The 126,622-nt window shown below is 53.0% G+C and overlaps 42 protein-coding genes across 42 annotated transcripts in view; 22 read left to right on the plus strand and 20 right to left on the minus strand.

Moving 5' to 3' along the window:
* Positions 1 to 33: 33 nt before the first annotated feature.
* Positions 34 to 450, minus strand: BO72DRAFT_344004 (peptide alpha-N-acetyltransferase MAK3; the record flags this gene model as incomplete). Its single annotated transcript, XM_040940642.1, has 1 exon — positions 34 to 450. A coding segment is annotated over one exon (417 nt), but the record flags the coding sequence as incomplete, so codon positions are not given.
* A 413-nt stretch (positions 451 to 863) lies between these two features.
* BO72DRAFT_425677 (phospholipid:diacylglycerol acyltransferase) lies at positions 864 to 3,481 on the plus strand. The gene is made up of 3 exons (XM_040942917.1): positions 864 to 1,454; positions 1,581 to 2,988; positions 3,151 to 3,481. Exons 1-3 carry the CDS (start codon positions 1,068 to 1,070, stop codon positions 3,294 to 3,296), a joined length of 1,941 nt encoding a protein of 646 aa, XP_040802793.1. The 5' UTR covers positions 864 to 1,067; the 3' UTR covers positions 3,297 to 3,481.
* Positions 3,482 to 4,842: 1,361 nt separating this feature from the next.
* BO72DRAFT_400756 (putative cyclin-like protein (Clg1)) lies at positions 4,843 to 6,621 on the minus strand. The gene is made up of 2 exons (XM_040942158.1): positions 6,452 to 6,621; positions 4,843 to 6,379 (listed from the first exon to the last, which is right to left on the minus strand). The coding sequence occupies exon 2, from the start codon at positions 6,318 to 6,320 to the stop codon at positions 4,896 to 4,898; it is 1,425 nt and encodes a 474-aa protein (XP_040802794.1). The 5' UTR covers positions 6,321 to 6,379; positions 6,452 to 6,621; the 3' UTR covers positions 4,843 to 4,895.
* Positions 6,622 to 11,662: 5,041 nt separating this feature from the next.
* On the plus strand, positions 11,663 to 13,424 carry BO72DRAFT_57290 (uncharacterized protein). The gene is made up of 4 exons (XM_040950535.1): positions 11,663 to 12,283; positions 12,523 to 12,615; positions 12,976 to 13,132; positions 13,254 to 13,424. Exons 1-3 carry the CDS (start codon positions 11,972 to 11,974, stop codon positions 13,126 to 13,128), a joined length of 558 nt encoding a protein of 185 aa, XP_040802795.1. The 5' UTR covers positions 11,663 to 11,971; the 3' UTR covers positions 13,129 to 13,132; positions 13,254 to 13,424.
* Positions 13,425 to 14,658: 1,234 nt separating this feature from the next.
* Positions 14,659 to 18,329, minus strand: BO72DRAFT_57173 (forkhead domain protein). Its single transcript, XM_040950534.1, has one exon. It carries the CDS (start codon positions 18,289 to 18,291, stop codon positions 14,920 to 14,922), a length of 3,372 nt encoding a protein of 1,123 aa, XP_040802796.1. The 5' UTR covers positions 18,292 to 18,329; the 3' UTR covers positions 14,659 to 14,919.
* Positions 18,330 to 19,699: 1,370 nt separating this feature from the next.
* On the plus strand, positions 19,700 to 20,697 carry BO72DRAFT_526354 (uncharacterized protein; the record flags this gene model as incomplete). The annotated part of the gene is made up of 2 exons (XM_040950027.1): positions 19,700 to 20,291; positions 20,411 to 20,697. The coding sequence occupies 2 exons, from the start codon at positions 19,700 to 19,702 to the stop codon at positions 20,695 to 20,697; spliced, it is 879 nt and encodes a 292-aa protein (XP_040802797.1).
* A 450-nt stretch (positions 20,698 to 21,147) lies between these two features.
* On the minus strand, positions 21,148 to 22,389 carry BO72DRAFT_467260 (cyclic nucleotide-binding domain-containing protein; the record flags this gene model as incomplete). The annotated part of the gene is made up of 1 exon (XM_040946826.1): positions 21,148 to 22,389. The coding sequence occupies one exon, from the start codon at positions 22,387 to 22,389 to the stop codon at positions 21,148 to 21,150; it is 1,242 nt and encodes a 413-aa protein (XP_040802798.1).
* A 3,582-nt stretch (positions 22,390 to 25,971) lies between these two features.
* On the plus strand, positions 25,972 to 28,662 carry BO72DRAFT_476298 (carbohydrate-binding module family 48 protein; the record flags this gene model as incomplete). The annotated part of the gene is made up of 6 exons (XM_040947383.1): positions 25,972 to 25,994; positions 26,205 to 26,340; positions 26,669 to 27,878; positions 27,912 to 27,973; positions 28,016 to 28,080; positions 28,114 to 28,662. The coding sequence occupies 6 exons, from the start codon at positions 25,972 to 25,974 to the stop codon at positions 28,340 to 28,342; spliced, it is 1,725 nt and encodes a 574-aa protein (XP_040802799.1). The 3' UTR covers positions 28,343 to 28,662.
* A 3,255-nt stretch (positions 28,663 to 31,917) lies between these two features.
* Positions 31,918 to 32,367, plus strand: BO72DRAFT_457394 (uncharacterized protein; the record flags this gene model as incomplete). The annotated part of the gene is made up of 2 exons (XM_040946334.1): positions 31,918 to 32,126; positions 32,244 to 32,367. 2 exons carry the CDS (start codon positions 31,918 to 31,920, stop codon positions 32,365 to 32,367), a joined length of 333 nt encoding a protein of 110 aa, XP_040802800.1.
* Positions 32,368 to 32,519: 152 nt separating this feature from the next.
* BO72DRAFT_57649 (phospholipase, PLC-D) lies at positions 32,520 to 34,733 on the minus strand. Its single transcript, XM_040950536.1, has 7 exons — positions 34,405 to 34,733; positions 33,923 to 34,336; positions 33,693 to 33,869; positions 33,594 to 33,632; positions 33,332 to 33,540; positions 33,122 to 33,271; positions 32,520 to 33,044 (listed from the first exon to the last, which is right to left on the minus strand). The coding sequence occupies exons 1-7, from the start codon at positions 34,501 to 34,503 to the stop codon at positions 32,732 to 32,734; spliced, it is 1,401 nt and encodes a 466-aa protein (XP_040802801.1). The 5' UTR covers positions 34,504 to 34,733; the 3' UTR covers positions 32,520 to 32,731.
* Positions 34,734 to 35,593: 860 nt separating this feature from the next.
* Positions 35,594 to 37,414, plus strand: BO72DRAFT_57681 (VIT1/CCC1 transporter family protein). Its single transcript, XM_040950537.1, has 3 exons — positions 35,594 to 35,650; positions 35,829 to 36,457; positions 36,633 to 37,414. The coding sequence occupies exons 2-3, from the start codon at positions 36,087 to 36,089 to the stop codon at positions 37,168 to 37,170; spliced, it is 909 nt and encodes a 302-aa protein (XP_040802802.1). The 5' UTR covers positions 35,594 to 35,650; positions 35,829 to 36,086; the 3' UTR covers positions 37,171 to 37,414.
* Positions 37,415 to 42,921: 5,507 nt separating this feature from the next.
* On the plus strand, positions 42,922 to 44,719 carry BO72DRAFT_57794 (phosphatase PAP2 family protein). Its single transcript, XM_040950538.1, has 2 exons — positions 42,922 to 43,425; positions 43,503 to 44,719. The coding sequence occupies exons 1-2, from the start codon at positions 43,004 to 43,006 to the stop codon at positions 44,398 to 44,400; spliced, it is 1,320 nt and encodes a 439-aa protein (XP_040802803.1). The 5' UTR covers positions 42,922 to 43,003; the 3' UTR covers positions 44,401 to 44,719.
* A 1,320-nt stretch (positions 44,720 to 46,039) lies between these two features.
* On the minus strand, positions 46,040 to 48,446 carry BO72DRAFT_57805 (acid phosphatase DET1). Its single transcript, XM_040950539.1, has 2 exons — positions 48,292 to 48,446; positions 46,040 to 48,234 (listed from the first exon to the last, which is right to left on the minus strand). The coding sequence occupies exons 1-2, from the start codon at positions 48,304 to 48,306 to the stop codon at positions 46,177 to 46,179; spliced, it is 2,073 nt and encodes a 690-aa protein (XP_040802804.1). The 5' UTR covers positions 48,307 to 48,446; the 3' UTR covers positions 46,040 to 46,176.
* A 627-nt stretch (positions 48,447 to 49,073) lies between these two features.
* BO72DRAFT_57818 (Dor1-like family protein) lies at positions 49,074 to 51,012 on the plus strand. Its single transcript, XM_040950540.1, has one exon. The coding sequence runs from the start codon at positions 49,394 to 49,396 to the stop codon at positions 50,897 to 50,899; it is 1,506 nt and encodes a 501-aa protein (XP_040802805.1). The 5' UTR covers positions 49,074 to 49,393; the 3' UTR covers positions 50,900 to 51,012.
* Positions 51,013 to 51,566: 554 nt separating this feature from the next.
* BO72DRAFT_374424 (uncharacterized protein) lies at positions 51,567 to 55,419 on the plus strand (the record flags this gene model as incomplete). Its single annotated transcript, XM_040941136.1, has 3 exons — positions 51,567 to 52,838; positions 53,302 to 53,401; positions 53,768 to 55,419. 3 exons carry the CDS (start codon positions 51,567 to 51,569, stop codon positions 55,417 to 55,419), a joined length of 3,024 nt encoding a protein of 1,007 aa, XP_040802806.1.
* A 2,828-nt stretch (positions 55,420 to 58,247) lies between these two features.
* On the minus strand, positions 58,248 to 59,915 carry BO72DRAFT_425709 (uncharacterized protein; the record flags this gene model as incomplete). Its single annotated transcript, XM_040942918.1, has 6 exons — positions 59,528 to 59,915; positions 59,309 to 59,444; positions 59,250 to 59,261; positions 58,760 to 59,179; positions 58,663 to 58,696; positions 58,248 to 58,602 (listed from the first exon to the last, which is right to left on the minus strand). Exons 1-6 carry the CDS (start codon positions 59,699 to 59,701, stop codon positions 58,248 to 58,250), a joined length of 1,131 nt encoding a protein of 376 aa, XP_040802807.1. The 5' UTR covers positions 59,702 to 59,915.
* A 505-nt stretch (positions 59,916 to 60,420) lies between these two features.
* On the plus strand, positions 60,421 to 62,520 carry BO72DRAFT_400791 (putative O-methyltransferase). The gene is made up of 2 exons (XM_040942160.1): positions 60,421 to 61,078; positions 61,152 to 62,520. Exons 1-2 carry the CDS (start codon positions 60,911 to 60,913, stop codon positions 62,229 to 62,231), a joined length of 1,248 nt encoding a protein of 415 aa, XP_040802808.1. The 5' UTR covers positions 60,421 to 60,910; the 3' UTR covers positions 62,232 to 62,520.
* Positions 62,521 to 63,346: 826 nt separating this feature from the next.
* On the minus strand, positions 63,347 to 65,083 carry BO72DRAFT_374380 (AGC family serine/threonine-protein kinase; the record flags this gene model as incomplete). Its single annotated transcript, XM_040941131.1, has 1 exon — positions 63,347 to 65,083. The coding sequence occupies one exon, from the start codon at positions 65,081 to 65,083 to the stop codon at positions 63,347 to 63,349; it is 1,737 nt and encodes a 578-aa protein (XP_040802809.1).
* A 1,066-nt stretch (positions 65,084 to 66,149) lies between these two features.
* Positions 66,150 to 67,641, minus strand: BO72DRAFT_57967 (dihydroneopterin aldolase). The gene is made up of 3 exons (XM_040950541.1): positions 67,581 to 67,641; positions 66,463 to 67,499; positions 66,150 to 66,394 (listed from the first exon to the last, which is right to left on the minus strand). The coding sequence occupies exons 2-3, from the start codon at positions 67,354 to 67,356 to the stop codon at positions 66,218 to 66,220; spliced, it is 1,071 nt and encodes a 356-aa protein (XP_040802810.1). The 5' UTR covers positions 67,357 to 67,499; positions 67,581 to 67,641; the 3' UTR covers positions 66,150 to 66,217.
* Positions 67,642 to 68,352: 711 nt separating this feature from the next.
* BO72DRAFT_374285 (putative pre-RNA splicing factor Srp2) lies at positions 68,353 to 70,328 on the minus strand (the record flags this gene model as incomplete). Its single annotated transcript, XM_040941126.1, has 6 exons — positions 68,353 to 68,742; positions 68,796 to 68,892; positions 68,955 to 69,028; positions 69,456 to 69,616; positions 69,753 to 69,881; positions 70,277 to 70,328. The coding sequence occupies 6 exons, from the start codon at positions 70,326 to 70,328 to the stop codon at positions 68,353 to 68,355; spliced, it is 903 nt and encodes a 300-aa protein (XP_040802811.1).
* Positions 70,329 to 72,183: 1,855 nt separating this feature from the next.
* BO72DRAFT_374236 (electron-transferring-flavoprotein dehydrogenase) lies at positions 72,184 to 74,251 on the minus strand (the record flags this gene model as incomplete). The annotated part of the gene is made up of 3 exons (XM_040941123.1): positions 72,184 to 72,283; positions 72,337 to 73,855; positions 73,954 to 74,251. 3 exons carry the CDS (start codon positions 74,249 to 74,251, stop codon positions 72,184 to 72,186), a joined length of 1,917 nt encoding a protein of 638 aa, XP_040802812.1.
* Positions 74,252 to 78,109: 3,858 nt separating this feature from the next.
* Positions 78,110 to 79,058, plus strand: BO72DRAFT_446591 (TBP family protein). The gene is made up of 3 exons (XM_040944326.1): positions 78,110 to 78,229; positions 78,304 to 78,886; positions 78,954 to 79,058. Exons 2-3 carry the CDS (start codon positions 78,490 to 78,492, stop codon positions 78,968 to 78,970), a joined length of 414 nt encoding a protein of 137 aa, XP_040802813.1. The 5' UTR covers positions 78,110 to 78,229; positions 78,304 to 78,489; the 3' UTR covers positions 78,971 to 79,058.
* A 687-nt stretch (positions 79,059 to 79,745) lies between these two features.
* BO72DRAFT_446592 (alpha-L-rhamnosidase) lies at positions 79,746 to 83,285 on the plus strand. Its single transcript, XM_040944327.1, has one exon. The coding sequence runs from the start codon at positions 80,074 to 80,076 to the stop codon at positions 82,843 to 82,845; it is 2,772 nt and encodes a 923-aa protein (XP_040802814.1). The 5' UTR covers positions 79,746 to 80,073; the 3' UTR covers positions 82,846 to 83,285.
* Positions 82,966 to 84,478, minus strand: BO72DRAFT_446593 (class I SAM-dependent methyltransferase). The gene is made up of 2 exons (XM_040944328.1): positions 84,218 to 84,478; positions 82,966 to 84,144 (listed from the first exon to the last, which is right to left on the minus strand). The coding sequence occupies exons 1-2, from the start codon at positions 84,352 to 84,354 to the stop codon at positions 83,181 to 83,183; spliced, it is 1,101 nt and encodes a 366-aa protein (XP_040802815.1). The 5' UTR covers positions 84,355 to 84,478; the 3' UTR covers positions 82,966 to 83,180.
* A 1,024-nt stretch (positions 84,479 to 85,502) lies between these two features.
* Positions 85,503 to 90,587, plus strand: BO72DRAFT_58090 (putative ABC multidrug transporter). Its single transcript, XM_040950542.1, has 10 exons — positions 85,503 to 85,805; positions 85,859 to 86,550; positions 86,611 to 87,155; positions 87,207 to 87,712; positions 87,762 to 88,368; positions 88,421 to 89,273; positions 89,321 to 89,527; positions 89,580 to 89,739; positions 89,806 to 90,245; positions 90,308 to 90,587. The coding sequence occupies exons 2-10, from the start codon at positions 85,897 to 85,899 to the stop codon at positions 90,404 to 90,406; spliced, it is 4,071 nt and encodes a 1,356-aa protein (XP_040802816.1). The 5' UTR covers positions 85,503 to 85,805; positions 85,859 to 85,896; the 3' UTR covers positions 90,407 to 90,587.
* Positions 90,588 to 90,919: 332 nt separating this feature from the next.
* Positions 90,920 to 91,539, plus strand: BO72DRAFT_58131 (uncharacterized protein). Its single transcript, XM_040950543.1, has one exon. The coding sequence runs from the start codon at positions 91,065 to 91,067 to the stop codon at positions 91,413 to 91,415; it is 351 nt and encodes a 116-aa protein (XP_040802817.1). The 5' UTR covers positions 90,920 to 91,064; the 3' UTR covers positions 91,416 to 91,539.
* On the plus strand, positions 91,540 to 93,366 carry cbhB (putative 1,4-beta-D-glucan-cellobiohydrolyase). Its single transcript, XM_040950544.1, has one exon. The coding sequence runs from the start codon at positions 91,664 to 91,666 to the stop codon at positions 93,305 to 93,307; it is 1,644 nt and encodes a 547-aa protein (XP_040802818.1). The 5' UTR covers positions 91,540 to 91,663; the 3' UTR covers positions 93,308 to 93,366.
* Positions 93,367 to 94,346: 980 nt separating this feature from the next.
* Positions 94,347 to 96,484, plus strand: egl2 (putative endoglucanase). The gene is made up of 5 exons (XM_040942919.1): positions 94,347 to 94,819; positions 94,882 to 95,093; positions 95,149 to 95,213; positions 95,268 to 95,365; positions 95,419 to 96,484. Exons 1-5 carry the CDS (start codon positions 94,741 to 94,743, stop codon positions 96,198 to 96,200), a joined length of 1,236 nt encoding a protein of 411 aa, XP_040802819.1. The 5' UTR covers positions 94,347 to 94,740; the 3' UTR covers positions 96,201 to 96,484.
* Positions 96,392 to 97,628, minus strand: BO72DRAFT_58137 (uncharacterized protein). The gene has a single exon (XM_040950545.1). The coding sequence runs from the start codon at positions 97,495 to 97,497 to the stop codon at positions 96,583 to 96,585; it is 915 nt and encodes a 304-aa protein (XP_040802820.1). The 5' UTR covers positions 97,498 to 97,628; the 3' UTR covers positions 96,392 to 96,582.
* Positions 97,629 to 100,943: 3,315 nt separating this feature from the next.
* BO72DRAFT_526376 (uncharacterized protein) lies at positions 100,944 to 101,695 on the minus strand (the record flags this gene model as incomplete). The annotated part of the gene is made up of 2 exons (XM_040950028.1): positions 101,680 to 101,695; positions 100,944 to 101,619 (listed from the first exon to the last, which is right to left on the minus strand). Exon 2 carries the CDS (start codon positions 101,520 to 101,522, stop codon positions 100,944 to 100,946), a length of 579 nt encoding a protein of 192 aa, XP_040802821.1. The 5' UTR covers positions 101,523 to 101,619; positions 101,680 to 101,695.
* Positions 101,696 to 104,232: 2,537 nt separating this feature from the next.
* Positions 104,233 to 104,964, minus strand: BO72DRAFT_457416 (uncharacterized protein; the record flags this gene model as incomplete). Its single annotated transcript, XM_040946335.1, has 3 exons — positions 104,233 to 104,385; positions 104,466 to 104,867; positions 104,920 to 104,964. The coding sequence occupies 3 exons, from the start codon at positions 104,962 to 104,964 to the stop codon at positions 104,233 to 104,235; spliced, it is 600 nt and encodes a 199-aa protein (XP_040802822.1).
* A 511-nt stretch (positions 104,965 to 105,475) lies between these two features.
* On the minus strand, positions 105,476 to 106,454 carry BO72DRAFT_58190 (uncharacterized protein). Its single transcript, XM_040950546.1, has 2 exons — positions 105,645 to 106,454; positions 105,476 to 105,579 (listed from the first exon to the last, which is right to left on the minus strand). Exon 1 carries the CDS (start codon positions 106,416 to 106,418, stop codon positions 105,885 to 105,887), a length of 534 nt encoding a protein of 177 aa, XP_040802823.1. The 5' UTR covers positions 106,419 to 106,454; the 3' UTR covers positions 105,476 to 105,579; positions 105,645 to 105,884.
* An 823-nt stretch (positions 106,455 to 107,277) lies between these two features.
* On the plus strand, positions 107,278 to 109,049 carry BO72DRAFT_400822 (uncharacterized protein). The gene is made up of 2 exons (XM_040942161.1): positions 107,278 to 107,980; positions 108,153 to 109,049. Exons 1-2 carry the CDS (start codon positions 107,412 to 107,414, stop codon positions 108,931 to 108,933), a joined length of 1,350 nt encoding a protein of 449 aa, XP_040802824.1. The 5' UTR covers positions 107,278 to 107,411; the 3' UTR covers positions 108,934 to 109,049.
* BO72DRAFT_484872 (V-type proton ATPase 16 kDa proteolipid subunit) lies at positions 108,820 to 110,502 on the minus strand. Its single transcript, XM_040947869.1, has 7 exons — positions 110,196 to 110,502; positions 110,068 to 110,101; positions 109,980 to 109,992; positions 109,761 to 109,890; positions 109,551 to 109,707; positions 109,368 to 109,471; positions 108,820 to 109,294 (listed from the first exon to the last, which is right to left on the minus strand). The coding sequence occupies exons 2-7, from the start codon at positions 110,082 to 110,084 to the stop codon at positions 109,224 to 109,226; spliced, it is 492 nt and encodes a 163-aa protein (XP_040802825.1). The 5' UTR covers positions 110,085 to 110,101; positions 110,196 to 110,502; the 3' UTR covers positions 108,820 to 109,223.
* A 1,997-nt stretch (positions 110,503 to 112,499) lies between these two features.
* Positions 112,500 to 113,403, minus strand: BO72DRAFT_446601 (uncharacterized protein). Its single transcript, XM_040944329.1, has 4 exons — positions 113,378 to 113,403; positions 113,082 to 113,317; positions 112,920 to 112,994; positions 112,500 to 112,820 (listed from the first exon to the last, which is right to left on the minus strand). Coding segments are annotated over exons 1-4 (459 nt in total). The 5' UTR covers positions 113,379 to 113,403; the 3' UTR covers positions 112,500 to 112,673.
* Positions 113,404 to 115,514: 2,111 nt separating this feature from the next.
* On the plus strand, positions 115,515 to 116,804 carry BO72DRAFT_360482 (cystathionine beta-lyase; the record flags this gene model as incomplete). Its single annotated transcript, XM_040940742.1, has 2 exons — positions 115,515 to 115,646; positions 115,743 to 116,804. Coding segments are annotated over 2 exons (1,194 nt in total), but the record flags the coding sequence as incomplete, so codon positions are not given.
* Positions 116,805 to 117,315: 511 nt separating this feature from the next.
* On the minus strand, positions 117,316 to 119,359 carry BO72DRAFT_58329 (fungal specific transcription factor domain-containing protein). The gene is made up of 5 exons (XM_040950547.1): positions 118,645 to 119,359; positions 118,553 to 118,591; positions 118,402 to 118,470; positions 118,095 to 118,345; positions 117,316 to 118,023 (listed from the first exon to the last, which is right to left on the minus strand). The coding sequence occupies exons 1-5, from the start codon at positions 119,221 to 119,223 to the stop codon at positions 117,357 to 117,359; spliced, it is 1,605 nt and encodes a 534-aa protein (XP_040802828.1). The 5' UTR covers positions 119,224 to 119,359; the 3' UTR covers positions 117,316 to 117,356.
* On the plus strand, positions 119,178 to 119,951 carry BO72DRAFT_446603 (uncharacterized protein). Its single transcript, XM_040944330.1, has one exon. The coding sequence runs from the start codon at positions 119,287 to 119,289 to the stop codon at positions 119,512 to 119,514; it is 228 nt and encodes a 75-aa protein (XP_040802829.1). The 5' UTR covers positions 119,178 to 119,286; the 3' UTR covers positions 119,515 to 119,951.
* Positions 119,952 to 121,541: 1,590 nt separating this feature from the next.
* Positions 121,542 to 122,618, plus strand: BO72DRAFT_446604 (mitochondrial 54S ribosomal protein mL38). The gene is made up of 2 exons (XM_040944331.1): positions 121,542 to 121,791; positions 121,849 to 122,618. The coding sequence occupies exons 1-2, from the start codon at positions 121,617 to 121,619 to the stop codon at positions 122,424 to 122,426; spliced, it is 753 nt and encodes a 250-aa protein (XP_040802830.1). The 5' UTR covers positions 121,542 to 121,616; the 3' UTR covers positions 122,427 to 122,618.
* A 138-nt stretch (positions 122,619 to 122,756) lies between these two features.
* BO72DRAFT_446605 (S-adenosyl-L-methionine-dependent methyltransferase) lies at positions 122,757 to 124,833 on the plus strand. Its single transcript, XM_040944332.1, has 4 exons — positions 122,757 to 123,034; positions 123,087 to 123,365; positions 123,439 to 123,489; positions 123,787 to 124,833. The coding sequence occupies exons 2-4, from the start codon at positions 123,231 to 123,233 to the stop codon at positions 124,552 to 124,554; spliced, it is 954 nt and encodes a 317-aa protein (XP_040802831.1). The 5' UTR covers positions 122,757 to 123,034; positions 123,087 to 123,230; the 3' UTR covers positions 124,555 to 124,833.
* A 55-nt stretch (positions 124,834 to 124,888) lies between these two features.
* BO72DRAFT_446607 (uncharacterized protein) lies at positions 124,889 to 126,048 on the plus strand. Its single transcript, XM_040944333.1, has 2 exons — positions 124,889 to 125,087; positions 125,214 to 126,048. Exons 1-2 carry the CDS (start codon positions 124,941 to 124,943, stop codon positions 125,940 to 125,942), a joined length of 876 nt encoding a protein of 291 aa, XP_040802832.1. The 5' UTR covers positions 124,889 to 124,940; the 3' UTR covers positions 125,943 to 126,048.
* A 101-nt stretch (positions 126,049 to 126,149) lies between these two features.
* BO72DRAFT_446608 (uncharacterized protein) overlaps positions 126,150 to 126,622 on the minus strand; it is a 1,740-nt gene continuing 1,267 nt past the window's right edge. Inside the window, exon 3 of the mRNA XM_040944334.1 lies at positions 126,150 to 126,622. This exon is cut by the window's right edge and continues 128 nt beyond it. Within this exon, the coding sequence (XP_040802833.1) occupies positions 126,303 to 126,622 (320 nt within the window). The 3' untranslated portion in view covers positions 126,150 to 126,302.

Below are 126,622 nucleotides of genomic sequence, written 5' to 3' on the forward strand. Positions count from 1 at the left end.
GGAAGGCAAGGTTGAGATGGGAAGAAAGGGACACACCTCGTCCGCATCCCGCTCAATCATCGCATCGATCGCCATCCGAGCTAGCTTGGTCGCGATGCCCCGGCCTCGGTACTCCTCCTTCACGGCTAGCATGGCGATGTAGCCGCGTAGAGGTCCGCCGCGGTGGGGTTCGAGTTTCGAGACAACAACGCCGACCATGCGCGGCTGCTGCTGCTGCTGCTGCGGGGATGAGGATGCTGTTGTTTCGGATGCGGGGGAGGCGGATGAAGAGGCGGAGTCGTCCATGGCCATGAAGCATAGGTCTCCCCATTGGTAGAGGAAGTAGCGGTAGACGTAGATGCTGTAGGGCTCCGAGAGGTCTTTGGAGATTAATTGGCGCATGGCCGGGACGTATTCGTCTTCGCGGGCGCCATCGTAGCGGACGTAGCGGAGGAGGGTGTGGGTATTAGTTGTTGTTGCGGCGGTGGTGGGGGTTGTGGGAGTTGTGGTGGAGGTGGTGGTGGTTTTTGATGGTGTTGGTGTTGTTGTTGTTGTTGTTGGTGCTGCTGCTGCTGTGGCGGTTGAAGGCAATGCGGGGGGTGGATTCGGGTTCATTGGAGCGGTGGAGGAATTGGCATTGGAGGGTAGCAATGCGAATTGATCCAGGAACAGAGACGTGGAATGGTCAAGTATGTGCTGGTTGGGTGGATGTGTAGTAGACAGACAGACACAAGTTACACCTTCAATCGGAGATGGAGAGAATCGAGAAGAGAGAGAAAGAGAAAAGGAAGAAAAGAAGAAGAAGAATTGAAGAAGTTCGGGATGACGTCCGATTCCCGCTCCGTTCTCTTTCTTTGCTCTCTTTTCTCTCTCCTTCCCCAACATGTGATTTTCAACCCTTTTCCATCCGCGGCTTTTCTTCCCCCTCCTTATTTTCTTCTTTCCTATCCCGCTAAATCTTTGTCTTTGTGTTGGGTTGTCTTGGGCTTCAATCCGGCTACCTAGTTGCCATTTTATCTATGCCATTGCTCCTCGGAGATTTCTGAGTTGTTGCACGGAGCTTTTTCTGACCTTGTAATCCGGCGGTGATGCTCCGGCGTCGCGTGGGCAAGGAAGAGGAGGAGGAGCCCAACCACAACCTTAACCACAACCACGAGGTGCAGCCCTCCTCCGATTCCTCCTCCCGCGACAATTCCCAGTCCAAGTCCCAGTTCAAGTCCAAGTCCGATACCGACTCGCCTGCAGCTGCCCGTCCCTCCCATTCCAAACGATCCGAGTCCTTCATCCACAAGCCGCGCAGTAAACGTCGCAATGGATTGATCTTCGCACTGGGCGGCCTTTTCGGAGTTCTGGTCGCCGTGCTCTTCGCCAACCAACAGGATGTCATCAGTTTAGACAGTTTAATGGACTTCAACATCGAGTCCCTGATGGAGGTGATGCCGCATGGGTTCTTGAACGATGCGAGAGAATTCACCGTACGTTATCTTTTTTGTCGGCGCCCGTCGGAGATAATGTGGGCGGGCAGATAATGCAACCATGCTTCGTGCATGCAGTGAACCTCAATAAGATGATTGCTGACCGAGATGGGACTATCTATATAGCAACATGAGCGCGACACAGTCAACTACGATCCTTTCTCCGTCGGACTACACCTGCAGGCGCAAGGTTTCCAGGCGAAACACCCGATGGTCATGATCCCCGGGGTGATCTCCACCGGTTTGGAGAGTTGGGGCACCGAACCCGCATCCCGGCAGTACTTCCGCAAGAGACTCTGGGGCAGTTGGAGCATGATGCGGGCGCTGGTGCTCGACAAACAGGGGTGGAAGAACCATATTATGCTGGACAAGGACACCGGGCTCGACCCCCCGGGGATCAAATTGCGCGCGGCGCAGGGTTTCGACGCGACCGACTTCTTCATCACGGGCTACTGGATCTGGAACAAGATCCTCGAGAACCTGGCGACCATCGGCTACGACCCCACCAATGCGTTTACGGCGGCCTACGACTGGCGGCTCTCGTACCCGAACATGGAGGTCCGGGACCAGTACTTCAGCCGCCTGAAGTCGTACATCGAGACGGCCGTGCAGGTCCAGGGCGAGAAGGTTACCCTCGCCTCCCACAGTATGGGCTCCCAGGTCGTGCTCTACTTCTTCAAATGGGTCGAGAACCCCGAGCACGGCAAGGGCGGCTCGGACTGGGTCAACCGGCACGTCGCCAACTGGATCAACATCAGTGGCTGCATGCTCGGGGCTGTCAAGGGCCTCACGGCCGTCCTGTCCGGCGAGATGCGCGACACCGCCCAGCTGAACGCCTTCGCCGTCTACGGGCTGGAGAAGTTCCTGTCCAAGGAGGAGCGCGCCGAGATCTTCCGCGCCATGCCCGGCATCTCCAGCATGCTGCCCAAGGGCGGCGAGGCCGTCTGGGGCAACGCGACGTGGGCGCCCGACGACCAGCCGCACCAGAACCTCACCTACGGCAACCTGCTCAACTTCCGCGAGAGCGGCACCAGCCGCATCATCAAAAACATGACCATCACCGAGAGCCTGAACTACCTCCTCGATGAGGGCGAGGACTGGTACCGCCACCAGGTGCTAGCCAGCTACTCACACGGCGTCGCCCACACCGCGCGCGAGGTTGAGGCCAACGAGCACAACCCGCGCACATGGCTGAACCCGCTCGAGGCCCGCCTCCCGCTCGCCCCGGACATGAAGATCTACTGCTTCTACGGGGTGGGCAAGCCCACCGAGCGGAGCTACTTCTACCAGGAGGAGCGCGACCCCCTCGTCAACCTTAACGTCAGCATCGACACCACCGTCACCAACAACGACGGCGTCGACCACGGCGTCCACATGGGCGAAGGCGACGGTACCGTCAACCTGCTGAGCACCGGCTACATGTGCGCCAAGGGCTGGCACATCAAGCGGTATAACCCCGCCGGGGTGAAGATCAAGGTCTTTGAGATGCCCCATGAGCCGGACCGCTTCTCGCCCAGAGGTGGGCCTAACACGGGTTCGTTCCTCCCTTTCCTGTTCCTCATCTGGAAACCCTGACACACTCACGCCCCATTTGAGACCCGCCCCCCGCCCCACGGGCACCTCCGCACATCACCAACCCATCCATGTCCCTCCCTCAAACAAATCACTCAACCCATCTAACACCATAGAAAACCAGGAGACCACGTCGACATCCTCGGCCGCGCCTCCCTCAACGACCTCATCCTCCGCGTGGCCGCCGGCCAAGGCGATCACATCGAAGAGACCTACGTCTCCAACATCCGTGAATACGCCGAACGAGTCCAAATTTTCGATGATGAATGAACAATAGACATATGTGCACAAATGAACAACCCCCCCCCCTACCAAGATCAAATAGACTATAACAATCAACCACCTCTTCCTGCCACCCATTTCATGTCCTTGAAAATGTTCAAATAGATCACGTTTCGTTCGCCCGGGTGCTGCGGTTAGTTACACTTGAAGAGCAAAAGAAGGGCGAGTCGAGCTGTAAGCCGCCTTATTCTCTCTTTTTCTTCTAGGTCTAGGCTTCGTATCCATGCCTTCATCAGAACCGATGACTATAACCAGCATACAGCGGCGCGTCCAGAGGGTTTGATTACCTAATCAATAACGCTTTGTCTCAAGAAACGTCACGTGTCAGGCATGTCCCTTGGATGACCGAGTATGTCAGAGGACGCTGAAAATTACCACGTAACTAACTACTAGAACATTTACGGTGGAGAGAGAAAGAGATTCTTGTCATGATATTTCCAGGTTTTTTTTTGTAAATCCGGAAATTCAAGGTATGTTTTCCATTTCCCAGATTTCATATGGTTGGTATGAAAGCAGTTAATCTAACTTACAGTCAACGACAAAATGAAAGGTGAGAAAGACACATAAAGCCGGCGGGATCACCGTAGGCAAGAAAAAAAAATGAAGAGGATAAACAGGGCGTAAGGGGGAGAGTATCACTTTTTTTTCTCAATTTCCCTCAATGCGAGATGAAGTGTGATGATGGACATTCAGGGTGAAAAGGTAATAGAAGAAGAAAAGATAAACATGGTATAATGTACAACCAAGAGCAGTCAAACCTCGCAGCCGAAAACGCGCCACAATGGCTTGAAGTGCCTGACTCCGGTCGTGGAAAGAACAAATGACTCGTAGAATCTGTTCGACCAGAGCAGAACAATGCAAGAAAAATCGAAGAATCGAACCGAACGAAGACAAAGGTATTAACATCCCCGGGAGTCAAGCAGAAAACGGACAAAAAGGAAAGTGCCAGTATTCTAACTCAGCCAGGGTCAAATAAGAAGGGGAAAAAAACAATCTATGAGGAACATTGCCAGATAAAATGCCCAAATCCGAAGAAGATAGGTGAAAGATCAAGGAGACGCGAAGGCAGAAACGAGGCACAAAACTCGTGCAAAGGCGGAAAATAAACATTCATGATTGTCGTGATTCCTGACTCCGGGGATTTCCATCCAAGAGGACCCCTGGAGCAGTAAGGTGGAATAAAATCAGCCCAGTGAATGTTTTCATTCAGAACGAGGCCGTTTGGGAGGAAAGAGGATTGTCGAGTGAAACAAAAGGAAGAGTCCCATATCACAAGAGGCGACGGGCAGAGATGAGGATGGATGCGATCATCGACGCCCGAGCTGGACACTTTTTTTCGATTTTTGCTTTTGAGGCAAAGCCAGGAAGATTGACGGCGGGTACTTTTCAGCGGATAACACAATCGAAACCGACTCGAGGAAAACGGGTAGTCATGCAAGGAACACGAATAGAACACGGTATCATTAGCGGAAATTTTGGACGATGCGAATAAGATGGTCTAGTGGAAAGACGAGGTCGAAGATAGTCGAATTAGGAAACAAATTACTTTTTTCCCCAGCACGTTCACGGGTGAGAGTCGTGGCACCACTAAGCGACAATCGGTTGCATTGAGCCGAAGGGATTGGCGCACATGTAGTGCTCCGCAGGCTTGATGCAATAGAGACAGCCGCACGACGAGCCATGGCCAGTCCACACACTTTGCGCGAAAGGCAGAGCGTAGGCCGGAGTGTGATGGTACGACGGCGGCTGTGATGGAGGCGCTGTAGGGATGTACTGTTGTGGAGTGGGCACCCAAGTACGCGTGTACGGCGGAGGCGGGTTGGTGTACGCCCAAGGCCCAACAGCAAAGTAGTCCGGTGTGTTGGGGCCACTGTGCGGCGCGGACGGGGGCGAATATTCAGAGGCGGTCGGGTTAAGCCACGAGTTTTCGAAGGTGGAACTGCGCTGGTACTGCGGAGGGATGGGACCTTCGGGGGAGAGCAGCGGTTTCGAGACACGATGGGGCCGGGGAACGTTCGTGTCGATGGGTGCCAGAGCGTGGCGAGACTCCTGTGCACGGGCGGCCGTCTTGGCACGCCAGTTTTCCCAGTGCTTGAGCCATGTAGCAAACCCATCCTGCTTGTCGTGGATGCGCTCGTGGATTTTCCACTCGAAAGCGAAGAGCCAGTCCAATTCCATCGAGTTCAACTCGCTGACTGGAATGTTGCTAACCTCAGCCCAGGACTTGTTCTGGAAGGTGTTGTCGTCCAAGAACTTGCTTCCCAAAAGGAGAGCAACAGTGAGCATCCGATAGACCTGGCCGCTTCCAGAGTGGAACACCTTGGCCGAAGAGAGCATGCGCATCCGACTCGCGAGGTAGTAGAGACCCAAGAGAATGGTCGAGCTCGGGAGCCGAGTCGACGACAAAATCTGGTAAACGTATTTTCGGAACTGGGGGGTGACCGACGATCCTGGGTAGACGCTTCGCGCTAAGTCAATATCTGCAAGGTTGATCTCGGTGATGTACAAAGCATACATTCCCTGGGCCATTTCAGCCACGTAGTCGGACATCTGGTCCATCTCATAGTCCAAGTGCGCCGCGACGCCTCCAGTAGCCTTTTCCTCCTTGCGCGGTTGCTCTTGCACCATCATGTCCTGGCGACGGTAATGGGACGCGATGCCGTTGTCCATCGGGGGAAGCTGAACGTTGTTGCGGAGCGGCGGCAGAACATTGGCGGTGGCCATGGCGCCGTACATGGGCTGGTTCATCACCGAGTGGGCGGCATTCATCTCGCGGCCGTTGCGTACTCCAACCCGGGATTGAGCGTTCATGTTGACAGCCGACTTGGGATAGCAATTGGCCTGAGAATACTGCTCGATGAACTCGCAGCCGTTCTGAGAGTACCGAGGCGGGAATGCAGCGGAGGGGCCCAGGACGTAGAAAGGTTGCTCGTGCTCCATGCGGCCACCACTCATGATGTGAGGCGGGGTCGGAGGAAGGCCCTGCAGGCTAGGGGCGTAGAAGGATGGCATGACGAAGTGAGAAGGAAGAGGTTGACACCAGTTCAGGTGGGGGAAGGTAGACTTGGTGGCTGTATCCAGGCGCTGTGTTAGCACACACCTTGGCTCCGATGGCAAGCAGGGAAACCCAATGGACAACAAACAATCAAGACCGCAAGGAACTCAAGATACGAACCGTCTACACGTCCGCCACGCCCTGATCCTGGGTGGGGGAAAGAAGAAGGGGAGCGGTTGCTCGGCGAGCCGCGACTCTGTTCTTTTGGTATGGAAGGTGTTGTTTAGTTGAATGACATGAGAAGTATGGCGGTCTTCACAACACGGGGCAGATAAAGCAGCGAGACGGTCGTGGATAATTGATGCGCGCGATTGCTCTGAGAGTTGCTACCGCACAAGTTTGGTGATCAATGTGAAGGCGTGTGACTCTCAGAAGGGGGATGGCAGAGCGGACAATTGATCAAGCACGAGGAAGTCAACAAGACAGACGAGCTAGTCGATCGCTAGTTGATTCTTTTTTCTTGTAGCCGAACGAGTAGAACGAATAACCGATGGGGTCAAGGGATGTGTTAGGGGGTGCGGATGGGGAAGGGGACGGTGGAGATCTTTTTAAAGTGTTTTTGCGCTTTTTCGAAAAGAAAATATGAACGACAAACACCAGTTCTCGCGTCAAAGGGAGTAGTCCCAGTCCACGGTGACAACGATACTTAGTGAAAAGCTCGTTGAAATATGAGATAGGAGGAAATGGAGATTTTCGCAAAGTGGACAAAAAGAGGAGGGAGGGAAGAGGAGAATATAGGTTGAATGATGTAAAGAGAAGAGAAGGAAAAAGGAGGAGGAGGGATGAGGAGAAGAGTCAAAGGAGAGGGGAGGAGGGATGGGGGGAAGTAGAAGAGGAGAGAGGAGAGGAGAGAGAGAGAGAGAGAGAGAGTGCGCGAATACAGACGTAGTAAAAAAAAAAAAAGGCAGCAGCAGCGGAGAACGAGGGAGAAAAGAGAAGAGCAGAGCAATTGACTGGGACTAGGCTAGGTAGGCTAGGCTCGTTAGTAGTGGTCAAGAGGGTCTCAAGAGGTGTCAGAGGCGGCGGCGGCGGTCGTCGTTTGGGGGGCACGGCGAGTCTGGGAGGGTGGAAAAGTCACTGAGAAAGTGACGATCCCCGGCTCAACTGGCCTTGTACTGACTAACCTCTTTCTTTTTTTTTCTCTGGGATTTTTTTTATTTTATTTTTCCATTTAGTTGATCAAATTATTTACCCTTTCCTCTCACAGACAGTAAGAAAGAGAGAGAGGGCAGTGGGTAAAGGTAAGTGAAACGGGAAAGGAAAGGCAGAAAGGGCTTGGTATGGTAAGAGAGTCGTAAGCCAATGTGATCCCGCCTCGGGTGGGGATTTTATTCATGGTTCATTCAATCATCTTTGCCCATTGTATTAGATAAGTGGTTTTTCTACTGCTTAGTTGTTTTCTGCTACAAGTTGTCCCCTCAGGCAGCAGCAGCAGCAGCAGCAGCATCATCATCAAACCTGATGATAACTTTTGATAGTCTTCAACATGATTCAATCGGATGCCTTACTGCCATCCAAAGACATGAATCTAATTACTGAAACCAACAGTAATGGTGGGCCATCCAGAATCCATACATGACCAACCGGTACCACATCCTGCCCCTAAAAAGTCCGTAGGGATTCTCCGTAGGGGTTCGGATTCCTTATGGAACAATAGATGGCCTTTCCTCATCAACAGTAGCAGCATCATCGCCCGCCAGAGATCCCCAGTCTCCAAACTCAGTACGGAGTACGTAGACCCCCGATAAAAGTCAAACCATTAATAAGAGACCAGCCGCAGCATCCGAGCAGATGGGACTCGAATCATCTCCATTAAACTAACTTAACTAACTTAACTAATGCTTCACATGGGGTGATCGTTTAGAGTTTTCAGAAATTTCAATGGCTATGATGGATGGGGGAGACTAGGAGACTAGGAGACTAGGAGACTAAAGCCAGGAATAATCTTAGTCGGAGAGTTGACGATGTTCCCGTTCGTGCTCCATCAAGCCCCCATCGTTGTTCTGGTTGGTTGGTCTGTTGGTGTTTTAAGGGGGGGGAAGGGAATGAACCTTTGCAAGAGGAGAGAAAAGGTTAGTCAGAATGGATGGGAATGAATGAGAAAGAAAGGGAAAAATTCAGAAATTCCTTTTTTTTTCCCTCTCTTCACCGTAACACTGGAGTCACTGGGCAGGCTAAGACAGAGGCTAGAACAGTAAGAGAATACCCATATCCATGGGTAGGGGCCCTCTTTCGACCGTCGGCACCGAAAAAAAGACTGGAACGAGGGTAGGGCCTTTTCCTGTCTAGTATGAATTAATGATGATGAAGAGGAGAATGAGATGAGGAGGTGCAGTAGAATTAATCCTGTGATCCTCTGGCTTACCGTTTTTAATTTAAGGAAATATTACCTATCTCTCGCCGACAACCGCATTGGGACCAATGTCGAGGTTTCAATGAGGTAGGATTACTGTTCAGTAAACAAATCGAGCTTTGACCTGCCACCACCACCACCGTCTTTCCCCCCAAGCTGGGAATGATACTCCGAGGTCCCTTGGCCATAGCTGCAAGAGTGAATGAAGTACGACTAACCTGTACAGTAAATTTGATTCACTTGCAGTGCCTGCCGCCCGCCTGACTGAGCGGCAGTGCTATCCAATAATAAGCTGCACGACCAGACCGGGCCAAACTGCACAACCACCCTTTCTACTCACTGGCAGTAAGCTCCAGCGGTTGGCGGTGGGCAGTCTCGGGGGAGCCAAACGGTTCAGTTTTAGTCGGGGTAAGTTAACTAATTTAGTTTGATGTTGAGTTTAGTCAGTCAGTCACTGCAAGTTACTTAACTAGACTGAGTACCAATTAGTCTAGGACTCTAGGGGCAGGCTCGAACGGCCAACCCAGAAGGCATCGGCACTTGGGGTTGGTCACCGCAGTGACCCATTTATTACTACTTCCAGGGCGCTTAGCGGCGGCCGGTCTGCTTAATTGCAAGAGCTAAGAGGAGGACGGCCATGGGATGGAGGGAAGGAGAAAATTCCTCGAACCCACCACATGTTGGCATCTCTCGAACCAGGGTGGGTGATTCAACCATTTAACAGCAGCTACTAGAATATGGACATTGGCGGTAATTTTTTCGAAGTCTGCAAGCAAAGGATATTGGATTGTTATGTCGTCTCACAAGGCCACCTTTCATCATGCTTCCCACCGTTGTTTTATCCACTGACACAGTCGTTCACCAAGCAAAAGTAGATTGAATTTAACTAACACAAAAACAAAATAATAATAGGAGGCCTGGGTGACGATGCCGACCTCCAATCAATCCCAGACGGGGCAACGTCCTACGATCCATTGGCCTGGTGGAACAGGCGGCGGTACGGAGTACGTGTACTATGTACGGAGTACTGTACTATGTATGTGTATGTAGAGGGCGAACAGTCAATGAAAGTCCTGGTCGACTTAAGGTTCAGAACTTCACAGGATCATCGAAACTGATAGAGAGAGCAATGCAGTGCAGGTGGCCTAGCCATGGCCAGTTTATAAGCCAGACAGGATACCAACAGGAGCATTTCCGTCACTTCTTGTCTATCGGAGGCAAAAAATTGAAGTCACACCTCGAAAAGAGGGCGAAGAGCAACATGAAAGGAGCGGCCGAAGAGCGCTAGTGGTACGGCTCGACAAATGACTGGGCCGTGCGCCCCCGTGCAAATTTATCAAATGATGGGCAAAGGAAGAAGCCAGAAACAAAAAAAAAAAATAGAACTAAGGAATTTAAAAACTAAACAGGGAAAAAAAACGTGTCGTGGACAGGACTAAGAAAGTTGACTAAGATAAAATGGGTTCATGGAGATTGAGTCGTTCACACCAAAAGTGTGGCTTGGCTTGTTGGTCGCATAAGGTGGATTATCTAATCCATTCTGGTTGGATATTTATAACTTTTTTCCAAAGGCCCCCGCCCAGTCACCGTGTATCCGAAAAGGGGCAGGCGGAGGCAACATTGATTCAATCATTCAATCATCGGTCAATCATGGATCCATCATGGATCCATCATGGATCGTGGTACTAATTGGGTCAGTCATCAAAATGGATCTAGATGGATGGATGGATCATGGGGTGAGAAAAAAAGAGGGGGCAGCAGCAGCAGCAGCATCCAGCTCTACGTCTACAGTAGTCTAGTCAGTCTAGAAGGGATGGAATAGCGAAGAAGGGCATGATCTCAGGGGAGGAAACCTCATCATCACCAGTATGGTCGCGACAAGTCAACGGTGGCGATGGGTGATCTCAAGGCGGAGCCCATGACACCATGCCATGCCATGCCAGGTCCTGCCCTGCCCTTTTGCCCTTGCCCTGTGTCACTTCTGGCTCATGAACCCTGAAGGTCTGGAAGCCTGGGTCTTCCTAGACTGCCTGGACTGTCTGGACTGCCTCATTTTCACCATGATGGTCGAGGTCGCTCGCTGTAGGTCACCACATATGCATCAGCAGGTCCTCTACCGGTACATACGGTACTTACTGTAAGCTGTATCTTTCCGGACAGGTTAGCAGCAGGGAAAAGGCATCAATCATCATCATCATTGTACATATTTTTTGACTGCCAATACTCGGTAGTCACCTACCTTTCAGGTAGAATCGGTAGAACCTTGAGACGAACCGACACATTCCAGCTCCTTCCATTCTGTCGACATTCCTGCCTGTTGCTGCAGCTCAGCCATCATCAAACATCAACCCAATCAATGATGGGTTATTGAGTCCCAATATCCTGTTGGTAGAGGTGACAGATCTGGTATACGTACAGTAAGTACATATCCATAGTGGTAAAGAGGGGGGAAGAGCATGTGCCTGATCTCCCTGTGGCTCGGAGGCTGGCCAGAGGAATTATCTCATCAGCATCGTCGTCGTCACCTGAAGCGTTGCGGCTGTTACCTACCTTCCTTCATTGCTCTCTTGGTGACTCAGAGCTGCATCGGAATGCATCCAATCAACGCTGGGAGGGGTGTCGGACAGGCTGAGTGATTTTCATTAGTTGGTGAGGTGACTGGTGCAGTGGTTGCTTACAAAAGACGTATTCAAGCTGCATTTAGATAACTAGGGCTACGACTCAAGGTGGTGGTGGGATGCTCAGCCGGTCTCAACCAGGCTACCACGGTAATAATAATAGCTCCAGCAGTAAGCATGGCGGTTTGTCGGCGGGGTAGGTTGATATTCTGGAAAACAGCCAGTCCCTGGTTGCTATCGCAATCATGGCGCCAGTCACCTTCCACCTCCTGCAGGCACATCGAGATACAGTACAGCGCGATCTACAACTGGGCTTATGGATAAAGAACATAAACCATAACAATCTATTGTAGCTAAAACTCGAGACCTCGATGATTGAGGCATTTCGAGGGGGGATCTTATTCTCTCTTCTACGGAACAGCCCAATTGTGTTGTGTCTTACCCGACCGGAGGATGAGCCATCACAAACCATCACCATCAATATATGTAATTGTACGGAGTATACGTGCCTGGCTGGCTGTTGTACCACCCTCCTTCCACGCCCATCATTCTATCAATGCCACCATCGATCCAATCCAAGACAAACCCCCAGTAGTAATATCAAGAAGCAAATAACACCCCCAAGTGGAACTCAACAATGGTCCTGAGTATTTCGCCCGCTCAAGCAACTACTAACCTCGATCGATCTCCATCTTTCATCCTGTCGAATCTGAGCTTGCCGTGCCAAACCCTCTCACGCTTCACCCCACTCCATCTGCACCCAGCAAGATCGAGTAATGGTGAGTGGGGGTGGGCAGAGAGGCAGTCTTTGCCTTCAGTCTCTCTATCGTTGCTTCACTCTCAAGCTCGGGAGGGAGTGAATGCCCTGCCTGCCCATCTGACCAGCCATCGCTGCCCGAAGGGCCCCGTCCTAGAGAAGTTTAATCATCACGATAATCCCGCATGTCGCGTATGCAAGCCCTCCAATCCTTCACGATAGTGATACCTTCCCATCGTCTCTGTCACTCTTCGGGAGAGCGCTTGCCCCCCCCCTCCCTCCCGCCTCCCCTTCTTCGTTTCTTTCCGATTTCCCAGCTCTATCTTCCGATATCGCCATTTGCCCCCCTCTGTTTGGAGGCGCAGGAGGGCTCAGATCGACTGTATCGGTCATCCTCACCTGGCAACTGACACGGACACTGACATTGACAGTTGACATTGATGACCCTGAGCCGGACAGACGGATATGCAAGAAGCACTGAGTTGACTGCCTCTGCCTATCTGCTTCTTTCGCCTTGCTTTGAGGTGAGCCCCCCGCCGTGCCTGTTCGACACCTTGACATTTGATGCCGCCGCACCGCTCACCACCTACCATCTCTTCGCATTCGCACTGTGCCTGCCTGCCTACCTGCCAGGTCAAGCTTAACTATACCGATCATAATATCCGATTCCCTATGAATTATCCTATTCGTCCTATAGTCTCTGCCCCCCTCCGTACGCTGAAAGGATTGACGAGAAGCCCCTCCTTTCCGCCAGCACCTTGAGAGAATGAGAACCTCTACATTCTCCATATGGAGTTCTGCATCCAACCCTCAATTACCCGCCCACGACCCCTCATCCCCTAAACTCCCCCATCCCCACCAACCACACTAATGTAATTGGATAGGAACAAGAAACAAAAAAACAGGAACAGGCACAGGAACAAGAACCTCAGCCCTCATCCCTCAACCCTCAACCCTCAACCCTCAAACCCCTCCTCCTCTCCCTTCCCGTCCATTGCCCTATTGACACATTGTCCCCTCCTATAGACTGTCTTTAGAGCAGTAAGTATATCCCTCAAAATCTACTCTCGGGTCAACACGGATTCTTCTACGAGGAAAAGGAAGGTCAAAGCCATCATCATCACTACCTAGTGCCTACCTATCTACATTGAATGAATTCCAGAGACTCCGTATGGACAACCTACCCAGGGCGGACTCTATTCCCTGGCTCTCCACCCCACGACCAGACAAAACAAATCAAAACAATAAACATTTCCGCCCTCCTCCACTACAGTACAGTTATACAACGGAATGAAAATATACATCGATGAATCCAATCCACGAACCGGCCGAGAATACTCCTAATGCCCCGGAGCTGGAAACAGTAACAGTCCTCACTTACCTACCCAGGTAGCCATTCTGAAGTTCGCTATACTGAATCCCGTAATTGTATATCATGTACAACTCACGACTACAACTACAACTACAACTTCACTACTGTACCAAAGTAAAGACCAAGAAAAGCCGGGATGGCGGGGGATGGGGGCACGATCCTCCCCACTCACGCTCCCCCCCCACCGGCAACAATGAAACAACGCAACAATAAAGAAAAAACAACGGGAATGTCAGTCGGGAGTTTCGGATACGAGAACGGATGGGCAAAACAGAAACAAAAAAAATCATTCCTACTTGACAATTGCAATTTCTCGTTATTCCATCCACTCCCAAAATGCGGCAGAAATGCAGAGAAGGAGGGTGAGTGAGGGGTTCTGTTTATCGGTCAGGTACCGGGCGCCGAAACAACCAACCCCCTCCCTCGTCGTAGAAACTTTCTCACCACATGTGTATGCGTGTGTGTGTGTGTGTCATTCTGACATCTACTTTGTACCCTCATGCATCACCATCATCATCCATCCTATTCAGATTTCGGAAGGATGCATCAGAAGAAAAAGCAGGTTTTGGGATCCTTGATCTGACTGTTAGTTCGACATTTAATCATTTAGAAATTGCGCCGTGAGTCATTTAGGCCCATCGTGATTGATCCGAGCACAAAGACGGACACATAGACAAGACAAGACAAATAGCACCATGTAATGCAAGATCGTATTCTTTCGTTCTTTTCTAGCTACTACGATCATGCATCAGGATCCCCTCCTTCTCCCCCTCCATCCCGAAATCTTACCTCCCCCGACTGATTCCGGCTCCAGCTCGTGCAGGATGAGGGGGCAGGAAGAACTGGATGTCATCACCAAGTCCCGCCGGAGATTTCCGGCTGCAATGTCGAGAATGAGTGGAAAGAATGGACACGTTGATGTGGTGAAGCAATAAGATCAAGGAGGTAGACGGTAGACAGGTAGGTATGTATGTATGTATGTAGCGCCATCCTCAAAAACGTGAGACAGGACTCTCGGGGTCCCAGAACAGAGTGGATATCATTGATAAATCAACCAGTCAGTGATAAACGGGGTGTGTGGAAACATGGAAGGTAGGAGAAGCAAAAGTTATGAGGATGTTCAGCAAGAAAGTAACAAAACGTCAGAGAAAATATATCGTATCATGAATGCTTCGAGTTTCTCATGCTCATTAGAACCGAATTGACGAAGGGGAACGAGGATCAGCTTTTCGCGCTTGCGCTCTGATACCGTTTCCCTCTTCCCTTTAAACACTTTGAACACCAGATCCGAATTGAAGTCGGTTCGCCATGTGCCAACTGCATGCAGATTAGACAGGACAATCCATAAAAAGCAAGGTGGTAGAATGCAGAATCCCAAGTCGTAAAATTCGTCAAGCCAAGGCCATCAAGGTTCTTCGTCCCCTGAATGCCAGTCAATGCCCACTGGTCACAATTCCTACTCCCCCTTCAGGCTTCCGATCAGATTACGGAGGGCATCTACAATGACCTCCTCATCTTTTGGTTCACCGCCGGGGAATGAGCTGTCCGTTGCGTTGCCGAGTACACGGGCTCGCGCACTCTTGAGCACCTCCCGGATGTAGTTCTTATCCTCGTAATCCTCCATGAGAACAGCCTCGAAATCGTCGATGGCCTTGTTTGCACGATCATTGAACGAGGATGCGTCCGAAGAAACCATATGAGCTGGACCGGGGCCAGGGACCATACCCATGTTTGGCTGATGCTGCATGGGAGGCCCCGGGGGTGGCCCCGGGGGTGGCGGGGGCGGAGGATGCGTTTGATGTGTTTGATGCGCTGGATGTGGCGCATTAGACGGAGGCATTGGTGGAGGATTTGGCGGAGGGTAAGGTGACTGATGTTGGGGTTGTGGAGGCATTGATTGCGATTGCTGTTGCTGCAGCTGCACCAGCTGCGGCGGCGGATCGGACGCATACGGTGAGGTGTAGGTGGAAGGAGTGGTCTGAGCGAAGGCGGGCGGAAGGTTGTTGCGGAGCGGACTGGGTATTGGAAACGGGGTCGAGGCGGCGGGTTGAGAAGGCGGGGGATAGGGACTCGCGTGATGGGGTGCCGGAGGAGCAGGAGACGGAGCGGGAGCGGGAGCGTGGGTGTGAGTGTGAGTTGCATAGGGGTTGGATGGCATAGCAGGGAATTGGAAGTGCGGATTGGCCATGCTAGGCTGTCCATTTGGCTGAGTGCCATATGATGGATTCAATGCAGGCATGTACGAGGGAGGAGCGGGAGGCGGCGGCTGCGCCGCTGGCGGAGGAGGTGACGGGCGCCTCTTCTTCTCCTTCTCAACAGAAGCTCCAGGGCGGAGCTGCCAGGACCATCCCTTTCCATCCCGCTCAGCATGCATGAAAAGATGGCTGTTTCCATTGAGGTTGTGCCGTACACTGGACGTCCAACCTTCGGTTTCGCACTTGAAACGGAAATATGGATATTTCAACTTCAACGCTCGATAGATCTGCTTGAGTGTCATCGGAGTACCAGCCTCGGTGAGAGCATCGAAGATGAGAACGGCGTAGTTGTAAGGCGGCTTGGCCAGATCCTCCGGGGTATATGCTGACTCGGGAGGATAATTCGGAGATGGTGACCGCGAGGGTTTGCGCTTCTTGACAGGGGGGGCTTTGATGAACTCCTCCGGGCGATGTTCCATAGGATACTGTCCACCTTCGGTGGAAGGTAGGGGAAAGTCCATAGGAGTGCCATCGGGCTTCTTTCTCTTGGTATACTTGCGTTTCTCAGGTTTTGACCCAGGTGACTCTCCGCCCATCTCCTTGGGCGTAACAGCCGCCGTCGTTGAGGCTGGAGCCTTGCCAGCTTTCGGCCGGCTCCCAGGCGGAGGAGTAACGCCTCCATTGGCCTCGCGCTTCGCTGCCAATTTTTGTTCTCGAGCCAGTTCTGCTCTTTCTCGCTTGGACATGATGCCATCCTTAGGAGGACGCCCGGGACCGCGACGTCGGATCGGTTGTAACGCCGGATCGATAACTCCCTCTACCGAAGGCATTGGTCGCGCCGAGTCGGGCTCTCTGGTTTTTAGTATGAGTTTCGTTGGCGGTCTAGGAGCGTCCTTATTATCCGCAGATTCGGACGGACCCCTCTGCATATCAACTTCGTCTTCAACTGCAGGAGCTGGTGTCTGAGAGGTTTCCTCCCCTGTACCCAGGGGCTCCTCGACACGGTCAGCACCAGTCTCACCGATTGGCACATCTGGTAATAGAAAGCGAATGCGAACACCTCCAATCTGGATGTAGTCGCCGCTATGTAATGGTCTGATCTGACCAGGCGATAACCAATCTGCACCAATGAACGCGCCATTTCGTCCCATGACTTCCATCTCAAACAGATTCTTATCAAAATTATAGGCGATCTTGACATGTTTGCGGGAGATACCACGGTGGCCAGCGGCACTGCCGTCAACGGTGGCGGGAGGGTGAATGGGGATTGTCGGACATGCGTCAGGCGAAGGGAGCAGCGCAAGAGCATCAACTGGCTTTGCATCGCCGTTTTCTTCATTCAATGACTGCATCGCTAGGGCATTGTAGTCGGTGGTGTTGTTATCGGTCGATTGAAGTTGAGCTGGAGTAGCATGCAGCGGAGCGCCCGATTCCGCATGGGAAGAAACCGACGATCGCCGGCTGAGACGAGGAAGATGGGAGACATCGGGATCGAAGCCCATAATTCCACCACGGTCACTGACAACGCTGCCCATCATACCGCTGCCTTCATGCTTCACACGGACGGGGGTATGCGACATGTTTCCACCACTAGAGCTCTTCGCTCGCGTTGTCCTCATTGCCTGTCGAACTTGTATTTCGCGTTGATGCGCAGCGCGAGCGGCTCGTACATCACGACCAAGGATAAAGGAATAAGTGTTGCAATAGAAATGACCGTCATCGAACTCAAGCTTCGCAAATGCTTGAATCCGGGGTTCGGAGCCGGTGACAGAACCCGAGCCATCATGCGGTAGACCCGAATATCCAAGTGCGGAGAGATCGGCGCTCTGCGATAGATACGCGTCTGTAAGCATCTCATTGTGTTGCAATGCATCGAAGGGATTCTTCGAGGAGGACGACAGATCGAAGGGTGTGAAAAGATCAGCATGGTCGATGCCGCCTTTCGCGAAAAGCAATGGATCTGTGAGGCCGTCGATTGAATCGTTCATCTTAACGGTCGGGTTCGTGTCTTCTTCGGGATTCGTCAGGGCCATATCGGGTTGGGGTTCGTCCTGCTGGTGATGCGAAGATGGCTGGGCAGTCGATGTCGGCGGGATTTGATCCGCGCCTCCGCCGGTCGAGTCGGCAGGCGCAGTGGCCATAGGCTCTGAAGTTGAATCTAACGTCCATTGGAGATTTGATTTATCGTCGACCTGGTGCGGTTGATCCGTCGCTTGCGGGGCTGGTGGCATTGGGTGGTCCTCAGACGGCGATGGACCGGAGGAGGATTGATTGCCAAGGAGCTGGGCCAGCAGCGCACTGGCGGCGGACTGACGACGGAGATCGGATTGGGAATCATGCGGCGCAGGAGATACTGAGGATTGCTCGTCGGGTTCGGATTTGATTGTAGTTGAGGAAAGAGCGGGTAGGCCATTGGGGGACGAGGCATCGAGGGGATCGGGGACAGGATCTTGCAGAGCGCGGATTGCGGAGTCGTTGGGCGGGGATGAATGCGGTTGAGGGTCAAGATGCTGTTGCTGGTGCTGGTGCTGCTGTTGTGATCGAGGATAGTCGTACACGGACGACATATCCGGGGCAGCATCCGGAGGACGATGGCCCACCGCTGGCGCTGTCATGGTCTGCGACGACGACATGACCGGCGGCTGGTCTTGACGGGGGTCGAGTAGGGGAGGATTGGGGGTGGAGGGAGACAAGACGGAAGAGGAGGAGGAGAGAAGTCGAGGGCGGTGAGCCCGTCTCCCGGCCCAGGACGGCCTCTGACTGGTCGGCGAAAAGTAGTGCCGGCGATATTTTTTTTTTTCATGGAGTTTTTTCTGCCGCTTCCGGTGACGGGATGGACGGTACCTTTTAGGGAAATTTGTATGGGGAGAAGGTATTATTGAGGGATTTCCACGTAATCGATTGGTATGGGCCGTTTATCCTTTACCCAGTCTATTTATTGCTTGGTTCTAGCCTCTGTCCATCAGGCACATCTTAAGAGGATAGGATACCTCCTGCAGCGCACGACAGCTGGCACTGCTTCAGTTTCTGGTCCAAGTACTCCGCAAACCCTGGAGTGTTGGAGATGGCTGATTCACTCCCGACATGCAGAAATGGGCGACTCGGAGTATACATCCCATTGGACTGGTCTTTGTGCAGAGGGTGAAACACCAGCATCCAATTCATTGCCTGGGGCGACGGGAGGTTTCAGACGGGTGCTAGGTACGGAGTAGACTTTTTCTTATTAGCTGGCAAAGACCCGATTCGACATGCAATGCTTGACTTTTATCTATGTTGGCAATTTCTTCGCAAAGTTGTGATAGAATCAGTCGAAACAAGGTCATTCCAAAATCAGTCTTTGTTGATCTTCGATACTGACCATAGAAGTTGAGCTTCCATAGATTAAAAATAACTAAAGCCTGTTCGTTTGTAGAGTCACATAATTTTTTAATTCAGGATATTTACAAGCTTCGGGCGTTTCCATGCTTCTGAAGTCTTCAGTCCTTGGATTATCTCTTCTGGACTATAAGTACCTATACATGAGACCTTTCATCATGTGTAGAGTAACCTCATGCTCAAGCTACCATACGGTCCCCTCACAGTACAGTACACGGAATTCCAATTCGCAACCACGGAACACTTTATTCAAGAATTCAATATACAACAGACGCTCAAGGGTAACAGATCAAAGAACACGCTAGGTAGGTATCAGTCTTCCGAATAATACCCGCCTATCATCTCCAACCCGTCCAGCCTCTTGCCTGCACCCCAGATCTCCCCCTTCCGGGGTAGAGACGAAACAGCCTACCGCCTACTAACCGATCCATACAGCAGAATCTGGACTATTTCCCCTCACCTCTCATCCATATCAGCATCCACTCCACCTGAAATAAGGAAGAGAGCACACCGTCCCTATTTACATATAACCACCCGCCAACCCCAACCCCCTCCAAGTCAACTTCAACTACACAGTCTGCTTCTTATATACAGCACATTTCAATCCCCATTCCCATCCCCATCCCACAAGAACCGAACAAAAAAAAAAAGAAAAAGAAAACCAAGATGCCCAAAAAACCCGCACCACCGCCAACAACCACCTCCAAACCCAAACCCAAACCCAAAACCAAACAATCCCCCGCTACAATCCCCCCCAATGCATCACCAACCGCCCAAACAAGAATCCCCTGGCCTCCTCTGACCCCATCCCCCAAGAACCCCTTCTACTACCCCACCAAACCCACCCTCCACCTCCTCATCCCCAACCAAGCCTACATCATCCCGGAATTCTTCCCGGCCCCCTTGTGCAAAACCTACACCACCTTCCTCGCCTCCCTGCCACTGGTGACCACACCGAACAAACCCAAGAAGGGGGACGCGGTGCGCGTCAACGACCGCTTCCAGGTCCAGGATGACGGGTTCGCGGCGCAGTTGTGGGAGTATACCTGCCTGCAGCGGTGTGTGACGGGGAAGACGAATCCGGTGGAGGAGAGGTTGTACTCGTATGATGATGACGCAGAAGAGGAGGGGGCCGGTCAGATCGATCGGGAGGAGGATGATCTCAGCAAGAATGGGATGTGGGGTGGGGAGCCGTTGGGGTTGAATGGGAATATTCGGATTTATCGGTATACTAAGGGCCAGTTCTTTGATAAGCATTGTAAGTTTGATCTGTCTGCTTCTTGCCTTCTGTTGAGGCCGGGGGGGAGGGGGAAGGGGGGCGGCATCAATTGAAGGGATTGGTGATCAAGCGACATCTTAATTAACCTCGTCAACTAGACGATGATTCCAACACCCTTACTTTCAACACGCCAGGGCAATCGGCCAGGCCGGCTCGCACGACATGGACCCTACTCATCTACTTGACGGCTTGTGAGGGCGGAGAGACTATCTTCTACCCGGAGCCCACGCGGAAGGACCGCAACCCCCAGCCGGTCTCAGTCAAACCCGTGCCGGGTATGGCGCTGCTGCATCGACATGGCGAGCATTGTATGCTGCATGAGGGGGCCGAGGTCCGGAGCGGGGAGAAGTGGGTGTTGCGGAGTGACCTGGTTGTTGCGCGGTGAAACCACTTGTCTACCCATCACGACATTCGAGTCAGAAAGCTTCGGGAAAGTACTGTACTCTACCGGAAGTGCTCTACAGGCCTACCACGACTGACCCAAAGAATATGTATCCACCATTGTCAAAGACATATTATGAACAAAGAAAACACCCGGACAGACACCGGACCACACCGGTGCGTCCACTATCAGACACATAAACAGGAGGTTGCATCTGTCTGAAAATCCCATAATGCCGTGGCAAAGAATAAGTAAAAGACCAATGTTTCGCCAATGAACCGGAGGGCAGCTTTTCTTCAACCCCATCTTGCATGTATCTCGGAACCCACATTTCTCCAGGCAGGGCCCAGGAAAAGCATCAAGTACATTGAACAGAAAGATAATAAAACATAACCCCACCCCATAGCACCTTCCCAGTTCGCGTATCCTCGTCTAAAAATGTTTGTATGCTAATCATGACTGGTTTGGCTTCGACTCGTACTCGGCCCGTCTCATAATATCCTCCACGGGACCCAGTAACCGCTTGAAGCCATCGCGACCCAGCCGAGCAACCTTGACCTCCGAGCGGGCAACAATGCTCGCAGCCCGAGGCTTGTCGTCCAGCAATGCCAGTTCACCGAAGTAATCACCACGCTTGTAGGATTTGACGACTCCGTCCAAGTCCTTCTTGAACGCATCGGCTTCACCAGCCTCAAGCAGGTAGAAGGCATCGCCTGGATCACCCTCGCTGATAATGGTCGACCCAGCGGGGTATTTGCTGGCGTCCAGCGCATCGGCAATCTTGGACCGTTCGTAGGGCTTGAGGCTGGACAGGAGAGGCACTTCTTCCAAAAAAGCCTCGTACATACGACGACGCTGGAAGGCCGAATCCATCAGAATGCGGCGGAAGGTGATGCGGTCCAGGGCCCAGAGAGTGCTCTTCGGATCCACGGAGACGACGGTCGCGGCACGGGGAGCATTGTACATGAGAGCCAGCTCTCCAAACGAGCCTCCAGGGCCAATGGTGCTGACTTTGTTGCCCATACCCTCGGCGCCTGGCTGCACGGAGCCCGAAGGGTGGATCAGAACGTCAAAGTGGCCTTCTTCAACGATGTAGAAATAATCTCCCGCATCACCCTGTGAGATGACCTTGATGTCTTTGGCGGGAATAGGCTTTTCCACCAGCGCGTCGAGCACAGTCTTGAACTGATCGTCATCCAAGTGGGCGAAGAGGAAGTTGTTGCTAACGGCGGTCTTCAAGCGTGCGATTTGCTCATCTGATTTGGGGTGATGCGGCGGGGCCCAGCTGTCCGAGCCAGCTGAAGTGGGATTCAACGACTCTGCTGACACCGATGTCCTCCGTCCCAAGGCGTAGTTGTTGGGGAGGCCAGGGTTGGGGACGCCCGTCGGGCGGATGTCGCCTGGTGGGAACTCGTCGGCGGCCTCGTCTTCCTCGCGCGACCCATCGTCGAATGGGCTTCGGGTGTTGAAACGAATGGCACCACCATCACCGAAACCACCGCCCGTGAACAAGCTGTTGCCGGTCGAGGATGAGGCAGCGGCGGGAGCATTGGCGGAGCGAAAAGTCGGATCGGTTGGTGACGTCACCTCATACTCGTCCTCCTCCGAAATCTTGTGAAAAGTGGCGGGCTTGCTGTCGTCTTTTGTGCCCACGCGAAGGGGTTGATTACCCCCAGGAAAAGTGCTCTCGGCCATTCTCTGGAGGAAAGGGCTGGAGAAGGTGAAGTTCCGGCCTGTGTTAAGCGGGGAAATTGGACGCTCGGGCGACCACGATTGCAGCGGCCGCGATGGAGGGGAAGGGCTCGTTTGAAGTAGATCGGGAGCTAAATTTGAGTCGACTGTTGGGAGAGAACAAGACGGATGTCGAGTTTTGGATGGAGAGGAAGGATATAGAAGAGGAGCGGTAGTCATGGGAAAGGTGTAGGAGAGAAGACTGGGGAAAAGAAGGAAAGCTCAGAGAAAAGAGGAGGGGGAGGGGGGGGGGGCGGGGGAGGGGAACAGGGTAGCAGCAGGCTAGTAGCACACCAGCAGCAAAAGCAGCAGCAGCAGACGGAGGGGGGAAGAGCTGAGGAGGGGCGGGTAGAGAAACCGACCAGCCCGATCGCTGAATGAGAATCAAAAGTGACGGATGGTGGTTGAGGTGGGGAAGACTTCAGCGGCACACCAAGGCCTTATTGGATATTCTGGCTTCGAAGCTCGGGAACCTTTCCAGATCGTTTGATCCTTTTGCGTTCGTTGGTTGGTTTGAAGTTGCAGCTTGCCGTGGAAGCTGATGCAAACCGCTTAAAGTTGAGAGATTGAGAGATTATCGGATTCCACTCAAGGAAAATTAAGAGCTTGGCTTGTAGAGGAGTAGGAGTAGGTATAATTTAGGATCTCCAGAGACACAATCGAAACAGTCTAGGAGTAGAATTGTGACAGGAAAGGATGATAGTGAGACGGAGGAGAGAATTAGAAAATTAGGTGTAGTAGTTGCAGTAAGTAAGTAAGTAGAAGTAGGAGGAAGTAAGAGTGAGTAGTGAAGTCACCAGCTGCAAGCTTTGGGAGGGGCACCACCGCTCAACTTAAATCAAGGGTCGCGTGGGAACTTGCCTGCCGGAGATGAACTAATTCTCTAGGTAATCAACTAACTAGTAGGAATTATTACCTACTAGAATTATCACCTAATGAGAAAAGAAAAAGGGGCAAATACTCAAGATGGTGTGTAGCGCGTTATGGTGGTGGTGGTGGTGGTGGTGCGTGTGTGTGGTGGTGCTACCGTCTACGTGATCTAGAGGGGTCGTCGCAGGAAAAAAAATAGGGATCACCCAGAGAAAAAAGGAGGGAGGAAAAGACACGAAACCGCGGGAAGCAGCAGCAGCTCGCTCCATAATCATCTTCAGAATACCCTTCGTGCTCAGAGAGCATCTTCGTGGTGGTCTATCACCTGCTTCCTCTACCTCTACCTCTTCCTCTTCCTCTGCATCGAACTCCCCAGCGTATCTGTGTCTTCGTTTCTTTCCAAGGATTTTACCCACTGTGATGTCTATCAAAGAGAGTGGAACTATCCGATGAACATATTGTCAGTGGACTCCTTATCCAGTCGAGCTAATGGCTTCCATTCTCCTTCTAGAACAATTCAACTCCTTAATCAATCGGGTCTCGCGACTAGCAGCCCGTTGATTCCGTCAATAGCGGAGGTGGCCGGGTCAATAGTCTACTTGAACGACCACAAGAGTGGTTAGAAAGAGGAGGGTGAGTGGGGAAAGCCTTGCCTGTGACCTTCCTCTCCTGATCCGAATCTAAAATAAACCGAAACTCACGACGATGAGAAAAAGGAGACGACGGGGCACCGCAAAAGATGGGGAGGTCAATCCTTCAGCCGGGAACGGAAATGGCGTCGAAGGTTCGCTTTGGTGGCCAAGGGGCTTCCAGATTTCTTCTAGAAACATGGTAATTCATTGCGCCACCAGAGGGCGGGGATAGCTTTGGCACAAGCAGGAGTTGGGTGGGATCCAATTTGGAGGATGTTGTGCAATAATCGACTTGTGATCAACCCCAACCCATCCCTTTTTTTTTTTTTTCGATTTTCTCCTTAATCAGGCGAAGGACATTTCCCAATTTCCATTGAGTTTCTTCTTTATCATCCACTGTTTACCCATCCACTGCTTCCCCACCGTTAGATAGAACTTCAACGAGGTCAACATCTCCTCGACGTGCTGCTGGTGGCAAACTTGTTGTCGAAAACGGTGCTGGTTCCCTTCGGATGATCTGCTCGCTGAGGTCATAGCCTGACAAATCGATGCCATTCATTCAATTAGTCTTTGTTGACGTTTGCTCGGGACGGGCCCCTTTTCTGTATTTTGGGTCAATGGATGTCAAGATGCCATCATGAAGGGGATTTTTGAGATTTTGTCTTTCCAGTGTTGCTGCAAGGAAGTCTTTCCCTTCATCGCACGGCCATGAAGGAGACCATGGATGGTGGATTATTGATTCTGGCCGGGCCCTCCTTCTCGATTCCCCCATTCCATTCCTGACTGAGTTAGACTAGGCGCCGTCACCGTTTTATCTCATTCAGGATCGCCGTTTTTGAGGGAATCATTTTCGGTTTAGTGTGAGAGTCCGTGCTTCCCTTCCCTCCCGAGTCCCGAGTACCATTGACAGAGTGCGATCATGATTCACTGCCTATGTGCATGTATAAGATACCTTCTACATACCTTCTACACACCTAGGTACTCACCTACACACCTACTCACCTACACTATGCGCAGATTGCCTGCCCGCTTCAATTGAATTGATTGCGCGTTGGATTCTGGTTGCCCTGCAGAATCTGGTCACATCCGAGGAATTGGCTCTGGAATGAATGGTGGTGGGGCCAAGGAGCTTGATATTCTGGTGACCTTGATTCTTTCTTCCGATAGGGATGCTCAGGGTGCTTTTATCCTTGGTAGTTGTTTGTGTTAAAGTTTTCCCATGAAAGTTTTGATCCCATACAACAAGTGAAAGAATTCGGTTATCGGAATAATCATAATCGGCGGCGGCAGCGCCTTCCCATGCTTGTAACAAAGGTTCTGATGACTGATAAGACACGCCAGCTGTCAGCACGGGCACGCACAACTTGGCTGAGTTGTACAGGCGAGGAGATTTGTTCAAGTGTCAGCCAGCACGCATCTAGAACCTGAAGGCGGTGATGGAATACGCGCCAACCACTCTTTGACCCTGCGATAGGGATCCGCCAGGTCCCTTGATGTGCTGTTTCCCCCTGGGTAAGGTCACCAATGAAACATACCCCAGTGACTAGTTTAGTTGTCTGTGCTTGGGTTTAGGTGTTCAGTGTTCAGTGCTCAGTGGTCAATAATTATTGAAGTCTATGAGTGAATGAGTGAGTGAGTGTGTGTGTGTGTGTTAAAATGAAGTGTGTGACTGCTGTTGTTGGGTTGTGGCCGCCACCCCGCTCGCTCCAGGCAATCAAGTCAAATCAATCCAATTCGAATTTCCCAGCCTCCTCAACATCGTCATTTTCTCTCCTCTCCTTCTTCTCTACCCTGTCTACGCCCGTACCTACATAGCAGAACCCCTTCGTGGCTACGCAGGAATTTATCTTTGCTTTCTTTACTCTACTGTGTATTCTTGTTTTATTCTCTGGTCTTTTTATGCCGCTTGACCAATATTGACCTGTCTGAAATATTTACCCCCACTGAAAAACCCCGACAACCTACTATTTTTTCCGCATCCACTTCCTGGGCGCAATTTACTCCCCCCTCCCCCCCCCCCCAACCCTCATCTCCACTATAGAAGATGGGGACTTATACGTTTCGATGGTAAGTCACTATTGATCTTACCTTGCGATCAAGAAAATCTCCTTTCTCCAGTGCGAAGCCTGGACCTCCAATGAGCATCTCTTGTGAAGGGTCTATGACAGGTTCTGCCCCGTGCTTCCTACTGCTATTATCCCCGACACTTTCCGGACCCAGCGCCACTGATTTGTGTTCGCTGACCGTTGCGGCCCCTCGCATGGGGAATCAAACCAGGCCGTATAATGCAAACGAAGTGTATGTGACGGGGACATTCGATGACTGGGGCAAGACTGTCCGACTGGACCGCAATGGGGAGGTGTTCGAGAAGGAGGTTGAGCTCCCAGCCACAGAGGAGAAGATCCAGTATAAGGTAAGAACTTTTTTCCTCCGATCACTCTCTCTAGCTTTGCCCTGCCCAACCTCTTTCCCCCCCATTTCCCCATTTTCCTATTGTCCCATAACTCGAGACGGACTGTTCCTTCACCGGGCGGCGGAGGATTACGTGCTGGGCTGATCGCCCTTATCGAGGGACGGGTGATGACGCTCGGTGGGTTGCGCAGAATCGCGCTGACGTCATGGCACGGCCGTCGAGCCCGCCCCGTCACTGGTTTTCAAACTATAAGACTCGCACAATTGTTGGTTTGCGCCATCAGGAGATCCACTAACTGACTTTGTATCTTTTCTTCTCGTGATTAAAGTTCGTCGTCGACGGTATCTGGACCACTGATAATCGCGTCCCCGAAGAAGACGACGGCGACAATAACATCAACAACGTGCTCTACCCCGATCAAATCCAACAACCACCACTACAGAACGGCATGGCCGGTGTAACCCCCGATTCAACCACCGCTGCTTTGGCGGCTGGGGTGCCTAAGGAGTCCAGCAGCAAGACAAATGGCTATCACCCCACCATCTCGTCAGCAGCACCAGGCTCGACAACTGCCAAACTCGGCCAGGAAGTCCCATTGGAACAACGGGCTACTGTGCCAGGATCCTTTCCAATCACTCCCGGGAGCGAGGCTGAACAGTTCTCCGTGAATCCCATCCCTGCATCCAGTGGCATTGGCAACCCGATCAAGTTGGCTCCAGGTGAGAAGGTGCCTGACCCCAGCACTTTCAACCCCAACACCGTTCAGTCCACCGCACGTCTCGACAAGGGTGCGTATGAGCAAGGCGCCAGTCTTTCTCGGACTGAAGATTCGTTGCAGGATGGCAGTGCTTTCTCCCTTCCACCTGTAACGAAAAACACCATTCCTGAGTCAAGCTTGCCTATGGGCAGTGATGGGGCTCATGATGTCAAAGACCCCGGCTATACGATCCAGTCGGCTGCGCCCACGTCGACAACGGCGACACTTGCTGCTGCAGTGCCCCTGGAGTCTCAGAAGCAGAAGCAGGCGACCGGTGATTCTCCCTCTGAGGAGCTTCCAGGCGTGGTTAAGGAGTCCCTTGAGAAGGCCCACCAACATCCCGAATGGGCTGCCAACGAGGAGGTCGTCGAGGAGAAGAAGGAAGTGGAAGAAGAGCTTCAGCAGAAAATCAGCGTGAACAATTCTGTTGGCACCCCAGCGCCTGCTATAAGTGCCGCTACTGCGGAGACTGCTCCCCGTGCTACTGGTGCTGAGCCTACAAACCAGCCATCCTCTAAGGCGAAGGGACCAGTCGATGGACCAGTGGTGACCACTGGTGTCGATTCTGCGAAGGCTCCAAAGGAATCTGGACCTGGCCCTATCCACGGTGCTTCTCCCTCTGTTCCTGCTGCCGGTGCTGTAGCCACCTCCAACCAACTGTCTCCTAAGGTCTATGACCCAAGTGAGCCAACTGTTACCACGGGCGTCGATTCTGCGAAGACCCCGAAGCAGTCCGGCCCCGGCTCAGCCGAGGACTCTTCTGCCGCTGCCCCTACTGCAGGTGTGACTGGCTCCAGTGCCACCAAGACAGCAGACTCAGCCGTCGATGTCGGATCAGCCTCTGCCGCTGGCGATGCTTCCGGCCCTACTGCTGGCGTCACGGGCTCCAGCGCGACTGGAACTGCCGACGACTTGGAGACCAACAAACCCTCAGAGCCCAAGCAGCTCGCCGAACCTAGCAAGTCCAACAAGGCCGACGTAACGTCTGCTCCAACTGCTGGTGCTACCGGCGCTAGCGCTACCAAGACGTCCGATTCAACTCCGGCTACCGCTAACACCAACAAGGATGCATCTACGCCGGCTCAGAAGACCGATGCTCCTACCAGCATTAACAACACCACTACTCCCGCCAACAAGACCACCAACAACGCTGCAGCTGGCGCAGCCGCCAATTCCAACAAGGAAGAGCCGAAGAAAAAGAAGAAGGGATTCTTCTCCCGCCTCAAGGAGAAGTTGAAGCATTGAATACATTAATTAATGACTGAGCTGAATCAGCCTATGGATGGGTTGATTTTTAACTAATGGTGTATAATGGGTGGAAGATTTCTATTTTCGTTCTTCATGCTTCTGTGATTATCGTCTGGATACCTTTTGTGTTGTGTGATTTTCCTTCCATTCGTTCGCTGCCTTAGGTCCTATAGGTAGGCTTATGGTTACGTATCACGAATCAGTTCTATGATTTATGCTGTAATGAGCATTCCTCACTTCCACTCAGTCCAGTCTGATATGAAGTACATCAGATATGATGTTCAAGTGAATATATTATCAATTATGATTAACATCGCCCATCCACTTCTATCATGAACCCCTCCAACCAACCTCAGTCCTGAGTAAACCATGAATACCTATATCGGTATGGCATTACTAACGATCCCATTCACCTTGACCGGATACCCCAGCACACTGAATTGGACCGGTTAGCCCACTATCATCTTCCCTCGGAGAGTTCGTCTCAATAGAAGAGGCACATACTCTTTCCCCGTCTTCGTCAAACAACACCCGCAGAAGATCGATGCCGGGTAGCAGACCACCTGTATTGGAGCTTAATTAGAATCCCAATGCCTATTCTCCCCTTCGACTGACTCTCTCTCCTTCCAGATACAAGTAGAACCCAACGAGGCGATGAAGAAAAGGGAGGAGACACATACAGCAGCTACAACCGTACAGATAAATCCTAAGCCCCCACGGAACAGGATCAATCCAGTCAGCGAAACGGAGCCCAAACACCACCGAATTGGTTTTCTGGGACAGGATAAGGATATACCTAAGGTTGGCCCGACGACTTTACAGCGGCAGGGGTTCTGGTCGGTGCCGCATTGGAAGCAGATCGGGAGGATGGGGAAGAAGGGGACGTCGCACATTTTTCTTCGTGGCCTTTATCTTTTGTGTCTGGTGTGGGAAGGAGAGGGGTGGTGCCTGGCGAGAGGGGGGATGAGGAAAAGAGATGGATTGGGTGAGGTTGCGCTGGATGGGGATGCGCCTGGTCGTAAGTATTATTCTTGTGCTGGCTGTGTACATTACGGTACTGTACCTGATTGATGCCTGGCGCGATTGCAACCTGTGCAAGTTCTAGTTGAGTTAGCCTTGCTTGTGGTGATGCGTTGCTGTGTGTTGTTGCTGCTGCTGTGTGTGGTGTGGTCGTGGTGGTGAGGTAATGTGGAAAGCATGATTCATTATGACGACAGTCTGGGGTTGTTGCATTGGAATCATGAAAATTGAGGTAGCATTGGGTGTATTACCGAATTATTTTGATTTGTATGTGGCAATCAAGCTGTATCTAGTTGGATATCATCTGATTTCGCAGGGCTGGTGTTGAAGAATCGTATTTGTGGTGCTTAGGCAGTGGTGGCTGTTGCTCTCCGCTAGTCAAGGATGTTATTTCCTGTGGCCGAATTGGGCCTTACTGTACCTTGCATGCCCATCCTTCGGAACAATCCGATTGCTAGTCGCAAGTGTGTCTATTTATTTCTTGGATCAAATTTCGTTCTTATGAGTCTTTAGACCTTCTTGTACATGAATGTGTACATACAGTGTAATAGTATACACACGAGTTGGGACACCATCCTGGACCGTCAACACTGTATATTTAGTAGTTCTACTCCGTACATGCAAAAAAAACCCGCATTCGCCTGCGAGCCAGACCTACAACCCTAACGCCTCTCAGGGTCCATGTTGACATGCTAGCATGTTGATTATGGTCGCAAGCCACACCCCACAAAGTCGTCTCCCATAGAATTATATCAGCACCCCCGCCCCGGAACCACCAGGCACAAGCTCCGCGCAGCCGGCTCGACCCCAAACAGAACCACTCTACACGCAAGTAGCTAGCGAGGAAAAGTGTTTAGCATCTGAGCAGGTATTCTAGTCTTGCTGGGGCTACTGGTGACTCTCTCTCTCTCTCTTGCTCGAATCACAAGCGAGAAAGCGTAGTATACATCAGGCGAAGTTGTGATCCAATCGACCGTGTGCTTCGCCAAATCCGACACGATTGCTCGAACTACCCACTACATCATACCAAAACGGAGAACATGACATTCACCGTGAGTTTCGAGGATAGACTTTCATCCAGATGGTATTCAGCCGTGGGCCGCCTGAAAATCGCAGACCTCGTGATGAGAGACATGCTTCTGTGGGCCATTGGCAGGCATATAGATTGTGATCAGATATCCGACATCATGGACGTGAATCTCCTCAGGTGTCAATCTGTCATGAAGCTCAGTTGCAAGAGTTGATGTCGTCCTGATTCTGATGCGGCGTTGGCATATTATCAATCGATGCTAGCTCATGAATTAGCCGATAGGCGAGATCAGGTATGTATTGATGCAATTCATGACACGTCTCTGCGTTATCCCGATTTGCAATCTCAAGCTCTTGTAGACTGTATCTGGACCTGTGCGATGTGCACAAATGATGCTTGCCTCAGCACACAGAACAACAAGCAGTTCTAGCAAAGCAGCCATGGAGTTTGTGCAGCAGTCTATGCATAGATCCCAGTCATTGATAAAACAGTTACCGTGTCTGGACTGCACAAGGGAGGGAGAACAGGCTGAAGCGGATAATCTCAGTCGATAGGCAACAAACAATCCACACGGATACAATGCCCAAGTCAGCCCCCTCACCCTCTCCTGACTTATCTCCGAGGTCACATAAAATTAACTAGCCGTTTGGCCCCCTCCCTCCCTTCCCCTCAATTAACACGCAGACAGGCCAAGTAGTAAGCAACGAACCGAACCGGTCACTCCGCCTCTTTCCCAATTATTACTTCAGTAAAAGAGATTGCGCAACATCCAAGATACCAAAAATAACCACAATTCATTTCCACCTATTCCAGAATGAACTGCGCCTTGCACCTGTAGAGAAAAACAAAAAAAAAATGAAGCCGGAAATCCAGGCACCAGAATTTCCCCAGCGCTTGGCGCGAGGCTTGGCAGCGACCGGTGGTTGGCCCTACAGGGCGCATAAGTTATTATTTGGGACAGAATTGGAGGCAAGAACCGTAGGTGCAGTTCCCCATGCATTCTTTTTTTCATGCGTATATAAAGGATTACTCGGGGGTCCATTTTTTGCTCCCACGTACAGAGATTTTCATATTCTCACACTCTATTCGAAGACATACTTCTCCCGAGTACGGAGTACTGTACCTTGATAGCTAACGATCCCACCCACTCCTCCCGGCCAACGGCTAGACCTACCGAAACGAACCGGTTGATCGGCCGAACAAAGAACAAAGTGATTGGGGATTGATTATTACATCATTCATCACCCATCGACCCATTCCACGATCGCAAAACCAGCCCTACGCATTTTCTCTCTCCTCTCACCAACAGTCGACAATACACCTTACACTGCATCACACCGTTACTAGCCAGAGTACAACAACACTACATCACCTCCATCCATCCATATTTGATCCTCATTTATTTACACACCAAAACCCCTCAACCAACCAGGGAAAAGCATCCCCATCGTCCAAGCGATCGGACCCCTCACATCACATCACAACACACCGCAGTCCGCCTCCCCTCCTTAGGAAAACAAAAATGACCGCCCGCCTCACCCCCCTCTTCATCCTCCTGGGCGTCCTCCTCGTCCTCGCCGGCATCGGCTACGTCGCCTACTCCATCGTCCAGGACGTCTCGCGCCACACGCGCTCCAAGATGGAAGGCAAGAACGTCCTGGTCACCCGCGAGGGGATGAAGGTGGGCGTCCGCGAGGTCAAGGAGGAGGAGTATGTGGATCGGAGTCAGAGGTTTGTTCTTTCCTTTCCTTTCTCCCCGTTCGAACCCCCCGGATAGCGTGGTTTCTTTTTCTTTTTTTTTGGAAAGAATCCCCTGGCTAACAAGCTCTTGGTGGCGGCGGCGGACAGCATCCTCGTCAACATGTGGAATCACACCTCGTTCCCCGCGTACAAGAGTCGCTTCTGGGATATGACCAAGCCTACCAATTGGGGGCAGGAGAGTCGGGTCGCCGAAAGTAGTAAGCGGAAGTGACTGACTGCCCTGGCGAGGCGGATGAGGGGTTGGAGGGAGCAGCAGCAGCAGCAGCAGCAGCAGCAGGAAAAGAGGTGTCGTGCTTTTGAGCGCGCAACAAGATGAATAACAGCATCGCGCTTTGTACTCTAAGATGGGTATGCTTAGCTTTACCTTGCCTTGTATAAGGGAAGGGTGGATGATGTATGCATTATGCTGACCCTCGCTACCCTTTCTCTCCCGAAAGGAGTGCGAGGGCGTTAACGAGATATGATCGTTATGATACATTGAGTCAAAGATAACATGAACATTTGTTTGGAATTAGCTCTAAACCTCATTCATACCCGCCGTGTAGTCTTTTTGGCCGTCATCCCGCGGCTCGTATTTACATATTCTCATAATAGTCGTAATCCTGGTTCAACTTGTAGAACGGGTCCGGCTTGGGCTCGTTGCTGCCCCCGTACCAGGTCGGCGTCGTCAGCTTCTCCGGGGTATCCTCCCGCTTGGTGTCGGTGAAGAGGTACTCGAAGGTCTTGGCCCACTGCACCCGGTTGTTGAGCCCGTCCAGGTTCCACAGCTCCTGCAGGAAGTGCAGGATCGAGGTGTGGGTGTACGCCGAGTTGTTGGCGTAGCTTGTCCCTTGGTCGTGGATCAGGTGGTTGGCGGGGACCCAAGGGGAGATGAGGAACGCGGGGACACTATCGTTGTTCCTCCGAGTTAGCCAAAGCACAGTGGTAATGAGGGGATGAAGGAGGACTGTAAAAGGTGGGCTTACCGAACACCCAATCGAGTGTAATCGTAGGTTACGTTGTGGCCGTCCGACACGCCGGAGAAAGTAATGCCATCCTCGGGCTGGGGAATATTGACAGGGGTGGGGACGTGGTCGGCGAAACCACCGTGTTCGTCGAAGTTGAGGACAATCAGACTAAATCGAATTGTCGCTGTCAGTGCTGGGAAGGCCATGGGAGACAATCGGGGTCCTTACACATTGTCCCAGTACTTCGACCTGCGCACCGCATCGTACAGATGCTTGATCAGCTGCTCGCCCGAGGCCATGTTGCTGGTTGGGTGCATGGAGTCGATGGTGCAGCACTCCGGGTTGTAGTAGGAGAACTGCGGGAGAGTGCCCTCCTCAAGGTCACGGTAGAATTGGTCGGAGTGAACCAGGCGGTCCATGGCATTGTCTTGCACCCACTAGAGAGCGGTAAGTATGCGAATCTGGAGTGACTGCGGGAAATTAGCATTACCTTGTACATGAAAGCATCGACAATGTCGGTCTCATAGTACTGGAAGAAGACATAAGCTTAGTTGATGTCCATGGTACACATCGGACGGTTATAGCTCACGTTCTTCCATGTGATGTTCTTCTGACTGAGCGACTCGAAGATCGAGGTGGCACACGTGGTACCCGTGTAGTTGGCATACCATCCAGCAGATTGGTAAGTGTTATCCACCATACCACAGGTGGAGCCCGAAGTAGCAAACTGACGGTTGGGGTTGGTAGGACCGGGGTGCTCCGCGTGCTGTTGCCCGTTTAGTACATCTAGACAGGCAAGACGCTTTGCAGAAGACTCACATAGCTATCCCAGAAGGCGAAGTTCTGGGCAACTTCCGCCAGAGTCGCCGTTTTCTTCTGGTCGTACGCCTTGATGACGAAGCTGGATTCACCGGGCGTAGCACTGTACTTCTCCGACTGACGTTCAATGAATCCACCCATGTTGGGAACATCATCCTTGGTGACGTTCCACTTGCGGAAGATCTCGTAGGTGACACCCGCGAAATTGTGATCCGGGTCAGTCAGGGGTACCTCGGTCTCAAATGGCGCCGCGCAGACGTTCAGAGGTTCACCCCAGACCGTCCAGTTGGGGTTCGTGTACTCGTTGCAGTAGTCGATGTTGCGCAAGTTGTCAATGTCCGGGTGAAAGTCCCAGTAGCCCGCAATGTTGTCGAAGGAGTGGTTCTCCAACATCAGATAGATAACATGTTTGATCTGCCCCCCAAGTCAATCAGATGGCTGCAGGAGACACAGGAAACCCGGGAGCGAAGGTCCAAACCTACATTGGAGCGAACTTGATTCCACTGTGCACTGTTCCGCCTGTGGGGAACCGCGGTGGCCAGAGTAGCCAAAGCTGAGATCGTAGCCACGCTCAACTTCATCTTTGTTTGCGTTCAGTGTCTGCCGCTGCTCTTCGCCCAGCTTCGTTCTGGATCTTCAGATTCCAGTTCCTATCTTTTCCTGCCGGAGGAGGGGCAGCGAGGTGCGATATTTATCTTCTTTCTCGCCCCTCTTCTCCCCTCACCACCCCCTAACTTCCCACGAGGCAGAAACTAGCAGCGCATGCCGGCTGCTTCGGCACACACCGACATCCTGCGGAGATAGGCAGGTCCACACGCGACATTATTCGAGTAAGTCGTGCCGGTTTGTCCCAGGAACAGGATTTTTCCTTCTCTTTCTTTTCAGTTGCGATGATTGTTGAGAATGACCATGGCCAATGGCACGGGACGATGGTCTGCACGCTGTGGAGTTGATTGCTAGCTCGCGTGAGACAGTCCACATTCGCAGCTAGAATGAGGAGATAGATAGGTATGGTCCGGATGCGCTCCGCTGCAGTTGGAGAATGAGGGGGGATGGCCGTGAGAGTCGACACAGGCGTGGGACAGAACAGAACCGTGCAGTTGGAGGTCGCGATTGCGAGATGTGCATCAGCTGCTCAATTGATTGGTCTCGATCACGGGAGGAGAAGACTGGGAGGACGACTCTAGCCCGGTTCAATGCCCCGCTTGCAAGGAACGGACGGGTTGAAGAGGGTGAAGAGGGTCAAGAATGTGCGTGCTTAGTGGGTAGTAGTACAGCAATTGGTCCTCTGCAGCGCGCATCGAAGGCGGCGTAATTGCAGCGTGATTGCAGCGTGCTTGTTTATTGCATTAGAACTGCATGCGACTTGACTCGATGGATGGATGGAGGTGGTCTAGAAGAGTGCGGTGGAAGAAGTGCACCTGTGGGTAGCGAACTTATTCCTAGCAGATCCACTTTAGACCGTCGATTAGGAAATAGTCGAGTGTGATTGGCTAGAGTGGTCCAAGCTTCAGGTACTCCGCAGCCCCAGTGGGTCGAAGGCTGCATTGTCCCGGGGGTCGAGGCCAATCAGAACTGCACGTGCCATCCCCGCGACTGCAGATGACCGCCAGACTGTGAGGCACGTTGTCCCTCACTCTCCTTCCATAGGCCTTCTCATACCGGCACATGGCCGCCGATACCTTGTAGGTAACCAGGCACCTTACCTACTACAGATGCTCGCTGAATGTGAGTGGAAGATGAGCATGATAATGGGCACGAGGGGTATTCTTCCTTCAGCTTGTTAGACATGCTCTTTTCCTCTTTCCCCCTCAGCTTCGACTGACGCCTGTCGCTCAAACCATATCTATGACCGACGGGCCCCGGCCGGACGTCTAATCTCGCCAGAGCTCACTCTGATCCATAGGACATTACATTGCATTGCCTTGATTTACTCCCCTATCGCTCACTTTTCGGAGCTGGACCACAAAAATCTCCTTTTCTTCGTCTCTTGCCCACCTTCCAAGTTCAGCAAAGACCCGTCGGGCGACTATTCTCTCCCTGTGGATATATTAATACCGACCTCTGTCACACCGGCTACAATCTATCACATCAGGTCTCCAGCATTGATTCAATTCGAAGCGAATTTTCTCTTCCCTCAGACAGACGCACACACACAGCAAAGATGTCTATCTCCTCCATCAAAGGCTTGCTATCCAGCTATTCCCCCGTCTCCGAATTCTCCCCAGAGCATGACCTGGAAAAAGAATATCCTCTCTCCCTGCGACACGAGAGCGATAGCGAGTCCACAGCCGGCTCAAGCAGCTCAGTATGTCGGGAAGGAGCGGAGAAGAAAGAGTCCAAACTCATCGACGGACGCATCGTCTCCGACGCCATTATCGGTCTCTCCGACGGCATGACGGTGCCATTCGCCCTCACCGCCGGTTTATCAGCGCTGGGTGACACTAAGGTGGTCGTTTTTGGAGGCATGGCCGAGCTCATTGCAGGCGCTATCTCCATGGGGCTGGGCGGTTACTTGGGTGCAAAGAGTGAGGAGTAAGTAATGTACCCACTTTTCTTTTTGGTGATTTACTTCCCGTCAATGTGTGAGGGGGCGAAAGGGGCGGGGAGGAGGCGATTGAAGCGGGGTTCGATGTGCGTCGAAAAGATAAGACCACCAAAAAAAAGCATCAAGCTAACATTTGGGTCTTTCCCTTTTTCTTCTTGACAGGGAGTCTTATCGCGCAACATTGAAAGAGACCAAAAAAGAAATCCAGAATGACCCCGCCTCAGTGACTGACACCATTGCCGATGTCTTTGCGCCTTATGATCTCCCTTCCGAATTGGTGGGGGAGCTCACGCGACACCTCTCCACCTCCCCCATGCTCCCTTCCTTTCTCATGAATTTCCATCATACCGTCCAGGAGCCGTCGGGGTCGCGGGCCTGGGTGTGTGCCCTAACCATTGCCTTGGGGTACTTCATCGGTGGGTTTGTGCCGCTCCTCCCGTACTTCTTTGTCGGACCCCATGGCGCCTTCTATGCCCTGCAGTGGTCGATCGCCACGATGGTGGTCGCTTTGTTCCTGTTCGGATACGGCAAGACGTGCTTTGTGAGTGGGTGGAAGGGATCCAGGAACATTCGGCGAGGACTTATCGGAGGCTTGCAGATGGTTCTGGTCGGAGGAGTTGCGGCCGGGTCAGCGATGGGACTGGTGAAGGGGTTCCAGATGCTGGCAGACGCTCATCAGGGACAACATGATCACCATTGATTCCTCTCTCTTTCTGTTGGCGTTATACTTCTGTCTTTTTTTTCTTGGGCGTTCAAGCGGGCTACAAAATGGGCGATTTCAACATGCATTGGATGATACCGGGCTATGGCTGACTGACTGTAGATTCCATAGATGGGTTATGGCATTGGTCAGCATGGATTTTGAGAGTAGAATGAGTACACCGAGTACATAGCTCTTGTGATTAGAATGAACAAATAAAGGAGTTTGACAACTCTGGTCACATATGGCATGCCAAGTGCAATGTAAGCCCGCACCAGCACAGCTTGCAAGGCACCGAGTAAGAAAAAAAAAAGGCAATGCACCGTACCTGAAAGCAATAGCCCTCTGGTCGAAATGAAGCCTCCAACCTGTTCGACATCACTTCCACAATAAAATACTCACTCACGGAATAAGGTACCTAGGTACTGTACTGTACACATCGCATAACTCCGACGAACCACCCCCCAAACCATGCGCAGCCAGCCCAATGACAGCCCACAGAGGACCCGTCAGGCTACCTTCGTACACACCGAGCATGACATTCTTCAACGCCTGGCCTCGGCTGTGCCAACAGAGCGTACCACCCAGCAAGTGTGAAACTAGGTATGTACATACATTCCAGCCCGTCACGAAACGAGGGTGCACTGCCACAAGCTGGCGCCTCAAAAATGAGCCTCACGCCCCCCCCCCCCCCCCCAGCCCCTTCCAGCCTTGCCAAGAATTCCGGCCGGCGATCAGGTCTAGGAGAATGTGGGGTAGGAAAGGTATTCGGCGGAATTGTACGAGTATGAAGTACCACGTATATGTATGTGGGCTTGGGGCTTGGTATGTGATTACTGGATGTGTTGGGCGGTGTGGATCTATGATTGTCTTTTGCGAGTGGACTTGTGGGAGGGGGCAATCACTGCTGCTGCTGCTGCTATTTTTCCATTGAAGACAATCAAAACAGGGAGGGGGCAGGGGGATGCGAAATTGTCTGTATGGATGGAAGAGATTAAACCTTCACAACACATAGACTTACAAACCTTATGAGCTCACGTACTTATACCAATGCACAATGCAGATCAATGTCTTGAGTTCATTATGACTTATGCATTGTGATATGCACAAGGAGGTGATCTTCGAGAGCGACAGAGTTGAGAGAGAAGGTTAAATGAGGGTTTATGCAACATGCTGGAGGACCCCCCCTTCTTTCGGCCGGCAAAGCTGGGCCGAGGCAAAGCGAGAAATGGCAGTGGGATTCAATAGCTAAACATTCAAACAAAGCGTGACTGCAGGGCAATGCGGCATGACCTCATTGTTCTGATGGGTCTTAAGTACACTAGTTACTGATTGCCCGACGGGCACGAGGGCATCAGGTGATCGAGCGAGCTGCAGCTTTTTTCTTGTTCTTGCATGATGAAGCCCCATGCAATAATGCATGGGGCACCCCCATAACTACTCATACGAGTACTAATAAGTGTATGTGACTCCTGCTGTGGCAAGCGGTGAGGTCAAGAGCAGTAGAATGTAACCAGCAGATTCGACATCCACGATGCTGCTGTCACTTGGAGATCTTGTTGTAGGAGGATCTACGGAGACCATTGATGTCAATCATGAACAAAGAGTCGAGATTCTAGAAGGAAAGAAGGACGAGAGGCGCAACGATCCGAATCCGGGATCGATCCATGCTGTTTTGTGGCTCTCCCGCTCTGGAGTGGGTTTTCTGCCCCGTCACTACTCCGTACCGTCACTGCCGTCACTAACTACTCGATGATGTCCGATGATGTCGATGACCCTCGCTCTCTCAGTCTCTCACTTCCCCGTATTCTGCTTCTTGGTTCCGCCCCGAAAGCAACCGTCCATGATGCAACGAGTTTGAGTCTGGTACAGTACTCTGTTACTGTACCTCTGGTTCGATACGAGAAAGAGGTACGAGTAATTCCAGGCTTGCAAAAGGGATGAAATTACATGCTATATGAGTAGTATGCGATCGGCTTTCCAAGCCACAACGTTGTCCTGCTTGGCCCAAGCTCTCTGCTGACCTTCAACACAGCCCAGTGCCCACCACCACCCCGTCCCCATCGAATCCACTCTTCATGCCAACAGGCAACAATAGTCAAGGGCTCGGCATCGTAAACTACGGAGTATTAGATTTGCTAGGATCAAACATGCCCCCCTCCCTTCTTCTGTGGTGCATACAGACGAACGAAAGGGGGAGGGGAGGGGAGCGTGAGCAAAACGAATACGAGGGAAATCCCCCAAGGATCATCTCCCGTAGAACCACGTTTTGATGATCCGACGCATTGTACAGTACAATCTCCCGTAGGTAAGGCGCAGCAACGAGGAGCAGCAGCAGCAGCAGCAGCAGCAGCAGCAGCAACAACATTGGCTCCGTTAATTTTGATGGAACATACCGGTCGGAAATTTGCTCCAGTGTAAGCCCCAGCTCATCTAGTGTAAATGTGGTAGGCTTTTGGGGGTTGTGTAATGCTCCCGTACGACGGAGATTCGAGGCTGATGGATGCTCAAGCAGTGCTGCCTGTTGAGGCTGGGGGAGAAAGAAATGATAGTCGGTTTGGACTGCAGGATTTCCCTTCTTCACCCTTTAATTTCAATTTCAAAGAAAGTAACAAACACCACGCGTAACCGTCGTCAGCCATTTTTGTTCTACTCAGTAAGCAATACACAAGAATAGATAGATGGAGGATAATGGGGAATACTGCATCTGGCTAGGTAGACCCAGAAAGCATTGCCTGTTGGCGCCTGAGCAGTTTGCCTATTCCAGGTGACTGGGACTTGTACCAGCCCCGGTCGGAATCGCGAGAATCAGCCGAAATGTACTGGACAATTAAGTAAGCGGATCGGGAAATCGTCCGCATGAGGCAGAGAGCCTGGGGAGAGAGAGAGTTGCAGTCCGATCGTGCGCCCCCCAGTCACAACGTTGCGATGAGGAGCAGCAACAGCAGCAGCAGCAGCTGTAGCCACAGCAGCTGTGGCACTAAAGCCAGGGCAGGCACAACTCATTATGATTAATTTGGGGCGGAAGTCATGATGACGCTGCCTTGCCCATATACAACACAGCCCAACTAAGTCTAAGTCACGGTCAATGCAGCGCAGACCCTCCAATCTGCTGATCCAGCTGCTATGAGCTTGAACAACTAAAGCAGCCATCACAAACACGATAGTTTCAAATCAGGCGCGTGCTTGGGTGCATTAATGCTCTCGGATGCAAGAATGATCACGGCAAGCCGCACGACCGGACGAGGTGATCATTCGAGGGACCTGGGAAGGGAAAGGGAACAGGAATTGGTATGTATCGTATACACGCTGTACCGTACCAGACCGTAATCCACGGGGCTCAGAAGAGCAACTTCCGTTTCGCTCCATCCCGCTTGCTCTCGTGTGGTGAGTGTTCAACTAGAGGAAGGAGACTGACTAAGTGTCTAATAATTCGTGACTAGACTGTTGCTTAAACACTCTAGACCTGCATATCATTTCTCCAGCCCTCGACCCTTTTGTTGCCATGTTGCCTAATTCCAATTCATAGATCGAAATCAGGGGAAGGAGAAAAGGCTGTCTGTTGCTCAGGGGCGGGCTGCGAATTGTGATATTCAGGAGGATTGGGGATTTTGTTGTGCAATCAACCAATCCTCCTGTTTTGTCCTTTCCCCAGCTTTGGAGAGGCTCAATGCGACCAGGAAAAACGCAACAACAGCTGTCATCTGGGATTGATGCACCTGGCGCGTGGTCAAATCTGACAGGCGACTGTTTCGAGTTGAATGGGCGGAAGTGGCTGGGAAAGAGACAAGAGGTGCAGTTTTCTTGTTGCTTCGCTCTTGTACTAGGTAGTTAGCTGTCATCTCGTCGTCTCGTTGGCTGATCGTCATAAAACCACCCCATCACATACATGTACCTATCAATCTGGACGCTGCGGCGGCTATTGTCCGAGCTGAGCCCTCGTTAACTTACTGCAAGAGGTAAGCAATACGACCGCGGATTCTCTATCCATCACATTGTGCCCTGGGCCTGTCGCGGGAGCACCGGCGGTTAGGTCCTCCGATCGTTATCCATCAGATTAACCAGCCGGTTATCCGCCTCCTAAGATCGTGCTTGTCGATATGTAGGGTCCATCAGCATCTACATATATCATCAACCGAGGCCTTGCGGTGAGAGAGACTTTTGTCAACATCTTTTTGGGTCCGGATGCCGGATTGCCGGGGCCCGATCCATCTGGTGCCTGATTATTAGACACATGTGGATGGGGGAAGGGTGGGATAATCCTCGGGCCTCAACAAACATACGAGGAAATAATCAATAAATCAATAATGATCAGTAATTATGCGCCAAGCGGAACAATTGTGACCAACCAGACTGACCGCAGGCGGAATCGGTGAATTTCTTTGACCGATTTGTGAGACCGTTGTGGATTAAGCGAAATTGGAGATGGGAGATCCACTGCTTCCTGTTGGTCGGCCGTGAATCTATCTATGGGGACCACTGGGTTGGGCACATCGCGGAGGACGTGAGAATGGCTGGGTTTGTTGTTCTTGAAGCAAAGCAGAATGCTTCTTTACTTCTATCTGAGACCTACAGATCGGAGTCAACCATCGTCAGTACTCCGTAGAAGGGACCAGAGTCAGAGTTATAGTAGTGTCTAACTGTCGCATACCTGTCTGCGCACAGCTCTCCTACTGCACCGCGTCAACTTCTTCTCCGCATGCTCAATTTATATTGAGTTGGATGGTTGTGAAGATGACAAGCGACTATTCAGGAACCGGAATCAACTAGCTTTGGTCGAGGCGTGCTGTGGTGGTGCTGTGGTGGTGCTGTGGTGGTGTAGACTATTGTTAGCTTCAAGCCCGCCCCGATCCGTAGTTCGGTATTTGCGGTCTCCGTCTTCCGAGCAGAAATTTTCTGCGTTGATTTTTTTTTTTCTCTTTCCTTTTTGGAATAGGCAGCGACCCTGGTTTCTCAGGCACTTCCGAGGCTGACCACCGAAACTAAACACTAAAGGGGTATGGGCGGTAAAATTAAACGCCTTGAAAGTGCTAGGACACGGCCAGTGGTGACGACATGATACGGGGCCAAACTGGTAATACGAGTACGACATTACTGCCTTACGGCGTACCCGTCGTGGTCCGTCGCCCCGTCCAAGTCCCAGTCCCAGTCCCAGTCCCAGTCCCAGTCTCACCTTCACTCGCTCGCTCGCTCACTCAGTACTACTAGTACTACTACTCATCCCCAAAGCAAAACCACCTGCAAAATCCTCAGATTCCCCGTCTCATTGTTTCCTCCTCTTCCTTTCTCCTCTTCTCTTCCTCTTTACTACAACCCTTCTCTGCCTCTCTTCCTATCCACCTATTGTCTCTCTCCTACTCTCTCCTCTGTTTATCCTCCCATCCCTCCGGTTCCCGCGGCCATCTTTGCGCCCCTCGCGACTAATCTCCTCGTTCTCGGTCCACTGTCTCTCTATCGCCCTTACTGTTCGTCCGCCTTGCGTCAGAGAAGCCCTTGCCAACGTGACCTCCCCGAACATCCTCGTTTGGCCGCTGGAGACCGGAGCCCGCGCTCCCCACGTCGTTGCTATAACTCAATTTCAATTCTCCGCTTGTCGGAGCAAACTAGCAGCGATCGAAACGTTCTGTTCCAGGGTCCTTTCTCCCTTCGACTCCTGTCTGTCACGTTGACGCCGAGACAACACCACGCCATCCCCTCCCCTTTCCCGTCAGCTTCGCCTCGAACCTCTATCCTTTACTTGCGCCTTGGCCTCTGGCAACTTCGCACGACGAACACAGAAGAGATTCATTCGGCCATTCCATAGAGTCTCTTCGTTCCGAGACTAGCCGCCGAGATGAATAGTTCCCTTCCTTCGTGGAAGGACCGCACGCAGAACCAGTTCGGCAAGCTTCAGATCCAAGTACCATGGCGCTCTATCCAATTGCTGGTCCCGCATCGCATGCGACGGAAGATTCGTTCGAAGCTGCGCAGCAGGCTTTCTCCGACCTCATCGATTTCAACACTGCAGACCTCCTTCTCGCCCGTCGATACCCTACGGTCACTGCAAAGCCATCGGTGGACACTATATGACTTCCAGTATTTGCTCTTGCTGATCATCGGGATCTTCTCCCTCAGCATGATGGGTGCCCCCGGTCCCTTGGCCAAAACAGCCGTCTTCACGCTACTCCTGATCTCGCTGCTGCTCCCGATCACCCGCCAATTCTTTCTTCCTTTCCTGCCCATCGCGGGTTGGCTTATCTTCTTCTACGCCTGCCAGTAAGTGCACCTACAGGTCTTGGCCCTGCATCTGGCACCACCAGACGGCGAACAATGACTGACTTTTCCCGCTATAGGTTCATTCCAAGTGATTGGCGCCCTGCGATCTGGGTCCGCGTGCTTCCGGCCCTGGAGAATATCTTATATGGGGCAAACATTAGCAACATTCTGTCTGCTCACCAGAATGTTGTTCTTGATGTGCTTGCATGGATTCCCTACGGCCTGTGCCACTACGGTGCGCCGTTCGTCTGCTCGCTCATCATGTTCATCTTCGGTCCCCCGGGCACCGTTCCACTTTTCGCCCGTACCTTTGGTTACATCAGCATGACTGCAGTTGCTATTCAGCTCTTCTTCCCATGCTCTCCTCCGTGGTACGAGAACTTGTACGGTCTGGCACCGGCCGATTACTCAATGCCTGGTAACCCTGCTGGTCTCGCCCGCATCGACAAGCTCCTTGGAATCGACCTGTACACTTCGGGCTTCAGACAATCTCCCGTCGTGTTCGGCGCCTTTCCCTCTCTGCACGCGGCGGACTCAACTTTGGCCGCTTTGTTCATGAGCCATGTTTTCCCCCGCTTGAAGCCTTTGTTCGTCACCTATACTCTGTGGATGTGGTGGGCGACGATGTACTTGTCGCACCACTATGCAGTGGACTTGGTTGGTGGTGGTCTGCTGGCCACGGTCGCGTTCTACTTCGCCAAGACCCGATTTCTCCCACGCGTCCAGAGCGATAAGACCTACCGCTGGGATTACGACTACATCGAGATCGGTGACTCAGCTCGCGCATATGGATACGACCTGGCTAGTTTCGATGGCGACTTCAATCTCGACAGCGATGAATGGACGGTTGGATCCTCATCCTCCGTCTCTTCTGGCTCCCTGAGCCCTGTCGATGACCATTACACTTGGGAGGGAGAGTCTCTGGCCTCCCCGGTCACCGACATTGAAGCCGGAAGACATGTTATCAGCCCTTGATAAGCTCTCGTCTCGACTTCTCGCAAACCTCACACTGCATATAGCATTCGCTTCTTGCATCTATTTAACGATTGGCGTTCTAACATTTGACGACATGCTGGTTTTATTGCATTGAGCCAATTTCGACACATACATCTTTAATACCGACCGCCTTGCTTCAGCCCTCGCCGGGCTTTTCAGTCAGTGTTCAATCGAACTCTCGTCTGACTGAAAGTGTGGGGAGTCATCACCCGATGACTTCTCTTTCCGCCTCACTGTACCATCACCGCAATAATTTGGCTGCGTAATGAATTCCTCCAGCCTACTATCGGAGCTCCGTCGATAATCTTAATACGGAAGGCCCAAGGCGACCTCTCTTCGGACCGCGCTGGGGTCTTACCTGCGACGCTCGCTTTGGGGAGCCTTTCTGGGATTTCTCAGAACCCCCCCATTCGCTTCGACCTCACTTTTTGTCATTCGCTGTTCGTCAGCTGGTCGAGCTTTACCTTTATTTCACCTTCCGCTCGGCCAGGTACATAGACTTTTATCAATTTGTGTCGATCGCTCACACCATTGGCGCCTGGGTTTTGAGACCATTCAATGAAAGAAAAGTTGATTGGAGGCGCTCTCACTCGCTTCCCCGTTTGCACTTGATTCGCTATGCATCACAAAGGATGCAACGCTGTTTAATGACCCTTTTTTGCATTGGCATATAGACAGAGGGGCTATGACAAAACCTCTTGCTCTCAGGCCGTTGCCACTGCCCTGAGACACATGTTGTCTGTTGTATGAGGAGAGAGGACCTGTTTGGTTTTATTTTCCAGGTTGGATTGGCAAGGAGAACCCCTCGACGCAAGGAAAATTGTCGCGAGGACCTGCATATATGGTGGCGGAGATTATCACTTTCTATTTTTCGTCTGTGCCCGCTTTCGTCCGCACGTGGGAGGTGGAAAACTGCTATGCTTTTTTCATGCTGCTGTGGAGGAGGAAGAAACAACTTGCATAATTCCAGTGAAGCCAGTCCAAGTCCTGACGCAACACACATACACGCGCACATTTTCCCTTACCCCTGCTCTCACACTATTTTTAAAAACTCCCTTCAACCTCATCCTCATCCTCATGGGGTGTGTGAATATGTGTCAGTGCGTCAGCAAAGGGTTTACTGAGAATCAAAACAAGAATTTTGTTACCTCTCTGCAGTTCCAGCACGAGCTTCAGTTGCCAGGCATTATTAATTATAATTATTTTTCAAACCAGGCAGTGTTATGATTTATGAAACCCACTTCAAACCAAACTTTGTGTTTATATTGTATATCAAAACAAAACTTCCTTTCCCCTTGAATTGAATCATTCTCCGTAATGGAGTGTATGTATCTGTGTGAGTGCTCGTTTGAGTATGTACGTCTATACCACTGGTGTTGGAGCCTCTTATAGACAATACTCTTCATACCTCCTTGAAGATCTATGGTCGGGCACCAGGGGCACGGACCGGCCAAGTATCTCCCTTCACCCACCAACCTCATAAGGGAATAATACTAGATAATAATGCTGCATAATTCATGGGATGTCATTGCACATATCTCATCATCTTTTTTTTCTGGGATTTCCTTCTTTTCTCTATCATGGAGTCATGGAAATAAGGGCAGTCTTCTTTGATGCATCATAAAATAGATTGAGAAATGTGTATAATGCAGTGTATGAATAATCGGATTGATGTCGGTTATTTGATGCTTGGGGAGTGTGTTTCGTAGTAGATAACTAAGATCTCATGATGGGAAAAGGAAAAGAAAAGAAAAATCAGTAGACGCTTCCTCTGATGCTTTGGTCTTCGCGGCGTTGGGCTTCTAGGGTGTCGTCTTCGTCCTCGTCCTCGACTTTGGGGTTCATGGGAGTAGTATCAGTTTGGTCATTAGGGTCGTCTGCGTGCTCGTGCTCGGGTTCGTTAGTCTGATTACTGCCTTCGTGGACGTGCTGAGACTGGTCCGCCTGGCAGGTTGCGCATTGCTCGGAGAAATACTCGTCATGGTCTTCGTCGTCGTTGTCGTCATCGTGGTTGTCGGGTTGTTGCTGATGCGGCTGCAGTTGATGTTGGGTGAGGATGTTGGCTACGCGCTTCGCTTGGATGGCTCGACGACCGCTGGAGGTGGTGGAATGATGAGGATGGCGGTGGTAATTGTGAGAACGGGTGCGACGAGGTCGATCGCTCTGTCGGCTGCTGCTCTCGTCGTCGCCGTCGTTGCCGAGATCCTGAGATGGTTTGCGAGAGGGGTCCGGGCGATGGCTGTGGTGGTGATGATGCTGGTGGGGATAGAGGTAATTGGAAGTGGAGGCGGAGCGCGGACGGGCTTCTGGAGCCGACTGAGTTGGTTCATGCTGGTGCTCATGGCTCGGGTGGTGGTGATGGTGGTGGTGGTGGTGGTGGTGCTGATATTCGTGTTTCTCATCCCGCTCGTCCTCAGAGGGTGCAAGGCTGTTCGCTCCGCTCAGGGAGCCTCCGCCGTCACGGCCGACCAGGTGGATGTAAGCGTAGGTGGAGCGGGGTGGGTGAAGGAGGTGGTCTTCGCTGTCGCGATGGAAGTGCCGGAGGTCTGGCCGGCGCGGGACTGGATTTGAGCTGGGGCTGGGGCTGGAGCGGGTTGATGAGGGGAATGGTTGGTCGGATGATTGACTTGTGTCAGTCAAGGCAATGGCTTTGGTTCGGATGGGCAGTGCCTTATCCAAGGTCGCGCTTGAGACCTCGAGTTCTAGTTGCGTGCCATGAAACTCGTACTTCGGCGAAGGAGCAGGATGTGTTCTCTCTAAAGGGCGAACATCCCTTGATCGATCTCCAAGTGCTGGCTCGGGGGCTGCGATCATATGTGGTTCTCCATGCGTGGCCGAATCTTTCGAGGTTGTAGTTGGAGAAGCATCGTGGTCAGCTTTAGTCTTGTCGGAGTTGTCCTTGGGATCGCTTGTCTTCCTGGAGACGGGGGATGAAGTGTCCACGTGAAGCTTGGGTTGTTCTGATCCGTGTGCTCGAGCTGAACGCAAGGAATTTCCTTTTCGAATTCCGTGATTACACCCCTCGGGACAGCCACCCCACTTGCGTCTAACCGGTACCGACGTTGTCTCCGACGGCGTTGCGGGCTGTGCAGGGCTGAGGCCTTTCGCTGCACGTTCGTGTTGCCGTTCCAGCTCTTTTTCCTTGCGCAGATCGGACCAAGTCCGGAGCTGATTTTGCAGGACATATTTACCATTGTCTGGATTGAGTTTCAAAATAACGAACTCGCAATGGTTGATGTTCCGTAGATCCTCAAAGTATTCCACGCTCCAATGGTACCATTTCATGAGAAACACTCTCGTCATCAAGCCATGCGTAACCAGCACGCAGACACTAGCAAAGTCGTCCTCTCCGAACAGGCGCCAAAGCGATTCGTTGAACCCACTGACACGGTCGTAGGCGTCCGCGGCAGACTCACCGTTGGGTATACGGTAGAAAAAGTGTCCATAATCAGCTCTTTCCAGCCACATTCGTTCCATCTCGGCCGAACAAGGCTGGAAATTGCCAAAGTCCTGCTCGCGCAACCGAGGCTCCTCATAGACCTTAATTGTATGCCGCGGGAACGGGGATGGGGATGGCGAGTCCGAAGTCAAGGACTGAAGAATGCCCTCCGTGGTTTCACGTGTGCGACGATAGGGAGATGTGAAGAAGTGTATCGTGTCATCTGGTCGGAGGAGGGCGCGTAATTTGCTTCCTGCTTCTAGAGCCTGCCGATGTCCTTCCGGGGTCAGTTTAACCCGATGGTCCGGGATGGTCTGATGAATCTCGCGGTTCTTGTTCCCTTCTGATTGAGCATGTCGGATCAAGATGATCATCTGTGAAACAGGTGAGCGACCGAAGTGGGATCACCATCGAGGGGCTGTGACACTTACCCGCGGCTTGCCCATGGTTGTTGTTTTGGCATGCGGTGGTGTGGTGTACAATTGATGTGGGGATACGAGGCGAGGTACAGGACAATCGCAGCAGACTGTAACGGCGGGTAGTGAAACGAAAAAAATGCACCCACTGACTGGTCAATTTCCCGAGAAGCTCGTGGCTTGCGAATCGATGTAGGTTTGTCTTTCGAGAATCGATCGATGGGAGAATCTAGAAAATGAGTTGTTGAGGAGAACGAGGATTTGCAAATGCGGCGGGACCATTGGAGGAACCTGGGGATTGCCTGATCAAGTTAGCACAGTCCAGTGATGTCAGTGCCCTGGTTAGTCAGCAACGGCCAGCTCAGGCACAATTCATCATTGTATACTAGAACATGGCCCCAGCTAGTACTAGATATTCTACACCTGGCAGCTTCCTTGGATCTTGATCTTGGTCTTCTCGGAGCTGATGAAGTGTTAAAGCTCACGAAACTATCGATTCTTATGTCTTAGTCAATCGATCAGCAAGCAACTCATTGCTTGATGTCATTTTGATAATCATCCTCCTTATACTCCGTACATGGTTTATCTTTGGTTTTCTCGTTGGCGCTTTTTCTACGTATCAGTTGACATTGAGTTCGCGTTAGACTTCGTAGACATTAAGCATCGTAAGATATAGTCATCTTTATCCACCATTGCGTCTGAAAGAATGCCAGAGGTGACTCCATTGAGGGACTAAAAATTGCGCGACGAATCCGACTTTCTTGCTTGCTTGCCCTCTTCCACCTAGATTGCAGGAGCATGATTATGGTAAGGATTTGATCCCATTCCAGTTCTCTCCCGTTTCCGGGAAGGACGACACTATGTGGGGAACAGTGTGGCAGACAGTACCTCCATCATGGATACTACATAGTATGTATCCTCCCCGCAACAGACTAAGCCTGGGCTGGCCAGTGACCCGCCAAGGCGGCATGCCGTGCCAATCCGTTCTCCGTCGCAAACCACTGCAAAGCTGGCCAGTTTCTCCTGTCTAGGTGACTTAGCTTCACTGTTTCAACTTCACAGACTCTCCCACAACTCTCCTTCCTTTCTTCGTCTCTGGGATCGGGTGAAAGCAGTTATGACCGATTATCTTTACGAGCTCCTGGCGCCTCAGCTGGGCCCAACCACCAATGCTCCTTCCGATCTTCGCTCCCCGGAGCACAATCCCACCACAGCCCAATACCTCAATCGTCTACCAACCCTCTCCCTTCAAGCATTACAGACGACAGAGCCTCAATCCTTAACGCAGTCCTCCCACTCGACCCTTTTGTCCCTCCAAGCGCTCTCCAACCGTTCTCACAAAGCCTTCGTGACCTCCGCGGACCATTTGTCCCACCTTCGCACAACTATCCCCCAGTTGACCCGCGACGCCCAAGCACTACGAGATTCAATCCCCAAACTCGACGAGGAAGCAGTTCTATTCTCTTCGAAATATAGCCGAGCAACCGAGAATGTATCCCTCGAGCGACGGAAGAAAGTCATGCAATTGGCAAGAAATGTGGACCGACTCTCGGACATTTTGGAGCTGCCAACCTTGCTTTCTACAGCCGTGTCATCCGCCGCGGCAAGCTCAGGTGGTACAGGGAGCTCGGCCTCGACCACATACTCGACTGCACTGGATCTCTACGCGCACATCAAGAGACTACAGACTTTGTATCCGGATTCCCCTCTCATCAAAGACGTGGTCATGCAGGCCGATGAAGCGATGAAGGACATGACTTCCAATCTACTTGCTGGGCTTCGGATGCAGAATCTGCGGCTAGCCGCGGCAATGAGGACCGTTGGCTGGCTGCGGCGAGTGGCGCCCGAGTTGGAAAACTTATACAATGACGGAGGGGCTACTTCCGGTGAGGGTGCCTTGGGTGCAGTGTTCTTGATCTGTAGACTGGCAAATCTGGTGTCAATGCTGGAAGCCCTGGATCCTTTGCGAGAGTTGGCCGAGCAGGAGACGCAGCGCAGACTTCACAAGACTGACAAACAAAACAGTGCGACCGGCACTTGGTCAGATGGTCACCAGACGGAGAAATACTTGAAACGATATATTGAGATTTTCCGCGAACAAAGTTTCGCCATTGTCTCCTTATACAAGAACATTTTCTCTCCTGACCAGTCCGAGTCTGAATTGGCCGTTGCCGGTCTACGTGGAATCGATAGTCGAGTCAAGGCGGTAGCCTCGAAGTCAGCCCGTGCAGAAATCCCCTTTCAACGTCTTCCGTCCGCCTTGGCCACTTTTCCCATGCAGCTGGTCAAATTACTCGCGGATACGTTGCGCACGTATCTTCCTAATGTTCGCGACAAGAGCTCGCGCGAAAGTCTCTTGACCCAGGTCCTGTATTGTGCAGCTAGCCTTGGCCGACTTGGGGGCGATTTTGGAATGATCCTTACGGAGTTGGGAGACGAGCAGGACGAAGACGATGATGATGATGATGATGATGATGATGATGATGATGATTTAGCCTACGAATGGGAGGAGGTGACACGGAAACACCGAGCCTTGGCAGGGCGGTTGGAGCAGCTGACTGGGGGTGGTACAACCACAGGGCCGTCTTCCAAAGGGACCTTGCGAGTAGCATCGCCAGCTTAGTGAGGGACTGGGGCGATTGAACAGCAGAGTGACAAAGAGCGTACTGTAAGGAAATTGCCAGCAAAGCTGCCAACAAACAAACACACACACAAAAAAACAAAACCAACAAATCGGCCATTGTCAGTGTCAGTGTCAGTGTCATTGAAGGTGAAGAAGGGATGATGAGCGTCTTTTGTTCCTCAATAAGGGAAGTCAGGACACCCGGGGATCGCTAACCCGATAAGGCATGGCATCCGCCGTCCAACACTGTCTGGACCATCCATCCATCCATCCATCCGTCATCCTCCCTTCCTCGCTTCCTCGCTCCCTCACTCTCCCTCCTCTCTCTTGTCTCCCCCATCCCTTTCGACAACCTTCAGACCACTCTTCCTCATTGACTCTATACGCCTCTTGTCAGCTCCAAACCCCCCTGACGCTTCTCTTCGAGACTCCTTCTTTGCGACTGGTGCTGGTTTCCGGTCACTGATCTATCCTTCTCCCCCCCGCGCTGCTGCCGCCGCCGTCGCCGTCTCCGTCTGTTGTGACGTTCTCCCTTGCATACCGTGCCACTGATTATACCCTCCTGAGCAATGAAGATATTTTCCTTGACTGCGTGAAGAAACTCCATCATTTACAGAAACTTGCGACCTTCATTTCACCACCCCTCCTCCTGTGACCCCGATCCCCGATGGCTGCCCCCGCTCTCTCCACCAGCGGGTTGATCGATCCAACAAAACAAGCCGAGTATCCTATTGTGCTGGGTGACAGGCTCGCTGGCAAGGGTGCATCAGACTCCCAGCTAGTCAACATTCAATATAACTACAAAACCAAATCTGCGACCGCCCGATCTAAAATCTCTCGATCAAGGCAGTCTCGGGATCGTTACAATCTGACGATCACGGATAAAGCACCAAATGCCGAGCAGAATGTGCTGACCTACACCTATCAAGGCAGTGTAGATCCGGCACAAGCTGCGCTGGAATCTCGGGAACATAATCTTGTCCTGGTATTTGACGCCAATCGGAAAGTGTTCGTACTAGAACCAGTAACGACACAGCTCAACTTTAATCTTCGGTCAGCCCCAGCGAAGTCACACAAGCAGGTCCTTGAACAATATGAGCAACTACGAACGTTGCAGGAGGAAGACCATGGTTCGGGTGACGATCGGGCGTCTGACAATGCCAGTGGTAATGATGACGGCCCGGCGGATGACAACAACCCCTTTGATTTTCGTCATTTTCTTCCAAAGGAGAACGTCGATGACGACAAATCTGCTTCAGATACCAGTGTGGGCAAAGCTGCGACACCATTGATGTTTGCTGTTAAACCCACTCCGAGTCCCAAGCCCGTGCCAGACAAGCAGAAGCAGCGGGAACCACTGCTCCGGAAAAAGGAGCGAGCAGAGGCTGTCAGGCTCCCGAAGTCAACACCGACAAAAGCACCCCCGAAGTCCCCGGCACGAATCGAACGCAAGGGAACCGACCGGAAGGTCGTTAAAGAGGATGACGTGCGGGTGAGCACAGCGAAGCCCCCGCCGGCTGAGACTGGCTTGGGATTGGTCTCGTCCCAGGTAACCGAGCCTTCGCCGGGGTCAAATATCATCATCGACGGTGACTTGATTATCGAAATGGGCTCGCCGCGGCCCTCGAGAATCGACACGACCTACTTCTCCGATACGCACACACCGGCCAGTGACGATCACGAGGAGGAAGATGATGAAGATGTTGACCATCTCCGACTTCCTTCACCAGCCCGCCACGGGAAAGCGCCTGCAGTTCGCGAGCCTGTCTCTGCGCCGCTCGTGGATGAAGATGAGCTGGATGACGATGATGCCCTAGCCGCTGAGATGGAGGCGGCCTTTGAAGAAAGTGCGCGGGAGGAAGAAGAGGCACGTAACCACCAGTCGCAGCCACCATACTCGTCGCATCTGTACCACGCACCTAGTGAGGATGAGAGCGAGGTCAGCGAGGAAGAGTAATACTGTCCCTTTTACGACTCTTGTTTATTAACCTGTATTTCACTCTTGTAACAAGTCTACATGCATATAAGCAGGGCGCATTGTGGAGTTTACACTGTTTGATGTTTGACAGTGAGCCCCAGCGGGGGGCGGACATTCATGGCAATAGATATAATACCAGCTGTTGCACCGTATTTGTATTGAAAAGTATATTGAAGACTGATTGACACAACTGTCAGTGTTATAGCATATTGGTATATTTATGACAAGTGTAGCACTGAGAAAACCACTTGTGAGAGTAACAGATAATAGTCCGAATGCCGGTTCTACGCGGCGGCCGATCTAGATCGGAACAACTAAATGATCCGGGCCGCATCGTCATTGGGCCAAGTGCAAGTCAAGAAAAACCACCGCTCTAGAAAGGAGCTTGACCGGTTCCTCCGGCAATAATCGACGACATCACGAGTTTCTCGCGCTTTACAGCCCAGTCCATCGCACTCAGCCGCTGCGAAACTTACCCGTTTTTCTCCATAACGCTTACTGTCGCGACTCGTGGACCAACACGCGTGGTGCGACTGGCCTCCCCAATTCTCGGCATCCGATGCGATGAAGAGTCACCCGCGGGCCATGGTTGAAACGACTCGATAAACCTCCAGGCGACGAGACAAAGTGGCTCACTGCCGCCAGTGGGCTACATTAAGGGTGCGCCTTCGTTTACTGCCCGGCTCCTTCGACAGCCTCCAAGTAGGGTGACTGAAGAACACTCGATCGGAACCTTACCCAAGCCTGCCTTCGCGTGCGGATTCGGGGCTCTCGGGATCGATCTCCTCTCACGTTGTGTACAGTTCTTCCACCTTCGACTCCTTCGGGATAAATTTTGCCCGCACTAGCGTCGCTTTGTGCTTCGAGGGAATTGACCCTTACGGATAAAGCTCATATGCACACGATGGCCTCTCCACGCGGCCACCGTCCGGGTCCCAGGCCTGTTCCTGCGCCTTCGAATACCGTCCTCCTCGCGACCCAAGCTCAGTGGCTCTTCACCGATGAAGAGCTCACGCGAACGCCGTCACAGCTCGATGGGATGAAGATGGAGGCGGAAAATACCTCCCGCAGCAAGGGCGTGAATTTCATCTCCCAGGTGGGTATCATGCTCAAGCTGCCGCAACTCACGCTTGCGACGGCCGCCGTCTACCTCCATCGTTTCTTCATGCGATACAGTATGGTCGATCTGCCGCAACGACCTGGAATGCACCCCTACCCCATCGCTGCTACGGCACTGTTTCTGGCTACAAAAGTTGATGAGAATGTGCGGAGGATGAAGGAGCTTGTGGTCGCTTGCTGTCGGGTAGCCCAGAAGCAGCCGAATCTGGTGGTTGACGAGCAGTCCAAAGAGTTTTGGAAATGGCGCGACACGATCCTCGTCAACGAGGATACCCTCCTGGAGGCGCTGTGCTTCGACCTGCAGCTGGAAGAGCCGTATCGCATCCTTTACGAATTCCTGCTGTTCTTCAACGTGGCCGATAACAAACAGATGCGCAATGCGTCATGGGCCTTTGTCAATGATTCGATGTTTACCGTCCTGTGCCTACAGTTCACCGCTCGCAACATCGCCGCCGCCGCGCTGTACGCCGCCGCCAAGCATTGCGACGTCGGGTTTGAAGACGACGAACTCGGTCGGCCCTGGTGGGAGCAAATCGATGTGGACATCCACGAGGTGCGTCGTACGGTCACAAGAATGGCACAATTATATGAGCACAATGCCTTGCAAAGAAATACGTACTATCTGTCCGCCCCCACCGCGTCAGACGAGGGTACTGAGAAGACCAGGATCCCGCGCGCGGGCGGTACGACAGAGCCCGCGCCAGGAACAGACCCCGTCAATGGGCGCAAGCGGTCCAGGGAGCCCGAAGAGCAGACTCACGACCGCACCCTGCACGAATCGACTACGTCGCGCGACCACGAGCCAGCTAGACAGAATGGTACACGGTCGCCGAAGCGACAGCGGAGGGAAGCGGAAGGCGTGGTGGCCGAGAGAGGCCCTGCGCATGAATCCTCGACTGTCCCCCACTCTAATGGAGGGCCACCGTCATCCCAAGACCGACACCACGGCAACGGTCACGTTCCTGCGGGACAACTCCCGCCGCCTCCCCATCACTCACAATCACGCCATCCGCATCCTCTGCCCCCTGCCCCTCGACCGTTCCCTCGCCGTGATAGCGCCAGCCGGGGAAGTAAGCCGGGGCAACCGGTGGATCCGATCCAGCAACGGATCGACGAGATTGTACAACAGAATATGTCCTCCCACGGGTCTCCGAGCTCTGCTAGATCTGAGCGACGGCCAATAGACCGTCATCGAAGCGACTGGGACGTAGAATCAGACGAGCGCAGGCGACGCCCGTCTGCTGGTGGCAGGAAGCCATCCTACGAAGAGCATTCGAACCACTCCCGTGCACCACCTCCACCTGCTCCTCCACCCCCTCCTCCGCCACCTCCTCCGGAAGAAGCCCGGCCACCGTCACCGGAACCAAGGATACCCGTTGAAAATGATGATGAGGGCGGAGGGAGTGAGGAGGGCGAGCTTTGATGAGCGGAGCTTTGCTTTTTTATACTTGTTGCTTTTTTTATGAGAACTCATAGATATCTACTATGCGCTGGAAGTTGCTGCACTGTATATAGTGCAACCCTTCGAGCAGAATCGTGGTCTTTGTTTTTTTGTTGGTTCTTCGATGGGCTAGCATTGCTCATTCATTGCTACTTCGCTTGGCTTGGCGCTGTGTTGGTTGTATGGAGAGAGGCGAAGGGATTGGGGATGAGAGGGACATTTTGTACTATACCTTTTGTTTAGACTTGAATCATCATTTTCGAGTGTTGTATGGGTGGTTCAATTGAGATGGCGGCGCCATATTGATGATTAGACTATCTCTATACTGTAGCATGGAACCTATGCCAGAGCACTGCTCTTGAATTCCCTTATTTCGTGCCTATACTCTTAGATCCGGTTACTGATCAAAAGCTCGTTCCGTCGCACTACAGTGCACGTTTTGTTCACGTTGTGTCCATTCTCAGACTTCAAAATGGAGGTGCGTTTTATACCATCGGCAAGCAATAGCTATCTACTGAGTGACTTGTGTTTCATCCCAGATCTTAATCTCTTGCACCTCGACCTCCATGGTCCAGTCGCCCCTCCACTCCCTCGCCCGGTACCCTCCTCTCTCCGCAACCACATGCGTCACGCTCATCCTCAATACATTCTTTTCCAGCACAAACTGCACGCCTTTCCCTGCCTCCCCAAAGACCAACTACTTCGTCTGCTCATCTAGTCGATACCCCGGTCGCGCCACTTCTGACAAATCCCCGCGAAACACATCCTGCACGGGACTCAACTCGAATAGCAGGCACGATGCGGCCGCACCCTCCATCTCCGCCCAGGGCAGATGGAATCCAGATACCGCTTGCTGTCCGGACTGCGTACACCGGCCCGCTACCAGGACCACGGTCAAGTCCTCGTCATTGCCTAGGTCGGCTGCCAGCGTCTCTGCCGTTTAGTGTTTCTCGATGGTGGGGTACGTCTTGCGCAACGCAAGGGCCTCGAATGCCACCGTCTCTGCAAAGATCATCCCCATCTGCGCTAAGATGGGGCGTGTCTCAATCAATGGGGCAAGGACTGGAGGATATCTTCCTGCTGGGCTGGAGGTTGATAGAGCGGGAACAGTGGTGTCTCCAAGCTGGTCAAGAAGAGTGGCTATCCCATAAGAATCAGCATGTATCTTTGACCTCCCCCGTCCCCCGGCCAAAGCCCTTGTTCTCCAAACCATAAGGTAGAAGCAGGGAGTAACTGGTGAGGGCGTCGAGGGTGGTGTCTGGGGTTGGAGGCATTTCGTCCGGCTTTGAATTGGGGAGTTGATTTGAAATTGAGAATAGAGGGAGTGTGTGAAAATAAACAAGATAGAAGAAATTTTAAGGTGGTGATACATGCCTAAAGTCGCGCGCCTGGACCGGGTTCACTATTCTAATTAGGATCAGGCTCATTGTTTCTCTGCCATCATCCGTCAACAACCACAGCTCAGATCTAAAGCAAGATCCTCTATTTTGTCAGTCCCTGCTTCAAATATCCAGACTAATCAGCGCGACCATCCTTGCAAGCTCTAGCCCCCCCCCCCCCCTCCAGCCAACACCGACCCAAACCCTAACCTGTGCTGATTCGGCCCCCCTGGAACATCAACCACAACAACCAGGATAAAACGAAACAGCCCCCATGCTCAAATTCCCCAGGAGCACTTCTTCCAGGACCACAATGCCCGCATCCTTCATTTCCGTGATTCCGTCTAGACCAACACAGTGTAGTATAAAAAGGCGGCCCCCCCCCCTTTTCCTCAGACCACCTCACATCCCCCACCCCCCAAAACCCAAAAAGCCATCATCCACTCTTTTACTTTTTTTCAAAATTAATCACACTCATTCCACGCCCAGCGAAGAAAAAAGAACATGAGATTCATCACCACCGTCACTCTTCTCGCGGCCACCCTCGCCACGGGGGTGACATCCACCCCGGTCTCGGTCCCGAATGCATCCCCTGACCACGGCGGCTCCATCCAACCCATCAACCTAGGCACCAGATCGGTGCACAACGTCGACGTCCTTCGCAAGCTTCCGGGTCCCAATGCCCGCTCCTGATCCCGATCCATCGCTGGGTATTTCTGAGAGAAACCCATCTACCAATACCAAGGAAGTTGGGATTGCGAAGTGCTGTCACCGCCAACAATCTCGAGATTTTGGGGTGTAGATCATCGCTGAAACGGATGGGAGAGGGGGAGAGGGGGGGCGTTGTCGGGCAAGGCTAAGGAGTATTTATGCGGGGGAGGGTCAGGAGGCAGGCGGCAAGTGTTTGGGGGAAGAAGGGGAACATTCATGGAATTTAGGGTAGGGCTCAAGGGCTTGGGGGCAATGAGAGGGCCAGATCCCTTTTTCAACGGTGTACTGTATTAGATGACTGTTTGTTAGTGCTGGTTATCGAGATTGTCGCGCTGACGACGCGCACCCATCAGAGATAAGGTCTGTTCGATCAGGAGCATGGCATTGGGGTATATAGGTATCCCGTGGTTTTAGGGCATAGAGGCTGTCTTCTGGCTTTTCTCTTCGTTCATGGCACAGGTCTATAGGTTGCGGATGGAAGATGGGGTGCATGTTTGGGGTTTTTGTTTCTATTGATTCATTACAACTGTAACGGGCCAGGTGCAATGAATCGAAATACATTTATACGCAGACAAAAGAAAAAATATATTAGACATCTGAAGAGGTCTGTCTATTGGGAAAGAGTTTCAACAGTCCCCAGGACTGTTACAAGTGTATATTAACTTACCTTTCCACCTCGAACCCACTCTGCCTCCTAACCCAAGCAGTCCAGACCGGTGGTCAACGTCTAGCATCCCCCGGCGCATGCGCTGTCCCGTCGCCCGACTGCTGCACAGTGACCTGGATCTGACTCGTCCGCCAGATCCCCCGCCGCAGGTCCGTGGCATCCGCCTCTTCACTGTCTTGATCATGGGGGATAGTATCCAGCGGCAACTCCGACTCCGACGGGAGACGCTTGGCCCCCGAGGGCTTGAGCTTGGGGGTGGTCGACAGCTTGAAGGCGGATGCGCCGGAATATGGATGCGAGGTGTGGCTCAGGCTGTCGGAGCGGTAGCCTTTCGATTCGAAGGCTTTGCGGAAGAAGGGCCGGAGCGTGGGGATGCAGGCCGCCACGATGACGACGTTCTGCTCGATGCTGTGTATCCAGTCAGACAGGTCAACTTTCTTTTCGGAGGATTGAGGAATGAAAACGTACAGGCCCCAGACGACTAGGGGTACTACATTATATACTGAACAGACTCCATGTTAGTCACAAGGATGAACTGACTGCTAGAAATGAGGCCGCAACTTACGTGGATCCGTCCGATCAGTAAACAGATGCAGATACGTGGCCTTGATGATGGTTACGATCGCCGAGAGCAGCGTTAGCCCCATCATGATGCACACCCCCACCTTGGTCGCGGTTCGCATCTGCAGCTTCCAGAAGACACGGATGGGCACCACGGCCAGGACGACATCCGTCATGGTGGTGTAGGCGCTGACCCAGTAGGAGAAGTCGTCGAAGACGCTGGCGTCCCAGCATTGGCCCTCCCGGGCGGCGTCCCACAGTTTCCGGGTGGGGCGGCACTGGAAGAAGACGATGAAGACGGAGACCATGGCGAAGACGACCTGCATCGTCACCATGGCGTAGAGACAGCGCGTGCGCAGCGGATTCGGGTCGAGGAGGTGGCTGACGAGGATGGCGATGGAGATGTTGGGGAAGCTGAAGGCGCCTGCATTCAACCGATGCATCAGTGATCAAGAACTATGACCGGAAATCAGCGGATGGAATTTGAGGCGTACCGATGTTGAATGCTGCGATCATGTTAACTAGGCATAGAACACCAAGCAAGGACACTCACGGAATGCTATGATCTGCCATTTGGCCGTTTGGACATATCGGTCAGTGCCATGGTCGGCAATCACCGCGGCCGTATGGCGACCGAGCCCTAAGGTGACCGCGTAGGAGACAAATGCCGCCGCGATGATGCTGAGGCCCTGCAGTCCAGTATCCCCCTGGTCAGCGAAAGTCTGTTCGTCTATCCATTCCCCATCCTCTACCAACTTGCTAGGTGAATCACCATGGAAAAGAAGATGAAGAAGTCATCCCATCCCAAGCTCTTCGCCACATGTCCTCGAGCAAAAAGCTTCAACGCGACCACGGCAATGGCAGTGCCAGTGAACACCCATGCGACCGCATTGATCTCGCCGGCTCGACTTTGACTGAAATCCACATCCGTGTCGAATGAAGCCATTCAGACTGCCTCGAATGCTGCAATGTTGAAGGCGTCCGCCGGTGAAGTGGCCCAAGCACGAGAGATGGGCCGGTTTTCTCCTCGGTCTCGACGAACAGGCATTGGCGAGATGGGGACACCCCGGCAGTTTGGGCCAGAAACGCACGATATAAGGAGGGCAGAACCTGAGAGGAGAAACGGTTGCCGGAAAATAAACTCCTCTGGCACCAGCGTCATTAGTCGTAATTGTTCGGCGACGCCACGGGGCTCTCTAGCGGCCCTCGGTAAACGTCAGAGGATTGATTCTACGAACGATATTACGATTTAGGAGCATTAGTACCATGGAGCCAAAATGTCACGGCCAGTGTTTTAGGGTTTTCGCGGAGATGGCGGGAAGTGGAGCGGGAACGAGTCTCCATATCTCATATCTCCGACGTTTCCAGCTTGTTCACTCCTCCACCGTTGATTTTGAATACAAGCTTGGGCCTTTCGTTGTTGATGGAGGCAATGTGGAACGCGAGATGGTGTGCAATACGCGGTATCCTCTCTTCAGTGTGGGTAGAATAACTGAATATCTCGAGGCAGCAACGGGGCGGGACAAGCCCCGCGTGGCTCGCAGTCGAAGGAGCGCTAACAACGCGTTAACCCTCTTAGCTTGACGGCGGTGCCTTCGCTACTACTACAAAGTGGCATGACGGACTTCCTACGGAGATGGTCTTAGTAGCATGTCCCAGGAGGCCAGCTGTCTCTAGCAGACGCAGACACCCTTGTCTCGCTCCATGTGCGCACATGCACCTCGGGGTTCGTCCTATCTTATGTCCTTGTACGTACAGTACCTGCAGCAGGATCCTTGTCTACCACGGGGACGGCACACTGCAGGGATCTCTCATCCTTCGAGGACTAAGACTTTACTGCATAAATCTGCCCCAATCACTCAGTCCCTCCAACACAGAAGAAACTGGGGTCGAAGACGGATTAACGACTACATGAACAAGACGAAAGCCACCCAGCCTCGTCTCGAGCAAACACACGTGTTGAGATACAGACAGACTGTTTCCATCCACTTCCCCATGGGCTAGAATGTGACTAGCTTGCACTGACTATAGCAGCAGTCTATCTTCCGGCTACCCCTCACTGGAAAAGGAAAAGATATATGAAGCCCTGGACGCCCCCCATGAGCCCCTCGCTGCGTTTCTCTCTGTATTCCACTCTCACCTTGCAACCAAAATCATGACGAATCCATCTGTATCCACTATCTTGGAAGACTTGGCCGCAGCAGGCAAGGCCTATAACCAGGCCGAGCCTGGCTCCCGAGAAGCCCTCATTGATCGCAGCCGTGCGCTGGTGGCCGCGCTGGAGATGCCCAGTGAATTTATTCAACGCAGCTTCTGGGCCGAGGTATGAGCATCATCCCAGTATCACTCCCAGTGATGTACCCACCTGCTGATTCACACGCTTGTGACAACGACAGCCCGCCATGTCCGCCATCATCCGCATCGCCGTGGACGTCCAACTATTCCAGCTACTCCGCGACGCAGGGGAGGCGGGCCTGAGCCCGTCCGAGCTGGCCGACAAGACCGGCGTCGACGTCGTGCTCCTGCAGCGGTTGACGCGCCACCTGGTGGCGATGTACCTGATCAGCTTCCATCACGGCGCCTTCCACGGCACGGCGCTGAGCGACCAGCTCGCCGCGGACAACTACCAAGACAGCATCTCCTTCTGCTACGACACGGCGCGCCCGTCCTTCAACAACTTCCCCGCCTTCTTCCAGAGCACCCACTACCGATCCCCGACCGTGGGGAGTTTGGACGGGCCCTTCCAGCGCGCCCATCACACCCCGCTCCACTTCTTCGACTGGCTGGTGGCCAACCCGCCCAACCTGCCGCACTTCGACTCCTTCATGAGCGCCTACCGCGCCGGCAAGCCCAACTGGTGCGACCCGGGCTTCTACCCCGTCGCCGACCGCCTGATCGCCGGCTTCGAGCCCAGCAGCGACGACGCCGACGACGCCGAAGACGCCGAAGGCGTTCTCCTCGTCGACGTCGGGGGCGGCCGAGGCCACGACGTAACCATCTTCACGCAGCAATACCCGACACACCCGGGGCGAGTCATCCTGCAGGACCGCGAGCCCGTGATCGCCGCCTTGGCTCCTGCCACCACCCCCACCCCCACCAGCCTGAAACCCACATTCACCGCGCAGGCCCACGACTTCTTCACGCCGCAGCCCATCGCCGGGGCGCGCGCCTACTTCCTGCACTCGATCCTGCACGACTGGGACGACGAGCGCGGGGTGCAGATCCTGCGAAACCTGGTGCCCGCGCTGCGCCGGGGCTACTCGCGGGTGCTGCTGAACGAGATCGTGGTCAGCGAGGAGCGGCCGACGCTCGCGGCCACGAGCATGGATCTGATGATGCTGGCGCACTTCGCCGTGCGCGAGCGCACCGAGCGCGAGTGGCGCGCCATCCTGCTCCGGGCGGGGCTCCGCGTCGTGGAGATCTACACCTACCCCGGGGTGGCGGAGAGTTTGATTGAGGCGGAGTTGGTGGCTTGATTTCTCCGGATGGTGATGCTTTTAGCGTGTGGTTTTTTGTTTTATAGGCCAGGCACAGAGGTCAGTCAGTCAGTCAGTCAGACATGGGGGTTGAAGTTAGCTGAGCTGAGCTGTGTGGTTCGATTGCAGCGGCAAAGAGGTAAAACCAGCCACAACCTCGTTTCCACGATTCCAACCTCTCTTGACTTTCTATTTTGATAGCTAGACGAGAGATCGTCGATCAGCACAGTATACTACAGTAAAGTACACAGTAACTAACTACAGTCCGGCCGGTCGAAATTCTAGATTCTTTTATTTCTTTAAGATAAATTTATATCTTCTTCCCTCCCTATCCTTCTCTACTCTTATGACTAGGTTGTTCAGATTTAAATAAGCTGGCGGAGTAGCTCTTTATATCTCCAGAACCCCGGTTCGTAGAGTTAAACTGCTCATTGTCTAGTATGGGATAGAGGAATGGGGTCGATGGTCCAGAGTTATACTATACTATACTAAACTACACTACACTACACTACACTACACCCGCTGCAAGCCAATCAGTTCAAATCATGAAATCTATGCTGTGTCTTCTTTTAGTCTCCGGCATTCGATATCAAACTTCCCTCAGACCCTCCTCTCCAACTTGAAAAATAAAACCATGGGGGTCATTGGGAAACGGTCATGGTATTCGATTTGGATACATGCACAGAACTCAAAGGGGCTGATGCGGGGGTTGAGGTTGAGGTTGTATTTCCACATGATGCTGGATGCTGGACAAAAGTGAATGCCAAGCTGATATAGTAATAGTCGATTCGGTAAACTACTTTCAAAGTTGCTGAAAAGGGCCGTCCAGTGGGGGCAGGAATAATGGTTTGGTGGGCGATGTAGAGGTCACTGCAGGCTACACAGTCTACTCAAGCCACGGGAGTCATAACTACGTATCTGCTTGAGCACGCACAGCTGTTCGTTTAAAACACTTCAGAGGGGCGGTTTGAAAGTCAGAGTTGTCGGTCATCGGCTTAGTTGCTACCGTTGCTGTAGATTCATTGAGCTATTGTTCGAACTGAATCATATATCAATCATGAAAGCTATGCAATCTGCTAGTCACGCGGGAAAAAAAAACACTATCTATCCGCCGATCACACCCCAATCGCCTTGTCTAGCAAACTGCTCGGCGCCACGAAACTAAACCCGCCGAACGGATTACTCTCGCCCAGCCCCAGCGAGACCGGCGGCACCGCCGCCTGAGACGCCTTGTAGTGTTCATCAAACCCATGCACAATCGGGCTGAGCGGCAGCTGCGTGAAGTCCACCGAGAAGTTCTCCGCCAGCGCCGGGTCTGTCACCACGGGCACGATGGGCGGCGTCACCTCGCGCCGCTCCAGGGCCTTCCAGTCGATTTTGCGGAAGAAGCGGTGGCTCTTGATCGTCTGCAGATCCTTGGGCATGTGGTACCCCAGCCGCTTGGCGGGTTCCTTGCGGAGGAGGCGCGTCAGTAGGTCCTTGGCGTCCGGACCCAGGAAGTAGGGCAAGGCCAGTTTCTGCTTGAGGATCTTCTCCTGCAGCTTGGCATTGTTGTTCGCCTTGAAGGGCGGGGATCCCGTGAGCAGATCATAACCCAAGGCGCCGAGGGACCACCAGTCGCAGGCCTTGCCGTAAGGTTTGCCCTGGATGACCTCCGGGGCCATGTACTCGATGGTCCCCAGCGACGAGTTGCAGCGGTCGTCATCGCTGACGGCGATCTTGCTCAGCCCGAAATCCGTCAGCAGCAAGTGCCCTTCCTTGTCGAGCAGGCAGTTCTCCGGCTTGAGGTCCCGGTAGATCACCCCGACCGTCTGGTGCAGGTGCTCCAGCGCCAGCACCATCTCCGCCATGTAGAAGGCGGCCGCGTCTTCGTCGAACATGCGCTCCATGGCCAGGTGGTGGAATAGCTCGCCGCCTTCGGCATACTCCAGGATCAGGTACAGCTTCTCGTGGTCCTGGAACGCGTAGAACAGCTTGACCACGAACGGGTGGCGGTTGACGCTCTCCAGGATCATGCGCTCCGTCTTGGTCTGCTCCACCAGCTTCTTGTGCACGGTGATCGACGCCTTGCGGAACTGCTTTTGTGCATAAAGCTTGCCCGTCAGGACGTGGCGCACCAGCAGCACGGTCCCGAAGGATCCCTTGCCCAAGCAGAGCAGCGGCTCGAAATCGTCAGACGCCATCTTGCGACACAGCTGCTGAGTGCGCACATCGCGCCCGTTCGACGCCTCCTGAGACTTTTCCTCAGCTACCGCATCGGCGCTGACGTAGTCATGCTCCAGAGGCACCTCGTAGCTGGTCAGGACTTCCGTCTGGTCACTGTCCGAGCAGACGCTGGCATTGCTAGGCGTCTCCGAGCGGGTCCCCTGGCCGGACAGGCTCATAGAATCCAGCTGCAGTTTCAGGGCGCTCACTCCACAACCGGTGGCAGGTTGGACCAACGGGCTGCTGGGGCCGGTCCCCGTTGGCGCACGGGGACGGGGACGGGAGCTCGGCGCGCGCGAACTGCAGGCCGAGCGGTCCGAGTCCTCATCGCCCGAGCCGCGAGGGGTGAATCCACGCACGGTCGAGATGGCTGGAGCCACCGCGTGAGCAGCGGCCGCCTGCTTTTTCTTCTTCTTGCGACGGTCCGCCTTCCCAGCCAAGAAATTCCCATTCAAATCCGGGGCAGGGAAGGGTTTGGTGCCATTGACCGCCGCGGGAGGCATCATTGCGACCTTCCGCTCAGGACTACGGGCACTGATCCGGAAGCCGGTTTCTTGGCCATCGTTCATGGTACTGTCCGCACGAGAGTGCGACATGTCGGCCTGCGGGCTGAAAACATCCGCGACCGAAAGGTCATCCGGTGTCATGGTCGCCGAGAAATCCATCTTTTCTCCCACCGATTTTCTCCCACCAAAAAAAGGGCGAGGTACAATTTCGCAAGAGGAGACCGATCACATGCACTCATGCATCGACAATTTGAAAGTACGCTCGTCCAAGCGGCAACCTAGTAGTGATCTGAACCAAAAATGGTTAGCATCCATCAGGCATAAGTTAGATGCACATACACGAACACGCATACGCGGGGTTAAGTCAAAACCGGTTTTTGCAGGAGACGCAAGGGGATCAAATTGTAAACTCACCCACACACCAATTGTAGATCGAGGATTCAAAGAACACCGCGCGCGCAACTCTTGTGAAGGAGTAGGTGGCTTGGCAGGAGCCCCTCGAAACTAGCACCAAATTACCGTCCGCCCTTATTCAGGACGGACCCTGGACCCTTAGCCAAGTCACCTCGCCAGCAGTGAAATCGGGCGAACGAGTGGATGACACGGCCTGGGTGCCAGCCAGAGTGGAGTGATATCGCGACACCGTAGACACCGTCGAGGGGGAGAAATCGGGGAAAGCGGGGGAATCGGTAGGGCAGCCAGCGGCGGAGCAGCGGAGATGAGCGGACGACAAAAGCGTGGATGGCGCAGACAGGCACATAGAGATACAGCAGGCTAGGTAGCCAACGAGGCAAGTGAGTTGAGTAAGAGATGAAAAGTGAAATAACACACAACGGATGTGTTTTGTAGGTTGTGGGGATCAAATAAAATTCCAGATTCCCTTAAAGAGGGGGGGAGATTTAAAGGAGGGAAAGGGAAGGGAAATGGAGGGAAAGTGAAATCAGGCTTAGAAGGAAAGCTGACACTGCGAAACAACCAAGGCCGATGATGCCCGCTGAGCCAATCATCAGCCGCCGGGTGCTAAGCGACGCTAGTCTCCTTCGAGCCAGGGCTGCGTCACGTGTTGCCGTCATTGGTCTCGGTTTTCAGGCCTCCCTCTTGCCTATTCAGGTAATTTCACTCAGGCATCCCTCCGAATGACACGGCATGTAGGTATGTCGCATACAAACCCAAAAGTAGGTTACCTATCATACCTATGGCCCATCTATAACCAAAAGCACAATTCCATATCCAATGAAATCCTAACATGAGGTACAAAGGTACAATACATCCTTCCTACTCAAAAAATGATTGCGACCGAGTAATTTGAACCCCAGATCGTTCTACAAAGGACAACGCGCTGGGCTTCTGGACCAGCACCGTCACTCGCTCATTACCAAACTCCATCGTCACAATGCGCGCCACGAAAGTGGCCAGCGCCTCGACAGTCTGGAAACTCGTAGCTTCGACCCGCTAACCCACCCCGACATTAGCAAATGTTCATTCAGAAAAGACACACCGCAGCAATGAGCTCTGCTTACCTCTGCCACAGCCCGCGTCATGGCCTGATAGGTATTGATCACCGTGGACCCCCAGGGCAGTTGACCGGGGCCCTTGAACTCCAACGAGACGATGACCGCCTGCTTCTCGACTCGCTCGTGGGAGTTGACCCCCAGGATACAGTAGCACCGGATGCCATCGATCCGGAACTCCTCCTCCAGCACCACCGGGCACCGCTCGGCCTCCGCCAGGTTGTCCACCGCAGCCGCCCCGTTCCGCTGCCGGTACCCCCAGACGGTCACACTGCGGTATTTGAGTCCTTCCTCCGCGCGGAGCAGCGCCTTGGGCAATTGCAACGAGACCTCGCACTGTCCGAACACCGCGTCGATGGGCGGCGGAGCGGCGGCGACGGCAGCCGACGGGTTGCCGAAGATGGCCGCCTGGGCCTGCGCCTGGGAGCCCGCCGACGCACTGCTCCGGCGCCGGGTGTCGTGGTGCTGGTGCACATGGGACATCCGCCGAACACCGGCGGCGGTCTCGTCGAGGAGGCCCAGTCCGCAGTTCGCAACGATCCCCGCCGTCAGCCGCACGTCCTCCCCGAGCGCAGCCCCCAGCATCTCATCCCGTCGGCTGCCGTCGATGCTGACCAGCTGCTGCGCCGATGCATCGCCCGACTTGCCGATGTTGCGGATATCCTCCTCCAGGCGGCGATAGAGCTTTCCGTAGTCCAGTGATAGAGAGACATCGTCGGCGATGGCGGCGGCGACCGCGGAGGAATAGGATAGGTTCAGCGATGCGGAGCAGGGCTGCGGCTTACTAGGACGGTGCCATGGGTCCGGGGCCGCAGGAAGCGTCAGCTGGATGTTCTGGAGCCGCACGCTGTCGAGGACCGGCGGACGGGGTGGGATATGGACGTTTACGCGTTGGTTAGCCATGATGCTAGCTGATAGTTGTGCAGAGATCAAAGGATGGATGAGGTGGGAGCGAGTGTGAGAAAGAGACGTTGCGAGCTGAGAGGGAAGCTAGCTCGCAGCGGGTGACCGTCGGGAAGATGCTGAAGCTACCGAAATTCGAGGCCCTGCCGTGACGTCAGCCCACAAGACGTCAAAGTGAATTCAAACACTCGAGAAAAGGTAATTTGAATAAAATTGTCTCGCACCTATTGTTAATTCAGAGAAGACCCTGTCTAGCTCTTGTGTCAATGCGACAGGCGCAGGGGGAGAAACCAGTAGTCGAGTCATTGGCAAAATAAAGTGGTGGGGGCGCCTCCGTCTTAGCGCGGGGAACTTGCTTTGTTGCCTTGCTGCCTTGCTGCCTTGCTGCCTCGCACGTCTTCTCCTCTCCTACTCCTACTCCTAAGCTCGCTTCCATTGTTTACTAGCCACTCTGGCAACCACCTCCCTTTCCCTTTTCAAACAGTGTTATTATTCAGTAGATCCAATATACACATACATTTGCCCATGAACCCATGGAGGAGAAGTGAAATTCACATCGTTAGATATTACGTCGCAAAGGGTTGAAGGCCATCCAGGGTCGCGTGCTGCTACATCCCTTGGCTGCGCTGAGGTCGACCAAGAGACCAAGTCGCGCGCGGAACTCGAGAGACCAGCCCAGAGCATAGATCGCCGAATCATTGGGTCATCATACCACGTCCGTTAATGGTCAGAAGCGCCTTCGTCTCTTCGTTCGTTATTTTCTTCTTTCTTCGCCACCTTTCGTCTGCGGTGTACACACATCCGCATGGTATTTTCAGCCGTATCCGGTCCAGGAGTAGAAGTGCAGGTGACCGAAGTCGGATTATTTTGTAGATCAGAGAGAAAAATAGCGCAAAGGAAAGCAGTTCAAGCAGAGCAAAACAGGTCAATCAGAAAGCACAGTGGGTATCCGCCATGCACTTAGTGAAACACAATCAAATGACAGCAAGCGAGCCCCTACCAGTAGCCGCGGCGTTCGTACGGCATGTACTCACCCCGTGGAGGACTCCGGGGACGGGGGTAGGCTCTGGCTTGCATGTAGGGGTCATCGTAGTGCCGGGGTGGAGGTGGCGGACGAACATCATACGGATCCTCATAGGGTCGACGCGGAGGAGGGTAGTCTTCAATCCGCGGGCGAGGTGGCGTCCGGCGTCCGTACCCATCCCGTTCATAGTATTCCCGCCGCATGGGGATAGGAGATCGTTCCCGGTAATGAGCCCGCGGACTGTAGCCACGGGGTGCAGGAAATCGGCGGTCGTATTCCTCCATTGGGGGAAAGCTCCGACGAGGGGATCGCGACCGGTAGGGGTCACGGAAAGAACGGTCTTCCGGGGGAAAGCTTTGGATCTGAGGAGAAATGAATAATGTGAACTGGATGTGGATCTGTCAAGAGTCCTTACATCGGCGATACATGTCACACGAGATCCCTTGAACTCGCGCTGGTCGAGCTTCTCGACGGCAGTTTTCAAGTCGTTGGCGGTCTCAAACTCAACGAACCTTTGTTCATAGTGTTAACGGTAATCCAACGGGGCGTCCAGGGGAAAGAGAATGCGACGCACCCTCTGCCAAGCTCACGGCCGGTCTCGGAGTATACCACATCAAGGCCAGACTGGCGGGCAAAGTCTTTCAGATCCTAGAGTACGAATTGGTGAGTTCATTTCCCGGTGAAGCAAGTCTGATATCCGGTAGGTCCATGTGGTTGAGAGCAGAACGATGAGGCGCCAGTCGCAAAGGGTCTCAAAAGAAAGACCAAAAATCAAGATCCAAGGCAGGGTAGTCCAAAAGGGGCATAATGTTCTCCTTCCAGGTTGAGGTCGTCCAGTCTTCAACCTAGCTCGTTGGAGAGCCTAGGTTGCTCCTCGAGTAATGCGTGTAGCTCCCAAAATATCGCTCGCAGTCGGCACATATCCAAAACCGGGGCAGGCTCGGGATATGTAGACACAATGTGTAGGTAATAGGTAAAAGGCAAAAAGAAATAGGTAGAGATGTCAAGGAACGCTGATGAGCCGGGCTTCAAGGCGTCCGTTTATTCCTAGGGAAAGGGGACTTGGGCTGCTAACCTGCCAACTTGTTTCCGGGAGTCCAGAAAGTAACATGCGAAAGATCGTGCGGCGGGGGCGAGGCATGTTGGGGCGGTCCATCGGGCCAGGGAAGTTTTCCTTGCGGCGCGGGCCACGGGCAAATTGCACGGTGAGTCGCTCGCCCTTGAAATCGCTGCCATCTGTGGGTTTGCAAGCGTCAATTGGTAGCCCTGGAGAGGGGTCTGACAGTATCACGTACGAAAAGCTAAAAGAAGAGTAATTGTTAGTCAATGGCAAGTGACGTGGCTTACGCTGGCCAGGGAAATGAGGGCTCACCGGGAACAACATCTCGAGCATCCATCGCGTCTTCGTACTCGATGAAGCCGAAGCCATTCATCAATTTGATCTCTGTGATCTTTCCGGAACCATGGGTGCTGAAATGCTCCTCGATATCCTGCTTAGTTACTGAATTAGGACTGCGACGCCCACAAGGGCGCCGCATTTAAAGGTCAGCTCATTGCGGAAAACAAAACACGTAAATGGGTCCAAGAAAAGTAAATTGAGAATCCTCCCCTGCAATGTCCGGGTTCGAGGAAACCCTGCGCAGAGTGGGGAGGAGCGCGCGCAGGTCTGGTTCCTGGCTAACAACCCCAACAGGTAGGATCTGAAAGCAGGAAAGAGATGCAATGGCCCACTGAACCAACGTCACTTGAGGGACTGGAAAGACATCCATCCAGAACACATGGCAATCCAGTGGACATCCTGTTACTGTGGCGCAGGTGGGCTGGAACAGATTTGGAAGGAAGAAATCCATATCGGATGGAAAGGAGACCTTGAAGAACGGATAGATGGCTGCATACCATTGCGGGGAAGGTTCCCGAGATAAAGTCGGGTGGACGAGACTTCAGTCATGGCTGGAACTCGGAAAGCAAACAAAGCAAGTCGCGGGATAATCCAATCGGCAAGGGGAGATTAATGTGTGGCCTCGGAAGTTCTTCCAGTTGGTGATCTGGGGGAATAAGCCACAGATGAGGATGATGGCCTGGTTATTATTCTCTCCAACGGTGTGTACTCCAGGTAGCTTAGTTGCGACAGAAACGGTAGCTCGAGATAGTTCGGTTTTCCTGGCAGTCCGGGAGCCGGGGAATAGACAGTCGAGATATTCCGGATGATTTTAGTAGACCTGGTGGTAGGTAAATAAAGAGACACCACCAGCTTGGAGCTGAGAGTGGTGTGCGTGCGTGCGTGCGTTTGGCTATCGTTGGCGAGTTATCGCAGTCGAGGGAAAAGGAGAGGAGGGGGGCGGAGGGGTTAGTCGAGGTAAATTGTTGTCAGACTGTTTATTATGTCGGGATAATCTGATAGATGAATGGATAGGGGGGTACGGAGGAAGGAAGGACGGTGACAGGTGACAAAAGTTCGAGAAGCTAGAAGAGAGGATAAGGAAGAGTTAATGGAAAGAAAAGACAAGAGAGAAAGAAGAAGAGAAAGAGGAGAAGAGAAGAACAGGAAAGGAATCGAGTGAGCGGGCGAGCGATCGTCACGGCGCGAAAAGAGGAGAAAGCAAAGAGGCGGCGGCGGCGGCAGAGCAGAGCAGAGCAGAGCAGAGCAGAGCAGAGTTGCGGGCGGGACTAGGACTGCGACTGCGAGCTTGACCGCCAGGGCAATTGTTTCGGACCACTGGCGGTGGAGGGCATCCAATGGCGGACGACCTTCCCGGATCGCCTCACTCTGCGGTTCCACGTGGCCCCGCCTTGTCCAGTTCCTGACTTTTGCCTTCGGAGAGGATGTTATGATAGCTAGTGGAAGGGGAATAAATGGACGATGCCGGTTGAGGTACAGCAAAAGGGTGCCAGAGGACTTTTATAGGAATGCTGAGCTCGCCGTATATCTTCCATAGTTAACCGTGTTCTTGGCTTGAATGCAAGATGCAGATGTATATATTCCCGTGACTCTGGCCCAATGTGCCACCTTCGAGGCCCCCCACACTATACCAAGAACACATTTCTTGCCGTGTAGCCTCTTCTATACTGCTGCTGTGGAGCCCCAGAAAAAGCTAGTGCTAGATACACCTGCAGATACATGTACCGGTACCTTTATGGTGAGCAAATTCGATTCATTTCGATCTATGCGATGATACTTCAACGGTATAACACAACTGAGAACAATGAAGTAGGGGGTCCATGACCCTGTTGACCAAGCTTCCAGGAAAGTTGAAGGCTCCTTGAGCTACTGAGTCGGCTGCCAAGCGAAAATGTTGGATATGCTGTACGCATAGTATTGCAACAGTAATGATATAGATTCTTCAGCCACGCTGCCTCGTCTCCGTAGTCCCGAACTATAAGCTTTGGAGGAATCAACAAGCAGCGAGCATAGCCCTTCGTGTCGGCAGTGTCTGCAGATCTTGAGCACAAACCCTTTGCGGAATGCATTCCTCCATTTCCCAAATGATTCATTTGTGATGTATAACACCCTCAGCAAACAACATGCAATCTACAGATCAACCTAGCTGAACCGCGGCTGGCAAAGCGGATGATCCGCGCAAAAATCCAGCTAGGCCATACAGGGACTAGTGTCTTGGCACTTTGCCCCATGGCTGGAGGTACGGTAGCAATAATAGAGACTGTCAAATACGAGTACTTCTGTGAATTAATGCTTAGGAATGAGGCAAATTCACCGAGTCTTGACGCCGAAAGCCGTATGTACATGGTTCCATATCATATGATCAATCCCGCTGCTTTTGCTACAATACATTGGATATGCCTAATCAGGTCATAAAATACTTCGGTCCCTCGCCACCCTGAGGTGTCTGCCAGTTGATATCCTGAGTGGGTACCTTGATATCGCAAGTCTTGCAATGGATGCAGCTGTGTATGGTTAATATTCTGTCAACAAGGGGAAATATGATGGAAGAGCTTACTTCTGAGCATTGATCTGGAAGCGAACACCATGCTGCTTGCTGGAGTCCTCCACATACTCATATACACCGGCCGGGCAGAACCGGTTCTCGACACCCTGGTACTTGGGCCAGGAAACATCCGTATGCTTGTCCCAGTCCTTCACTTGCAAGTGGACGGGCTGGTCCTCCTCGTGGTTGGTTCCGGTCCGGCTGACGCTGGTGAGAATATCGAAGCTGATCACGCCGTCCGGCTTGGGGTACTCAATCTTGTTGCACTGGGAGGCCAGCTTCGTGGCCGCGGCGTCGGTAGTGTGGTGCTTGAGCGTCCAGGGAGTCCGTCCCTTGAGAATGTACGCCTCGAGGCCAGAGTACAGGATACCACCATAGAGACCAAGGGGCGTGCTGAAAGAGGGCCGCATGTTGCGTACCTCATACAGCTCCTTCCAGATCGACGATTTGCGCAAGGCCTCCTCATAGTCGAAGAGGAATACACTGCCGTCAGGGTTACCCTGCAGAGCTGCAAATGTGGATTCGGCAGCCAACATGGCAGACTTCATAGCGGTATGGGTTCCCTTGATCTTGGGAACGTTCAGGAATCCGGCGCTGTCGCCAATCAAGGCGCCACCCGGGAAAGCGCACTTCGGGATGGACTGGAAGCCACCCTCGTTGAGGGCTCTCGCACCATACGAGATGCACTTGCCACCCTCCAAGACTTCCTTGAAGAGAGGGTGGTGCTTGAGTTTCTGAAACTCACCGTAGGGCGACAACCAGGGATTCGGGTAATCCAGGCCCACGACCAAGCCAATACTGACCATGTTGTCGCCGAAGTGGTACATCCAGGCTCCACCGTAGGTATCCGACGGAAGAGGATATCCCATGGAATGCGTGATTTCACCCGACTTGAACTTCTCGGGCTGGATCTCCCAAATCTCCTTAAGACCAATACCATAGGTCTGCGGTTGGCTATCGCGGCGAAGGTCGAACTTCTTAGCCACTTGCTTGGTCAAGCTTCCATGACAGCCCTCGGCCAGCAAGGTGACCCGCGCATGGAACTCCATACCCCGCTCGAAACTATCCTTCGCTTTGCCGTCGCGACCGATGCCAAGATCGTTGGTTGCGACACCAAGAACGGAGCCATCCGACTTGTAAACCACCTCACTGGCTGCGAATCCGGGATAAATCTCGACACCAAGTTCCTCCGCCCGCTCTCCTAGCCACTTAGTGAGCTCGTTCAAACTGATGATGTAGTTGCCGTGGTTGTTCATCTGTGGTGGCGCGGGGATCGGGAAGGACGAGTTCTGGGTCAGGAAGCGCATCTTATCCGCCTTCGCAGGGGTCGCCCCCTCGAAGCGGGATGGGTTGTCCTCCGCAAGCCAGTCGGGCAGGAGTTCGTTCAACGCCGTTGGCTCGAGTACGTTGCCGGACAGGACGTGGGCGCCAAGTTCGCCGGCCTTTTCCAACAGAATGACGCGGAACTCCTCGTTGCCGGCTTCATTGGCTAATTGTTTCAATCGAATAGCTGCGGCGAGACCAGCGGGACCTATTTCAAGCGGCAAACAATAACGGTCAGTCACTTTACATTCTTCCACTTGCGCGATGCATTCCCCTCGCGCGACCGAGTCTATGCGGAGTCCCTACCGCCACCGACAATACAAACATCCACCTCATCCGATTCTCTGTCCAGCTGACGGGGATCGAAATTGCCATCGGCATCGGTTAATCTTCGCGTTACAGATTGTGAAAATGCGCGTGTCTGAATGGGAGTGAACAGCGACCGTGGTCGAATGGCTTTACGGTAGGAGGCTGGCAAGGAGCGGTTTGAGGGCCGTGCAGAGGTTGCGAGTGACGACAACGAGGCGGAAGCCTTGGGGAGGCGCAGGGAAGAGGGTCGCAACTCGCGCCTCAACAACGGCAGAACCGCGCCTTTGGAGGCCATTGTTTAGGCGAGTAGGCGAAGAAGATGTGATTAAGACTGAAGGGGAAGGAGATAGGAGTGGGGACGAAGGTCACAGTAGGGCTGGAAGTTGCGAATCCTATACTGAGAACAAATGCATCATAGACGGCGAATAGATCGCGACAGTAGAAGGTAGAGGGGGTATCGTCAACAAGAGTATTTTAGCCCTGTGAAAACGCAGTAGTAGCAGTAACAAACTACTAGAATCAGAGGAGTCACTTCTCCGACCGGCCAGATTGAAGCACTGATCCAATGGAGGGAGGAGTGTGACTAAGAGGACGAAGGAGAGGGGGGGAAAGGATGAGGTGGATTGAAATTTTGGTGGTCGGCCCGAGGCAACGGCGGCCAATGGAAAGGCGGATAATGTGAATCAACTCGCCCTCAATACTACTAGGTATCCTACTAGGTATCCTACTAGGTAAAACCACGGTACTTCCGCTCATACAGCCGTGAATCCCGTCGGGACATGCGCAAGGGCAACAACAGTCACTCCAGGCTGCAGTTAGTGCTGTCGGTACAATAGGTACTCGGTGTCTTGCCATCCGATGGACCCTGAGTCTCTGACCGACCTCGAAGCTGCTTTTTTCACATACGTCGTGATGATCGAATGGTTCGCGTCGCCGATCTTGAGTAATGAGTCCATGAAACTTCCAGTTGGTCCAAATGTCACCTTGCCGGAGATAGCCGTGGCAACCAGGTGCAGTTTGTGGCAGGTACTTAGTCAGACCTAGCCTTCAAATAACTATCACATGAAGGCAACCAAGAGTCGAGCAGATTCAAATAAATCCCAGAGATACCGAGAAGATAACCAAGCCCCGATGACGACACGCGATCGAGATGTCATGGGCGATTTCCGGTTGCCTGCCCGGCCTTATACTACTCAGTATACTCCGTACTCTGACACCCATGTGATGAACACCGGCTGACAAAGATCTTGACACTCTGTGAGTGTGGCGATGCAGCAACAACTGAAAACCCACCGAATAAATACACAGTAAATAAGCATCTGAATGCACAACGATGTGGCACAACGCGTCTCTAGTCATGTGGTCCATGTACTTTACATGCATGTACAATATTCGTCTCCGCATCTACGGATTACTATACATAGTACGAAGTATCGTACTTCGTCCTCTTCATCTAATGCCGTGTACCGAGTATTGAATCCTGGTGGCAACAGTCGAGTAATGATAAAAACCTACTGTGTACTGTCTACTATTCTTTGCGATAGAGGCTTGGAAAAGGACACTTGGCCGGATTACGTAGGCCGGCGCAGAGACGGAAGGCATGCAGCATAGCCAGTCAGGAGGGTTAAGCGATAAGCTTGAGGGCTGGTTCAGTGCTGATACTGGTCATGTCTGAGATTGAGATCGATACATAAATGAAGGTTTCCCAGCCCAAAGTGACCAGTGCATCAAGGCTGCAAGTTGACCGAATACCGATCGAGCTGGTGGATCACAGTTTGGTGGTCTGAGATCCGGGGTAGATTAAGAAGGTCAAGCAGGGATTGAACTTGGAAGTACGGAGTACCGTACGGAGTACCTACTGCTCATAGGAGCAAGAAAGTACCATCGGCTGGAGCCTTGCCCTTGAGGCTTGTTGGAGGCGGCAGGCAACGCCAAATGAAAAGGGAGGACGCGTCCAGTCCACCGACCCCATGACGCGACCGGCTTGAAACCCATCCCAAATTTTTTTTCTGTCGCGGTCGGCCCAGCTTCTTTTCCAGCCGGTTGATCCATCCTCCATCCTCCATCATTTTGTATCTTGATTCCTTTCGATCATAGCGATTCTCAGAACGCAAAATGTGATTGAATGTTAGTCGCAAGATGATTTCAGATCAGAAGCATCATATTCAATCGAGAATCCTTTTTTTGGGGCCGCGATCAAGGCAGCGCTGAGGCCCCAAACAAGCTCATGGAAAGGAAGAGAAACCGGGCCAAGAGAGCAAAAATTTTCTTTTTTTCATTTTTTTTTTCATCCTCCATCTTTGCTTTTGTGGAGGGTTGGCCCAGTTGCTAAAGCGGCAGGACCGTGATGGCGGGCAGACGCGTTAGTCTACCTCGCTATCTCCCTAGTCGCCGAGAACAGCAATCCGGCATGATTGGAAGGAAACGGAATGGATGGACTTTGCAAAAGTGGATCGCAGGAGGAACGCGGACTGGTTCAAATCGAGTGGCTGCAACCATGGCGCCGGTCGGGAAAAAAGAGTAAGGGGGGCGACAGCCAACGAGAACAGGTGCACGCCAGTGGAACTCCCAGACAATGTGTTTACCGTGGGTCGGCCGATCAACAAACCAGCGCTTGTGCTTGGGGGTTCTTGGGGGTTTTGGGGGGGTCTTGGGGGGAGGTCTTTGCTTGGGAAGTGCGAAGTGGGCGGCGTTGGCCACCCTCCAAGAGCCGCTAGTGGAGCGTTAGGTCCATAGAAAAACACTGAAAACACTGAAAGATACTTGTGCTAAACCAGCCAAATGAGCCATACCCATGGGTGACCGTCGCTGCTTTTGCCGCCTTTCGCCGCCGGGCCCAGCCCCCCCTGACGCCAGCTCCCCTTCTTTCCCTACCTTTCCCTTCATCACCCACCCACCCCCCCGGCGGCTGTGAGTCAGCCTATATAAAGGCCCAACCTCCCACTTTCCTGACTCTGTTGGAATTTTTGATTCTGGTCTTGGCACCGCCCGGAAAGCCATACACACTCTTCCCGCCCGATATCCTCCCCCCCTTCCTATACCCCCTATCCTCTCCACTCGTACAGTTCACAGAGCCGCTAAATTTTTAGCTGTCTCTATTGCTTTTCGCGCTGGTCTAAGATTCCCCGGGAAGAAGTTCTTAGGAAGCCAAGAATTGGAAAAAGGTTGAAGAAGTTATATTTTTTTATACCTCTCCCTCTTTCCTTTTTCTTATCTTACTACTACACTGTTTCAGATTCAGTTACTGAAACAGGAAGGTTGCAACCTCAGGTTCGCATCTTCGTCGCTCTCTCTCTTTCTTCACATCCACGCGCACCTTCTCTCCAAACGCAGATAGACATCACCAATTCCAAAAGAGGAAAAAAAAGTTTTTGCCTTTGATCATATCACGTGCATCGCACTGTCTTGACACTCCCTATTCACTCTGTGCTTGTTACTTCACTTCTGCAATATCTGCAGAGGCTGCGTCGAGTTGTTCCCTGCTCCCTAGAAAACACTTGGTTGTGCTTTTCTAGTTCTCATCCTCACCGTCCTCTCTCCCATCCTCCATCTGGGCTTCGTGGTACTACTCGATCATCATTCAGTCAGGCTCTTGTCATCTTGACTTGACTTGATTTGACTTGATTTGACTTGTGGGTTCTTGTTGGTTTTATCTCTGGCACTCTACCTCGGACCTCATTCCGTTTTATTCTCTTGAAACGGTTCGTCGATTGTGGGCAGTGTTGCTGTAGGGGAGACATTGATTTGTTCATCTCCCACAAAAGGGTACGTGACTCTTTCGTCGCCGTTGGGTGTTTTTTTTCGCCACCCGACCGCCTTTTTCCTGTCAACTTCGCAACCATTTCACTATTTAACTACCACCACCACCACCTTACCACTTCCCTTGCCTTGTCTGTCTCCCTGGACTGACTGAGAATATCTGGTGCAGACTGTCATCCGAAAGCTCTCATCACTTCTTCAGCGTCGGCTGGTCTACGGCTCGAGTATCTTGACTCTCGTCCGCGATGGATTCTCTCACAACTCATCCGGCCACTGCGCAGCAGGCCCGGGCCTTCACTTCTCCTGCCTCTCTGTCCTTTCCCGGTGGTGCTGGTGATCTCACGCCACCTTCCGAAAAAGACGCACACATGGCAATGGCTCAAGGTGTCAATGGAGGTTTGAACGGTCAGCAGCAGGGAGCAAATGCCTCGAATGGCAATGGGGTGGCGCCCGCAACTCCCGCTGCTACTCCTGGTGCCAACGCGCCAGGAAGCGGCATTGTGCCTACGTTGCAGTGAGTATACTCTTACTGTTCTCGTTCTTCTGGTTTACCAGATTGCTGAACAAGACTTTTTTCTATCTTCAAAGAAACATTGTCGCCACGGTCAACCTTGACTGTCGCCTGGACCTGAAGACGATCGCGCTCCACGCAAGAAATGCGGAGTACAACCCAAAGGTATTACTTTCCACATCCTCCTGAGCTTGGCACGTCAGGGGACATTGTGGCTGAATTGGTCTTTTCTTCTCTTCCCATAGCGTTTCGCGGCCGTGATCATGCGTATCCGAGAGCCGAAGACGACTGCTTTAATCTTCGCCTCCGGCAAGATGGTGGTAACTGGTGCCAAGTCGGAAGATGATTCCAAGCTGGCGTCCAGAAAATACGCCCGTATCATCCAGAAGCTCGGCTTCAACGCCAAGTTCACGGATTTCAAAATCCAGAACATTGTCGGTTCCTGCGACATCAAGTTCCCGATCCGCTTGGAGGGCTTGGCTAGTCGCCACCACAACTTCAGTTCTTACGAACCCGAATTGTTCCCTGGTCTCATCTATCGCATGATGAAGCCCAAGATCGTGCTCCTGATCTTCGTCAGTGGCAAGATTGTCCTCACCGGTGCTAAAGTCCGTGAGGAGATCTATCAGGCTTTCGAGCTGATCTATCCTGTGCTTTCGGGTATGCACTACTACATTCTTTCGTCTCTGATGACGAGGTGACAACATTTACTAACATGCGTAAAAAGATTTCCGTAAAGTTTAAAAACGGCCTTTCGGCTCGAACCAGGAATATCACGCCGTCGCCATTCTTCCACCTTTCACCGATATGTATTAACAAAACCTTTTTTTTTCTTTTCGTCGACTCGCTGTGGTCGCTTCCGACACATCGCCCGTCGATCGATCAGACGTGGTTTCTCTTGTTTCTTTGCGCACGTCACGATTCTTCATGCTAGCATTTGTACGGCGTTCTAGCGACTCGTTTCTTGCTACCTGGTTGTCTCTTTTATCAAACACAAATCGTCTTGCCATCTTAGATAGTCGCACACCGCAGATCAAGGGGGCGGTACTGTGCGCTGGTCGAATGGTTGCCTCCTTCTAATTACTGGTTTTTCTGTTCTTCGCCTTCGGGCAGCGTCTCATTCATTGGTCCATTCCAATGATGTGATGCTTCCGACCTCTGATTGCCTTCTGCTCAATCGGATGGTTCTTCACCAACACCGCAGCACCAAAAAGATGGAAAAAAAATTCTTTATTGTTTTAGATCTTACGGAATGTTATGAAAGCGGATGATTGTACCGGGAGATTGAGGACTTCGGGGCTATGCCTAGGTTTATGGCTGGCATTATTACGGACTCCTGGTTGCTATACAAAACAAAAGGATTAAAAAAACTTCAAACAAATGTACTTCTTTTGTCCAAAGTAATGCGCATTTCGTAGTTTTGTATACATGATTTGTGAAAGGTCTCGGCGTAATCACATGTTGAGTGCAGCAGTTGCCGGCTTTGCGGGGAAGCCGTTGGCCGCCTCGTTCGGCATGGTCCAACCCGAGCGTCATTTCCACAATCCAGCCTCGCCACTATCTATGGCCTAGTATCAATCAGTATACCGGCTCTGTCTTTCCACGTTGGATATATGTTACAACAGATGGTGTGCATAGCGAGCTAGCCATCCGGAATTCGAAGTGTGTTGTTATTCGATCTCCCAAGTTATCCCTCGCAGTGCTGAAGGCTTGTTCCTGTCGGTTATCTCGGGGCAAAAATGATGCGAGTCCTCATATGAAAGGAGAATTCCCTCCCTGTTTGGACTCATGATCAACAATTTACAGGCCAGTATTAGTCGCTTCCTTCCTTCACGAGCAACCTCGAGATGGCCGAAATTTTCGCTCTCGCATTCGAGCACTCCCCGTCCGGCTTCGGGATCCAGCATGACGCGCCCCGTCTCTCGTGGAAGGCTACTTGTTCGAACAAGAGTATTCGCAATTGGGTCCAAACCGCATACGAGATTGCCCTGAAAGCACCGGAATGCCATCCGGAGGACGAAGGACAGATCTATCGAGTGGACAGCCCCGAGTCGACGTGGGTGCCATGGCCGGGCCCTCCGCTGCGCTCACGCGAACGTAAGCTGATTCGCGTGCGCGCTCACGGCACCTGGACGGAAACGAGAGGAGATCATGGCCCAGAAGCCAAAGAGCATGCTGGTTGCACTGCGTGGTCGACATGGAGCCGGGTGGAGTGTGCTTTGCTCAGCCAGCAGGACTGGGCCGCTGTCCCGATGGTTCACCCGGCGATCGGAGGCGAGCAGACTCTCAGACCGGTCGTGTTCCGGAAGACCTTCGAGCTCCCCGCCGATTTTGGTGCCGTGGAACAAGCGAGACTCTACGTGACAGCGCTGGGGATGTATCGGGTCTATCTGAATGGGAAGCGGGTGGGGGACGACGAGTTGGCCCCGGGCTGGACGAGCTACCACCATCGTATGGCGTACCGGGCTCATGATGTCTCTGCCGGGATCGCAGCTCGCAATGTGCTGGGAGTGGAGGTGGCCGAGGGGTGGTATGCAGGCCGCCTGGGGTTCAACGGTGGGAGGCGGTGCCTCTACGGCGACCAGATCGGTGCGCTCGTTCAATTGGAGATCGTTGGCGCCCGGAAGGATCACTTGTTGCAGGTCATGTCGGACAGCAGTTGGAAATGCAACTTCAGCCCCCTCGTGCGCAGTGAGATCTATGATGGCGAGCTGTACGACATGCGCGAGGAGCTGGGGGACTGGCACGGCGACCCCGACTACCAGGAGATGACGACGACGACGACGACGGCGGCGGCGGCTTGGAAGCCGGTCGTGACGCTGGCTTTGCCGGAGGCATCTTTGGTCGTCCCTCGAGCGCCCGCTGTCCGGGTTACACAGCAGGTTACAGCGCGGCGCTTGTTTACCACCCCTTCTGGGCGTTTGATTCTCGACTTCGGTCAGAATCTGGTGGGTAAACTTCATGTGCGGGAATTGGGACTGCCCGCCAATGCTGAGGTGAAATTCACGCACGCAGAGGTGTTGGAGAATGGGGAGTTGGGCATACGACCGCTGCGTCAAGCCAAATGCACCGACGTGATCATTTCCTCCGGAGAGACCCTCAGGGACTGGTCCCCGAAGTTTACCTTTCATGGATTTCGCTTCGTGCAGGTAGATGGATGGGACCCCCTGTCCTCATCACTCTCTTGGCAGGAGAATATCACCGCATTGATATTACACACAGACTTTGCTCCGACGGGGGATTTTGAGTGCTCGAATGATGCGATCAACCAGCTGCATCGCAACGCTCGGTGGAGCATGCGAGGCAACTTTGTGTCCATCCCAACTGATTGCCCCCAGCGGGACGAGCGGCTGGGCTGGACCGGTGATATCCAGGTCTTCAGCCCGTCGGCAACCTTCTTGTATAACTGCGAAGGGATGCTGGCCGACTGGATGGAGGACGTAGCTGCAGAGCAGCATGACGATGGAGGAGTGCCTCCACTAGTCGTGCCGAATGTGCTTCAGCACGTCTGGCCTCCGATGCCGCAGGCTGTCTGGGACGATGTGGTGATCATTCTGCCGTGGAATCTGTATCAAGCCTCGGGTGATGTGGAAATCCTCCGACGACAGTATCCCAGTATGAAGGCATGGCTGGACCAGGGGGTTCATCGGGGCAACGATGGGCTGTGGGATCCGGACCATTGGCAGCTGGGAGACTGGCTGGATCCTCAGGCTCCATCAGACGAGCCAGGAGATGGGCGGACTAGCGGCGTGCTCGTGGCAGATGCCTACTTGGTGCGCGTCACCAGAACCCTGGCACAGATCAGTCGGCTTCTCGGTTATGAAGCCGACTATATCCACTACCAGCAAGCATCCGATCGACACCTCCAAGCCTTCCATGCCAAGTATGTGACTCCGAGCGGGTTAGTCGCCGGCGACTCCCAAACAGCGTATGCTCTGGTCATCGTCTTTGGCTTGGTAGATTCCGAAACCCAACGTACAACCATCAGCCACCAGCTGTCGCGCCTGGTGCGTATGGCTAAATTCCGCGTGGCCACAGGGTTTGCCGGCACCCCCATCATCCTCCAGGCCCTCAGTGACAGCAACAATCTGAGCCTAGCTTACCGGATGCTACTCGAGGACAAGTGTCCATCGTGGCTTTATCCTATCATGCAGGGGGCCACAACCATCTGGGAACGATGGGATAGCCTGTTGCCGGATGGGTCGATCAACCCCGGCGAGATGACCAGCTTTAATCACTACGCTCTCGGGTCTGTTGTTCAATGGCTGCATGAGACCGTCGGGGGCTTGGTCCCGCGCGAGCCCGGGTGGAAGACTGTCCTTGTGTCTCCTCAACCGGGTGGGCCTTTAACCCACGCGGCGGTTTCGCATGACTGCCCGTATGGGCGCTGGTTCTGTCGATGGGAGTTGAGCCCTTCGGAGGATGATGATTGCGTGAAGGTGCTCGCGGTCGAGCTCGACGTGCCCCTGAATGCAACGGCCATCGTTCGACTGGGCTCTGAGACGGGGGAACAAATGGTCGGGTCCGGGCATTATCGGTTCCAGGTCCCTTTCGTCCCTCAGCCCTATCCGCCTGAGGCTATTGCTCCATTTATCACTAACCCTGGTCAGGGTCTCTGACCTCCATCGGCCCATTGTCTGTCGTGAGTAGTGATCTGGAACGAAACTAGCAGAATTTTCAAAGCAAACACTCCCAGCGAATCTTATGCACCGATTCCCAGCAATATGTCAAGGTCTGCCTACTTGTCGCATGCTGGATTCGTCCTCCGCGTCTACATTACTCAGGAGAATCTACTCTGACATAGGATCTCTAAATCTATCTATTAGAACAACACAACTCCACCCAGAAGAACCACTATAGATACATATAGTACATCCAAATCTACAACAATAACCATCTACACCGTAAGCGTGCCACTCCCAAAACAACAGCACAAGATCATCGAGCCACACTTTTACTCGGCTGCTTTTCTTGCCGGCCTCAGAACATATTTCCACGTCGTGCCAAAATGCCAGCGTTTCTCCTCGACGATCTCCAAGCCACTCTCCCTCACGATCTGGCCGATATCGCGATTCCACCAACACCCATGCCGATCCGCATGGGCGGGGGCCAGATTATCGAGCACGCGATTCAACCACGCATAATGCGAGCGACCGTGCTCCAACAACAGGATCTCGCCCTTCTGCGGATCCACCAGCGTCCCCAGATGCTTCAGCGTGCCCACGGGGTCCGGCAACGAGCACAACCCCATCGTCTGCACCACCGTATCGAAGTATGGTTTGGGTTGGCCCGCGACGGCCGCCCCGGTAATCTCCCGACTAGGGCCGCCCCCGACGGCCGCCGCATCCTCCACCCGAAACTCCACCCTTCTGCGGAGGGCCTCATCCCCAGGGTAGATTTCCTCGAACTTGCGCCGCGCAATCTCCACCATCTGGGGACTGAGATCCACAAGCGTGACGGAGCGGCAGCCGCGCACGCCCACCGCGCCCGTCCGCTCGTCGACGATCCCGCGCCGCACCGGCCCGAAGTCGTAGTACTCGATGTTCCGCCCCGTGCCGCAGCTGACCTCGAGGACGTCGCCGCGCGCGCGGCGGCACAGGTCGCGGCGCTTGGCGCCCAGCCGCATCAGCTTCTCGGACATCTCGACGTCGGCGTCGAAGGTGCGCGCCGTCGTGTTGTAGCGGTCCGTGACGTTGGCGGTGGCGGGCACCGTGGCGGACAGGTTCTGCGAGTACGTCACTTCGCGGCGGTACGAGGCGTACAGGTAGCCGATGTAGGCGCTCAGGCCGAGCGCGCTGACGCCGAGCACGGTCATCACGCGCGGGCTCATGCGTGTCGTTGTGGACGGCGGGTGGTGGTGGAAGTCTGTCAGCGTGGGGTGCGCGCGTTTGGAGAGTGCCGGGGTGTATTCTGGGTAGCTTTGGGGGATGGTGGGTTAGTTTGGGGGTCTTTTTTTTTGGGAATGGAGGACGGGGTAATGGGGTTGTTTACACTGGGGCTGCAGCTTTCAGCTTGTTCTTCTTCGCGCCGGTACGGGGTGCAGCGTTGGCGGGCTTTGCTGCTGCTGCTGCTGCTGCTGCTCCCTTGGCGGATTTGAGCGTCGCTCGGCCTACCCGTGAGGCGCTCATGGTTGTGTGGGTATCTTGTTATGTGATGAGAATGTAGGGCCCAAGGAAAGGGGGAATGGTGTTGTGGTTCACGCCATTAGGGGGGGTCGCCGACCGGGTGGAAGGTCAGGTCCGGAGAAGTTGCGTGGTGGTGGTTGGTGTTCGGGGAGAAATTGAGAGATACGCGGGAGCCGGAGCCAAGAGACCGACCGCCCGCCAGTTGTTGGCTGGTCTTCGCCGAATGTCAACCCCGTCTAGTGCGGCGGCTCAACTACCACCATCGCTCAACTTTACACGAACGAGATAACGATTAGGGAAGAGACCTGGTAACATTCAGTCTTCTTGCTTTAGATTGTTTCTTTCTTCTTTTATCTTCTTTGCTGAAATGCTGAAACCGCTCGAACCTTGTGGCCCTTGCTTGGCACATTCGCATCAAAGACAAGTTCTTGTGCTTTGTCTCCAATGGCTGTCTCTTTCAAGCTGTCTCCACCGATAGGATGAGGATCATGTCAGTTCTGGCTAGAGTATGGCAGGGATTCTCTTTAAAGAGCCAACGTTTCGACTCCTCAGGAAAGAGACTACGGAAATCCGGATACACGTGGCTAAGACATCACAGAGACACCGGCTCTCTACCCGTGCGAAAGGGGATACGTAACAGCATGCCAAAGTGCATATTGTTGACCCGTCAGGTCTTCCCCGAAGCACATACATTCATTGCGCTATCTGACAGACAAAATATTGCTATCGCCACGTGGTCGATCGTTCGATACTTCGCCTTATCACAGCTCCATCATCGCTGTTCTACCTCAGTGACGGAGTTCCGGTGAACGGGATGAAGACAGCTGATGTCCCTGTTTCTGACCCTTGGCCTCCCGTTAGTTGAGATAGCCAGAAAGCCGTTTCCTACAGTCTTGATTCATCAGCGGCCAGGATGACTCCGCGGTTCGCGGGTCCAGGTCCCTCATCCGAGTGGTCTGGCCCTGACGCCAGCAGAAACGCATCTGATTCGCGCTGAAACAGAGTTCGGGATAAGGCTGGATCAAGCCCCTGAACAAGAAAGCTCGCCATTCTGAATCGGGGTTTGAATTAGGTCATTATGGGTAAGATGTCCAGGCACGGTGGACAACGCAAATTCTAGCGCGGCCGGCTATAGATCAAAAACACTGCATTTTCATATCCGTGGACCATCGGAGCCATGATAAGCAACGCCTTCTGTGGACCAATCCTCCAGATTGGCCAATGAGCTAATCGGAAAGCTCGTCGGTGAAGCTGGGCGGCTTTACGGATATCGGCTTTACGGATCTGCGGATATGTGCACTGGCAGTAATTGCGTATCGTATATGCCACGCAGGAATCCAAATCATAATAAAAGAGTCTGAGCTTCCTCGAGCTGTCCGAAGGTAGCTTCAGATGCATCTCTGGATCTGAGTGAGTTTTCTTTAGGCTGAAGCTTCATGGACCGTGATTCTTAGGTATGGACTTTCCAGCCAGAACTATGGCGGATATACTGACCGGGACACCCAAGCACGCATAGCTACGATCTGATCGGACCTATCAGCAAACATGGACACATCTTCATCCTCAGCAACGGTCGATATGGAGCCTGGGGCCTCCGATATTCGCAAGCGCCTGACGCTCACCTTCCGCAATGTCAGCGTGAACGTTACCGCGCCTGATGCGGCCCTGGGAGAAACACTACTGTCGGTGGCCGACCCGAGACAAATCACCAGCTGGTTCCAGAAAAGCCGGCGGCCCAAGCGGACGATTTTGAAGGAGATCACTGGCCAAGTTCGACCGGGGGAGATGCTCTTCGTTCTCGGCCGTCCCGGTTCCGGCTGTACTTCTTTTCTGCGAGTGTTGTCGAACGATCGCGGTGCCTTCGATGAGGTCGTGGGCGAGACCCGTTACGGAAGTATGGACCACAAGCAGGCAAAGAAGTATCGCCAACAGATCATGTTCAATAACGAGGACGATGTGCACTTCCCCACGCTAACGGTCAATCGAACGATGAAATTTGCTCTGCGGAATAAGGTACCTCGGGAACGACCTGAACATCTGCAGGACAGGAATGCGTACGTGCAAGAGAAGCGAGATGACATCCTGGGCTCCTTGGGCATTCCGCACACGAAGAAGACCCTGGTCGGCAACGAGTTCATTCGAGGTGTCTCCGGTGGCGAACGGAAACGGGTGTCATTGGCGGAGATGATGGCTGGTCAGGTATGGTCATGAATGTATCGCAACTTCGTGGATCTATTGCTAAGTATTACTCATCTGCAGAGCCCTGTTCAGTTCTGGGATAATCCAACTCGCGGCTTGGATTCAAAGACGGCAGTGGAGTTTGCTCGCATGCTCCGACGCGAGGCAGACCAGAACGAGAAGACGATCGTGGCTACCATGTACCAGGCGGGCAACGGCATCTACGACCAGTTTGATAAGGTTTTGGTGTTAGCAGATGGTATGGTGACCTACTACGGTCCGCGGGCGATGGCCAGAGCTTACTTTGAAGACATGGGCTTCGTCTGTCCCCGGGGTGCCAATATCGCCGATTTTCTTACCTCCGTCACCGTGACCACGGAGCGTATCGTGGCCCCGGGAATGGAAGAGAAGGTGCCCAATACTGCAGCTGAATTCGAGGCCTACTACCGCCGGAGTTCAATTTGCTCTCAGATGCTCGAGGACATCGAGCCACCAGAGAAGCTGGTTGACGAAGAGATCAACTTGGCCAATGCAGTGCTGATGGAGAAGAGAAAGCAGCATCTCCCTCGGCCGCAGAGCGTCTACACGGCGGGTCTCTGGCACCAAGTCGCCAGCTGCACAGTTCGGTGAGTGAAGTCGAACGATTGGACCTTGATTAGCTACTGACATTAGTTCAGTCAGTTCCAAATTCTGGCCGGTGATAAGCTATCTGTTATTATCAAGGTGGTATCTGCTATTCTTCAAGCTCTTGTCTGTGGTAGTCTGTTTTACAACCTCAAGCTTGACAGCTCTTCCATATTTTTGCGACCAGGTGCTCTCTTCTTCGCAGTTCTCTATTTCCTTCTAGATGCCATGTCGGAAACAACCGCGTCTTTCACGGGTCGGCCGATTCTCTCGCGCCAAAAGAGATTTGGTTTTTACAGGCCAACAGCCTTCGCGATCGCCAACGCCATCACCGATGTTCCTATTGTCTTGGTGCAGGTCTCGTGCTTCTCGTTGATTCTGTACTTCATGGCTGCATTGCGGATGGATGCTGGCCGCTTCTTTACTTACTGGATCATCGTCGTTATTCAAACGCTGTGCTTCCTGCAGATGTTCCGAGCAATTGGTGCTCTCTGTAAGAAGTTCGGTAACGCGTCGAAGATGACTGGGTTTGTTTCGACAGTATTTTTCGTCTACGGAGGTACGCAGTGGAAGCTCGCGTTCGATGAACCAAGCTAACTAAGACGCAGGCTATCTCATTCCCTTCAAGCAGATGCACGTCTGGTTCCGCTGGATCTTCTACCTCAATCCAGGTGCCTATGCGTTCGAAGCCCTGATGGCCAACGAGTTTGTCGGACTCGAGTTGGACTGTGTAGCGCCTGACTATATCCCTTACGGATCTGGTTACCCGGCCGGTGCCTCGTCTAATCGTGGTTGCACGGTCAAAGGAAGCACAGACGGTGTGATTAATGGGGCTGCTTACATTCGGGAGCAATACAGCTATTCCTTCCACCACATTTGGCGCAGCTTCGGTATCATTGTTGGTTTCTGGGCATTCTTCATCTTTCTCACTGCGCTGGGCCTCGAAATGAACAACAACCAATCTGGTTCCTCTGTGCTCCTTTACAAACGAGGTGCGAAGTCCAAGGTAGCCGATGAAGAAGGATCCAGTGCTTCCAAGTCAGAGGGCAATGCTCTTGCGCAAACGGGTAAGCAGTCCACTTTCACGTGGAATCGTCTCGACTACTATGTTCCCTTTCACGGAGAGAAGAAGCAGCTCTTGCACCAGGTGTTCGGGTATGTCAAGCCTGGTAACTTGGTTGCGCTAATGGGAAGTTCGGGTGCTGGTAAAACCACGTAAGCTTGATGATTACCCATTTTTACATCTACCTGGCTAATATGATCTCAGATTGCTTGATGTGCTTGCTCAGCGGAAGGACAGCGGTGAGATCGTCGGATCTATTCTCATTGACGGACGACCTCAAGGTATCAGCTTTCAGCGGACTACCGGATACTGTGAACAGATGGACGTCCACGAGGGCACGGCTACTGTGAGGGAGGCTTTAGTTTTCTCGGCTCTGTTGCGTCAACCTGCCAGCGTGCCACGGGAAGAGAAAATCGCCTATGTTGACCACATCATTGACTTGCTTGAGCTCAGTGATATTAAGGATGCTTTGATCGGTGTCCCGGGCGCGGGCCTCAGCATTGAGCAGCGCAAGAGAGTGACCCTAGGCGTTGAGCTTGTGGCCAAACCGACCTTGTTATTTCTGGATGAGCCAACCTCGGGCTTGGACGGGCAATCGGCCTACAACATTATCCGATTCTTGAGGAAGCTCGTTGATGGTGGCCAAGCTGTGTTGTGTACGATTCATCAGCCGTCCGCTGTTCTGTTTGACGCTTTCGACTCGCTCGTCCTGCTGGCGAAGGGAGGCAAGATGACCTATTTCGGCGAGACTGGCGAAGACTCACAGAAGGTTCTTGATTACTTTGCGAAGAACGGTGCCCCTTGTCCACCTGACGTGAACCCTGCTGAGCACATCGTGGAAGTGATTCAAGGCAACACTGAGAAGCCGATTGATTGGGTTGATGTCTGGAGCCAGTCCGAAGAACGTGAGGTCGTACTCCGGGATCTTGAAGCACTCAACAAGGAAGCCGAAGCGAACTCAACCGGAGAGGAGGACCACCGTGACTTCGCCACCCCCATCTGGTTTCAGTTCAAGATGGTTCTCGAACGCTTGATGACTCAGTTGTGGCGCTCACCGGTATGTTTCAGATGTAAAGTCAGATAGCTCGGTGCTAACGATCGCAGGATTACATGTGGAACAAGATCATTCTTCACGTGTTCGCTGCCTTGTTCAGTGGTTTCACTTTCTGGAAGATGGGAGACGGCACTTTCGCACTTCAACTGCGCCTGTTTGCGATCTTCAACTTCATCTTCGTTGCCCCGGGCTGTATCAATCAGATGCAGCCGTTCTTCCTGCACAACCGCGATATCTTTGAGACTCGAGAGAAGAAGGTACGTAACAAGAGCGTCTCTTGCAGCTGACTCCGCTAATTTTAGTGAATAGTCTAAAACCTACCATTGGATGGCCTTCATTGGAGCTCAAACGGTCTCCGAGATCCCGTACTTGATCATCTGCGCCACACTTTACTTCGCATGCTGGTACTTCACTGCTGGATTCCCCGTCTCGGCTTACATCTCGGGCCATGTCTACCTTCAGATGATCTGTATGCTTCACCTCTCGCAGTTCCTTTTCGGGTCATCCTCAAGCTTAAGCTAACAAACAAACCCAGTCTATGAGTTCCTCTACACATCGATTGGCCAGGCCATCGCCGCTTACGCGCCCAACGAGTACTTCGCCGCCATCATGAACCCCATTCTCATCGGCGCCGGCATGATCAGTTTCTGTGGTGTCGTCGTGCCCTACGACCAGATCACGCCCTTCTGGCGCTACTGGATCTATTACCTGGACCCCTTCACCTACCTCGTCGGTGGTCTCCTGGGCGAAGTGCTCTGGGACGTGAAAGTCCAATGCAAGGCGTCCGAGTTCGTTCAGTTCAGCGCCCCGTCTGGCCAGACCTGCGGTCAGTACATGGCAGACTTCATCGCGAACAACACGGGCTACCTGCTGGACGCGAGCGCGACGGACTCGTGCTCCTTCTGCCAGTATTCGACCGGAGCGGACTACGCCAAATCGTTCAACTTGAAGGAGAAGTACTATTCCTGGAGAGATGTGAGTTTCTGTCTCTGTCCCTGGCTCGAAGATGAATGATTGACTGACCTTGTTGCTTGTAGACTGGGATTACGGCGCTGTTCTGCATCACATCGTACGGATTGGTGTTTCTGATGATGAAGTTGAGGAGTAAGAAGACGAAGAGTGCGCGGTCGGAGTGATTTTTCTTGACATTGTGACGATATGGAGGAGAGAGACTGCAGGGGTTGTTGCGGCACTACTCTTGGGATTTTGAATGTTTCGTTGAATATACTAATGGCGGGTGGTGGAGTAAGGAGGTGCAAAGTGCCAGGTCGGAGTAAGACATTCAAGCATGTGATGAATCTGGTTCTGCATTTGACATGTTTCCATTGGACATAGTTGTGGGTGCTTGAGGTGAAGACCATTTATAGATAGACTAGATATAGATTATTTTTTGAGAAGCTCAACAAAGCTCGTTGGATTTGTTTGAGCTCTATCTGTCAGTCGGAAGAAAATGTGGCCATTTCAATGTCAAGAGTTATGATTCCGAGGGAATTTCCTATCATTTGTGATAGACGAATTGGGGCGACAGGTTAGATTGCGCTAGGCAGCCGGGGTTGATGCCCGACATTTCAGGCTCCGTACCGGGCGGAAGAAGAATGAATGAATGAACAACAACCTTCCTCAGCTCTTCCATCTTCCATCTTCCATCTTTCATCTCAAGATTTTTCTCAACCTCTTTCTTTCGTCAATGTATGCGCGATTTCTTCACATTCGGCATCTAGGAAACACAACTCCGAGCGCCACATAGCACACAATGGACCAAATACACTATATGGAATCACTCGCGTACATACCATGGCGGGGACCACGTGGTTGGCCTGGCTAAACGGGGTTGCATACGGCAATTACACTGCAGCACCTGGGGATGTCACAGCCCATGCAAGCCTCTTCAGGCCGGTACTTCATCCTGAACAAGGAGCGAGCAAACTGCAGACACTGCAGAAACTGGGGAAAATCAGCCCATGCCTCGGCTATTCTCGCCCCATACGTTACCAATCTGGGGACGGTTCTTCCCCGTACGGCCAAGCTGACGCCCACGTGAGTGCAATTAGCCGGCGGCGGACTGCCGTTCCTGTCAAGGAACTAATCCCTTCATTTCGGACTCACTTCGCCTCTGCTCTTGGTATACCACGCGGAGGTGGCTAATTGTGCAGAGCGCCTACGAAATTGCGGTCGGGATGCGGTCCGGAAAGCCGTCGTGCTCTACTGAGCTCGAGGAAAACAGCTTCACGATCTATCTTGTCTATAGAATTGTATAGACAGCAGAGCGACATGAGCGATGAAGAAGATATAAAAGGCCATGCCATTCCCACGGTTTGTGTCGCCATCATCAGCTTCGATCATCATCTTCCTTCAGCTTCAAGCTCCAATCGTCCCTCAATCCGTTGGCAACCATGGTTGACTCTTTCTCCATCTACAAAACAGCTCTCCTGCTGTCCATGCTGGCCACCAGCAATGCGCAGCAGGTCGGCACTTACACCACTGAAACGCACCCCAGCTTGACCTGGCAAACCTGCAGCGGCAGTGGTAGCTGCACTACCACCAGCGGCAGCGTGGTCATTGACGCCAATTGGCGTTGGGTGCACGAGGTTGGTGGCTACACCAACTGCTACAGCGGCAACACTTGGGACAGTTCGATCTGCTCCACCGATACCACCTGCGCGTCCGAATGTGCCCTCGAGGGTGCCACTTACGCGAGCACCTATGGTGTGACCACCAGCGGCTCGTCGCTCCGTCTCAACTTCGTTACGACGTCGTCGCAGAAGAACATTGGCTCGCGTCTGTACCTTCTGGCTGACGACAGCACCTACGAGACTTTCAAGCTTCTCAATCGGGAATTCACTTTCGATGTCGACGTCTCCAACCTCCCCTGCGGACTGAACGGCGCCCTCTACTTCGTCTCTATGGACGCTGACGGCGGCGTTTCCCGCTTCCCGACGAACAAGGCTGGCGCCAAGTATGGAACCGGATATTGCGACTCCCAATGTCCTCGGGATCTCAAGTTCATCGATGGTCAAGCCAACATTGAGGGCTGGGAGCCATCTTCGACCGATGTCAATGCGGGTTCCGGTAACCACGGCTCCTGCTGCCCTGAGATGGATATCTGGGAGGCGAACAGCGTCTCCAGTGCCTTCACCGCCCACCCTTGCGACTCCGTCCAGCAGACCATGTGTACGGGCGATTCTTGCGGTGGCACTTACAGTGACACTGCCGACCGTTACTCCGGTACTTGCGATCCTGATGGATGTGATTTCAACCCTTACCGCCTGGGCAACACCAACTTCTATGGTCCCGGAAAGACCGTCGACACCAGCAAGCCCTTCACCGTCGTGACGCAGTTCATCACCAACGATGGTACTGACACTGGTACCCTGACTGAGATCCGTCGTCTCTACGTGCAGAACGGTGTCGTGATTGGCAACGGCCCCTCCACCTACACTGCCGCGAGCGGCAACTCGATCACCGAGAGCTTCTGCAAGGCCGAGAAGACCTTGTTCGGCGACACCAACGTCTTCGACACTCACGGTGGACTGTCTGCCATGGGTGACGCCCTCGGCGATGGCATGGTCCTGGTGCTCAGTCTGTGGGATGACCACGCCGCCGACATGCTCTGGCTCGACAGCGACTACCCCACCACCAGCTCGGCTACCAGCCCTGGTGTCGCCCGCGGTACCTGCCCCACCACCACCGGAAATGCCACCTACGTTGAGGCCAACTACCCGAACTCGTATGTCACCTACTCCAACATCAAGTTCGGTACCCTCAACTCGACCTACTCCGGTTCGACCTCGGGCGGCTCCAGCTCCAGCAGCACCACCTTGACTACCAAGGCCTCGACCACCACCACTAGCTCCAAGACCACCACCACCAGCTCCAAGACCACCACCACCACTTCCAAGACGTCCACCACCTCGAGCTCGTCCACGAATGTTGCCCAGCTGTACGGACAGTGCGGTGGACAGGGATGGACTGGCCCCACCACCTGCGCCAGCGGCACTTGCACCAAGCAGAATGACTTCTACTCGCAGTGCCTGTAGGGGGGAAGATAGCCATTGAGATGTTCTCGACGAGAGAGGGAGAATGACAAGGAATGACAAGAAGGGAGAAAGTATGATGGCAATTTGTTACTTCCGGCAGGATCTCCAAGCTTAGCACTAGTCTAGCAAATGAAAGGCTGTTTTTTTGATGCATGAGATGAACAGTAGCAGTAACCAGTAAGGTAGTGAGCCTGTAGCTGGGATTGTCAGGAACAAAGTTATGCAGGATTGCAAGATTGCAGAGGTGCAGAAGAGCCGCCGAAGAAACTCAACCCCGCACGGTCATGTGCTCCTCGCCTGATCCCCCCCACTAATTGCGCTGATCGATCGATCTCTCCCTCTCTCTTCTCCTGCTATCCCTATCCAACCAAGTCTTTTTAATCGTCGCTACGACTTCAAGTTATCTGGTATAGTCATTCAGACGGCTTGATAATACGAATCTATGTCTTCCTTCTCTATTTCACCTGTCCCAGATAATATTTTGGCTGGCCCAATCACCATTGTGAAATGATCTGAAATCCTCAAGACTGTGTGTCCATGTCCTTCCTATTCTCGAATAATCCCAAAGGGTGCTTGAGGGTCTCATACATCTGGTGAACTAGACCAGTCACAAAGTCCTGGCCACCCAATTTCCGCCAGGATGTTACGCAAGCACCACGATCCCCCTCAAACAATGGAATAGTGCCGACGATTCCTCAGGGGCACCTGACCACGCCACCGACGTTTCGGCAGTGAATTCCCCCATGCTACCCAACGCCAAGCGCGTGCATTAGCGCCGGTGGGCTTCCTGCCGGGAAAAGGAACAATGACCCCCGGAGCCTGCAGCGCCAAGCAACGTGGGTGGACGGGATATTCTCCGCATCACGAACTCTGTTTCTTGGGCCTTCCTCGTGCAATCCCGGGGTTGGCACGGACGCGGTGGCCTGCCTCTCACGCCCTATATCACTCGGCATTAAGCGAGGTCAGACGAACTGCCAGTCCTTAGTCCTGGTCTGCCCCCCCCCCCCCCCCCCCCCCCCCCCCCCTCGCACCATTCCGGATCGGCAAAGGCATGCCTAATCCGTCACTGTTCTGCAGTGGGGCTCAGGCACCACACCACTGGGAAATGATGGTCTGTGCGGGACAAGAAATTGCCGTGACGGATTTGTCTCCGCGTTTTCTTCGGAGCTTGGGGTCTGGGGTCTGGGGTCGCTGTCACTGCTGCTCCACACTGTGCGTGTGTGTGTGTGTGTGTCATCGACAGCGGCTGACGGCCCGAGAGGCCGTCTTCGTGAGCAGCGGAGTCGATGTCGCTCGTTCTTGTTGTTGTGCTTCAGGGGTCGGGTTGGGCAATATGGCCCCCGTCTTCGGGGTATAAGTTGAGGTGGTGAAGCTCGATGGGATAGAAGAAAGGACAGTAGCAATCCAGCATCAGCACCGGCGCTTTGGACACCATGAAGTTCACCGTATTGGCACTGCTTCTCTCCCAGGTGTGGGCGGCCCCTCAGGCCAAACGCTCCTCCAATTTTCTCTGTACGGGCCACCGTCCATCCTTCAGCTCCTACGTCTGAGAGACCTGTACTGACTGCAGATAGGGCTTGGTAGTAATGAGTCTGGCGCAGAGTTTGGCCAGGCCAACATCCCCGGTGTTCTGGGAACGGATTACATCTGGCCTGACGCGAGTAAGATCCAGGTCTTGGTGAATGCGGGCATGAATATCTTCCGCGTTCCGTTCATGATGGAGCGCCTGATTCCGACTTCATTGACCGGGACGGCCGATGCCACCTACCTGGCGGATCTCAAGGCCGTATGTTCTAGCATTCTGGCTGAATTCTCTACATCATACTGACCTCTGTGATCAGACTATCGAGTCAATCACCAGCCTCGGAGCCTACGCGGTCGTTGACCCCCATAACTTTGGACGATAGTGAGCGAGCCTTTCCTGATTCTCCCAGGGTTCTAACTGAGACATGCTTGTTAGCTATGGAAACATCATCACGTCTACGTCCGACTTTGCCGCATTCTGGACCACTGTTGCTAAGGTGTTCGCGTCAAACGACCATGTCATCTTCGATACCAGTACGTCTCCTTCGGTCTCTCTGCACGTTTACGGACTAACAAGTATCGCGCAGATAACGAGTATCATGACGAAGACCAGACCCTTGTCTTCAACCTCAACCAGGCAGCGATCAATGCCATCCGTGCTGCTGGCGCGACCAGCCAGTACATCTTCGTGGAGGGCAACTCCTACAGCGGCGCCTGGACCTGGACGACCTACAACACCAACCTCGTCAACCTGACCGACCCCTCAGACAAGATCATCTACGAGATGCACCAGTACCTCGACAGCGATGGGTCCGGCACGAGCGCGGACTGCGTGAGCACCACGATCGGCGCCGAGCGCGTCGCCGCCGCCACCACCTGGCTGCGCCAGAACGGCAAGCGCGCGGTCCTGGGCGAGTTCGCCGGCGGCGCCAACAGCCAGTGTCTGACAGCCGTCAAAGGGATGCTGGACGCGCTCAGCGCCGCCAGTGACGTGTGGCTGGGCGCGCTGTGGTGGTCCGCCGGACCCTGGTGGGGCACCTATATCTTTAACATGGAGCCGACAACAGGCACCGCCTACACCTACTATCTTTCCCTGCTGCAGAGCTATGTGCCCGGTGGTTCTTCGGGAACGACGACGACGACGACCGCTGTTGCCACCACCACGACCACCAAGGCCTCCACGACGAGCACTGCCACTACCACCAAGACCACCACTAGCACCAAGACGACTACCGCCGCTACTTCTACCTCCACTGCCGTGGCGCCTCTTTACGGCCAGTGCGGTGGCATTGGATGGACTGGGGCGACGACCTGCGCTAGTGGGTCGACCTGCACTAAGCAGAATGATTATTACTCGCAGTGCTTGTAGGCGGGGATATGTGTATTGGCTCTTTAGCTCAGAATATGTGATATGCCGTCTAGTACACTGGTAGCGCTCTGACAATTCCAGAGGAATGAATGGGAAGATTTGACCTCTTTTGACACTCTCGTCCGGAGCCGTTAAGGTGGCTTGTCTGATATGTATTCCGGGAGACATATCTTGGAGTACAGAGTCATTCAAGTCTGGTACTAGATCAAATGAAGTGAGAGAGCTTGATGAGAAGTTCATTCCTTTGATAAATAGATGAATGATGATTGAGTAAGAAAAGGTGTAGAGCAACAGGGCTCCAAGAATTAAGTAGGTGACTTGACAAACCGCCAAAGAAACTCTCCGGACATATCGCAAATTCATTCTTGTACACAACAGCAGGTCATTTAAAGACCATGAGAGCGAGTTCGACCAACTTCGCATGCCCCAAGATCACATCCTGCTCGGGGGCGACCGGCGGCCTACCGACCACCCGGTCGAACTCCAGAACAACCGGCGGCCCGCGCACACAGGGAGGCGCAACCCCGACATCGACCTCCGTCCTCGCGATCAACCCCGGGACAAACCTCGGTGGCGGCGTCTTTTCAGTTTCTAGCTCTCGTTGACGCTGCCACTGCCACTGCCGCCGCGGAAAATACTTCTCGACGGTGAGCGCCTTCCTCGCCCGCGCCACCCGCAGCAGCACGACCACGCGCACCCGCCCACCCGAACAGCCCACCCACCACGCCGCAGCCTGGTCCAGCCGCCTCGCCGACTCCTCCGAGTCGGTGGCCGCCTCCATCACAAACTGCGGCCAGTCCGCGTCCAGCAGCCCATTCCGGTAGGACGAGTCCGCTTCCTTCACGGACCCGGACCCGGACCCGGACCTCGCGGGCGAGGGCGAGGGCGAGGGCGCCGTGTACGTCGCGGCCCCCGTGGGTGCGCGCTCCGCGATGCTGACCCCCATCCCTGCGAGCGCGGCCACGGTCTCCTCGGCGACGCTGCGATGGGCCTTTTCGCAGGCGGTCGTGGGGATTTTGAGGAGGAGGGTTGCGATGTCGGGGAAGAAGGTGATTCGGACGGTGCCGAGGAGGGCGCGCCGGTTCTCCTCGTCGGTGAGGGAGGGGAGGGTTTCGGGTGGGATGGGTTGGAAGGCGAGGTATTCGCTGACGAGGTCGTCGTTGCCTTCAGCATATAGATGGTTGCGGAGGGTGTGGAGGGCCTGGCTGCAGGCTTGGAGGGACTGGAATGGTCGGGGTGGGTACTGGTCTGTCATGGCTAGTTGCGTTGATGCAGGGAGGATGTAGGGGGGTTGCATGTTGGTGGTTGTAGCAAGGGCTGGGGCTCTATCTTCCTGCGGTATTGAGGGTGACTGCCTTTCTCAGTTATGGATCTTTGGGACTTGAGTCACTATATCTTGTGGCGATGACTGGATTCACCACAGAGGACGTGTGATTTGCGGTAGACGAGAAAGAAGTAGTTTTCCGTGTGCGTGGAAAATGAAGGTAGACGTCTCCTGACGGCGCTCTTGTCTGTCGAAGGTTTTCCCGGCTGGTCGAAAGTCTGCGGGGTACTGTAACTAGGTATCTTTCGCTTGGCTGAGAAGAGCTGCTTCGATGGACTTTTGGAACTGAATTAGCTCAGTATCGTTGCGGCTGACAATATTGCTTGCTAATATGTTTCTCCCGTCCATAGGAAGATACATGTACACAACTTGCAGAAAATGAGCGGTATCATCATCATCTCCTCTCGGCTGATATTGGTTGAGTCGGGCGGTAACCCGCGCTGCGGTGGACGCGCTGCGTTCTGAACTCCTCGAAGCTATTTTGCTGAGTTCAAGGTTTAAGGTTGAGAGGTCAGCAACTGACAATGAAAAGGAGTGTGTGGCGTGTGTGGCGTGTGTGGCGTGTAGGTGTGGTGTGTACCTGTGATGATTCCTGAATAGCCAGTAGGGCCCATGCGTCACTGAGCTTCGTGCCTGGCGTTTTTGTGTGGTGGGTGCATGTCTTGTGGTGACAGACCATGTCTGACGTAAATTTACCATAAGCTTTCGGAACTCTGATGTTCTTGAGAATGTGTACCGGGAATAGTGGGTAGCCGCCATCCTGCAAGTTAATCACTGCTGCTGTTGCCGGTGGGATGTTCAAAACAACGTTTCGACCATCGTTCCGATTTTCGTGCTCCTGATCGTTTTTATTTGAACCATCGATCTGGTTGTCCTGGTGCCACGGTGGGAGGGAAATATAGTCGTTGTTCTCATCGTTCTATTTCGGATCGACGTTCGGATCGACGTTCTGAATGTTTGGATAAAGTGGGTTCCGACGGCGTTCTGGTAGTTATCCAAGCTGCTTAGTTCTTCTAGCTCGCAAGCGTCTATCACTAGGCCATTACATGAGGGGGATGGATTCAGGGGCTGAGGAGCTGCAGGGCTGGAGTGCCCTTGTCTCCGTCAACCAGCATATCACCAACAACGTCGCTCCTCCGTGCGTGCAAGATCATCTCTGCAGTTGTTCCCTTCAGCCAGGTAAGCTTATCGTAGTGGCTGCGGGCAATGTAGAATGCCTGCCATTCTACCTCGGGTCTTGCGGCCATCCAGCTTCCAATTCCAATCTTATGCGCATCTCGATGAGCCTCGTTTTCTCAGCGGTAAGCAGCAACTAACATCTCACAAGTCCACGAAGACCGGCTGAACGTCACACCAGACACGACCAATGTCGATCATGGAAAATTCCAATGCCGATCTCGATCAACACAGCAGGAGGTAGAATCATATCTTGCTCTGAGGGGACAGGCTGTCTACCTATTAGCCTGCTAAATTCAAGAACAACAATGGCCCCTTGAACAGATGGAGTTGAGAACCCCAAATTCACAGCTGTAGTGGAGATAGGCTCCGGGATGAAGTTAGGGCTGGCTGCCCTCGCATCCGGAAAAGTCACGTCGCTGCGGGAAGTATTTCTCGATTATGATTGTCCGTTCTACTCGCGAGACTTCCAAGTGCAGAACAAGAAGCACCTGCACCCCCTGAATTACTGATCCAACCATGATGTCTCTTAATGCAGCCGAGGCAATGACTCCACTTTTCTATGACAAGGTATGGCCAATCCGCCTGGCGTGGTCGTAGCAGTCGATTCTTGAATCCATTATCCCCTTCTTTCTGTGAAGCTGTTGGGCCCACGTACTTCGTCGCCCCTAGGGCATCAATTCGCTAAATCTGATGCCCATGCTCGTGGCAAGCTGGATTGAGATTATCTGATCAAACCCCCGGTTCCCGATTTCAGTTTTAATTGTCGGGACTTTGATGATGAGAGTTTCGATGTCCCGGAGGTAGGTGAAAACTGACCGCGCCCCGTGACTGATCACGAATCTCCTCCAAAAAACTGAAATCCTCGGCCGACACGTGCTTGAAGGAGACTTATTGGCTCACATCACCACGCTGCTGTAAGCGTTTTTGGAGTGTGTCGATAGCTCGATTGATCCTCGGTATGTCTGAGGTGGATCCTGGCCGGTCATTGCCAGCAAAGCTGATGGCGGAACGGATGGTCTCAGCTTGTGGACTCGGTTGTGGTAGCCCGACAAAATTCTCGTCCGAGTGTGACTAAAACCTTCGAAAGACGGAAGGAGGAACGGTTCGTAAATTGAAGCAGCTCGGTTGATTGAAGATACGTAGCTAAGTAGGATGAACGCATGCTTTCGAGCGAGGGTAAAAAAAGAATTAATCAACGCGTGACTAATGCAAGGCGAAGCCTCCCTGCCACCATCGGCCGGGATCAGTACGTTAGTGTTGGTATAATACTTTGAACCAAGATAGAGGTCTTGTTTGTACACGATCTCGATGAGGGCGAGGGTGGGAATGACGGGTAGGAAGAAGACATGAAAATCGGAGATGACGTTCTCCTGGAGGATGTAAGCTGAACAGCCCCGGTGAAGGTCTTCGGGAAGGAGGTGGTGTGAATGAAGCTGACTCTGAGCCAGTGAATCGTCCGTCATTGATGATTTTACTTGGTAGATATTCATTTATCGTGACCATGCTTTCTTCACTAGGATGCTGTTCGCCATTTTAACTACCGATTCTTATTGTTATAATCCTGTTCAAAGTTTCTCGAGGGTGGACTGCTCCGTGCTGCGGCCGGTTTCGCTGACTGCGCTTGGGGCTGGTAGGCCTTGCTGCCTGCAGTATCATGACTTACCATCCACCTCTTCAAACAACCAAGCATATAACCCTCTCTTAGCACCCGGACTTCCCTTCACATACAATTCTCGGTATATGGCAACCCCGGGCAATCCCACAATGTTCCATCCATTGCGCGAGCGCAAACCCACTCCTGTGACAGAGGAATATCATCGTTGACCCCGCCTTCCTGCCCCGGGGAGACAGGCACGTCCGCGTACGCTAATAGTGCCCCTCCGACCATCCTTTCCCCTGACTCAACAATCGACCTCGTACCCTGCTGAGCGAGGTGCAGCCGGGACCAAAAGCTGGGTTGCCCCAGGGCAGCTGGAAGAAAGTGGTCGCGGACACGAGCGTCACGGCGGTGGCCCTCCCTGGTGTTGACGATCAGAACTCGTCGTAGCCCTGGCCACGGAAGACGATCCGCGACTCCCGAGGGCAGTGCCTCGCCCATGTAACAATCGGGTCGCGTGAGGACCACCCGCGCGAGATGCGGTGAGCACTGCAGTAGACTCTCCACGAAATAACCCTCTACACAAGGGTTGTATAGCGCGAGACGACGCAGGCGCGGCCAAGTGAGCCATACGGCGGGGTCCTCAATTAATTCCCCCGCTTCCGGCTCCTGCGGCAAGCAAGGCTTTCAGGTAGAGCTCGTCCTGGACGGAGCAGAAATCCTCCAGCGCGGGGAGGCGGGAGAACGCGGCGCGGAGGATCGCGCGGAGGCCCTGCACGTCGTCTTCTGGATACAGATATCGGAGAGGGATGTTGATGACGAGCTTTCGGAGAGTAGGCCCGACCTGCGAGAGCAGTCGGTCCACCTGGTGTACTGTGTGGAGGTCATCGAGCTGATTGGGCGGAAAGGGGGCGAGGTAGAGCGAGCGGGCCTGGATTGGCGGAGATAGGTGGGATTGATCGCTGGTAGTGGTATCGCTGCTTTCCCCAAAGTACCTGCTTCGGCCCAGCAGCTTGTCAAGTCGCTTCCGCGAGTCGATGTAGAGACAGTGCTGGAAGAGCAACCGTCGCGCGGGGTGGTGAGTGAGTTTGCATGCCAGGGTAAGACTAACCAAGGTCTGTGTGACAATGTCGCTCGGGGGTTGTATCTTGCGCGAGGCGGAGGGGATGAGACACTCGATGATCTGGAGGATCAGTTCGCCGGGAAGGGAGGGCATTATCATTGTTGTGGTTGCTATGGTGGTGATGGTGGTTGGTTTGATATGAAGCTTTTCGCGTCACGAGGTGAATCTTTGGGTCTTTATATGCTTTTCTATGCATCTGTCCGCGTGAGTATGTTTGTCTGCTTGGGTCCCCCCGTCAGAAAAATCTTTGACTTACTTAGGGTCCAAAAGATATTATTTGATGATAGCGTTGAAGACGGTGGATTCCGAGTAAGGCGAAGCATTCCGAGGTCGACTGCCAGGCATCCCATGGTGCGCGAAGCGGTGAGCTCTCAATGCTAATCAGGACCCCCTGATTGGGTCGCTTGATGAATAAGGTAGCACAGTACTATAAAGAAGGGAGTGAAGAATTAGACCCGGCCACCAGTGCAATGGGAGTCATGTGGCATTTCGCCCAGAAAGCCGGGATCGTATCAAAGGGCGCAATGCCAAAGGCTATACGACCTATGCTGAACAAAGCTATAACTTTATTCTAGGACAGGAGCTATTAAGCATAATCTAAGATGTTCTGCCTAGTGTGCTGAATCTTCAACGCAACCAACACAATCGCCCCGCATGTACAAGATTACCATCTCAATATCGATTTCTCCTTGGAATCTCATACATGTTATCAGTGTCCGACAAAATATTGGTTAACATCTTGAGTTTAGATTTTCCCACAGTCCTATGATCAAACACAGCTTCTTTTCGCCAGGGTTGTGGAAAGTAATGATCGAGTGCCAGGGCAGAGAATACTCATAGTCTACAAATGAAAGCAATGAATTAATCAACCGAACCCACTTCACACGGGTAGTATAACTACACGGGAGAATTTCCATTTGCCGAGTGTCCAGAATGATTGATCGATCGATTGATTATTTTAAGTATGTATATGTCAGTCAAAACTGAGTGGCGGTAGATTTTACTTATTTACAGGCCGATGAAAAAGAATTTAACAGTAGTTCTACTAGCAGTGGTGAGCTTTTGACTTCTATTTTTGTTTTACAAAGCTTTTACACAATATAACCACCAAGTTGTTCTTTGTTTCTTAATCAATATCCAAGGTCTTATAAGAGGTGCTGTTTTGTACAAATTTTAAAGGTCTGACTGGTATAGAATTGAAATTCACTGCCTCTAGAATACATGATGATAGCTAATAGATAACCTCACTTTATTATTGTAGAAACAGTAAGTACCTTAAGGCTGTTCAGGAGGCCCTTAAATGTTGAACCATCCAACCGGTGCGGTCCCGAGTAACTTATCCGCTATCATACTTTAGTCCGTTCTGTAGGCGGGCACGGGCCGCGGCCGGGCCGGGGAATTAGATAGGCCCACGCGCTTCCCGAACATCTGCTGATTTTATGTACAACTTACATGTAAGATCATTATTTAATACTGCGGAAACTTGGAAAATCAACTATAATCAATAAATAGAATTTGTTTAATGATTTACATTGTGTAGAGGGGTGCTTTTTTGGGCCTTGTATGCTTTCATATAATCACCTACTTGTATATGTGCTGTGAAGGGACTTATTTACTTGTATGTACAGTACACTGTGAAAGGCCTTGCTTGCTCGGTTGCCTGTGTATATGCTACACAAGGCCTCGCTCACTTATTTATCTATATGTTGGCTTGCGGAGATGCTGTAATAGACCGGTTTAGTATTACATATAAAAGTAAGTACTTACTTTATATCATATAACCCTTATGAAGGATGTTGGTGTTTGGGAGAGAATCGCGGTGTGTAGAAGTTTTTGGTGATAAACATAGCTGTTCGGGAAGTGCGTGGCCTCTATCTAATCGGACAGTATCTACCCCAACTCAAAAATGACGCCCGGTTCTCCAGCAGCTTCCGTGTCTCAAATGCCTGCGCCCTTGATATTGTCAGCGTATATGGGCATGGATCGGTATTGATATCATGTGACGTGTGAAATGCATAAACACCACGTTCACGTGTAGCTAGTTATCTCCACCACCAATCCAATGAATTTTTCAGGAACATCAGAATTTTCTTCTTAGGCCGCACATATCAACGAACACTGCCTTGGCCAGTATTTGGTGGCTGCGAGCACACCGCATTAGAGCCATAAACGAAATTGATTGAGGAAGTGAAACATTTGTTGTTTGGGTTTCTAGTGTCGAGTAGCCAGGACGAAGCGCCGTTGGATTAGATCATCGGGTTGAGTGTGCTTCCCACACGTAATAGAAAAAATATATGTTCAATAAGCTTGTTGGGGAATGGGGCCTAAAGAGGCTAACCTGATGTTCTGAAAGATTGATTTAAATAGTGGTGAAGATAAGTCGCTACATATATATGTGGTACTGATATGTTTTGCTTATGATGTGACCTGGCGACCCGGGCCCATGTACTGTACGCCGACAAAGATGCTTCAACCTAGTTCCAGGTCCAAGAGTACATACCAGTCTACGGTCAGGAGATTCTCACCCAGATATTAATATGGACTTGAAGCGGCCCTAGTTGAGGCAGTAATCCTTCTACATGGGCAGTGCGGTGTATGTGTACAGTCAAAATGCGTTGGGCAATCCACGTGTAGACAACTTTCCATTTGTCGCGACAAGAGTTTAACGCAGTGAATGACGATCAGCTATATACACGGGCAATCGAGAGACCCCAGAAAAACAGCGGGCTGCTTCCAGCTTTGTTGAAAAGCAAATGATCAAGAATCTATTTTTTGCCCCGTAAAGGCTTCATTCGAGGGGAGCATATCCCTAGCACGCATTAGAGCGGACAAGAGCTCTCCACTTGTCGGCATGATTTTCCTCGCCGGAGACATAAACGCCGGTCGGATCACACTGGTTGATGACGACCTGAGCGCCGTCGGCGATGTTATTGAAGCTGGGGAGGGTCTTCGGCGCGGTGTTCTATCACATTTTCCATTGATTCAGTACTGGTGAATTCTCTCCTCGGGATGACATCCATTCTGGGAGAAGGGAATACTCACATCATTGCACCACCAAATGGCGGAGTTGTACGAGCAGCTCACTCGACCACAGTTTCCTGGGCCGGGACCATTTCGGGGCTGGCCACTGACGCCGCGGAGATACGAGATGCCCTCCTCAATTCGGCGGCGAATGGCCTGTGGGTAGTTGTTGCATGTAACGTCATTACGTTTATGCAGAGAAGAAGAAGAAGAAGTATCGACGTGGTTCTCAGCGGCGAGAGTGTTGTTCGCTGCCAGCTCAGCAAAGTCTCCATCGTAAGTTGGGTTGATCTTGATCAGCTCGGCATAAATCTCCTGTACAGTGCCGCTGAGGATCACGGTGGGACCCCCAGGGCTGGTTTCCATTTCCCAAGAAAACTCCTCTACACCATAACCTGGGAGAGGAGCTTCAAGTCCATGGGCCTAAAGGTTCTATTAGAGATATGCAATAAAGTATAGATGATGGAACGCGTACAAGATAGAAGGCCGCGAGCGTAGGAAGAAAGGTGATAAGTCTCATCTTCGTTGGATCTTGAGAGAGGTTTCAAAGTAGAGAAGGAGAAGATCTGAGATTGTTAATTAGACCCGTGCTGGTAAGTAGAAGAGGATATCGCATTTTCGAGGGAAAGGATGGTCAATTTATACCTTTCACTCGGACACTTTGGTACTCATTTCTGGACAAAAGACAAGAATGTAGCCAAGGGAAAGTGTGAACCACCCTTGTTCGATGTTGCATTAGAAAGTCTCGTAGCAAGCTAGTGCACCTGCGCTACTCCGTCAGCACCAGGGTTGTGTAGACGCCCTATCCAATAAACTTACTGTCAGGAGTCCAAATACTCTATCCCCACTATTCATTCAAGGGTCAAGTGGCAAGACCGGAGTTAGTATGAGGTGTCGAGGATAGAGATAGATTCAGTGAATCCTCACGGTTGACATAAATTCCCGACTGTCTACCGATGGACTTTTGTAAGCTCTCTGGATCTCTATTGAATGTTGATGAGTTTGCTCTCACAAGATATTGAATCACACCTTGCAATTCAGTGATTCAACAAGTGAGAGAGTTCCGAGCACTCAATAGAGCCAGGCAGTCATGGAAATTAGCGTGGAATTGAAATGCTAGATAGTTGACTTGCGGCTAATATCATCTTAGCCATCCGAAGAGCGCCGAGCCTACCAAAGATTGTCTAGAAGGTCTCATACCACAGTCTATGCGACTCGAACTAGACGTCACCCACTAACCGCAAGAGTGCAATGGTCAAGTATGACCCTGCGCAGAGCATTGAAACAATACCCATCTGGCACTAGCGAAACGGTCACTTATCATATGCTGATTATAACTGCTCGGGGTCGGGATAAGCTTTATGACTCGTAGCACACAGTCGAAAACCTCAAATCAATTGCTCATAGATTGGGATCAAGGACTCTGAATCAGGAGCCAATTCAGTGCGGGAGTGGGTCAGAGTAGCTAGCAGTTGAGATTTTGAAGCTAGTACGTGGTCGATTGATTTTCATGAGCACGATGGCCTCGGCAAAGATAGATTCAAGGGTTTCAATTCGGGTTCCACATGTAACGATTGCACGTAACATTAATGTGAATTGGCTGAGAGAAAGTTGTTCTGCTTTATGACACGGCAAATGATATCCAGTACAGTGAAGTGCGAAATCGATAACAAAGCGAGACGGAAGGGAGCTAACATGTAAGGATGACATATTTCTAGCAAAAGGAATATATGAAATGTCTAAGCCATACCCATGCGCTAAACAAGCTTGCATACGGCTGAGACGAGCAGGGAATGCTCGAGTTGTATGATGAAGACTGGGTCGAATGGATGAAGTTCGGAAGATCGAGTGTTGTTGACTGACAGGGTACGGAAGAACCCTAGTGATCACAAACGCAGCTTCCATCATCGTGCACTTACTTACCTGATCCTTAGCATACGAAGCCGAATTCCCGACAGCTCGTTTTCTCATCATGCCGGCCGCCTTCTGTTTTATCTTCCTCGAACTTCCTGATGCCTTATAGTCTGGAGTTGCTATCCTAGGATTTCCTTCTAGAAAATATCGCTGATGTATAGCTCGATATTTTATGGTATGATGCTTTGGTGCTACAACTCTGAATGGCCAAGTCGGGACCGAGGGCTACGTGGTGAAACAATATTCTATGGATATCGGGATTGGGTGGTCTGAAATTGTATTCATAGAATGAGCCTCTACCGTATCTCCCCGGAAAGCCGGCTGGCGGATACGGCGGGTGCAAAGGCTTTGACAAAAGGACCTTCCTGGGGATTAGACTAGACAACTGGTCTCATGGCGTATGGAACGCGGCCAGTCAACAAAAAAGGGCAGTGTGCGCCAAGTACTGCGTTTGTTATTCTAAGTCTAGTCAATTAGTTAGTTAGGGGCCTTGGAACATGACTAAAATGTAAATGGTCGAGGACATCGGTGATTAGTCAATGACTAATCATGTACCCTGAGTCTGGGCACCACTACTGCGTCGCTATAGATGTATGTCTCATCTCGGACATTCGCTTCCGCTGGGTGATGGGTCAGCTCAGAGCTGATTAGACAGCCCAGTGGAGCTGCATGCTTTAGTGCTGCACGGTGTGGGGAACGACTTCCAGTGGTGATCCACCACGCCCTAGCGAAGTTCGACCCTGACTCCTGAGAAACCAAAATGATGTATTAGTGCTGGACGGAGTACCTTGGAATAACTAACTTGTCGAGCCAATCGGCCCGAGGTTCATACACACAATAAGTTGTCTTAGGGTTGTCCCCTGAGAGAGCTAAGAAGGCCTCAAGATGCTTACCACGGCGCCATCCGCCATCCGCCATCCCTGATTCCTAGTAGACTCCACGGACAAATACCGTCTGTGTCAGATGCAATATACTATTCGAACTCCCTGCTTTCGACCCATCCTGCCACCGCCCAACCTCGCACACTCATTTTAAATCCCATCAATCGCAATCATGTCCACCGCGCCTGTGCGAAGAGTCGCTAGTGCATTTCTCGCCCAGCTCGCTTATTGCCTCAACCTGCGCGCCTCGAGAATTTTTCTTGCCTGCTTTTTAGTTTGGCTTCTGCTGTTTCAGTATGGCCGAGTCAAGTTCTGGCGTGATCCCCACTCCGCTTTCTTCCAGGAAGACCATGTGTATGATATGGGTTACAGCCTCTACCGTGAGCGCGAGGCTTGGCATTTTATCTCACGGCACAATTCGGACTCTAAGTCACCTGACTATGTGAAGGGTGGTTCAACTCCTTCGGTTTGTGCAGCCATTGTAACTGTTCGGCGGGACTTGGACCACTATTTCGAAGCCTCTGTTGGGTCACTATTGGAAGGATTAGATGAGAAAGAACGTCGAGCTTTGTATCTCAGGGTTCTCTTTGCCGACACCGATCCCAGAGTACATCCCAGTTGGGGTCAGAGATGGGTGGATCGACTCGTGGATTCAGCCGAAACCTATAATGTGTCGGAAGCAGAACTGGTGCATTTGCAATATCTGGAGACAGAACGGAATTTTTATGAAAAAGGGGTCTTGTAAGTTCTCTTACCCTCTATGTCCCTCGTAATTGGAATATATGTTCCGTGAGCCGTCTGAAGTGACAAGATGCTCTACCTCTCGTACAAAGAGAGAGGGAGAGACAGAAGAAAAAATAAAAAAAAGAAGACACAAAAGAAAGAAAACACAACGCTAACTGCTTTGGTAAAGTGACTACATATACGCATTGCAGTCTTGTCAAAAGATCAATGCTTCGTACATCATCATCTTCGAGGACGATATTATTCTTGCCACCGGATGGTTCTCGAAGACTGTTAAGGCGCTGACGGACATTGCCCGGCTGGAGGAAGCACAGCGACGGCGAGAACATCATCAGAGTTCTTGGATCTACCTGCGCCTCTTCTACACGGAAACAGCATTGAGCTGGAGTGACTCAGACTGGGCATACAGACATATGCCACTCGTCTTTGGCGTCCTGATGCTCTCCGCCTTTGCGGTTCTGGTCCTCCTTCGTCGACGCCCTGCTCACTACTTCCCGCAACTACGTCTTCGTCTCGATTTCATGAGCATTATGGTGATCTCTGTGGTCTGTGTTCCCGCTTTCACTGCGCTCATCTACATGTTTGGGAAATACAGCTTGAGCCCACTACACGGGGTTGTTGAAATGAATAAGTCGGGATGTTGTACCCAGGGCTTGGTATTCCCCAGCCAACAGGTGGACGGGCTGATCGCATTCTTGAGCGCCAGAGGACATGGGCAAACGGACTCGCTCATAGAAGAATATGCGGATCAAACCCAACGTACCCGTTACGCGTTGGCTCCGCCCCAGCTTCAACACGTAGGATTGAAGTCGAGCCGTGACAACCTCGATATCAATACTCGTAGTACATGGGCATTTTGGTTCGAGACGAATGATCCTAAGGCACTGAAAAAGGAACATACCGACTTGTTGGAGGATATAGATGTTGAGAACATGTTAATGCAGGAGTAAATCTTTCCATGGAAAGAAAAGCGCTCTTTTACAAGGTCCACAGAATTGTCGTTCAACAAGCCCTGCTCATTGTTTATTTTATCAAATTATGAAAGGAGGCAAGATGGCAGGGTGCTGTGAGTAGCTGAGGTTCTGCCTCCAGTGATGTGAAAGAGCTTTGATTGTGAAAGCAAGCTAAGTGTCCCGTTGTTGCGATGAATATGTGGGGAGGAAGCGAGAGATGGATTTGTTAGTGATGCTGCTCCCAAGTTTCTCCTTCCTCCTTCCATCACAAGGCAGCAAGAATATAATCAGCTACATTTGAAATCTGTAACACTCGCTCTGGAGTTCATCAGGAGAGCGACAATCAAGCCATACAAGCCTATCTTACTGCATCAGCTTCCTTCGCCATACATGACGTGACACCGGAACGAGACAATCCTGGTCTGACTTACCCAAGACCTCGGCGAAGATCAAGATAAGGATCATGCCAACATAAAGTCGCGGTTGCTGGGCTGTTCCCCTCACGCCCGCGTCTCCGACAATCCCGATTGCAAAGCTAACGAGTGCGTCTGCATTAGTCTCAACACACCGGGAGAAACTTCTCGGAAAGCATCCTGGGTCCCTGCTGCACTTACCCCGCCGCTAATCCACACAGCCCAACCGCAAGGCCAGCACCCATCTGGAGGAGACTGGTGTAGAGGGCCACTTCTTGGGAGAGGTTGTTCGCGATCAGGACTGAAACCACCAAGCCATAGACCCCGAGGATACCAGCCATGACGATAGGCACGATGTCTGGCCAATAATTTCAGAAATCAAAAACGAGCGTTTTGTCTCGCAGAACTTACTCTTAACTATCAAATCAGGACGGAGGACTCCCGAGGAGCAGACTCCGACGCCAGCTTTCGCCGTTCCGTAAGCTGCCCCACAGGCAGTGAAGACGATGGCACTGGTGCACCCTAGGGCTCCGAAGAACGGCTGTCGTGCACAGATAGAGTCAATACCACTGATGTTGGGTCATCCATAATGGGGACTTGGTGATTCATAGAGAGGAAGAGAGCTCTTACTGCATAGGTGGGACTTTTGAGGAGACCGTTAGTACTGCTGTAATCATTTTGATCCGGCAAATATAGTTATGTCTCTGGATGGTCTTACCAAAATTCGGTGGGCATTGTGGACGACTTGGTAACTAGGAACAGGCAATTAATCAAGACGTCCTTACTTCAGGCTTGATAGAAAGCGAACGATTGGGGTTGGCTAGTAAGCTAGGGAACAGTATCTACCTTTATAGAAACGTCAATCGGGGGACTTCCACACTCTAATGCCTTAGCCCTCTGCTCCATTCACGCCACCATGACTGTCCCTCTTCGCATCTGACAGGCTCTCTTATCAGTGCAGCCCGCTCATATGACCGAGTAGCCCAAGTCTATCGATATGGGTACAGTACATTGAGTTACTACTGATCGCATCAGCTCTTTGCTAGGGTATCGAAGGCACTAACCGAATTTGGATATTGTACTGCATCACTGGGCACTGCGCACCATGTTTCTTCTCTGTGCCCAAATCAGGTAGCAACCAATGTATTGGCCGAGGTGCGAGATGACGTGTTAATAGGCTAGCAATGCAGGGCCACATTTGGTGGTCGACAAAGCCCAGTCAATGTTACTAGGATTCAACAACGGCCTTTGGACCAGTCTAGGTTCTACGGCTGGCGGTAACATAGGGTACGGAAGCCGCCATCCCGTTACCCCGACCACGACAGAAACGTGGCTGCCTGGTTACTTCTGGACCTTGGTGCACACACTTCCCCGCAGACCCTTACTCGTTATTTCTCAGGTAACAAGACATCTATTTGTAGCTATTGGATACCCTCCTAAGTGACTAAATTATACCTTCTCCACCACAGATGTGCCAACCATCTTGATCAACATGAAGAGAGGGGAAAATCTTAGGTCCAGTTGACCGAGGCCCTGGAACCATAGAAGTCGTGTGCCTAGAAAACAACTGCTTGTCCACCGGCAATACGACATTTCACGAATGGCAGCCGTGGAGTCCAAATCGTCATGGGCTTTGTCGCTGCGCTGCTTGGCATTTGGATACCCGATGATCTTTCAAAAGCAGCGCGTCGGAAAGCATAAATGCAGAAGGGTGGCCAATATTCCTCAACACGGACACACGGGCATGTATGAATATTGTAAAGTGCAAACTGAGAGGTTGGGTGGCTTTGTTCCACTGGAGCGGCACGTCTGCGGATTTTTTGATAGCTCCATAACCGTTGAACCATCTTGAAGGTAGGAAAAAGGCGGGGTTAGTTCATTCCTAGATCTGGAACAGGCAACTTCCCTGGCAAAAAGGGAGTCGTCGCTTCGAACAAGTTACGGGGATAGACGATTGGCCGAGTCAAACTCAACAGCGGTATAGTGGCTAGATGAGATGACAGCTCGATCACAATTCCGTAACCCTCATAATGTCGAGAGTTTTGAATAGCATCAGGTAGCTCTCGAAGCCGTTCCGTATCGGAGGGCCAAGGAAGAACAGACCCAGGCCGCGCTATCATTGTTTCGAAAACATAAATGGGGCGCACTCTGCTCCCCACATGTTTCGCCTCTGGCACGATGTCTATGGTGCCTTCCATCGGTACCCGTGATAGATGTAGATAAGGACGATCGAATTTAAACCACGAAGAGTGGAGTCTTGAAAACAGACGCCAGTGCCATTTAGGGGTGGAGGTGAGAAACAGACATGGCCGGCCGCTCATTGCCAGCTAAAGTGAAGACGGGACGGTGTAGGACGTCTGCAGCTTGATGGTCTCCCCATCATCATACCGATCTCCACTCTAATAGAGACTCAAAGTAACAAGTTGATTGTTCAATAACATCACGTGGAACGATTGGAAGTGACCCGGGTACGGAGCTGTGCATGATGACCATGGATAAGCGTCGGTACTCTCGAGGTCATACACCTGTATCCGATAGTGCCATTGAGCAAATTAACCCTTGCCAGCTGTTAGATCACGAATTGCAGTCGTTAGAGCTATATGATCACAAGAAAAAAATGTCAGCGTGCTTGGGTGACTTGATCAACTATCTCAGTCTCGACAGACATTCGAGAAGAGCAAGCATCCTTTTCTTTCGGTCTGGCAGCGAGTCTCTGGATTGAAAAATACAAACAATATAGAGATGAAGGAGTTCCAGCAGGTGAAATGCGCATAAAAATACTACTCTCCCAAACATCCTGGATATAATGGCTATAGAGCTACCATCTGTTAGATGAGAGCTGAGAATCTCTTTTGTTCAGAATGTCTGTTAGGCTAGCAGGCTGGAGGAACGAGAGACATCAGAGGATGTTCTAGGGAAGAAGAAGACGAGGGGCCTGTAGAAATCTCCCGGAAAGTCAACGGATTAGTGAATAGAGCTGATTGTGACATATAGATAACGGCAGGTCTGTCACTTGGAAAAGACTGCTTCATTATGTTTAGCTATAGAGTGTAAGCACTTGGATAACTATTCCATTCTTACCTGACCCCCTGTTACCCTCCTTATGTTTTGTGAGTAAGTAGTCTCCTCTAGAAATGGAGACAGGAAAGTCTCCCCTATTCTGTCTGGTCTCTTGAGGATGGAGTTATCAACATTGACGACACCTGCGAGAGGGGGTGGGAGATCGTGGATATAATAATGAAGATCGAGAGACTCATAGACAATTTATTCCGCTGACATGAAACCACGACGAATTCAAGAACGGGTCAAATGTACAAGACCTATCTATACACGATCTGAAAATAACTCCTCTTGATATTTCCCCCCTCTTAGGCGGGCTTTATCCTCCTCTCGTCCGACAAGTTTAGGGTGCGGGGACCGAACGGGTCGAGTGACAGCATAAAAGGCGAATCCTTGGGACTTAGTCGAGAACTAAAGGATAATTCAAGAAAACAACGATGATTAGCTCGTGCCGCTGTTTTATCGGACGGGAACGTCCTTTCCATGACCCTAAGGGGCTTTTTATCTTACCTGAACTTTCGACCCCACGTGGAAGAACGCAAAGTCACCGGGGACGAGATGGTGGGTGATTCCGGTTGCCTCGTCCTGCGCATCATCCGCCATACTCAGTTTCCATTGTCCCAGAGCCACAGGATAGAAGAAAGGCAGTTGAGAGAAGTGGCTGGAGCATACCAAAACATCGATCTGCCCACTCAAGACATACTTTGTCTCCTCGAAGGCATAGTGCGCGGGTCGGTGAGGGCCAGCCTCGATCTTGTAGAACCCCGAGGTAAAGTAGGACGGGGAGTCGGTGGTCTGGGTGCGGATGGAGTGGAAATCGGCCGTCGTGGCGTTCTGGCCCGCGGGGAGGGGGATGAACTCGTGGCCAGCGCCCTTGATGACGGTGAGAGGGACAAGCTTGTTCGACACTGTCATTTTTTTGATACCCGGGATTAGCAAGTTCTTCGGCGGATTGTGCGAGAACTCACTTCTGCTTTGATGACTGGGATGTGGGCTGGTAAGTGAGCGATGAGGCAGGCCGAAACTGTTTTGGAAGTATATAAATGCTTTGAGCTGGTTCGGAAGTAGTTCCCGCAGTCAGGGCTCGGCTGTAGCTGCCGAGCGAGCGGATCGTTCGGATGTGTAGCCCGGCTGACGATCTATACCTTCAATGTTCATTTGCATTTATGTGAGGCCCCAAGAAGGTGGAATGTGACGGCTGGCATATTTGATGCCGTGTAGAAGGTTTGTAGTGCGATGGGATATCAGAAGTCAGCCTCGGAGAAGGAAACCGGGCCGCAAAGAGTGCTTCACCTACTGCTGTTCAGCTTCACATCAAGAACTTCCTTCAGCCGCACATCTGTAACTGAGAGGTGATGTAACTGGCTTGGGAAGCAAGATCAAACGGTGGGACAAACGGTGGGCAATCCGATGGCTAATGGGACGGGATAGTTGAGACGAGGCAGGACAGAGAACCCTAATCCGCCCTTACCGATGCTCTTCCGTTTGCAATGCTAACCGCCCCTCTAGCACCCACGTCATATTAGATACTTGCATCAATAATAACGACTTGTTTTGCAGGAGTGATGACAAAAAAGAATGTCAGCAGGAAAGTTAGAGAGTTCTGGTACGCGGTGTTGGAGGGCCCAGTCCATTTGACTGCCGCGTCTTTGTGAGACACGAGGCTATCGCTACGTCAGAGGCAAACAACGAAGAGCAAACGAGGGGGACTTCACCTAGGAAGTATCGTGTATATCAACCCAAGCCTTCACCCACCGATATCCATGGCCGTTTCCTTTTACGTGAACACCTGACTCCCCTTCCTAGTCCCCTTTGCAGCGTCTCTCAGGTGACAGTACCCCAGCAACCATCTATTGGGACCCATTCTTACAGAAGTGAAAGTATGTCGGAGACAGCCGAGCGCACCCGGGACCCACGCATTACCGGCGAATGGCCGTGGGACACGAGCCTCCCTCAGTTCGAGCTTCTGATGCTGTCATATGAGACGCACAGGACGGTGACCAACGACTGGATGTTTTTTGTGGACTCAGTCATGCGGAAGTGGGTAGGCCAGCGGCAGCGGCAGCCCGATCTTCGCGATAAGCGGATGGCTCTGATGCTGCTCTCTCCCGGCTACCGCGTTCACTTCCTGGTCGAGCCCCTGCCGAACATAGTACCTGTCTTATTCTGCTCCAATGGCCGACAGGAGTTCCGCTTGGACGAGGACGACATCGACAATTGCAAAGCGGCCTGGCGCACCGTGGCCCGTTTCATCCTGGACGGCGAAGGCGAGATCGACTGAGGAGCCGGTGGCTTGACAGTTTGTTGGACAGTGTGTGAAGGAGCTGGACGTCAGGGATTTCCTCGTGAGTTTGAGACGATTTCCATGGAAGGGTGGGGTTGGTTAGGCAGGGAAGGTGACTGCTGAATTTATGAGGACAGAATGAAATATATCTAGCATTGCAATAAACCGGTATTTTGCGCTGGTCTGATTCCCAGTGGTAGCTAGCTTGTATGCTCGACACATACCATGCATATGTCTTCCTCGCCTATGTCAGCTATAGCATAATAGTCTCTTTCGTGGTATTGTATAATTAATGGAGTGGTAGTCTCCACCTTGATGGCTGGTATCATAAACCTGCCGAGGCAGCTGGCTGCAAGGAGTCGCAAGTCCTGGCTCGCCAACATGCTGTCAACACCGGAAAGTTTCGGCCCTGTCGCAGCTAGTAGTCTCACTGATTAAGGGACGACCTTTCTCATCAATGATTGTAATCTATCATACCGGTAAGGTGGAGGTAAGAACCGGTCACCACGCCACGGACCAACAACGCGGCGACCCAAAGCGGAGCGGCGTATGAAGTGGGTCGACTCGCCTTTGTAGTTCAAGGTATAGTACATACCGTTATATCTTCAACTACGATAGCAAGAAAGAGAGAAAAGGAGCGCCATCTCCACCGATGACACACACCCTGTTTCCCCGTGTCTTTACCCTTCCTCCCCCAAGACTCTGATTCTACCCAAGCCAAACGCCATCCCACGCTTCAACTTCAAGCACAAACCATGACACCCACCCCAACCCCCAACAACCCTCAAATGCCCTCAGACCTCGCACCCCAGCCCATGGCAATGACCACGCACGCCATCCACGCCGACGACGACTTCAGCGCACACCGCGCCATCGCGCCCCCAATGCACGTAGCCGTGACCTACCGATACGCGCGGGACCCCGCGCACCTGATCCCAATGGAGAACAAAGACGTGCGTCACCCTTTGCCCCCCTCCCCCCTCCCAAGCCCCCCTCCCCAAGCTATTCCCATCCACCACCTCCCACCGTCTAACCACCTCTACGCCCAGCCCAACGCCCCGCACGACTCCCACATCTACGCCCGCTACTCCGCCCCGAACACCACGCGCCTCGAACACGTCCTGCAAGGCATCTTCCACCCCACCGCCGGAATCCTCACCTACAGCACGGGCCTCGCCGCCTTCCACGCGATCTTGGTCCTCCTCCAGCCCGCCCGGATCTTTATAGGGGAGGGCTACCACGGCGTGCACGCGGTGATCTCGCTCGTCTCGCGCCTCAGCGACGGCCGCAAATGCCAGAAACTCCCGCTGGAGCAACTCCACCTCCTGCAGCCGGGGGACATCATCCACGTGGAGACGCCCGTGAACCCGACGGGCGAGGCGCGCGATCTAGTGGGGTACGCCGCGCGGGCCCGCGCCGCCGGCGCGTACCTGACGGTCGACTCGACGCTGGCGCCGCCGCCGCTGCAGGATCCGATTGCGCTCGCCGGGGCGGATGTTGTCATGCACAGTGCGACGAAGTACCTGGGGGGGCATTCGGATATGCTGGGGGGAGTGCTGGTGGTGAATCCGGAGAGGGTCAGGGAGGGGTGGGCGGAGCGGTTGAAGGCGGAACGGATGGTGCTCGGGGCGGTTATGGGGAGCTTGGAGGGGTGGTTGGGGTTGCGGTCGGTGCGGACGTTGGAGTTGCGCGTGCGCAGGCAGGCGGAGACGGCGCGGGTGTTGGTCGCGTGGTTGGTGGCGGAGATTGCCGCTGCTGCTGCGTCGGTGGTGGGGAAGGTGCTGCGGGGTGTACGGCATGCGTCGCTGCAGGTGGAGGACCTGGATCTTGCGGGTGATGGTGGGGGTGGGGGGTGGTTGCGGCGCCAGATGCCGGCGGGGTTCGGGCCGGTCTTCGCTATCACCGCGCGCACGCCGGAGTTGGCGAGGCGGTTGCCGTCGAGGATGAGGGTGTTTCAGCATGCGACGAGTCTGGGCGATGTGGAGAGTTTGATTGAGTGGAGGGCGATGAGCGATAGTAGTTGTGATGAGTGTTTGCTGCGCGTGAGTTGTGGGTTGGAGGATGTCGAGGACTTGAAGCGGGATTTCTTGCAGGCCTGTCGTGCTGTTCTGTCGGGGGATGATGCTGATGGGTGTGTGAGGGTTTGAGGTGGTCTTGAGGGGTTAGGGGATGGTATGTTGTTGTCGAAGTGTTTATCTTGTTTTTAGACCGTTCGTTTGAATCGGGTTGTTTGTCGAGGTTTCTTGTAGAAACGTGACTGTACACTGATGTACTCTACACACGATGTTCAAGATCCGGGTGACTCTCTCAGAGGTATACAATGGAGAGTCATTCCTCCCAGCTTTACTCACGAACAAATCCCAAACCATTGTGAATAGATCTTGTGTTGCAGTGCATCTAAGAGGTCCACGGCGGCTTTTGAGTCCCACCCGTCCAGCCCTAATTGCAGCACGGCACCTAACTTGGTACAGTGCAGCGGCGACCCGATCATTTGCCGCCCCTGCGCGGCCAGTGGGGAACCAAATCATGCGGTCTACTCAATCAACAATGCCTACCGAAATCCAACACTATTGAACGAATAAGCCTAAACCAGGATACGTCTTACCCTGCAACTCATGATTCATCCACTATACAATGGAAGAAGACAAGAACAAAACAGATAATTACAATTCCCCACCACTCACCGAATAATATGCGCTCTGTACCTCCGCCGCAATCCCCCCAACCCCCTCAAACACGACCGTCAACCGCATGACCCCAAGGATCGAGTCCACGCCCTGCTGTATCTCCCGCAGCAGCCGCTCCACATCCTGGATCTCGAATCCCAGCTCCACCGGGTGCGGAAGTAGGTGCGCGTACTGGGACAAAGAGACCCGCGAATCCTCCCCCGTCGACCAGAGCGCAGCCCGAAGCTGATGGTAAGTCATGAGCAGGACGTACGAGGCCTGCATCGCGCCGCAGAGGAAGAACGGTATGATGTGCGTTCGAGGTGGAACTCGCGCTGGGGTGGGAAGACCAAATCTCTCCGCGGAGGAGGCGTGCGATGCTCCAGTCGGTTGGGGGTGTGGTGCTCCGCGGTGCACAGCACCCCCGGTGGCAATGGCTGCGATCCTCTCGTAGGCGCGCGCCATGGCCAGGGAGGCTTTGAGACAGATCAGGGAGGACTGCCCTTCTGTGAATGGGAAGGCGGCAGCGGCGAGGATCCGGTCTTCGGGTGTTGACTGCGGGGGACGGGTGGGATCGGGGTGGCTGGGGAGGTCGCAGTGCTTGTGGATGAATATGGGGGGAATGTTGCTGAAGGCGCGGGAACGATGCAGTCGCACGCGGGCTCTATTAACAGAATTATGGGCAGTTAGTCTGTTTTTCTGGCTGGCAAAGAGGCGGGGATTGGGGATTATTACGAATAGGCCAAGGACCGGGCGATTGCCCACGCTGTTAAGAGGGCTTGTTCTTCGATATCGGTCCTGGATTCAGGTCGGGGTGAGCGGTCGAGCTTGCGCGTTATATCGAGGATGTCCGAGTCAAGTTGTGTGATCTTAGCCTTGATCTGGGAAGGAGACGCGGCTGCTAGCGCTGAAGGGCTGTGTCGGTTATGCAAGGTCTGCGAGACAGATAGGATGGCTGCTTCGGCTTGGAGTAGAAGGGGCCACAGCTTAGGATAAAAGTCAGGTTTCGTAAAGAGTGCAGTGTTGAGTGACGCTGCCGTACCTCTGAGTGGTTGTGGATGGCAGGATACGGGGTCGTGATCCTCTGGTCATCAAGTGTGATGATCGGCAACTGAGTTTACCAGCGGTTACCAAAAGTAGGGATAGAAAGTTGATGAAGGCAAAGAATCTCCAGATAGGAGAAGATTACTTACTACGTCTTGATCAATGGACGACAGATACAGAACGAACATCTGCAGAGTTGATCAGAGTCGCATTCCAGGGCTTTATTCAGCGCATAACGTACCGCACCCGACCACGCCCGGCGCTGTGCCTCGGTTGCCGCAGCGCCCAGGCTATGCAAGCGGAGATCCATGGCGGCCGTGATCGCCTGGTTAGCGCGACGCCGCATACGTGACACGTTCCCTCGCTGGCAGTATTCATGGATACTGAGTAGTATTAAGGCTAGGACGGAAGACACTGGCGAGATGTCGTTGTCACCGGTGGCGGCCCCTGCAAAGTTAGTTGTGTAGGATGGTGTTCGAGGAATCGCATCGATCTCGTTGTCCACTGCGCGAAACGCCGCTTCTGCGAATTGCTGTGCCGCGAATCGTCTCAACGTAATACTCGATTCCAAACTCGGCTCGGAGTCAGAAGGCAGAGGAATGGATACCAGAATGGCTGAGATGGCCAGGGTGAGCACGGAAGCCGGCCAGTGTGGGAAAGAGGATTCTTGGATAGTCCTGACTTGTCCCTGTGCAATTTGAATAGCCGACGGTCGATCTTCAATTCGGTTCGTTGTCAGAGGAGGCGGAAGTATAGGTAAGAATGGATGGATGTGTACATAGTAAGCATTGACTCTGTCGCCGTCAGCCATCATGAACATAATCTGGCGGCATACAACTCCGCAACAGGATTTCACGGCTGCTGCTCGGATACTGATACTCACATGTCCTCATCGGATGTATATGCGCGCAGAGGTACGAGAAAGCTCGTGCCCATCACATCTCCCATGGGATCACAAACATTGTTGTCCGGGGCTGCTGCCGCTGGCACTCCACTCCAAGCATTATATCTCGACCCATCGATCCCATCCACATCCAGGTTGCGAATTCCACCAAGAGGATCGAGTAAATTGAAAATACTTGCCAGGTACTCTTCATCTCCTGTCACCTGAGTCGACGCAGGGACTGCGAATGCGTGCTGGGAGTTGTGCAGGGGCGGAAAGGTAGGGTTGTGGACTGGAGCCGGAGCCTCGGTGACCGGCGACTTGGGCGCACCGCCGCGACGGATCCCGCCCCGACGGCTGGGACGATAGACACAATTCAACCCTTTGTAAGAACACTACGGACAAAGTCACTGACTATCCGAGTGAAGACACCAGCCAGGCACGCAGGATATCATCGAGAAGTTCCTTACTCTGCTACATGGGCTCCGTCCGTCGCATCGAATCTTGCGCGCGCGACTTGACACGCGGAGCGGTTAATGTTCCCATACGTGAATGGCTCCGAGGGGACAAGAATGACTGACCAGGCAAGACAGGCGGCTCGACTGGGGGCTCTTTGACCAGCATGCATATGTGAAAAAAAAATCAGAAGTCACTGACCTCAAGGATCTCCGGTAGTATGTAGGTTTGGCGAGAGCAACTCCCTTCTGATGGATGAATCTTCCTGGAGGAGGGGAGGGAATTGGAGCTGAGAGGGTGGATGATGTCACATTGGTAGTACATTGGGTAAAACAGGAGGTTACCTTTACCGGGGACTCGGTGTAAAGTGCGGCGACCCAAAAAATCAAACACCGCTCGCCGCCCCGCGAAGGCCGCAATTGGTGAACCAGTTCACGGACGCTGCTCCCCCACTATCTCACTCACACGGCATCTATGTACTATTACCATCCCGGTAAAGGGGATTTCATTATCTTCATATGGCCCTGTTACCTGAGCAGACTGGGGATTACATGATCAAGCACAAGCATGGGCACATGCAGAGTGTTTGTAGACTGGGAGAGTGATATACCCACAAGAATTTTGACAGGCATGTTAAAGAATAGCCTTCTTCTCCTCTTGGCACATACAGTAAGAGGGAAATATAGAACGCAGTGGAGAAGAGAAATAGCTTAAGGATATGTCTGAATCCGGGGGCGAGCGTTCTAGTTGGGGCGAACCCTCCAGATTCCCCCAGCCCTTTTCTCATTTTTCCCAACGGAGTTACCGTGCACGTATCTGGATAGTAAATGGGACAATACACCACCATCACTATGTCAACCTCCTAGAAGTGATAGCCCAAGACCAATAACTTACCTTCAACCTCCTTTAGTGACAGCCCTGGAGCTTTCTGCTATAAGTAGTTACTAGCACAAGATCATGCAAACGGTTTCTGATAATTATAGGACCTGGTCAGCCATGCTATATGGTCTGTTCAGGTGCTGCGGCTTCTCTCTCTCGATCGCAACATCGTCGACTATTGAGAGGGTCTTCAGGTTCTCTCAGGCTAATCTGCCATTGAAACCTATACTGTCAGATCCAAATCAAGAAAAGTAAGAAACACCAATGGGTGCTAATTCTTCATGTTGCTTTGAATGAGCTTGTTGACTGAGAAGGTCTTGTGGATGTTGTAAATGAGTGTCATCGTTGACGAGGACTTGGCGTTCTCGCAACGCTTCTCCACAAAAACATCCATTTCGATCAATCGACAGATCACAAAGTTTAAAGAACATCCCGGAGATATGATCCATATACATGCAACTAGCGCTCGCATTATTCCATGTCAATTTCTGCCTGGCAGCTCCTCGAAGCGATCTTGATGTTTGGGAGCATAAATGATGCATACACCACTATCTGAAAACCTCCAGCATACCCTTCACTCCACCGCAGTTGATCACAATAATGGAATGAACCGACTTGGCTATGGACAACAAACGCTAGAATTCCAACATAAACGAAAGACTGGAAAGGATCCCGCGTCGGCGTGTGCCATGGCTGGACTATCATGGCTAAGATTGGCAGCCAAGAGTGATAACAGGATGCTAAGGAAATTTAACCCCCGAACAATGTGCGCTAACACGCCCCGGCCATGTGGAAAGACGACCGTTTCTCCCCTAGCCAGGGCCAAGGCTGATGGAGCCATTCTCGCCTGGCTCGTCGGCAACCGACCTATTCTAGGCTAAGTGTTGAACAGGCACGCAATTGGTACCGAGTAAAGTTCGCAAGTTTCTCTATTTAACCCACCTCCCACCCAATTGTGAATTTCGCTACGTCCAGCTGAAACGCATATCCCCATCATGCGTCCTGTCTTTGCCATTGCCGCCTTCGCTGCGGTTGCTACTGCCGCAGCCGCGGACACCGTCCCCCCTGAGCTGGCTACCATTGGGGAGCCGTCAACAGTACTGAATGCCACCTACTCCGTGGGGTCGGCTGCAGTCAGCTTCACCCCTGGCGAGTTTCTTAACACGACCGGTATGCACGACCGATCCCCGTTTTAGACCGTCTGACTGACCAATGCGCCGTGTATAGTCGCCAAAAGCGCGCCGGAGCCGCATCTCCACGACTTGGGGCTGAGCAGCTCGGGACCCTACCTGCTGCTGATGGTCGACCCGGACTGGAACAAAACCACTCCCCCATCGGTGATCGTGCATACCGTTGTGGCCAACCTGACCACCGCCGTGAACAGCACCAGCGACGCGAACGTGTTGGCCTCCTACATTGCCCCCCAGCCCAAGTCCGGCACGCACAACTACACCCTGTTCCTGTTCGACCAGCCCGCCAACTTCAGCGTCCCCAGCCGCTACGAGTCCTTCATGCAGACCACTGCTGAGACTCCCCTGAACCGACTGAACCTGCCGCTGGAGAGCTTCCTCAATCAGACCGGACTGGGCAAGCCGGTCGCGGCCAACTACTTCCGCGTCACAGCGGCGAGCAACGACACCAGCTCCAGCTCGGGCGGATCCGGCTCCAGCACGAGCACGAGCACAGGCACGAGCACCGGCGCCGCCGCTAGCGAGACGTCGAGTGGGGCGGGCCACAGGATGGCAGCGGGCAGTTATCTGGCCGGCGCATTGGCCCTGGTCGGTGCGGCGGTGGTCTCCGTCTGATCTATACAGTAGACCACAGAAAGCGCTGCTCAAATACAATGATGGCAGGGGGGAAGTAGAGAGCAAACTGGCACCTCGCGTACTTTGTATATACTCAGCATTGTACTAATAATTACAACGCCCGGAAGAACGGCACACGCGTGCGGCCCAAACTCGACTCTACTCCAGCACTTAATGTAAGCTGCATGCACTAAGCCCGTTAGCGGGGGCCAGATTGTACTCCGGGTCATGCAATCTGGCATTTTCCATTAACCCCCCCCTGTAGAAAGCCAGCAACCGAGGTACACTATATCAGATGCGCAGTCCGTTTGAAACCAATCTCCCCAACTACCTGCACCATCTGCCCACCCTTCCGCTTTCCCCCCGTACACCATGGCTTCGCGCATCGAATCCCTGGCCACGACCATCGCCGACTCGGCCCAGCAATTACGAACCCTGCTAGCGCAGCACGGGATAGAGGAGCCCTCGTTTGCCGCCACTAGCCCTCCGTCGCTGGCGCTGCCCCCGCCCGTCGAGGCCGCACGCAACGCCCTCCTGCACGCCGCGTGCGAGATCCAGGATCTGCTGCTCGACCCGGCCGATCTCCTGCGCTCCTATGCCATTGTACGGCCCCTCATACACCCCCTGAATTGCTTACACTACTAATATAACGGGACCAAGCACGCCCACCTCATCGCCCTGCACTTCATCCAACAGTTCAACGTCGCGCACCTGGTCCCTCCCAACGGAGCCATCTCCTTTGCAGCCTTATCCGCGCAATGCGACGTCCCTGAAGCCGACGTCCGGCGCCTCCTCCGCCACGCGATGACCATCCGGGTCTTCGACGAGCCCGCCGAGAACGAAGTCGCCCACACGCGCGCCAGCATGCTGCTGCGCCAGGAAGGGTTCCATGGCTGGATTGGCTCGACCTGCACGAATAGCTGGCCCGGCGCGACCAGGGTATATAGTGCCCCCTCCCCAGCTAACCCAACACGGCAACTCATCTCGGCTAACCAGGGTGTGTTTGACATAGACGATCGAGGCATTAACGCGCTTTCCCGGCTCCGAGGAGCCCACTGAGTCGGTTAGTAGACCCCGGCAATTGAACGCCCTCCCTTTTTCCCTCTCTTCAAACAACACCATGTCACGCACCGGAGTACGCCAAATCCAGGAAGTTGAAAGAAAAGGGGGGTCTGGGGGTTCTCCCCCAGAAGGCTCACCCCGCCCAAGTCTCCAGACCAGCAGCGTCCTGGGGGAGAACCCCCAGACCCCCCTTTTTTTCATCTTCCCAAACAAAGCACCATACAGCGGCAGATTCCCCCTCCGGGAGAATCTGCCCAAGGATAGATACACAGGACTAAGCACTGACAAGACACGATAGGGCTTCGCGCTGGCCAACAACGGGCAGGCGCTGTACGAGGCGCTGGCGCAGTCGCCGGCCCGCGCCGCCACCTTCGCCGCCAGCAAGCGCGGTTACGCGTCGGGGGCGGCCATGGGCCCGGCGGCACTGGTCGCATCTGTCCACCCGCTCCTGGCCGGCCTCCCGGCGGACAGCGTGGTCGTCGACGTGGGCGGCGCGCAGGGCGACATCAGCTTCGCGCTGGCGGCCGCGTTCCCGCACCTGCGCTTCGTGGTGCAGGATCTTCCGGGGGTGATTGCTCGCGCGAGGGCGCAGCAGCAGCAGCAGCCGCCGCCATCCGCAGCAACAGACCGAGTCTCCTTCCACGCGCACGACTTCTTCACCCCGCAACCGCCCACCACCCCAGCAGCGCGGGTCTTCTACCTGCGCCACATCCTCCACAACTGGGGGGACGGCCACGCCATCCGGATTCTGCGGCAGCTGCGGCCGGCGCTGCGCGCGGGGGCGCGCGTGCTCATCCACGACCACGTGCTGGAGCAATACCCGGCGCAGGAGCCGATGTGGAAGCGGCGGCTCGCCAGCGCGATGGACCTGAATATGCTGTTGCTGCTGAACGCGCGCGAGCGGGACGAGGCGCAGTGGCGGGGGTTGCTGCGGGAGGCGGACGAGCGGTTTCGCTGGGTCGGGGTCCGGCGGGCGGAGGGGAGCGCGTTGGCGGTCGTGGAGGCTGTTTGGGATGATGGCCTTTGCCCTGGGACTTCCGGTACTGATTCAGGCACTGCTAAGTGAGGGTGGAAGGTTTGGGTGGCAGTATGGAAGAAGGGAGGGTGATTTACGCAGTTGGAGTTGATTTGCTGACGGGCATCCGACGGGGGACCGGAAGGATGTGCTACCCTGTAGTACTAAGTCAGTGAATAAGTAGCGTGCATTCGACGCAGGAGCAAGCTAGGGCTAAGCTTCACGCGCTAAAGACTCTCCCGTCAGCACTAGCTGGCTAGTTCGATGTTACCCCTCTTCAATCAGTAAAGTCTGAGGCATTTCGGTTTGTTTGCTGATTTAGGATCCTCCCCCCTTGGCAATAGCAAGTCAAATACGGAGTACAATTCAAACTCTTGTCCTGATTCATTTCCCTCGCCCATCCTTCCAACTGCCAAGACACAAAGCATTCAGCCACCATGTCCACCACCGACACTACCACCACAACCACCAAACCAGGCTGGTACCAAACCAGCGTCACGGCCATCGACCCCGCCGCGCAGTCCCTGCTGGAAGAGTACAGCGGGCTCAAGCCCGACGAGGTCCTCCCTCATGTCTTAGCCTTGGTACGCAAACCCCTTTCTTGCCAGCAAAAGACAATATCTCCCTATGGCCAATGTTTCACACAACGCCACCCCTCGTGCCAAGCCAACTAAAAGCCACCCATCCTGACCCCGCGAGAAACCAAACAGAGAGACGAAGCCTTCGCCATCTTCCCCTACCCCTGCATCGGCCAAATGCGCTTCCTTAGCTGCCACCTCGCGCGCCTCCCGTTCTACCCGCAGGTGCTAGCGCGGCTGCGCGCCTCGCCGGCCCACGGCTTCCTGGACGCCGGGTGCTGCGTCGGCCAGGAGCTGCGGCACCTGGTGCACTGCGCGGGGATCCCGGCGGCCCAGCTGTACGGCTTCGATCTCGAGCCCGGGTTCTTCGAGCTGGGGTACACGCTGTTCCGCGACGACGCGCAACGCTTTCCTGCGACGTTTGTGGGCGGGGACTTCGGGGTCGAGAGCGAGGAGGAGTGGGCGCGGGGCGCGATTGTGGGGACGGTCGCGGGCAAGGTGGATGTGGTGTGGGCGGGCTCGTTGCTGCATTTCTGGGATTACGAGGGCCAGGTCCGCGGTGTGGTGAGGCTGATTGGGCTGACTGGGGGTGAGCCGGGGGCGATTGTGTGTGGCCGGCAGATGGGGAGTACGGTGGCGGGGGTTTATGACTTGACGGGGCTGATGGATAAGACGCTGCATTATCGACATGATGTGGGGAGTTTGTTGGGGCTGTGGCGCGAGGTCGAGCGGAGGACGGGCACGAAGTGGGAGGTGCAGGCGGAGTTGGAGGTGGGCGAGACGACGGCGAAGATGCGCAATATGAGCTTTGTGGATGATAATGCGCGTGTGGTTTGGTGGTGTGCTACCCGGGTGCAGTGAGTGGTTATTCTATGAGTATGGGTGTGGGATTGAAATGGGGATGTGTGGTTACGAGATATGAGTATGAGTATGAGCATGAGGGTTACGGCGTTTGGCCAGGAAGCTGAAAGAAAGGGGGGTCTGGGGGTTCTCCCCCAGAATCCTGCTATTCCTGAGACTTGGTAGGGCGGGCGTTGTGGGGGAGAATCCCCAGACCCCCCTTCTTTTCACCTTTTGGGTAACATCCCAACTATACAGTCTACGCCTAGCCAGGAAGCTGAAAGAAAAGGGGGGTCTGGGGGTTCTCCCCCAGGACGCTGCTATTCTTACAGACATGTCTTCTTGCTTAGGTCTTGCATGTACTGTACACAGCCGAGAGTACTACCGGATATCCACATCCATCTTCACCAGGATCCCATTGGCTGAGACGAGGCCTGCGGCTGCCCCCCGGGCCCGATCGTCGGGGTCCTTGGAGGCGCAGCTGGTGGTGGTGAAGTGGCCCATCTGCAGCTGTTCGGTGCTGCTGCTGGCCTCGTCCTCGAGCCGCCGACGCGCGGCCCGCGCCGCCGCCGCCGCCGTCGAGGCGCGGCTGTAGTAGGTGTTCCCAGCCGCCCCGCCCGCCGTCCAGCTCTTGTTGGAGCGGCGGAACTTTTTGCTGAAGGCGACGCGGAAGCCCGAGGCGATGGGCACGGCGGTCGCGC

This window comes from Aspergillus fijiensis (assembly GCF_003184825.1).
Source record: "Aspergillus fijiensis CBS 313.89 unplaced genomic scaffold BO72scaffold_15, whole genome shotgun sequence".
NCBI lineage: Eukaryota > Fungi > Ascomycota > Eurotiomycetes > Eurotiales > Aspergillaceae > Aspergillus > Aspergillus fijiensis.

Coding starts and splice junctions, on each gene's coding strand:
- BO72DRAFT_425677 (XM_040942917.1), top strand. CDS start 1,068: ATGCTCCGGCGTCGCGTGGGCAAGGAAGAGGAGGAGGAGCCCAACCAC. Junction 1,455..1,580: donor ACGATGCGAGAGAATTCACC/GTACGTTATCTT, acceptor CTATCTATATAG/CAACATGAGCGCGACACAGT. Junction 2,989..3,150: donor CAGAGGTGGGCCTAACACGG/GTTCGTTCCTCC, acceptor ATAGAAAACCAG/GAGACCACGTCGACATCCTC.
- BO72DRAFT_400756 (XM_040942158.1), bottom strand. CDS start 6,320: ATGCCATCCTTCTACGCCCCTAGCCTGCAGGGCCTTCCTCCGACCCCG.
- BO72DRAFT_57290 (XM_040950535.1), top strand. CDS start 11,972: ATGGTCCTGAGTATTTCGCCCGCTCAAGCAACTACTAACCTCGATCGA. Junction 12,284..12,522: donor ACGATAATCCCGCATGTCGC/GTATGCAAGCCC, acceptor TGACATTGACAG/TTGACATTGATGACCCTGAG. Junction 12,616..12,975: donor TTCTTTCGCCTTGCTTTGAG/GTGAGCCCCCCG, acceptor GTAATTGGATAG/GAACAAGAAACAAAAAAACA.
- BO72DRAFT_57173 (XM_040950534.1), bottom strand. CDS start 18,291: ATGTCGTCGTCGCAGACCATGACAGCGCCAGCGGTGGGCCATCGTCCT.
- BO72DRAFT_57649 (XM_040950536.1), bottom strand. CDS start 34,503: ATGAAGTTGAGCGTGGCTACGATCTCAGCTTTGGCTACTCTGGCCACC. Junction 33,541..33,593: donor TCGATGCTTTCATGTACAAG/GTAATGCTAATT, acceptor ACCGCTCTCTAG/TGGGTGCAAGACAATGCCAT. Junction 33,272..33,331: donor TCGAAGTACTGGGACAATGT/GTAAGGACCCCG, acceptor AATTCGATTTAG/TCTGATTGTCCTCAACTTCG.
- BO72DRAFT_57681 (XM_040950537.1), top strand. CDS start 36,087: ATGTCTATCTCCTCCATCAAAGGCTTGCTATCCAGCTATTCCCCCGTC. Junction 36,458..36,632: donor TTGGGTGCAAAGAGTGAGGA/GTAAGTAATGTA, acceptor TCTTCTTGACAG/GGAGTCTTATCGCGCAACAT.
- BO72DRAFT_57794 (XM_040950538.1), top strand. CDS start 43,004: ATGAATAGTTCCCTTCCTTCGTGGAAGGACCGCACGCAGAACCAGTTC. Junction 43,426..43,502: donor ATCTTCTTCTACGCCTGCCA/GTAAGTGCACCT, acceptor TTCCCGCTATAG/GTTCATTCCAAGTGATTGGC.
- BO72DRAFT_57818 (XM_040950540.1), top strand. CDS start 49,394: ATGACCGATTATCTTTACGAGCTCCTGGCGCCTCAGCTGGGCCCAACC.
- BO72DRAFT_400791 (XM_040942160.1), top strand. CDS start 60,911: ATGACGAATCCATCTGTATCCACTATCTTGGAAGACTTGGCCGCAGCA. Junction 61,079..61,151: donor AACGCAGCTTCTGGGCCGAG/GTATGAGCATCA, acceptor TGACAACGACAG/CCCGCCATGTCCGCCATCAT.
- BO72DRAFT_57967 (XM_040950541.1), bottom strand. CDS start 67,356: ATGGCTAACCAACGCGTAAACGTCCATATCCCACCCCGTCCGCCGGTC. Junction 66,395..66,462: donor TGACGCGGGCTGTGGCAGAG/GTAAGCAGAGCT, acceptor GGGGTGGGTTAG/CGGGTCGAAGCTACGAGTTT.
- BO72DRAFT_446591 (XM_040944326.1), top strand. CDS start 78,490: ATGCGTATCCGAGAGCCGAAGACGACTGCTTTAATCTTCGCCTCCGGC.
- BO72DRAFT_446592 (XM_040944327.1), top strand. CDS start 80,074: ATGGCCGAAATTTTCGCTCTCGCATTCGAGCACTCCCCGTCCGGCTTC.
- BO72DRAFT_446593 (XM_040944328.1), bottom strand. CDS start 84,354: ATGAGCGCCTCACGGGTAGGCCGAGCGACGCTCAAATCCGCCAAGGGA. Junction 84,145..84,217: donor CTGAAAGCTGCAGCCCCAGT/GTAAACAACCCC, acceptor CATCCCCCAAAG/CTACCCAGAATACACCCCGG.
- BO72DRAFT_58090 (XM_040950542.1), top strand. CDS start 85,897: ATGGACACATCTTCATCCTCAGCAACGGTCGATATGGAGCCTGGGGCC. Junction 86,551..86,610: donor CGGAGATGATGGCTGGTCAG/GTATGGTCATGA, acceptor ACTCATCTGCAG/AGCCCTGTTCAGTTCTGGGA. Junction 89,274..89,320: donor CTCAGTTGTGGCGCTCACCG/GTATGTTTCAGA, acceptor TAACGATCGCAG/GATTACATGTGGAACAAGAT.
- BO72DRAFT_58131 (XM_040950543.1), top strand. CDS start 91,065: ATGGCGGGGACCACGTGGTTGGCCTGGCTAAACGGGGTTGCATACGGC.
- cbhB (XM_040950544.1), top strand. CDS start 91,664: ATGGTTGACTCTTTCTCCATCTACAAAACAGCTCTCCTGCTGTCCATG.
- egl2 (XM_040942919.1), top strand. CDS start 94,741: ATGAAGTTCACCGTATTGGCACTGCTTCTCTCCCAGGTGTGGGCGGCC. Junction 94,820..94,881: donor ACGCTCCTCCAATTTTCTCT/GTACGGGCCACC, acceptor GACTGCAGATAG/GGCTTGGTAGTAATGAGTCT. Junction 95,094..95,148: donor ACCTGGCGGATCTCAAGGCC/GTATGTTCTAGC, acceptor CTCTGTGATCAG/ACTATCGAGTCAATCACCAG.
- BO72DRAFT_58137 (XM_040950545.1), bottom strand. CDS start 97,497: ATGCAACCCCCCTACATCCTCCCTGCATCAACGCAACTAGCCATGACA.
- BO72DRAFT_58190 (XM_040950546.1), bottom strand. CDS start 106,418: ATGATGAGAAAACGAGCTGTCGGGAATTCGGCTTCGTATGCTAAGGAT.
- BO72DRAFT_400822 (XM_040942161.1), top strand. CDS start 107,412: ATGTCCACCGCGCCTGTGCGAAGAGTCGCTAGTGCATTTCTCGCCCAG. Junction 107,981..108,152: donor TTTTATGAAAAAGGGGTCTT/GTAAGTTCTCTT, acceptor GCTTTGGTAAAG/TGACTACATATACGCATTGC.
- BO72DRAFT_484872 (XM_040947869.1), bottom strand. Junction 109,708..109,760: donor TCCTGATTTGATAGTTAAGA/GTAAGTTCTGCG, acceptor ATTATTGGCCAG/ACATCGTGCCTATCGTCATG. Junction 109,295..109,367: donor GATCTTCGCCGAGGTCTTGG/GTAAGTCAGACC, acceptor GCAGTAAGATAG/GCTTGTATGGCTTGATTGTC.
- BO72DRAFT_446601 (XM_040944329.1), bottom strand. Junction 112,995..113,081: donor GTGGGCAGATCGATGTTTTG/GTATGCTCCAGC, acceptor GATGATGCGCAG/GACGAGGCAACCGGAATCAC. Junction 112,821..112,919: donor ACGTGGGGTCGAAAGTTCAG/GTAAGATAAAAA, acceptor ATTATCCTTTAG/TTCTCGACTAAGTCCCAAGG.
- BO72DRAFT_58329 (XM_040950547.1), bottom strand. CDS start 119,223: ATGTTCATGATGGCTGACGGCGACAGAGTCAATGCTTACTATGTACAC. Junction 118,471..118,552: donor CGTCCATTGATCAAGACGTA/GTAAGTAATCTT, acceptor TGGTAAACTCAG/TTGCCGATCATCACACTTGA. Junction 118,024..118,094: donor GCCCGGTCCTTGGCCTATTC/GTAATAATCCCC, acceptor TTCTGTTAATAG/AGCCCGCGTGCGACTGCATC.
- BO72DRAFT_446603 (XM_040944330.1), top strand. CDS start 119,287: ATGTCCTCATCGGATGTATATGCGCGCAGAGGTACGAGAAAGCTCGTG.
- BO72DRAFT_446604 (XM_040944331.1), top strand. CDS start 121,617: ATGCGTCCTGTCTTTGCCATTGCCGCCTTCGCTGCGGTTGCTACTGCC. Junction 121,792..121,848: donor CGAGTTTCTTAACACGACCG/GTATGCACGACC, acceptor CGCCGTGTATAG/TCGCCAAAAGCGCGCCGGAG.
- BO72DRAFT_446605 (XM_040944332.1), top strand. CDS start 123,231: ATGACCATCCGGGTCTTCGACGAGCCCGCCGAGAACGAAGTCGCCCAC. Junction 123,366..123,438: donor GCTGGCCCGGCGCGACCAGG/GTATATAGTGCC, acceptor TGTTTGACATAG/ACGATCGAGGCATTAACGCG. Junction 123,490..123,786: donor CCGAGGAGCCCACTGAGTCG/GTTAGTAGACCC, acceptor AAGACACGATAG/GGCTTCGCGCTGGCCAACAA.
- BO72DRAFT_446607 (XM_040944333.1), top strand. CDS start 124,941: ATGTCCACCACCGACACTACCACCACAACCACCAAACCAGGCTGGTAC. Junction 125,088..125,213: donor TCCCTCATGTCTTAGCCTTG/GTACGCAAACCC, acceptor GAAACCAAACAG/AGAGACGAAGCCTTCGCCAT.